Source organism: Scyliorhinus torazame, chromosome 6, assembly GCF_047496885.1.
Source record: "Scyliorhinus torazame isolate Kashiwa2021f chromosome 6, sScyTor2.1, whole genome shotgun sequence".
Classification (NCBI taxonomy): domain Eukaryota; kingdom Metazoa; phylum Chordata; class Chondrichthyes; order Carcharhiniformes; family Scyliorhinidae; genus Scyliorhinus; species Scyliorhinus torazame.
In genome coordinates this window covers 168,610,727-168,732,622 of record NC_092712.1, presented here as the reverse complement: position 1 = coordinate 168,732,622, position 121,896 = coordinate 168,610,727, and the positions used below count along the sequence as shown (strand labels likewise).

At 48.8% G+C, this 121,896-nt stretch overlaps 1 protein-coding gene across 4 annotated transcripts; it reads right to left on the bottom strand.

Moving 5' to 3' along the window:
- Positions 1 to 258: 258 nt before the first annotated feature.
- On the bottom strand, positions 259 to 82,241 carry LOC140425143 (glycoprotein-N-acetylgalactosamine 3-beta-galactosyltransferase 1-like). 4 transcript variants are annotated; one of them, XM_072509073.1, is made up of 5 exons: positions 81,970 to 82,241; positions 53,056 to 53,301; positions 26,730 to 27,397; positions 24,062 to 24,242; positions 259 to 6,389 (listed from the first exon to the last, which is right to left on the bottom strand). In XM_072509073.1, the coding sequence occupies exons 2-5, from the start codon at positions 53,282 to 53,284 to the stop codon at positions 6,370 to 6,372; spliced, it is 1,098 nt and encodes a 365-aa protein (XP_072365174.1). In that variant the 5' UTR covers positions 53,285 to 53,301; positions 81,970 to 82,241; the 3' UTR covers positions 259 to 6,369. The 4 variants fall into 4 exon arrangements, 3 of the variants coding, with proteins under 3 accessions (XP_072365174.1, XP_072365175.1, XP_072365176.1); XM_072509074.1 differs by having other exon boundaries at positions 81,856 to 81,970; XR_011947772.1 differs by lacking the exon at positions 24,062 to 24,242 and adding an exon at positions 20,644 to 20,833 and having other exon boundaries at positions 6,272 to 6,389; positions 81,970 to 82,238.
- Between the last annotated feature and the right edge of the window lie 39,655 nt (positions 82,242 to 121,896).

Sequence of the window (121,896 nt, the reverse complement as noted above, 5' to 3'; positions counted from 1 at the left end):
TGGCCTCTCCCACTATTGATCAGCCTCACTTCGCTCGAGCGAGAGCGCAACAAGGCCTGTGAATCGCGCCCTAAGTATGGGATTTTTCAGTGAGAATCACCCTGAACTCCAAAAAATGACAAGTGTGAGTGGATTGCAATCTGGATATCGCGCCCATACACAGTCAGAAACCATGCCACGATTCCAGCATTTTGGGGGAGAATCACGCCCATCTTTATTCTCAAATATTATTTTCCTAAAATGAACTGTCAAATGATATACCTCATGAAACAAAACTTCACTTTATTCAAATCAAAAGATGTAAAGTGAAATACAGAAAGGTTCATTATAAGCAATATATAATCACAGAGAGGAAGTACACAAATGCAAAAGTCAAAGCAACACCAACTTTATGAGCAACTTACAACAGATTGGCAAGAGCAGTATATTATTTGATCTTTATAGATGTGAGCATTAAAAATAAAATTGTACAGCCTTATAAATTTGAAACATGTTGGATCTCAAAAGAGCTAAAATTACAAATTCTAACACAATTAGGATCAATTGCATTTTACGAAATTATTTAGGTAAAATATTGCTCATAAGATTCAAAAATAAACATGAGTTCACATAACAATATTCTAAATTTTTAGGAAGTTGGAGTTTCATAATTAAATGAACAGAGCTTGTTAATCTACAAGAAAGAAATTTACTAGTGTCTCCTGGCCCTCATAGTAATTTCCCATAAACCTAATTTATTAATCCTGTAAAGCCCTTTAAAATATTCCATGTATAATACTGTAAGTCACTGTGGAGTAGTCTTCAGTTCAGCAGGAAACTAGCTGCAGATACCAATTTCAAATTTACTTTATAAGCTTGCCTCAGTCAACAAAAACAATCCTGAAACTTGGATAGCTGCTGACAGTGACTGAAGAACGTTGCTGGGTGCCTTAAGGAGCAAAATCTAACCTGCAGCAAATCTAAATGGCCTCAATTGTAGCAGTTGGTTCCAACAATAGTAAGTTAGTAGCTAATCCACATTTTCCCCATTGATGGCATGTATGACCCAAATATCAAAGAGCTGGCCATAGCTACTCAATGAGTTCCACCACATAAAGAGGCAGACTTGGCATTGATGGAATGATGTCAATTGTGGTGCCCTACATTAGGAATGGTTCAATAATAAAGAGGCATCAATGATCATCCCAGGCAGTGAAGCTAGAAGAATAATCAGATAAATTGCGAGATATAAAGCTGATGCTGACAAAGGTGATTCATTACATCATTTACTGAAACCATAGTGGAAATTTCACTACCATACATGTATAAAAAAATTGTACTAAAATTTAGGACACACAAAAATAAACTCTCAATGCAATGAAATGCATAAAATTGCTTTGAATGAAGCATCAAGCATACTCTTACAAAAGTTAACAAACACACACACATTACACCATACATACCATAGCTGCATCCTCCTGTTTAGAACAAAGAACAATACAGCACAGGAACAGGCCCTTCAGCCCTCCAAGCCTGAACCGGTCATGACACCACCCTTGACCAAAACCCTCAGCACTTCCTTGTGCCATACCCCTCTATACCCATCCTATCCATGTATTTGTCGAGGTGTCTTTTGAACGCCATCAATGTATTTGCTTCCACAACCTCCCCTGGCAACGTGTTCCAGGCACTCACCACCCTCTTGTGTAAAAACCCTGCCTCACATGTCTCCTCTAAACATTGCCTCACAGACCTTTAAACCTATGCCCCCTGGTGACTGGCCCCTCCACCCTTGGAAAGAGTGCCTGCCCATCCACTCTATCCATGCCACTCAATCTTGTAATAATAACAATCTTTAAAAAAAATCTTTATTGTCACAAGTAGGCTAACATTAACACTGCAATGAAGTTGCTGTGAAAACTTCCTAGTTGCCACATTCTGGCGCCTGTTCAGGTACACAGCGGGAGAATTCAGAATATCCAATTCACCTAACAGCACGTCTTTCGGGACTTGTGGGAGGAAACCCACGCAGACACAGGGAGAACGTGCAGACTCCACACAGACAGTGACCCAAGCCAGGAATCCAACCTGGTACCCTCGGGCTGTGAAGCAACAGTGCTACCCACTGTGCTATCATGCCGCCCGGAGACCTCAATCAGGTCGTCCCTCAACCTCTGTCGTTCTAACGAAAACAGTCCAAGTCTATTCAGGCTCTCCGCATAGATAACACCATCCAGACCAGGCGACATCCTGGTAAACCTCCTCTGCACCCTCTCCAAAGCCTCCACATCCTTCAGTAGAATTGTACGCAATATTCCAGATGCGGCCTTACCTAGGTTCTATACAACTGTAGCATGACTTGCCAGTTTTTATACTCTTATGCCCCGTCCAATGAAGGCAAGCATCCCGTATGCTTTCTTGACTTGTCCACTTGTGTTGCCACTTTCAAAGACCTGCATGCCCAGATCTCTCTTGACTTTCTATATTCTTAAGAGCTTTGTCATTTACGGTATATGTTAGACCTACCAAAATGCATTACCTCACATTTGTCTGGATTAAACTCCATTTGCCATTTCTCTGCCCAAGTCTACAACCTATCTATGTCCTGCTGTACCCTCTGACAATCCTCAACACTATCTACCAATCCACCAACCCTAGTGTCATTCCCGAACTTACTAATCACAGCAGCTACATTTTTCTCCAAATCGTTTATGCACACTACAAACAACAGAGGCCCCAGCACAGATCCCTGGTGAACCCACTAGACACAACCTTCATTCAGAAAAACACCCTTCTACTGCTACCCTTGCCTTCTGTGACTGAGCCAGTTCTGAATCCATCTTACCACCTCACTTCTGATCTTGTGTGACATCACACTCTGTACCAGTCTGCCATGGGGGACCTTTACAAAGGCTTTACTGAAGTCCATGTAAACAACATCCACTGCCCTTCCCTCATCAATCATCTTTGTCACCTCCTCAAAAATCTTGATCACGTTAGTGAGGCACAACCTCCCCTTCACAAAACCATGCTGTCTATCGCTAACGTGTGCATTAGTTAGAATAGCTTTCCCATGAGCATATTCTTGATCGCCTGGGATTTGGGTCCCCAAACAAACAGTAGATCATGTTCATCTGTTTTCCTTTAAAAGTGTTAATCCAGAGGCTATATTAACACCCTTTAAATAAACAAAAATGCTGCACACAGAACAATTATAGTATGGCATTTCAATTGCATTTGAAATAATGTAAATTAACTTTCCACAAGTTTAAACATTCTAAATAACTTCATGTGAATGTTTTAAAAATCATTCCTACGGGTACTTTTCATGATGAAAATGCTGCTGAAAAGTTATTTTTAAACTACTGGCCCCACGTACAGAGAAAACCTTGTCAATATTTGGAACGTGAAACCAGTCAAATAGATTGCAATATTTATCTTTGTTCACCTTAGATTTGAAGCAATTAATCAAAGCGTCAAGTAAACTAAATATTTTTTTAAACAGATAGCATCACATAATTTATCGTAAAGCAATCTTAAATTATCTTTCTCTTTCAGCTGCTGAATGATGTATTGTGCATTTCCATCGTTTTCACCGCAGAAATATTTGTCTTGGGGAACATGTCAGAATAAAAAAAGATTACAAACGGAACTTCTGACTACCCGAGAAGGAGAAAGAGAAATTGTGCTGTGGGTAGTGGCTCAGCACTTAAACTTTGTTGTTCTGCACAAGTTAAGGAATTCAGCTGAGTGTTTTGAGGTAAGATGGAAAATGTTCATGACCGTGTTTGAGTTGTTCATTGCGGAGGGGTGAGGGGAGGTGGGAAGGACGAAAAAGGGGAAAAATTGTACAAACTATATAGTCGTGTGTTGGGAAATTTATTCCCCGAATTGTTTATGTGTTGTAACTTTTCATATACGTTTTGAATAAAATACATTTTTTTAAAAAAATTGTTGTTCTACTCTTGCATTTATATTTAGAAATCAGTGAATTATTGCCTCCTTAGAGAAACTACAAATTATGTTGTCGTCTTGTTACCACAAACAAGCAGGAAATTAGTCCTGTTTGCATATGATGTCGGATGATTTATTGATATCCAAAATAAATCAGATGGGTATAAAAAAATTCTGTAGTAAGCTGTTAAAAGTGTACTGGAATGTAAGTTGATAGTTGAAAGAGAAAATTAAGGCTAACGAAAACAGAATCCTTAATTGTCTTGCTCCAGCTTTAAAACACTTTAATATCAGAACTAAATGTAAAGCTTCTTGTATTAAGCCAGAGTTGTGAAGCAAGGTAGACTTGTTAGTTTAGCACTCAATTTTTATTTTTCATAGGTAGGATTACGGGGACAGGCCGGAGTGTGAGCCTAGGTAGGATGCTCTTTCAGACAGTCAGTGCAGACTCGATAGGCCAAATAGCCTCCTTCTGCACCAAAGGGTTTCTATGGATTCCATATGCTTTTTACTCCTCGCGGCATAGTTTAGTTCAGGTGGAAAATAATGCATGAAAAAGGTCAGATAATATGGTAGATATTGGACAGTTTATACTAATTAATCAATTGTACAGTGATACTGAACAATGTTATTCATTCAACTGTAACAATTAATTTATAGTGAAATGGCTTTGACATTGGTGGAAGTGTCTATTCAGCTGTTGTCCATAAATTGCTTGGCAATAGACTGGTTTGCTTTTAGGTAAGAAAACAAGAAGCAGATCATTTTTATTCAATTAATTATTGAGGCTCTGGTACAAAATTAAATCTGTCATCACATGTTCGTAAATCTCAATTTTAAAAAAAAAATTACAGATCCAAAATCTAACAACTGTATTGGTAGAATTTAAAAGTGGAACATCTGCAGTTTTTAATTTCACAGTCATAAAGTGTGTTTTTAGATTATTTAGATATATGCCTAATCCACATGACTTCAACAAAGTGATTTTCTGAGGTACAGCATTACTAAAGGCAAACTGAAGAGCTTTAAAATGTCTTTAGAAAGAGGTGGTTAGAATTTTAAATTCTCGAAATCCATATGGAAGCAGAGTCCATCAGATCTTTGGGAATTAGGTAGGTGTTTGACATCCGGAATGTTAGAAGGAATTGGAATGTGAACAGAATGGAGGGATTCGACAAGGTAGTTCATGTGGAGGAAAATTTGCATACGATTTGCATAGTCAGTCAAAATGGGTTGTTTCTACTCCAGTCAATTGTGGATGGCCTTCAACGTAATCAGGCAAGATAACATTGATTTCACAAACACAACTTTAAACTGAAAAAATACCTGCTATGGTTTAACATTTAAAAAATAAAAGTAAATAATTCAAGGAAGAAATTAGGGGACAAAAACTAACCTTCATAGGTACAAAAGATTCCGCAGTGATAATATTGACTGTGTGTGACATAGTGTAAAATGGATGCTGGTGAGTTGGCAGCCCATTTTACATTTTTCCCTATTTTTATTTCCATTGAAGTTAAATTTACCCCCGTGATTAATTTCAAACTTCCAAAAAATCAATTAACTTCAATTATGTATGTAAAATCATTAATCTCCACCTGGACAAAATATGTAATGTCAAAGAGTAAATTGTAATAGTCCCACCTAATATTCTTCCCTTAATTATCCTTCAGTCTTGAATCTTACTGGGGTACAGTTCCAAAACTTGCAGTTCTCCAGCGTGCTCCAAAATGGATGGCCATTTAGATGCGACACAGCAGTTATTTGCCTATGAATATCACTATCTGATCTTATTTCCACCCAATGTGCATGTTTTCCTGTGGGAAATTATATGATCAGAAATAGGAAACCTGAATGTTCCTACTCCTTCCTAGCCCAGCAAAATTGAAACCAATTGAGATGGTCCTAACTGTTGCTGAGTTTAAGTAACCCATCTAAGACTCACAAATAAATTAGCTACATTTCTGCTTAGAGGCTAAACACCAAGAGACAAGGCAGTATTATTTTCCACTAAGCCATGGGAGAGCTATAAAGGTGTTTATTTATTATACATTTTTTTTGTTAGTTACTTAGAGCCAGCAGAAAATACATTTGAAAGAAAATAATCTGATTGGTAACAGCTATCAACAATGTGAATTATAACCTTATTTACAATTCTGATTGCATTGTAAGGTTTGAATGGTCCAGTGTAATTTATATGAAGAGAAGTTCCAAAAGATTTTTGATGATCAAAGTCTTCATCATTAATTTATAATATTTGTATTTTTTGAATTTCTTCATTTGTCCTCTTTCTTAAATAGAACTGTTCCAGAAATTCATTTTGGTGGAGAGTCTGGATTATACCTAAATTTGTAGCCATATGGTCGTAGATGGTAAGTCATGTATTCCAAATAGTACATGGTCTTAGAATCAATGTAGTGAAATGACACTGCAAGATCAGAACAACATCCAGGCCCCTGAAAAGAAAACAAACAGTATCAAAAAATGACTCAAACGTGTAAATCTGGCATCAAATTTTAAACACAGGTTCACTCAATAGGTTAATGAGTCAATCAGCAGCAAACGTGGAAGTTAAACAGTCTGCGACTGGAGGAGCAACAAACGCCAGCAGCAGTGAATGTGTGGTAGAAAAATAGGATTTCAGGAGCGGGAAGAGGCAGAATGTGTGTCACAAACCTCTATCCTTACGAGACGAACGGCTTCGGGGATCACATATTCCCCAAATCCTTGGGAGAATGTGTGTTTCCCAGGCAAAGGGGACGGAAGGCTTGAACACCTCCGGTATAACGCTCACTTGGTTGGGTATCACCGAGTGCCATGTACCTAATGCCCCCGAAACAAATCAGAGTTATTTCACTCAACTCTGTGTGGACTCCCCCTTCTTGCAAGTACAAAAGTGTGTGTGGATAGAGAGTCTGCAGGGAGAGCGGCTGAGAGGCTGTGGGGCCTGTGTTGGGGGCATGAAGAGAGAGTGAGAGTGCAAATGCAAATGGCTTATTGTCACGAGTAGGCTTCAATTAAGTTACTGTGAAAAGCCCCTAGTCGCCACATTCCGACGCCTGTTCGGGGAGGCTGGTACGGGAATTGAACCGTGCTGCTGGCCTGCCTTGGTCTGCTTTAAAAGCCAGCGATTTAGCCCAGTGTGCTAAACCAGCCCCTGTGAGTGTGTGTATGGAGTGGGAGAAGTTGGAGAGTAGTAATAATAATAATAATCTTTATTAATGTCACAAGTAGGCTTACATTAACACTGCAATGAAGTTACTGTGAAAATCTCCTAGTCGCCACACATCATCACCTGTTCAGGTACACGGAGAGAGAATTCAGAATGTCCAATGCATCTAACAAGCACATCTTTGGGACTTGTGGGAGGACATCGGAGCACCCGGAGGAAACCCATACAGACACAGGGGGAACGTGCAGACTCCACACAGACAGTAACCCAAGCCAGGAAACAAACCTGGGAACCTGGTGCTGTGAAGCAACAGTGCTAAGTGTGTGTTAGAGAGAGAAAGAGAGCGCGAGAGAATGAGAATAAGCTATTGAATAGGACGATCAGCCATGTTCATAATGAATGGTGGAGCAGGCTCAATGGCCTCCTCCTGCTCCTATTTTCTATGTTTCGAGAGAGTGTATGTGAGTGTGTGAGAATGCGAGAAAGTGTGCGTGTCATAGGGGGAATGTGAGAGAGAGAGAGCGAGAGAGTAGGCAGAATCTTACCAGAATTTGGCAAGTGTCAGGCTCAGAAAGAAAACTGGCGTGTAACTTTCTAGGTGCACAGACTAATTTATTTTTCTCAGAATCTTGAGCATCTTAGGCTGAAATAAAAATGAATGGGTGTGGTTTACACCATCACTCTGGTGGGGTGGAGTCTCATGGAGCCAGTTCCAAAGAAATTGGTGAGCCAATTTAAACGGAAACCCCAATCAATACTGTAACCTAACAGACCCCAGCCCAGCCCTCCAACATTCGCCAGAAAACCCACCCCCTTATGTCCGCTCTCCCCTCCCACCCACCACACATCAATGCAACCCCCATTATGGGGCTCCCACTAGGGTCTACTCCTGGCACTGCCCCCTTGCACAGGAGGTACCAACCTGTGCCGGGGCAGTGCCCATGACTTTGCCTGTGCTGCCAAACCCGCTGTCGGCGAGTGCGGGTTTATTTAAGATGGTGACCTGCGAGTGTAAGTGTGTGAGAGATTGTGTGTATAAGTGAGAAAAAAGGTGTGTGCCCCCCCCCCCCCCCACCGAAAAAGCTAGATACGCCCGATTTAAAACAAGTTCATATCTGGAACATGGGGAGTTAAAGCTTACAAATAAGGTTTTGTCACCCTTCCCACCTTTTCAATAGAGTTTAATAAATAGCCATATGTAAATATTGAACAGATGATGTGAAATGAAAATGAAAATCGCTTATTGTCATAAGTAGGCTTCAAATAAAGTTACTGTGAAAAGCCCCTAGTCGCCACATTCCGGCACCTGTTCGGGGAGGCTGGTACGGGATGTCAAGCTGGTGGTTGGTGATGGTGATGTCAAGAGGCTGGTGATGTCAAGCTATTCGAGGAAATGCTGTTGTCAAAGTGCAAACATAGTTGGTAAATAATGAAACAATCATGATTGTACCCTCCTTTGTATTTTTGGTAGATCTGCACATGTGTTTATCCCAGTCTGCATTAAAAGATTTCTCATTATAACTAGTAGCCTAATATTCACGTGCAACTGCACTCTTGGAGGTCCATCCATTGTATTTCTTGTGCAAAGGACCATCTTTCGGCAAGATTACTCTACATCAGTTAGAATCTTAGCATTAAAGAACAATGAAATTTGTGAACTTCAAAGCAAAATGAAGAAATGAAGAAAATGGATGTTGCAATTCAAAAGTTATTCCTGTGAATAACAACTCATTGTTGAATAGTGATAGAGTTGAGCAAAGAACTGATCCAAGTAACATTACTGATGTATCAAAATCAGTAATGGGCAATAAGAAAACAACTGAAGCATTTGCAAAATTGGAAGTACAAATTATCAGCCAGACGTACTGAAATTGCAAAGTGATCTTTTTGAGTCAATGAACAGAGACTCTGATTTAAAAATGCTTGTCGTTGATACTACACAAGATAGAATTTACAATGCAGAAGGAGGCCATTCGGCCCATCGAGTCTGCACCAGCTCTTGGAAAGAGCACCCTACTCAAGCCCATGCCTCCACCTCATCCCTGTAACTCAGCAACCCCGCCTAACCTTTTAAACACTAAGGGGGAATTTAGCAGAGCCAATCCACCTAAGCTGCACATCTTTGGACTGTGGGAGGAAACCGGAGCACCCGGAGGAAACCCCGCAGACTTGGGGAGAAAGTGCAAATTTCACACAGACAGTCACTCGAGGCTGGTATTGAACCCGGGACCCTGGATCTGTGAGGTAGCAGTGCTAACCACTGTGCCACCGTGCCGTGTAGCAGTTGGAAGAAAGGCAAGTGAGCAATTTGCCAAAGATCTTTCATATTCTACTGAGAACTGGACTGAGATAGTTCAGGAATAGTTAAAAAAAAAGTTGAAGAGCTAGAGCGAACTATGAAACTTCAGAGAGGATGTGTTTGACATGGCTCAAACTGAATTGAAAAGAACTCATTTAAACTGGGTCTGGGAGAAACAACAAGATCACAAAAACCTGAAAGAACAAACAAAGCAATTTTGATTTGATTTGTCACATGTACCGAAGTACAGGGAAAAGTATTTTTCTGCGGCCGAGGGAACGTACACAGTACGTACATAGTAGACCAAAGAATAATCAACAAAAAGCATTGACAAATGGTACATTGACAAACAGTGATGGTTAGTGCGAACAAAGGGTCAAACAAAGCAAATACATGAGCAAGAACAGCATAGGGTGTCATGAATAGTGTTCTTACAGGGAACAGATCAGTCCGATACTATGTTGAGTTAACATAAAAAGCATCTCAACACTATTCTTGAAACAGCCAAAAGACATTTTGACAAGAGAAGAAATGAGATGTTAGCGCACAAAAATGACAATTTGATTGTGTTAAATTGAAATGTGAATTTACCACGTGAATTTGGAAAACGGACTTGAGAATGGAACTATGCCTACACGTGATGAAAAGGCCAATTGCACTGTAGACTTCAATCAAACATTATTTTCTGAGTTGAAAACTGGAAATCAGAAGAAAAAGGAACTCAAGACTTGAGTAAAATGTTATCATGTACATGAAATGAAATTAAAATCGCTTATTGGCACAAGTAGGCTTCAAATGAAGTTACTGTGAAAAGCCCCTAGTCGCCACATTCCGGCGCCTGTTCAAGGAGGCTGTTACGGGAATTGAACCGTGCTGCTGGCCTGCATTGGTCTGCTTTAAAACTCAGCTCTTTAGCCCTGTGCTAAACCAGCGATGCTGTTGAAGTTGTCACTGTTTTGGTTAAATCATTGTAATTATATATGACATGTATAATTGTGAACGAAGAAACATTTACTTGCATGATGTAATAAGTTATGTGGTTTGATATTTATCATGTTAAGTTTGTGTAAAGTGGATGTAACACCAGCGTAAAGAAATCTTCATGTTTATGAAAATTTCTTTCTTTCAAAGGTGGAGGTGTTTGGAAAACAAAGCTAGTTCCTGTTGCGGCTATGCGGAGCTAAGTCGCACATTCGGTGGCTCCCGCAAAAACTGACTTTTGGGCTCTCTTCAGGGTTCCCAACGGCACGTTTTCGACGTTTCCTGGTGTGGGAAGGAGATTATAACAGCTCCCTGATGGTATATGGCTTCTACTAGGAACGGGGCGACTAAAAAGGTGGTGGTGGACCCGAAGAAGGTGCGAGGGAAAAAAAACAAAATGGCGGCGGGCGGAGACCAGGCAGCGTGGATGTAGTAGGCGGAGGAGCAGCAGGAGGGTATTCAGCGCTGCTTCAGAGAGATTAAAGCGTACCTGCTAGAGCCGATGAAGGCTTCTATTGATAAGCTGCTGGAGACACAGACGGCCCAGGGGGTGGCGATCCGCGAGGCTCGACAAAAGATCTCCAACAATGAGGACGAGATCTTAGGCCTGGCGGTAAAGGTGGAACACGAGGCGCTCCACAAGAAATGGCAGGAGCGGTTCGAGGAGATGGATAATCGGTCGAGGCGGAAGAATCTGCGGATTCTGGGCCCCCCGAAGGGGCTGGAGGGGCCGGACGTGGGGGCCTATGTGGTCACCATGTTTAACTCGCTGATGGGAGCGAGGTCCTTCCAGGGGCCCCTGGAGCTGGAAGGAGCCCATAGTGTGCTGGCGAGGAGGCCCAAGGCTAACGAGCCTCCGCGGGCGGTGCTGGTGAGGTTCCATCGGTTCGTTGATCGGGAGTGTGCGCTCAGATGGGCCAAGGAGGAGAGGAGCAACAGGTGGGAGAACGCGGAGGTGCGAATATACCAGGACTGGAGTGCGGAGGTGGCGAAGTGGACGGCCGGGTACAATCGAGCGAAGGCGGTGCTGCACAGGAAGGGGGTGAAGTTTGCCATGTTGCAGCCGGCGCGACTGTGGGTCACCTACAAGGACCGGCACCATTATTTTGAGTCTCCAGAGGAGGCGTGGGCCTTTGTTCAGGCCAAGAAGTTGGACACAGATTGAGGGTCAGGATGGGCGTTTGGGGACTGGTGTTTTTTTACGGGGTGGGGGGGGGGGGGGGCCTTCGCTTTGCTCCTGGAATCGAGTTGCTGCTGCTATGGTCAAAGGGGAGCTGGAGCGAGTGGGGGGGGGGGGGGGTGCCGCTGTGGGGAACGGGCCGGGTGTGGGGTGCGCATGGCTGTCCGAGGAGGGGTTATGGCTAGTCGGCGGGGGTGGGGGGGCGGGTAGCCCCCTGATCTGGCTGATAACCTGGAATGTAAGGGGACTGAACGGCCCGGTTAAGCGGGCCCGGGTGTTCGTGCACCTGAAAGGGCTGAAGGCGGATGTGGTTATGCTCCAGGAGACACGCCTGAAGGTGGTAGACCAGTTAAGACTGAGGAAAGGGTGGGTAGGTCAGGTGTTTCACTCGGGGTTGGATGCCAAAAATCGAGGGGTGGTGATCTTGGTGGGAAAGAAGGTGTCATTCGAGGAGTCGAGCATTGTGGCAGACAATGGCGGTAGGTACGTAAATGGTAAGTGGCAAGTTGCAGGTGGTACTGGTCAATGTGTATGCCCCAAATTGGGACGATGCGGGATTTATGCGGCGTATGTTGGGTCGGATCCCAGACTTGGAAGTGAGGGGCCTGATAATGGGGGGAGACTTTAACACGGTGCTGGATCCGGCACTGGATCGCTCCAGGTCTAGGACGGGTAGGAAGCCGGCGGCGGCTAGAGTACTACGGGGATTTATGGACCAGATGGGAGGGGTGGACCCTTGGAGGTTTGCAAGGCAGGGGGCTAGGGAATTTTCATTCTTCTCACATGTCCATAAGGCTTATTCCCGAATCGACTTTTTCATTTTGAGTAGGGCGCTCATAGCTGGAGCAGAGGATACTGAGTATTCGGCAATAGCCATTTCGGACCACGCCCTGCATTGGGTGGACTTGGAGATGGGTGAGGAGAGGAACCAGTGCCCGTTGTGGCGCTTGGAGGTGGGGCTGTTGGCGGACGAGGAGGTGAGCGAGCTGGTCCGAGGAAGTATAGAGAGGTACTTGGAGACCAACGACAATGGGGAGGTCCGAGTGGGGATGGTATGGGAGGCGCTGAAGGCGGTGGTGAGGGGAGAGCTGATCTCCATTAGGGCCCATAAGGAGCGGAGGGAGCGGGGTGGAGAGGGAGAGGCTGGTGGGGGAGATGGTGAGGGTAGACAGGAGGTATGCGGAGGTGCCCGAGGAAGGATTGTTGAGGAAGAGGTGCAGCCACCAGGCCGAATTCGACCTGGTGACCACCAGGAAGGCGGAGGTGCAGTGGAGGAAGGCCCAGGAGGCGATTTACGAGTACGGGGAAAAGGCAAGCCGGATGCTGGCGCATCAGCTTCGGAAGAGGGACGCAGTTAGGGAGATCGGGGGAGTTAAGGATAGGGGAGGGAGTGTGGTTGGCATCAATGGGGTCTTCAGGGACTTTAATGAGGAATTGTACCGATCCGAGCCCCCACGGGAGGAGAGAGGGATGGGCCGCTTCCTGGACCAATTGAGGTTTCCAAAGGTGGAAGAGGGACTGGTGGCGGGATTGGGGGCCCCAATTGGGCTGGAGGAGCTGACCAAAGGGATAGGAAGCATGCAGGAGGGGAAGGCACCGGGGCTGGACGGTTTCCCGGTCAAATTCTGTAAAAAATATATAGACCTGTTGGGCCCGTTGCTAGTCAGGACCTTCAATGAGGCAAGGGGGGGGGAGGCTTTGCCCCCGACGATGTCCCGGGCACTGATCTCCTTGATCCTGAAGCGGGACAAGGTCCCCTGCAGTGTGGGTCTTACAGACCGATTTCGCTGCTAAATGTAGATGCCAAGGTGCTGGCGAAGGTCTTCGCCACGAGGATTGAGGATTGTGTGCCGCAGATCATCCATGACGGGGTTTGTGAAGGGGAGGAAGTTGAACGCGAATGTGCGGAGGCTTTTGAACGTTATCATGATGCCGGCAAGGGAGGGGGAGGTGGAGATAGTGCTGGCGATGGACACTGAGAAAGCCTTCGATAGGGTAGAGTGGGGGTCCTTGTGGGAGGTGCTGAAGAGGTTCAGGTTTGGGGAGGGGTTTGTCAGGTGGGTTAGGCTGTTGTATGAGGTCCCGATGGAGAGTGTGGCCACAAACAGGAGGAGGTCCAAGTACTTTTGGTTGCACCGAGGGACGAGGCAGGGGTGTCCCCTGTCCCCCCTACTCTTCGCACTGGCGACTGAACCTGAGGTAGTCAAGGAACTGGAGGGGGTTGGTGCGGGGTGAGGAGGAGCATAGGGTGTCGCTCTTTGCGGATGACCTGCTGCTATATGTGGCGGATCCGGTGGGGGGAATGCCGGAGGTAATGAGGATTCTTAGGGAATTCGGGGACTTTCCGGCGTACAAGCTCAACATGGGGAAGAGCGAGCTATTCGTGGTCCACACAGGGGACCAGGGGAGGGGGATTGGCGAGCTCCCACTAAAAAGGGCGGAGAGGAGCTTCAGGTATTTGGGGGTCCAGGTGGCCAGGAGCTGGGGGGCCCTGCATTGGCTTAATTTCACAAGGCTAGTGGAGCAAATGGAAGAGGAATTCAAGAGGTGGGACGCGTTGCCAGTGTCCTTGGCGGGTAGGGTGCAGTCAATCAAAATGACGGTGCTCCCAAGGTTTTTGTTCCTGTTCCAGTGCCTCCCCGTGTTCATCCCGAAGGCTATTTTTAGGCGGTTTAACAGGAGTATAATGGGGTTTGTGTGGGCGCGAGGGACTCAGAGGGTGAGAAGGGTGTTCCTGGAGCGGAGTAGAGATAGGGGGGGACTGGCATTGCCCAACGTCTGTGGGTAGTACTGGGCCGCCAATGCGACGGTGAGTAAATGGGTGATGGAGGGGGAGGGGGCTGCATGGAAGAGGCTGGAGATGGCGTCTTGTGTGGGTACGAGTCTGGGGGCGCTGGCAACGGCGCCGCTGCCGCTCCCTCCAAGGAGTATACCACGAGCCCAGTGGTGGCGGCTGCCCTCAAAATCTGGGGGCAGTGGAGGCGGCATAGGGGAGGGAAGTTGGGGCCTCGGCGTGGACCCCAATACGGGGGAACCACCGGTTCGCCCCAGGGAGAGCAGGTGGAGGGCTTTCGGGGTGGCACAGGGCAGGGATACAAAGATTGGGAGACCTGTTTGTGGACGGGAAGTTCTCGAGCCTGGGTGAGCTGGAGAAGTATGGGCTCCCCCCCGGGGAACGCCTTCAGGTACTTACAGGTAAGGGCATTTGCCAGACGGCAGGTGGTGGAATTCTCGCGGCTACTGCCACACACAGTACAGGACAGGGTGCTCTCGGGGGGGTGGGTGGGAGTGGGGAAGATCTTGGAAACTTACCAGGTGATGCAGGAGGAGGAGGAGGCCTCGGTGGTGGAGGTGGAAGGTAAGTGGGAGGAGAAGTTGGGAGAGGAGATTGAGGAAGGGACGTGGGCAGATGCCCTAGGGAGGGTGAACTCTTCCTCATCATGCACGAGGCTGAGCCTCATACAGTTTAAGGTGTTGCACAGTGTAGCCACCTAAGTTGGCCAACTCCCGATTTAAAATGAAGAAAAGCAAAGGCTGAAGGGAAATTCAGCCAACACAGGTAGAAACCAGTAGGTGCAGGTTTGCTGTGTATTTAACTCTGCAAAAGCCCAGACAGCATCGATACCAGCGACCATCAGCATAATAATGTAGCAGCCATCTACATACTAATGAGCAATCCCCGGGAACAATAGCAACATTTGGGACAAACAAAACTAAGCCAGACTCCCCGCCGCCAGCAGGAGCCAACACAAAAGAGGTTAACGGACACCTCAAGACCACCCATTGATCAGGGAACCGCTCCAATATTGGGACCGTAAGTCCTAAGTCAACGCTCGCTACGAGATAGGCGCTCTTAGCTACCAATCGGTACCAACTTCGAATCCCGCAGACTCAGAACCCGAACGAAAGGCCATTTGTTCCCCTGACCTGGTGGGCCAGTCCGAAGTTAAGTATACGCCTGTTAGTTGTAGAAGTAGCTTAGACGTAGAATTTGTGCATGAGTAGCGATTACTGTGTATAACAAATGTGCTTTGATTTGAATCTTACTAATTGGTGTATTGAGTTATTGATCATTACTTGGACTTGAACCTCTTGGCGGTATCATAAAGACACCTGGCGACTCGAGAGCAAAGGTTATAAAACAGAGCCAAATGAACCAACCAAAGGTTAGCAACAACAGGGCACACATGACCGGGACAAGGATGAGCCGTTTTTTGGGGGGTGAGGACAGGTGTGTTAGGTGCTCAGGGAGCCCAGCAAATCACACCCATATGTTCTGGGCATGCCCAGCGCTGGAGGAATTGTGGAAGGGCGTAGCGAGGACGGTGTTGGTCGGATCCAGGGTCAAACCGGGCTGGGGGCTCGCAATATTTTGGGTGGCAGAGGAGCCGGGAGTGCAGGAGGCGAAAGAGGCCGGTATTCTGGCCTTTGCGTCCCTGGTAGCCCGGCGAAGGATTCTTCTTCAGTGGAAGGATGTGAGGCCCCCCAAGCGTGGAATCCTGGATCAACGACATGGCGGGGTTCATTAAATTGGAGAGGGTGAAATTCGCCTTGAGGGGGTCGGTACAAGGGTTCTTTAGGCGGTGGCAACCGTTCTTAGACTTCCTGGCAGAACGGTAGACATTGGTCAATGGCAGCAGCAACTCGGGGGGTGGGGGGTTACTTTATTTCTGTTTTTGTTATTTACACTGGAGGGTCCAGGGGGGTGTATATACCAGTTGTGTTAAGTCGGGTGTTAATGTTAATTTATTATTTATGTACAGGGGGGAGGGGGGTAGGGAGGGTTGTTGTTTTTAGACCATGTTTTGTACTTAACCCTGTTGGGTTCCTTTTTCATTTTGTTATTGATATTTTATGAAAACCTTAATAAAAAATTTTTTTTTTTTTAAAAAGGAAAACAAAGCTAGTTTGAAGAGAGTTACATTTGTATTGGAAAACATTAGAAGGGGAGCGATCAAACGGATAAGTGTGGTAGCAAGCAGAGCATCAGGTGTCGTTGTATGCAGACGACCTGCTGTTGTTTGTGTTGGACCCACTGGAGAGTATGAGCAGGATGCTGGGCCTCCTGGAGAGGTTTGGGGCCTTCTCAGAGTACAAGCTGAACGTAGGGATGCGCGAGATGTTCCCGGTGAATGCAGGGGGGGCGGGGGGGGGGGGGGGGGGGGTGTTAGTGGAGGAGATTAAGGAGGATTTCAAGAGGTGGGATACTTCGCACTTGACATCATTGGCATGGAGGGTGCAGGTGGTAAAGATTAATGTGCAGCCAAGATTCCTGCTTGTCTTTCAGACCCTCCCAATCTTTCTCCTGAAGGTCTTCTTCCAGAGGGTGAATGCACTGATTTTGGAGTTTATATCGCCGAGTAAAGTACCGAGGGTGAAGAGGGCTCTGCTACAGAGGTAGAGACAGAAAGGGGGGTTGGAACTCCCAAACCTGATGTATTATTACTGAGCTGCAAATGTGGAGACGGTGAGGCTTTGGTTTTGGGGGGGGGGGAAATTAGGTTGGAGGCGGAGTCCTGCCAGCGTTCTAGTTTGAGGGCTCTAGTGACGACCCAGTTGCCGTTAGCCCTGGGGAAGTATATGGGTAGTTCAGTGGTGCAGTCAACTATCAGGATATGGAACCAGTTGAGGAGGCAATTTAAATTGTATTAAATTAATGTGGCAACCTGGCTGGGGGACTTGTACGACTTTCTCCGGCTAGGGAAGATTAAGTTCAGAGTTGAGAGGGGCTGGAAAAGGGTTTTGAGGTGCAGTGGAGGCTATTCATGACTTTATTTGAGGAGCTGTTCGTCGCAGGGAGGGGGATTCAAAGAGGAAAAACTGTACGAACTGTTAACTATGCTTTGATGTTTGGAATAAAACATCTTTTTTTAAAAAAAAAGTGTGGTAGCGAATGGGAAATGCCGGATGTTTCCTGACGGCCGGCCCGGTGAGGCTGTCACCGATATCGAACGTTACTTGAAATGAAATGAAATGACAATGGCTTATTGTCACAAGTAGGCTTCAAATGAAGTTACTGTGAAAAGCCCCTAGTCGCCACATTCCGGCGCCTGTTCGGGGAGGCTGGTACGGGAATTGAACTGTGCTGCTGGCCTGCCTTGGTCTGCTTTCAAAGCCAGCGATTTAGCTCTGTGCTAAACAGCCCCTTAGAGCACTTAATGATGCCCCATAGGCTTCACACCGCAAATGATTGTCCCGCCTGCTTATTGGCCAGGACTGTGCCCAGCAGCTCCCCACTAACGAGGGTGAGCAGCACTTAAACCGATCCCACAGAGCAAACCAGCTCTACAATTTGGAGATGCCAACCTAGCCAGACTGATGTACGCAGTCGAGTCCAGGTGGGATACTCTGTTCCCCCGAGGGACTCGGAGGGTCTACCAGAGCGGTCGAGGCATCGGAACCACATGTTAATCTCTCCGATGTACTGCTCAATGACAGCCCAGGTGGCCACAAGGGCCTCGTTATATTGGGTCTCTGCATCGGTCTCCGGCCTCCGTACTGGCGTCATTAGCTAGGTCCTGAGCTAGTAACCCTTAGCCCCAAGAAGCAACCAGTCACCCTGGGTGTCTCTCGAAGATCGCCGGAGATCTCCGACTGCCCCAGGATGTATAGCTGTCATTCACACGCCCTGGGAAGCATGCACACACGTGCATGATTTTCATGTGGTGGTCGCACACGAGTTGGATATTCAGGGGGTGGAACCTCTTCCTGTTGATGAAAGGCACTCCCGGACTGCCAGGTACGCGCAATAGAACATAGAACAATACAGCGCAGTACAGGCCCTTCGGCCCACGATGTTGCACCGAAACAAAAGCCATCTAACCTACACTATGCCATTATCATCCATATGTTTATCCAATAAACTTTTAAATGCCCTCAATGTTGGCGAGTTCACTACTGTAGCAGGTAGGGCATTCCACGGCCTCACTACTCTTTGCGTAAAGAACCTACCTCTGACCTCTGTCCTATATCTATTACCCCTCAGTTTAAAGTTATGTCCCCTCGTGCTAGCCATTTCCATCCCCGGGAGAAGGCGCTCACTGTCCACCCTATCCAACCCCCTGATCGTTTTGTATGCCTCTATTAAGTCTCCTCTTAACCTTCTTCTCTCCAACGAAAACAACCTCAAGTCCATCAGCCTTTCCTCATAAGATTTTCCCTCCATACCAGGCAACATCCTGGTAAATCTCCTCTGCACCTGCTCCAAAGCCTCCACGTCCTTCCTATAATGCGGTTACCAGAACTGTACGCAATACTCCAAATGCGGCCGTACCAGAGTTCTGTACAGCTGCAACATGACCTCCCGAGTCCGGAACTCAATCCCTCTACCAATAAAGGCCAACACTCCATAGGCCTTCTTCACAACCCTATCAACCTGGGTAGCAACTTTCAGGGATCTATGTACATGGACACCTAGATCCCTCTGCTCATCCACACTTTCAAGAACTTTACCATTAGCCAAATATTCCGCATTCCTGTTATTCCTTCCAAAGTGAATCACCTCACACTTCTCTACATTAAACTCCATTTGCCATCTCTCAGCCCAGCTCTGCAGCTTATCTATATCCCTCTGTAACCTGCTACATCCTTCCACACTATCGACAACACCACCGACTTTAGTATCGTCTGCAAATTTACTCACCCACCCTTCTGCGCCTTCCTCTAGGCCATTGATAAAAATGACAAACAGCAACGGCCCCAGAACAGATCTTTGTGGTACTCCACTTGTGACTGTACTCCATTCTGAACATTTCCCATCAACCACCACCCTCTGTCTTCTTTCAGCTAGCCAATTTCTGATCCACATCTCTAAATCACCCTCAATCCCCAGCCTCCGTATTTTCTGCAATAGCCTACCGTGGGGAACCTTATCAAACGCTTTGCTGAAATCCATATACACCACATCAACTGCTCTACCCTCGTCTACCTGTTCAGTCACCTTCTCAAAGAACTCAATAAGGTTTGTGAGGCATGACCTACCCTTCACAAAGCCATGCTGACTATCCCTGATCATATTATTCCTATCTAGATGATTATAAATCTTGTCTCTTATAATCCCCTCCAAGACTTTACCCACTACAGACGTGAGGCTCACCGGTCTATAGTTGCCGGGGTTGTCTCTGATCCCCTTTTTGAACAAAGGGACCACATTTGCTGTCCTCCAGTCCTCTGGCACTATTCCTGTAGCCAATGATGACATAAAAATCAAAGCCAAAGGTCCAGCAATCTCTTCCCTGGCCTCCCAGAGAATCCTAGGATAAATCCCATCAGGTCCCGGGGACTTATCTATTTTCAGCCTGTCCAGAATTGCCAACACCTCTTCCCTACGTACCTCAATGCCATCTATTCTATTAGCCTGGGGCTCAGCATTCTCCTCCACAACATTATCTTTTTCCTGAGTGAATACTGACGAAAAATATTCATTTAGTATCTCGCCTATCTCTTCAGACTCCACACACAATTTCCCATCCCTGTCCTTGACTGGTCCTACTCTTTCCCTAGTCATTCGCTTATTCCTGACATACCTATAGAAATCTTTTGGGTTTTCCTTGATCCTTCCTGCCAAATACTTCTCATGTCCCCTCCTTGCTCGTCTTAGCTCTCTCTTTAGATCCTTCCTCGCTACCTTATAATTAGATCCTTCCTCGCTACCTTGATGGCAATGCATGCCATCAATTCCCCCCTAGACCTGGGGCATCTCGGTGATGGTGGAGAATCCTGCTGTCCGGGCCCCTTGATGGGCTTGGTCTAGGTTAAAGTTTATATAGTCAGCTGCCCGGGCAAATAGGGCATCCGTGACTTCACATATGCACTTGTGGACTGTTGGTTGGGAAATGTCACACAAGTCCCTGCTCGAGCCCTGGAATGAATGTGAGGCGTAAAGTTTACGATTTTGGTGACCTTTACGGCCACCGGGAGCGGCTATCCTCCTCCTCCATGTGGTGTAAAGTTTGCAAGGACATTGGACAGGTGCGCACTGTCTCCCATTTGAGGCAGAAGCTCCTACGGCACATGCTGTCCGACATCTGTTCGAAGGATCAGCAATGACTGTACATCTTGAGCTGCCGCGGACCTCACCTCTGGTCCTTCCCTGGTCTGTTGGGCGGCCTGGTCCACAGGGTGTGGGGCTGTGCCCTGCACATGGTCTGCCGCATCAAGCCTCTGTTGACACTGTCACCGCCTTCTCCGGCATCTAGCCGTCTTGCCTGCCAACACCACTATGAGGGCAGCTTCCGCAGCATCCAAGATATCATCCATAATGTAATATCTATCAGGAATTGGAGAAGGTGTGAGAATGACAATCAGTTATGGCTGCCACCCCATAACACTTGGAACCCAAGCTTCCCGCACCCTTACATCCACTGCCGTCCCCCAGGGTGCCATCCAACATGCTCTGCACATGCAACCCCGGCCGAAGCAGTGTCCCCTGGGAACTGGACACCAGACCCTGTACCCCAGACACCTTCCGGAAACGTGACCCGGACTGGGAGCTGGTTCAGTCCTTGCTCCACACACCCACCCTCTGGTCGCAGGGATTTCCCCAGTGCTGAGGCCCAGCTCTTGGGTGTTCCAATGTTGGCTGCTGCCTCTGTGGTGTACCTTGAGCACGATCTACGTGCCATCTTGCAGGTGGTTATTATTGCTGAGAGGCTTCAACACTTGCTGTAAACTCCAGAGGCATCAACACCACAGAGGTATAATTTAAAGTGGGTTCCATTCAATATTTCTGTGCCTGGAAGGGTAAAACCTATAATTAGATTCATGCTTGATAACGGTGTTTTTGTGTGGGGGTTGGTTAAGTTCCAACTGTGATTCTATTGTGCTCAGAGAGGGTTATAGCATGAAGAATAAATAGAACTAGAAAGTGCTACTTACCAACTGGAAACACTTGTAAGGATAAAATAAAGCTTTTACATTTTAGCTTTAGCTGAATTTGTGGTCAGTTGGAGACAGGACCGTGGGAAGTGAACATCTCTCAACTCTTCCAGAAGGAGGACTGGACAGGACAGGGGCTGCAAAGAGGCAGGTTTAAAAAAGTACACGCCCAGTAACCAGGGGACTGGGACAGAAAGAATGTCTAAAATGACTGAAGTTAAGTGAACAGAGACTGAGGTATTCTGCAGAAGAAATCAAGGAAGAATAAACAAAGTTTTCTGCGTTAAAGAGATAATTGTTATTAAAACTAATTTGTGGTCCTCTGACTCTGTTCCTCCACATTTTATAAAAACAAAATAAAAGTTAGTCTTTTGAGCCAGGATTCCATTCTGGGATCTTCCCATCCAGCTCTAACATCAACTGGGATCGTAACACCCTGAATGGTTTCAGAAACAAAATATGAAGATTGATATTTCCAAATCTCATAAGAGGAAAAGGTGAAGGGGTTCACAAGGACCAATATAGGACCAGACAGAAATAGATTGTTCCCAAGGATAAAAAGGAACATGGGGATTTTAAAATTTCAACAGCATTCGAGCAGTCAGATAAAAGTGACAATCTTGAAAAATGGGGACAAAACTAAAACAGAATGGGTGGAATTCAATGGAAATATTTCTAAGTTCGTTTGTAGCGGATCTTTCAAGGAGCTTCCTGCCGGCGAGTTCCTCACTCAGGTGACTCTTAGGGCGATATTCTTTGGCTACGTCGCCTGGCGACCGAATATTTCCGCCAGAGGTCAATGGACCTTTACGTGGTCCGCAACCCGTCAAAGACGATTTTGCAGTGGGCGCAGCAAAATAATCCAGCCCTTAGTTACTTTTTGGGGCCTTGGAGATTCTCACCGGTTTAGCCCACACTTAGAAAGTTTTCCCAGCACTGGGAAGCTGAACTCCGAACAGATCACCATTTTTAAGTGGTTCTCCAATCTCTAAGTGAGCTTATGGGTCCCCCCACCCATCGGCAATGTCACCCACCACACACATGTGCATTACCCACCTCCCCCTTCCCCCACAAGTGTAGACACCCCATAATGAAATTCTTTACCCAGGATGCATCATTACTGAAAATATTTAAGGCTGAGACTTGACAGATCTTTGTCCTCTCAGGGAATCAAGGGGTAATGGGGTCAGGAAAATGGATTGAAGCACAAGATCTTTCATGTTCATAATGCATGACAGAGCCGGCTTAAGGGGTCGTATATTCTACTCCTTTTCCTATTTCCTATGATCTTATGACCTCCCATTCAGGGTTAGAAACCCAATTTCTTCATGTACGCACTTATCCAGAACAAAACAATTAGCAACGTGCCTTCAGGTTCTTCAGGGAGGATGGATGGGATAACCCATCTAATTAACAGAAGTCCACTAGGACTCACATTGCCAGTCCTGCTCGAGAGGAAAACAGGCCTGGTGAGGGAAGAAAGAGCTGGATCATGGGTGTTAGATGTGAAAAATTGCCTCTTCCCCACTGCAGTTTAAATTCTTATCCTTGAAGATCATGCTGCAAATAGTGAGGGCAGAGAGTGAAATCCTCCTTCCGGAGGACAGCTGGAAAAGATCAATCTGCCTTGCCAAGAGAGCATGGCATGAAGTTGAAGAGTGAGCTGGCATGGGCCAGGTTCCAGTGCTGTTAAAAGTTCAATGACCTCATGAGGTCCAACAAGGCGAGTGTCCTGCACCTTGCGGCTGGCAGCCATCACTCTCTCAATCTCCCTATAGTCACACACATTGCTTTATCTCCAGCTTCCATCTCATATCTCCATGTCAAAGATAGCATTCACATTTGACTTCAACCGAAAGCCCATCACTACCATTCCAGTCACCCTCCTCAAATGCTTCCATCCTCAGCATCAGTCAATTCCTCACGTATCTAACTCTGTCTTTTCTCACTGCAGTAGAGACCCCACAACAAAAGGGAAAGGCACAGAACTGGAAGTGGATCTACAGTAAACTTGATGGAGGAGGATGTCCTGCAGATCAGCAGGATCAGCTGTTGGCTTGTCCCCAAGAATTGGTGACAGCATCCAATGCCACACCACTGAAACTTGGTACTTAACTGTTATTTAACATATTGAATCAATGTCACCAGTACATCAAATGTCATGCTATGAACAATGCTGCCGTGACACCTTATTTCGCTGAGTTCATGACTACTCTCGTCTTTTATGTCCCACAAATGCATTAGTATGCCAGAGGAGTTCAGAGATGAGGCTATGGAGTCCTCAGAGGAATGTGCTGTCACATGGTGCACCCTCCACTTGTAAAGATGAGTCCAGATTTTCCAGAGTAACACATGGTAAAGAGCTCATCACATGTGAGCTGGAGCAGGTGTTGGAGGAGGAAGCATCCCTATTGCAGGGTGCAGAACATTTCAAGTTCCGCTCATGTGGACACTGTTGCTGAGCCTCGGGGTCATGCAGTGAACAGCTAATTGTTCAAAAGGAAACGTGTAGAATTTCCCACGGCATGTGTATCTTTGAATAGAAAATGGAGTCGCTGATCGAGTGCATGATGTCTCAGGCATATTCACAGACAACCACCTCTTTGAAAGAGTAACTGACCTCCTGAAGAATCAGATGTACAGATCATTGAATAGATGCTGGTCCACAAATATAGTCTGAATAATATGGGTGCTACTTTGCAAAGCATCAGGCATAAATCACTTTGGTGGCTCAGTGGGGAGTTCTTCTTCTTTAGGCTGCTCGACACCCTGTTTCCAGTTCTGCTGAAGCCACAGGTGTACTAACACATAGGAGTACAAGAAAACTTATGAGGAAAAGGTCTCTCAGGGAATTAGTTGAGTGTTTACTGCATTGCATTTGCTAGTGAGTCATTTAATTACTTTATTTCTAGCACTGTTCCTTCACTGTCACGAGGTAAATATCCTGGAACACCCTCCCTAACAGCATTTTGGGTGTGCCTACACCTCAGGGACTCCAGTAGTGAAGAAAGCAGCTCGCCAGCACCTTTTGAAGGCAACGAGGGGTGGGCAATATATTCTGATCCAGCCAGCCATACCCAATCCCATATACAATTTTTTTTTTTTTTTTTTTAATTGCAAAGGTGGCTTGAGTTCTTGTGACCTAATTATCGTCATGACATGAACTTTGTTGAATAACAACATTGACTGTTATCAGGTTAATTCGGCTGAATGGCCTGAGTCCCACTGATCAGAATGTAAGGCTGTGTATGTGATGAGTAATCGTGTTTGCGCAGGGATAATGATGGGATGATTTCAATGAGACAAACACAATTCTCAACTGAAACATGCCCGAGTTGCAGGCATTTCAGAAAGGCAGGTTTGTGTTGGGATTAGGCAATGCCGCTTCAAGATGCTCCTCTTCCTCCCAGGATGATAGGTCCTCTCCACCATCCACTAGGATCAGCTGCAGTGTTTGCTTCATCGAATCATAGAATTTACAGTGCAGAAGGAGGCCATTATGCCCATCGGATCTGCACCGGCCCTTGGAAAGAGCACCCTACCCAAGCCCACGCATCCACCCTATCCCACCTTTTTGGACACTAAGGACAATTTAGCATGGCCAATCCACCTAACCTGCACATCTTTGGACTGTGGGAGGAAACCGGAGCACCCAGAGGAAACTCACGCAGACACAGGGAGGACGTGCAGACTCCACACAGACAGTGACCCAAGCCGGGATTCGAACTTGAGACCACCATGTTGTGCAGGGCTCAGCTCACCACTATAATCCAGGACACCCTTGCTGAGGCATGTTGAAGGGCAATTCAAGATCAATTAACACAACAGACCCTCATTTTGAGCAAGGCTTATTCTCTATTTTGGCACTCATGGTGATATGTCTCTATTTGTACGTCTTGTGCTTCTGCGATGGGAGTTCCTCAATGGGGTCATTAAACAAGTTCTCAGTAGGTATCCCTTGCCAGGAATTGAACCAGGGTCCCTGGCGCTGTGAAGAAACAGTGCTAACCTCTGTGCTACCGTGGCACCCGTTTCATGCTCATCACCTTCCTTCAATCAGATAGCAAAATGGCATCACTGCCTTCCAGATAGAACTTTAGGTAGAGGGCCCAGTCTGCCTTCTCAGGTGGATGTAAATGATCCCATAGGACACTATTTCAATGAATAGGAGAAGGTTCTCCCCAGTGTCCAGGACCAATATTTATTCCTTTACCAATATCACTAAAGAAATGTAGCCATTTTGCATTGGGAGCTGTGCACAAATTGGCTGTTTGGCTGTTATGTTTCCCAACAATACAACACTAGCTGCATTTCAAAGGTATTTCATTTACTGTAAAGTAATTTAGAAATCCCAAGACCATAAAAGGTTTTATACGAATGTAAGTTTGTTCATTTTTTACAAATACAGTCATATAAAAGCCATTAAGCAAGGCAAAAAGGGGTCTCTGCCGTTTGCAATGAACGTGTGTGGCGGGATGCTTCAGGCAGAGCAAAGACCAGTTTATCACTACTGTTCAATGTTCGTATCTGAGGCTGAAACCCGCTATCTTTGAGTGGTGCACCAGGGTAACTAGCTGCAGGAACTGACATTTCACACTGGAAGCGCTCCCCTGAATGTTCCCTATTCTTTAACCAATATTTCAAGTCCTTGCATTGTTTTGCCATGATCATTAATGTCCCTTAAATTTACTTAAAGTATAAAAAAGTAGCACAAATTTCTAACATACAATCTTGTGTAAATTAAATGTTCCTTCCCCTGGAGTTCATAACAGTACGGTGGTATATGATCTGTTAAAATGGGCAGGATTGACAAGATGTGGAGCCGGAACAATACAATTTATCTTCAGGTTTTGTAATAGTAACCAAGTTTACAAAGAAGTTGCACATATTGCACTGGATAGTTCCAAGAAACTCATTTCTGAAAGAATGGGTAATGAAAACTTTCATTTTTCAGTTTTAAGATCAATCCAAAAGAAATTTAAAAGTTACTGATTTCTCAATATTTGTAAACCAATTCAGATGTATGGCCAATTGCCAGATTAAGAAATTTAGCTTAATTTTTCCACACACAGATCAAGTAAAAAAAAAAAACCTTCTCCTGTGTTTGGACGAGTGTGTTCATGGGTGCCTCCACAATTACAAATGTATCTTAATGGATTTTCTGGTAGCGTAACTCAAAATGTAGTGAACTGCATTATATTTGTGGTTTCTTTCTCCCAGTGAAGTACACAGTTTTAGACACGTGTTGGTCAGCCTAAAAAGGTAATCATATTTGCTTGATGCCTTACCTCCTCAGCAGGATAGAAACAATAATTCCAGTACCAGAAAGTTTTGGGTAGGTAGCTTTTTGACAAATGATGCTCTGGTGGAAAAGGATGAAATGTTTCTTTTTTGTTTGTGTCCCTGGAATCACCAGCTTCTACATCAACAGTCTCCATACATTTCCCCATGGCCAAATCTTCGGTCGATGTAAAATGAGTGCATTTCCCGGTCTTGAAGGCATCAACAAATCTCTTCAGTGCTTCCTTGCTCAATACATAGCCAGCGCCACCGCTCATGTATCCTTGCTTAATATATGGCTTAAATTTTCTACCAAAGAATATAGGCTGATCAGGGGAGTACTTTGATAGCAACCAACGCAAATTGTCAACAACCACAAAAGTGTCATCGTCTGCTTTCATAAACCAATCAGCATCATTCAAGTGATGCTCATAAACATAGTGAAAAGCTTTGATAGTTTTCCAGTACAACTGGTCTCTGCCTTCTTTCACACCCAGTCCCACTGTAGGGAAATCTTTGTCTTCTTCGGAGCTCATAAAAAGCACAACATTACATTTTTTGCTCCAAGTGGCTTTCACATGTTTAGCCTTTGTGGCTAGATTCTGAGGCCCAGTCATCACCCAGCAGAGGATTCGCACTTTCTTATATAGCTCATCTGCAACACTTCTGTTTTCATCTGTGTAGAGAAGATACATGTATTTATTTAAAACTATGACAAAATATTATCCAAGAGAATCAGTTTACAATATCAGCTATAAACATTCAGAATTACTTCGGACAAAATGCCTCTGGAGAACACGGACAGAAAAGTCTCAAACGTTAACCCTGTTTCTTGACTTCCGGTTGCGGCTATGCCTGGGTAGGGTCGCACTGTCGGCAGCTCCCGCCGAGAACGGACCTTTGGGCCCTTTTAAGGAGCTCCAGCGGCACTTGGACGACGATTCCCGGTGTGGGAAGGAAGCAGTGAGATTCCCCCAGCACAGTATGGAGTGGACCAGGAACGGAGCGGTCAAAAAAGTGGCACTAGAGAAGAGAAGAGAACGGGCGCGAAAAAGCAAGATGGCGGCGGGCGGGGAGCAGGCAGCATGGGCTCAGTGGTCTCGGGAGCAGCAGGGGTTTTTGAGAAGCTGTTTTGCGGAATTGAAGGCGGAGATGTTGGCCCCTATGAAGGCGTCGATTGAAAGGCTGGTGGAGACCCAGAAGATGCAGGGGACAGCGATAAAGGAGGTGCAGCAGAAGGCCTCTGATAATGAGGATGAGATCCTGGGCCTGGCTGTCAAAAGTGGAAGCGCACGAGGCGCTGCATAAAAAATGGCAGGAGAAGTTAGAGGACCTGGAGAATAGGTCGAGGAGGACGAACCTGCGGATTCTGGGTCTCCAGCGGATTCTGGGGTCGGATGCTGGGGCGTATGTGGCTACGATGCGGAGTACGATGATGGGCGCGGGAGCCTTCCCGAGGCCCCTGAAGCTGGATGAGGCGCACAGGGTCCTGGCGAGGAGGCCGAGGCCGAATGAGCTGCCGAGGGCCGTGGTGGTGAGGTTCCACCGCTTCACCGACAGGGAGTGTGTCCTGCGATGGGCAAAGAAGGAGCGGAGCAGTAGGTGGGAGAATGCCGAAATCCGCATCCATCAGGGCTGGAGTGCAGAGCTGGCCAAGAAGCAGACAGGGTTCAACCGGGCCAAGACGGTTCTCCATGGAAAGGGGGTGAAGTTCGAGCTGTTATAGCCGACGCGGCTGTGGGTCACGTATCAGGACTGTCACCACTATTTTGATACGCCGGATGAGGCGTGGACCTTTATCAAAAATGAGACGTTGGACTCAAATTAATGGTTTGTAGCATGTTATGGGGGAAGCTGAGGAGTGGGAGGGGGCAATGTTTTTTTTTATGTGGGCTTGTTTGGGGGGGGGGGGGGGTTGTCCCCCACGTTTTCTTGGGGTTGTGTGGGCCTGTGGCCCTGGGCCTTCGGGGATTGGGATGAGGCTGCAGGTGCAAGGAGCTGTGCCACAGGGGGCGGGGTCGGCCCAGGCAGGGAGTGCGGGCTTTTTTCCGCGAAAAGGGGGGGGGGGGCCCGAGACGGGGGGACGATACTGGCTTGGTGTCCACATTGGTGCATGGGGGGAACTTTGGCAATCCCACTTTAGTGGGGGAAGGCTGGAGACTTCGAGAGGGAATCCAATAGGGGGATCGGAGACCGAGGCAGGAGAGGCCGGGGTCAGCTGACTTACGGGAGTGCACTGGGGGAAGGCAGGGGAGTTTAAGCAGTTGCTTGGCCGGGGGGGGGAAGAGAGAGAGAGAGAGAGAGAGAGAGAGAGAGAACTGGGTTGCTGCTGTGCTGACTGAGGGGGAGTTGAAGGTATGAGGGAGAGTCAGGGCAGGGAGCCTCCGCCTGGGGGGCTGGAGTGCGGGAGGCGCGGGCACGTGGCTGGCCTAATAAAGGAGATGGCGAGTCGGCAGGGGGGGGGCAAGTCTCCCGATCCGGCTGATCAAGTGGGACGTGAGAGGCTTGAATGGGCCGGTCAACAGGGCCCGGGTGTTTGCGCACTTAAAGGGGCTAAAGGCAGACGTAGCCATGTTACAGGAAACGCACCTGAAGATCGTGGATCAGACCAGGCTGAGGAAGGGATGGGTGGAGCAGGTTTTTCACTCTGGGCTGGACGCGAAAAACAGGGGTCGCAATTCTGGTGAGTAAGCGGGTGGCATTAGAGGCGGTGGGTATTGTGGCGGATAAAGGGGGTCAATATGTGATGGTGAGTGGCAAGCTGCAGGGGGCCTGGGTGGTGCTGGTGAATGTGCATGCCCCAGGGTTCATGAAGCGGATGTTGAGTCAGATCCCGGATCTGGAGGCAGGTAATCTGATAATTGGGGGGGGGGGGGGGGGGGGTCGAGGTCGGGTAAGAGGCCGGCAGCGGCCAAGATCCTGAGGGGGTTTATGGATCAGATGGGGATTGGATCCGTGGAGGTTTGCCAGGCCAAGGGCGAGGGAGTTCTCCTTCTTCTCCCATGTGCACAAGGCCTACCCGCAAATAGATTATTTTGTGGTAAGCAGGGCACTGATCCAGAGAGTGGAGGGGGAGTATTCAGCCATTGCGATTTTGGATCATGCCCCGCACTGGGTGGAGCTGGAGTGGGGGAGGAGGGGCCAGCGCCCGTTGTGGCGAATGGATGTTGGGACTGCTGGCAGACAAGGAGGTTTGTGGGCGGGTTCGGGGGTGCATCCAAAGATATGTGGAGGCCAATGATAATGGGAGGTGTCGGTGAGTGTGGTCTGGGAAGCGCTGAAGGCAGTGGTCAGTGAGGAGTTAATTTCAATCAGGGCTCACAGGGAGAAGAGGGAGAGGGAGAGATTGGTGGGGGAGATACTGAGGGTGGATAGGACATAAGCGGAATCCCCCGAAGAGGGGCTGTTGAGGGAGCGCCGAAGCCTCCAAACGGAGTTTGACTTGCTGACCACGGGGAAGGCTGAGGCCCAGTGGAGGAGGGTACAGGGAGCAGTGTATGAGTATGGGGAGAAGGCGAGTCGGATGTTGGCGCATCAGCTGCGGAGGAGGGAGGCGGCTAGGGAGATTGGGGGAATCAGAGACACAGGGGGACACTCGGTGTGGAGTCCAGGTAAAATAAACAAGGTCTTTAGGGACTTTTATGGTAGGTTGTACAAGTCAGAACCCCCGGAGAGAGGGGGTGGGGGGTGGGTGGGGGGGAGGGGGGGGGGGTGGAGAGAAGAGGAGATGCGGCAGTTCCTGGACCAACTGAGGTTCCCAAGGGTGGGTAGAGGGTTTGGGGGCCCCGATCGAGATGGAGGAGCTAGTTAAGGGGTTGGGGAATATGCAGGCGGGCAAGGCCCCAGGGCCTGATGGGTTCCCGGTTGAGTTCTACAGGAAGTTCTCGGAGCTTAGGGCCCGTTGTTGCTGAGAAACATTAATGAGGCGAAGGAAAAGGGAATCCTTACCCCGACGATGTCGCAGGCTTTGATCTCACTTATCCTCAAGCGGGATAAGGACCCGTTGTAGTGTGGCTCTTATTGGCGATTTCGCTCCTCAATGTGGATGCCAAGCTGTTGGCAAAAATATTGGCCACCAGGATTGAGGATTGTGTCCCGGGAGTGATACAGGAGGACCAGACGGGGTTTGTGAAGGGCAGGCAGCTATACACGAACGAGCGGAGGCTCCTGAATGTGATTATGATGCCCTCAGGGGGTGTTTGGGGGGGGGGGGGGGGGCTGATGTGGTAGCGGCAATGGACGCAGAGAAGGCCTTTGACCGGGTGCAGTGGGAGTACCTGTGGGAGGTGTTAGGCAGATTTGGGCTTGGGGAGGAGTTCATAGGGTGGGTTAAATTGCTGTACCAGGCCTCGGTGGCGAGTGTATCGACGAACCGGCTGCGGTCAAGGTATTTTAGGTTGTACCGTGGAATGAGGCAGGGGTGCCCTTTGTCCCCCCCTGCTCTTTGCCCTGGCGATTGAGCCACTGGCCATGGTGTTGAGGGAGTCCAGAAACTGGAGGGGGTTGGTTCGGGGGGGGGGGGGGGGCACCGTGTCTCACTATATGCGGATGACCTGCTGCTGTACATTGCGGATCCGGTGGAGGGGATGGGGGAGGTCATGCAGACCCTTAGGGAGTTTGAAGACTTCTCGGGATATGAGCTCAACGTGGGGAAGAGCGAGCTGTTTGTGGTGCATGCGAGGGGCCAGGAAAAGAGGTTGGAGGAGCTACCACTCAAGATGGTGGAGAGGAGTTTTCGGTATTTGGGTATCCAGGTGGCTAAGAGTTGGGGGGTCTTGCATAAGCTCAATCTGGCACGGCTGGTGGACCAGATGGAGGAGGACTTCAGGAGGTGGGACATGTTGCCACTCTCCCTGGCGGGTAGGGTGCAGTCCGTTAAGATGACGGTCCTCCCCAGGTTCCTGTTCATTTTTCAGTGTCTGCCCATTCTCATCCCCAAGGCCTTCTTTAAGCGGGTAAACAGGAATATTATGGGATTTGTATGGGCAAATAAGACCCCGAGGGTTAAGAGGCTGTTCTCGGAGCGCAGTCGGGGGGGGTCCGCCGACGCAGAATACCACGAGCCCGGTGGTGGCGGCGACATTGAGGATTTGAGGGCAGTGGAGACGGCATAGAGGGGAGGTAGAGGCCTCAGTCTGGGCTCCGATATGGGACAACCATAGGTTCATTCCAGGTAGGATAGATGGTGGGTTCCTAAACTGGCACCGGGCGGGAATAAAAAGGATGGGGGATTTATTCATCGATGGGATTTTTGCCAGTCTGAGGGCGCTGGAAGAGAAATTTGGGTTACCTCCGGAAAATGCTTGTAGGTATATGCAGGTTCAGGCGTTCGTGAGAAACCAGTTAGGGGAATTCCCACTGCTGCCTGCCCAAAGGATACAGGACAGGGTGGTTTCGGGCGTGTGGGTCGGGGAGGGTAAGATATCGGAGATGTACCAGGAACTGCAGGAGGCGGAGGAAGCCTCGGTGGAGGAGCTGAAGGGCAAGTGGGAGGAGGAGCTGGGTGAGGAACTGGATGAGGGCCTGTGGACTGACGCCCTGGGCAGGGTCAATTCCTCCTCATCTTGCGCCAGGCTCAGCCTGATCCAGTTTAAAGTGGTGCACAGGGCGCATATGACAGGGGCGAGGATGAGCATGTTTTTTGGGGTGGAGGACAGGTGTGTGAGGTGTTCGGGGAGCCCAGCAAACCACGCCCATATGTTTTGGACATAACCCGGCGCTTTTGGAATTTTGAAAGGGCTTTGCAAAGGCTATGTGCAAGGTCTTGGATACTCGGGTAAAACCGAGCTGGGGGATAGCGATATTTGGGGTATTGGACGATCCGGGATTGCAGGAGTCGAAAGAGGCCGGAGTTTTGGCCTTTGCCTCCTTGGTAACCCGGAGAAAGCTCTTGTTAATGTGAAGGGACGCAAAGCCCCCAAGAGTAGAGGCTTGGGTCAACGCGACATGGCGGGGTTTCTTAGGTTGGAGAAGATAAAGTTTGCCTTACGAGGGTCCTTGCAGGGGTTCTCCGGGCGGTGGCAACCATTCCTTGACTTTCTCGCGGAACATTCGGTGGAGGTCAGCAGCAGCAGCAACCCCGGAGGGGGGGGGGGGGGGGGGGGTGATTTCTTTTTCTTTTTGTAAGGGGTGAATCCTCTATTTTGCTTTGAGATGGGTGTTAAATTGTTAATCGTTTAGAGGGTTAAGTTGTTTTGTTGGCATACTGCCTTGTTTGCTTTGTATTATTTTCCTTTTTGGAGTGTTTTGTAAAAATTATTGAAAAACCTTGAATAAAAACATTTTTTTTAAAAACCCTGCTTCTCTTCACGGATGCTGCCATACATGCTCAGTTTATCTAGCATTTTCTGTTTTTATTTCAAATTTCCAGTATTTTAATTTTATGGGCACGATCCTCCAGCCACTTGCACCAGAAAAGCAGCTCGCCACGGTGCAGCGGGGCCATTGAAAGCTGGGAGACCGAGCTCCCCGTATCTACCCGGCTCACAAGCCTTGCGAGATTCAACACAATCTGGTGAGAGGTTGCAAGTTTAATCCCGCCCACAATGGGCGGGATCACTTTTTGCCAAATCTGTACATTAGAGCGAGGCAGTAAGCCTTACTCTAATGTGCAGATTCCCCGAGGTACCCGAGGCTTTGGGATTCGATCCCTTCGCCTTGGGGACCTCGTGCGAGCGCCGTTTGGTACTGGTCCCCACAAACGGAGAGCAGACAGAACAGCACTTGTTGGGGTCTCCAAGGTAATCGGAGGCCCCCAGCTGCATGCCTTTGGGCAGGGTGGTGCCCTGGCACTGCTGGGGCCACCTGGGAATCGTGGCACTGGCACCCTGGCAGTGCTAGCTGCACAGGTGGCACTACCAGCTGGCAGGGGTACTGCCAAAGTGCCAAGCTGGCATTCATTGCACATGTGTGATCGGGCTGGGATTGCCCAGCATGGGTTTTGGGGGTGCGAAGGAGGAGGTCGGGGATTCCGTTGGGGGCCTCGGAGATTGGGACACCATTTTTCTCACTATAACGGAGAGTTCTGCCAAGCGGAGCTCCCCATTGAAAATAGGGCTATGTGTGGCCTCTGCCACGCGTTCCCACTCGGGCCCCTTAATGCACGACATTAATTGAGAAAAAACTAACACTAGAAATGGTTCAGCCAAGAATCTAACATCCATTTGGGCCTGTGATAATGTCTCAAAAATTCAAACACGCTATTGAGTTAGAGGATAGGGATAATTCTTCGTCCAAAGTACAAATAAAGCATGGGGGACACGGTGGCGCAGTGGCTAGCAATTTGGCGTCACAGTGCTGAGGACCCGGGTTCAATCCCGGCCTCAGGTCATTGTCCATGTGGAGTTTGCATATTCTCCTCGTGTCTGCCTGGTTCTCACCCCCACAACCCAAAGATCTGTAAATTGTTCCTTAATTGGAAAAGCAAAGAAAAACAATGTAAAGCAGGTTCATGAAAATATTTTTTAAATGGCGATTATATTGATTTCTTAATCTTTGAACACAGATGAATTGGCTGGTAAAGCAAGTGGAGAAGTACAGAAAGCCAATGCAGTGCTCCAGGAAGACTCTTTCACCTCTGTATCCCTCATGGGCTATTCCCCTGAGAGCCAAATGAAGCCTTAAGTAACAGAGAAAAAAATGAGCAGGGACAGCTGAATCTCTGGAAAGGCTTGACTAATGACACTTTTAAATTGAACCAAAATGGCTTTAGTACACATTGTCATGTGAGGGTACCTATAAGAAATGGGTGTTTATTATAGAGCTGCAGTGATGTCAGAGAGTGGGTGGAGCTGGGCTGTCTGTCTGCTTTACTTTTGTTTTAGGCCGTTTGCTACAGGGTGTGGTTCGTTTCGTTTTGAGAGCTGGATAGCTGCAGGCAAAGCAAGGAGCTGCAGAAGGATCTCTCTCTGCAAACTAAGGACTGTCTCCAAATCAATTGGGTGATTTCAAAGTGCTGACTGCTCTCAATAGTGAATTTAAACATGATCTTTGTATTAAAAAGGGTCTTTTGGCTTCCGGATGTTGTTTGGGAATTTATTAAGGGTTATCTGTCGAGTACTGTATTCTTTGGGGATTTAGCGGTGTTGATAGTTGTTAAAATGTTTACTGTGGGTTTATAAAGTGTTAACTGCTTTCACAAATAAACATTGTTTTAATTTAAAAGTACTGTGAAGCTCTGTTGCACCACACCTATAGAGTGGACTGTGCGCTCCCCATACCACAATCTAGTAAACGTGTGTCAGGTGAACTCCATGATACACTTTGGGATCTCTAAACCCTGGCCCATTACAAATTAGGGGCTCATCCGGGATAAAAGTCTATCTATTGGATTGGCTTTGTGAACGTAAAGCCAGTGAGGGGTCAGCATATTGTGAGTGCTTTTCAGGTGTGGTATTCCAGTTTAAGTAGGGAGTGTGTTGTGGACAATGGCTCTTTCAGGGGCTCAGAAGCTTTTGGGAGCGGAGATGGTCACACGCAGTACCTTACGGAAAGAGACTAAAAACAGACTTTTAGATTTGGCAAAAACATTGCACTTAACATTAACTGACAAAATGTGAAAAGATGAGGTACTTATGGCGGTAGCTGAACATTTAAATTGCCTGAGATACAGTCTGACTCATTGGAAATGGCAAAGATCCAGTTGCAGATTTAGGAACTTGAATATGAAAAATAATTAAAGCAGCTTGAATATGCAATGAGAGAAGAAAGAAAGAATAGCCCTAGCAGAACAAAAAGAAAGAGAAAGGGAGATACAGATCAGGGAAAAAGATAAAGAGAGAGAGTTTGAACTTCAGAAAATGGCCATGAAACATGACAGTCAGCTAAGATTGGCGGCTGGAAAGAAAAATGTGCAGTTGGAGGATAGTGATGAGGATGAAGCGAAAGAGCTTCATAGTCGAAGGCTTGGTGGGGATCTATTTAAATATGTCCAAGTATTGCCAAGGTCTGATGAGAAGGAGGTAGGAGCCTTTTTCATTTCATTTGAGAAGGTGGCTAAACAAAGTAATAGCCACAGGACATGTGGGTATTACTGATTTAAACAAAGCTGGTAGGTAGAGCGAGTGAAGTGTTTGCATCACTATCAGAGGAGGTATCTGAGATGTATGAGGAGATGAAAAAATCCATCTTAGGTGCATATGAACTAGTGCCTGAAGCCTACAGACAAAGGTATAGAAATTTAAAGAAAGAACGTGGTCAAACGTTATTGGAGTTTGAAAGGATCAAACAGAGTAATTTTGATGGGTGGATAAGGGCTTTGAAAATAGACCAAACGTATGAAGCTCTCAGAGAAATCATGCTTTTGGAGCAGATTAAAAATGCAATTCCTGATTTAATGAGAACTCATGTGGAGGAGCAGAGGGTTAAAACTGCGAGATTAGCAGCAGGAATGGCAGATGATTATGAATTAGTTCATAAATCAAAGTTTGGTTTCCGACATCAGTTTCAGCCTGTGAGGGATAGAAACTGGAGACATGAGAAATACTCAAGTGGTAGAGGTAAAGGTGATCTGATGGGCGATAATAAGGAGAGTGTACCTCAGATTAAAAAGGAAATCCAGGAGGGTGGAAGAGAAATGAAAAGTTTCAAATGTTTTTACTGTAATAAACTAAGCCATATAAAGTCAGTGTTGGTGGTGGACGAAAAGCACTGGGAAGGCTGATATGGTAAAACAGGATAAGACAGTAGGGTTTGTTAAAGTGGTAAAGGAAAGCCCAAGTGAAGCGAAGGAGATGCAAAGGTTTGTACAGCTTGATCAAGAGGTGATTTATAAGAAGGTGCCAGATCTCTTTAAAGAATTTACTTGTGTGGGTAAAGTTTACTCATGTGTATCAGGAGGAGCAGGTAAAGAAGTCACAATTTTAAGAGATACGGGAGCTAGTCAATCTTTGATGGTAAGAGATGGGGAGTTATGTAGTTTGGGAAGAATGTTGCCAGAAAAGGTGGTAATATATGGAATTCAGGGTAAGAGGAGTAGTGTTCCATTATACAAGGTAAGGTTGGAAAGTCAGCGGGGGGGGGGACCTGTTGGAATTCTTGACTCTTGAGAAGGTTAAGTTTGAACTGAGGGGAAGGATGGAGGGGTTCTACAATTCATGGGCATTATTCATTATGCACTTTCAAGAACTGGATAACATCGAACATTAGTTGGGGGGGGTGGGTGGGAGGGTTGGGGGAGGGGGGGCTGTGTGTATTAAGGGTGATTCCCGATTCCTTTTTGTCATTTGTTTATGTAAACATGCGGGCTAATGTTTGGGGTTTGGTGAGAGGATGGGATCGTTGTTATTGATATGGGATTGACATATTTGTTACTGATTATTGTTTATTGGTGGGTGTAAATTTGGGAGAAAATGTGATAAAGGAGGAGAATTTTAAAAAATGTAAAAGAAAAGTTTGGAAAGTCCAGTGAAGAGTGGTGAAGTGGTAGTAGGAGTAACAGAAAAACTATCTTGTCCAGGATTGCAGTTTATCTTGGGTAATGATATAGCTGGATCGCAGGTGGGGGTGATGCCTACTGTGGTTGATGAGCCAGTGGAAAATCAGACAACTGAAGTGTTGAAGGACGAGTATCCTGGGATTTTTCCGGATTGTGTAGTAACAAGGTTGCAAAGTCACAGGTTAAGACAAGAGGAGAAATCAGAGAGTGAAGATAAAGGTGAAGTGCAATTATCAGAAACGATTTTTGTTCCGATGGTTGGGAAAGAACAGGTCAAGGATGAGGCAGATATTTTTAGCTCAGGAAAATTGGCGGAGTTACAACAGAAAGATTTAGAAATAAAACGGATGTATCAGAAGGCATACACAGCAGAGGTATTGGAGTGTATACCTGAGTGTTATTACCGTAAAAATTATGTCTTGATGTGAAAATGGAGACATTTACATAGCAGGCGGATGAAAAGTGGGCGGAAGTTCATCAAGTGTTATTGCCGGTAGGGTATAGAAAGGAGATGTTGTGTGCAGCACATGAGGTACCAGTGGGAGGTCATTTGGGAGTAAGGAAAACTCGAGCTAAAATCCAAAAACATTTTTATTAGCCTGGACTACATAAAGATGTAGTTGAATGTTGTCAATCATGTCACACATGGCAAGTGATAGGGAAACCTCAAGCATTGATAAAACCAGCGCCCTTAATACCCATTCCAGCATTTGAGGAACGTTTTACAAGGGTCCTAATTGACTGCGTAGGACCGCTTCCTAAAACAAAAAGTGGCAATCAATATCTTTCGACTCTAATGGATGTGTCTACTAGGTTTCCAGAGGCCATTCCAGTACGAAATATTACATCTAAAAAGATTATGGAGGAGTTACTTAAAATTCTTGACTCGTTATGGACTACTCATAGAAATACAATCGGATCAAGGATCAAATTTTACCTCAAAGTTATTCAAAGAAGTTATGGATAGCTGAGGAATAAAACAATTTAAATCAACTACGTACCATCCAGAATCGCATTGAGTATTACAAAGGAGGCATCAGACATTAAAGACAATGTTGAGGGCTTATTGTCAAGATTATCCAGAGGATTGGGATAAAGGAATTCCATTCATACTGTTTGCAATTAGAGATGCACCTAATGAGTGAACCAAATTCAGTCCTTTTGAACTAATTTTTGGTCATGAGGTAAGAGAACCACTTAAACAGATTAAGGAAAAATTGGTGAGTGAGCAGGTAGTGCAGGAATCTTCTGTGGCTATTCCCCTGCAGGACAGATATACCGCTTTTGATACTGTTGAGGGGAATGGCCTCTCAGGGGAAAACAGCAACAGCCAAACTTGTGGCACCACGGTTGGTTCTGCTGCAGATGGGAGGGGTGATAAGTGTGACAGTGCAATAGGTATAGGGGATTCAATTGTAAGGGGAATAGACAGGCGTTTCTGTGGCCGTAAACAAGACTCCAGGATGGTATGTTGCCTCCCTGGTGCGAGGGTCAAGGATGTCTCGGAGCAGGTACAGGACAATCTGGAGGGGGAGGGTGAACAGCCAGTGGTTGTGGTACACATCGGTACAAACGACATAGGTAAAAAAGGGATGAGGTCCTAAAAGCAGAATAGAGGGAGCCAGGAAGGAAGTTAAGAAATCGGATGTCGAATAGTGATCTCAGGTTTACTATCGGTGCCACATGCTAGTCAGAGTAGAAATGACAGGATATATAGGATGAATACGTGGCTGAAGGGATGCTGTCAGGGGAAGGGTTTCAGATTCCTGGGGCATTGGGACCGGTTCTGGGGAGGTGGGACCTGTACAAACTGGACAGGTTACACCTGGGCAGGACAGGAACTGATGTCATAGGGGGGCTATTTGCTAGAGCTGTTGGGGCGTGTTTAAACTAATGTGGCAGGGGGATGGGAAATGATGCAGTAAGTCGGAAGGTAGTAAAACAAGGGCAGAAACGAAAGGCAGTAAGGGGGAAAGTATAAGGCAGAGAAGCCATAGTCAAAAATCAAAAAGGGCGACAGTACAAGGTACAGTGACTGAGGGGAGATTAGTGAATAGGCCCAGTAATACTAAAAGGAATAAAACGGGAAGTAAAAACAGAAATGGAAAGCGACGCGGCAGGTTGTTACATGAAGATATGGGTTCAACGACAAGGAAAATTAGGAGAAACGTTAAGAGGAAAAATAACTTGGGAGGTTACTGATCAAGGTGTTAAGATTCAAAACAGAGGTATAAAAACCAACATAAGTGTACTTTACCTGAATGCTCGTAGTATTCGGAATAAGGTAAATGAGTTGATGGCGTAAATCATCGTGAATGACTATGATTTAGTGCCCATTACTGAAACATGGTTAAAGGATGGTCACGACTGGGAGTTAAATATCCAAGAGTATCAAACTATTTGGAAGGACAGAGTGGATGGTAAAGGAGGTGGTGTAGCTCTGTTATTTAAGGATGACATCCGGGCAATAGTAAGGGATGACATCGGTGCTATGGAGGATAAGGTTGAATCCATTTGGGTGGAAATCAGGAATAGTGAGGCAAAAAGGTCACTGATAGGAGTAGTATATAGGTCACCAAATAGTAACATTATGGTGGGGCAGGCAATAAACAAAGAAACAACTGATGCATGTAGAAATGATACAGCAGTTATCATAGGGGATTTTAATCTACATGTCAATTGGTTTAACCAGGTCTGTCAAGGCAGCCTTGAGGAGGAGTTTATAGAATGTATCCGCAATAGTTTCCTAGAACAGTATGTAATGGAACCTACAAGGGAACAAGCGGTCCTAGATCTGGTCCTGTGTAATGAGACAAGATTGATTTATGATCTCATAGTTAGGGATCCTCTCAGAAGGAGCGATCACAATATGGTGGAATTTAAAATACAGATGGAGGGTGAGAAGGTAAAATCAAACATAAGTGTTTTGTGCTTAAACAAAGGAGATTACAATGGGATGAGAGAAGAGCTAGCTACGGTAGACTTAATTAACTTATAGCCAAGTTCCGCACACGAGTGCGGCCTCAACCGGGACCTGGGATTCATGTCGCATTACATTCATCCCCCACCATCAGGCCTGCGAAATCCTACCAACTGTCCTTGCTTGATACAATTCACACCTCTTTAACCTGGGGTTACCCATCTCTGGATCTGTAAGGATTTAATCACCTGCTAATGGTCGCATTCCTAGCATTGTTTGGCATCTTTGAATTTGTCTATATATGTGTTTCTAAAACAGACCTCTTCATTCCCCTGAGGAAGGAGTAGCCCTCCGAAAGCTAGTGACATCGAAACAAACCTGTTGGACTTTAACCTGGTGTTGTAAGACTTTGTACTGTGCTCACCCCAGTCCAACACCGGCATCTCCACATCATGACTAAGGAAATAGTGTTGGGCAAGCTAATGGGGCTAAAGGTAGACAAGTCTCCTGGCCCTGATGGAATGCATCCCAGAGTGTTAAAAGAGATGGCTAGGGAAATTGCAAATGCACCAGTGATAATTTATCAAAATTCACTAGGTCTGGGGTGGTCCCGGCGGATTGGAAATTAGCAAACGTGGCACTACTGTTTAAAAAAGGAGGTAGGCAGAAAGCGGGTAATTATAGGCCAGTTAGCTTAACTTCGGTAGTAGGGAAGATGCTGGAATCTATCATCAAGGAAGAAATAGCGAGGCATCTGGATGGAAATTGTCCCATTGGGCAGAAGCAGCATGGGTTCATAAAGGGCAGGTCATGCCTTACTAATTTAGTGGAATTTTTTGAGGGCATTACCAGTGCGATAGATAACGGGGAGCCAATGGATGTGGTACATCTGCGCCACACAAAAGATTGCTGCATAAGATAAAGATGCATGGCATTAAGGGTAAAGTAGTAGCATGGATAGAGAATTGGTTAATTAATAGAAAGCAAAGAGTGGGGATTAATGAGCATTTCTCTGGTTGGCAATCAGTCGCTAGTGGTGTCCCTCACGGTTCAGTCTTGGGCCCACAATTGTTCACAATTTACATAGATGATTTGGAGTTGGGGACCAAGTGCAATGTGTCCAAGTTTGCAGACGACACTAAGATGAGTGGTAATGCAAAAAGTGCAAGAGGATACCGGGAGTCTGCAGAAGGATTTGGATAGGTTAAGTGAATGGGCTAGGATCTGGCTGATGGAATACAATGTTGACAAATGTGAGGTTATCCATTTTGGTAGGAATAACAGCAAAAGCGATTATTATTTAAATGATAAAATATTAAAACATGCTGCTGTGCAAAGAGACTTGGGTATGTTGCAAAAAGTTGGTTTACAGGTGCAACATGTGATTAAGAAGGCAAATGGAATTTTGTCCTTCATTGCTAGAGGGATGGAGTTTAAGACTAGGGAAGTTATGCTGCAATTGTATAAGGTGTTAGTGAGGCCACACCTGGAGTAGTGTGTTCAGTTTTGGTCTCCTTACCGGAGAAAGGACGTACTGGCACTGGAGGGTTTGCAGAGGAGATTCACTAGGTTAATCCCAGAGCTGAAGGGGTTGGATTACGAGGAGAAGTTGAGTAGACTGGGACTGTACTTGTTGGAATTTACAAGGATGCGGGGGGATCTTATAGAAACGTATAAAATTATGAAGGGAATAGATAGGATAAATGTGGGGCTGGTTTAGCTCACTGGGCTAAATCGCTGGCTTTTAAAGCAGACCAAGGCAGGCCAGCACAACGGTTCGATTCCCGTACCAGCCTCCCCGAACAGGCGTCGGAATGTGGCAACTAGGGGCTTTTCACAGTAACTTCATTGAAGCCTACTCGTGACAATAAGCGATTTTCATTTTCATTTCATTTCAGGTTGTTTCCACGGGCGGATGAAAGCATAACTAGGGAGCATAGCCTCAAAATAAGTTTAAAATGAGTTTAGGAGGAACTTCTTCACCCAATCTATGGAATTCCTTGCCCCATGAAGCAGTTGAGGCTCCTTCATTAAATGTTTTTAAGATAAAGATGGATAGTTTTTTGAAGAATAAAGGGATTAAGGGTTATGGTGTTCGGGCCGGAAAATGGAGCCGAGTCCAAAAAAGATCAGCCATGATCTCATTGAATGGCGGAGCAGGCGCGAGGGGCCAGATGGCCTACTCCTCCTAGTTCTTATGTTCTTATGTGAGACTCTGTGCTCTCTGGATGCTCTCCACCTCTTCGCTGATCAGAGACTGATGGCTAGTGGCTCAATTGTCTGGGCAAATAGTAGCGGGAATAAGGGACATCCATGCCTTGTGCAGCCAAAAGTATTCAGAGCTGGTGATGTTGTCCCTACGCTCGCCATGGGAGAACCGTGCAGTAGCTTCAACCAGAATGTGAACCCTGGCTCAAACCCAAACCGTTCTAGTACTTCCGTGAGGTACCTCCAATTGACTCTGTTGAAGACCTTCTCTTCATCCAGGGAGAATAACACTTCTGGTGTCTCCATCCTAGTGGGGTCATGATCACATTCAGCAGGCGTCTGACATTTGCCACGAGTTGTCTTCCCTTGACAAAGCCCATCTGATCTTCCGTGACTATCTCTGGCACGCAACTCTCCAATCGCCTCGCAGGGCCTTTGGCGTCAGCACTACGTGGATGTGAGGTTGGAGTGGGCTGATCCAACGGCCCCCCCATGGAGGCTAGACACAGCCCTCCTTGCCAATAAGGCGTTTTGCGAGAAGATGTCACAAGCCATCAATGGCTATATATCCGACAACCAAATGGGGACGTCTCACCCTCCTCATTCTGGGAGGCACCAAGGCGGTGATTACTGTTCAGGAGTGAGATGGGTCAGTGTCTTTTTTAGGGATCAGTGATATCAAGGCCGAAGCCAACGTGAGCGGCAGGATCCCTCTCGATAGCAAGTCTGAAACATCTCCCGCAAGTATGGAGACAGTGCTGTCACAAATCTTTTATCGACGGCCACCGGGAATCCATCCTTCCCTGATGCATGGAGAGTTGTTACTCTCCATGACCTCTCCCAGTTCTAGTGGTGTTTCCAGTTCCTGCTTTCTCTACTCAACTATTTTTTTTTAATAAATATATTTTATTGAAATTTTTTTCCCAAACAACAATTTTTCCCCTCTTACAAAGCAAACGTAACAATACAGAAATTTTTAACAATACACAAAACCCCATTATCTTTTGACCTAAACTAAACTAAACCCCCCCCCCCCCTCCCCCCTGGGTTGCTGCTGCTGGTCATCTGTCTTCCCTCTAACGTTCCCCTAGGTAGTCGGGAAATGGCTGCCACCGCTTGGTGAACCCTTGAGCCGATCCTCTCAGGGCAAACTTTATCTGCTCCAGTTTAATGAACCCCGCCATATCATTTACCCAGGCCTCCAGTCCGGGGGGTTTCGCCACCTTCCACATGAGTAGGATCCTGCGCCAGGCTACTAGGGACACAAAGGCCACAACGTCGGCCTCTTTCACCTCCTGTACTCCCGCCTCATCCGCAATTCCAAATAGAGCTAACCCCCAGCCTGGTTTGACCCGGGCCTTCACCACCTTCGAAATCACTCCCGTCACTCCCTTCCAATACCCTTCCAGTGCCGGGCACGCCCAAAACATATGTGCGTGGTTTGCCAGGCTCCCGCCACACCTCCCACATTTGTCCTCAACTCCAAAGAACCTGCTCAATCTTGCTCCCGTTATGTGTGCTCTATGTAGCACCTTAAATTGAATCAGTCTAAGCCTGGCGCATGAGGAAGAGGAATTTACCCTGCTTAGGGCATCAGCCCACATACCCTCCTCTATCTCCTCCCCTAGTTCTTCTTCCCACTTTCCTTTTAGTTCGCCCACCGACTCCTCCCCCTCTTCCCTCATCTCTCGGTAAATCTCTGACACCTTGCCCTCTCCGACCCACACCCCTGAAAGCACTCTGTCCTGTATCCCCTGTATCGGGAGCAACGGAAATTCCCTCACCTGTTGTCTAGTAAACGCCCTCACCTGCATATATCTCAAGAAATTTCCCCGGGGCAACTTATACTTTTCCTCCAATGCTCCCAAGCTCGCAAAAGTCCCATCTATAAATAAATCTCCCACCCTCCTAATTCCCATCTGGTACCAGCTCTGAAATCCTCCATCCATTCTTCCTGGGGCGAACCTATGGTTGTTCCTGATTGGGGACCCCCACCAGGGCTCCCCGCACCCCTCTCTGTCGCCTCCACTGTCCCCAGATATTCAATGTTGCCGCCACCACCGGGTTAGTGGTAAACTTTTTAGATGAGAACGGTAGCGGCGCCATCACCAGCGCCTCTAAACTCGTCCCTTTACAGGACTTTCTCTCCAGTCTTTTCCACGCCGCTCCCTCACCCTCCATAATCCATTTACGTATCATTGCCACATTGGCGGCCCAATAGTAATCGCCCAAGTTCGGTAGTGCCAATCCTCCTCTGTCCCTACTACGCTGAAGGAACCCCCTCCTTACTCTCGGAACTTTCCCTGCCCACACAAAGCTCGTGATGCTCCTGTCTATTTTATTAAAAAAGGTCATGGTGATTAGTATAGGGAGACATTGAAATACAAATAAGAACCTCGGGAGGACCATCATCTTAATTGCTTGCACCCTGCCAGCCAACGACAGAGGCTGCATGTCCCACCTCTTGAAGTCCTCCTCCATTTGTTCTACCAGCCGTGTCAGATTAAGTCTGTGCAAGGTTCCCCAGCTCCTAGCGATCTGAATCCCCAGGTATCGGAAGTTTCTTTCCACTTTCCTTAGAGGCAAGCCTTCTATCTCTCTACTCTGGTCCCCTGGATGTATCACAAATAATTCACTCTTCCCCATGTTTAGCCTATACCCCTAGAAATCCCCGAACCCTCTCAAAATTCGCATAACCTCTATCATCCCCCCCGCTGGGTCCGACACGTATAACAATAGGTCATCTGCGTATAACGAGACTCGGTGTTCTTCTCCCCCTCTAATCACCCCTCTCCATTTCCTGGAGTCTCTTAACGCCATGGCCAGAGATTCAATTGCCAACGCGAACAACAATGGAGACAGCGGGCATCCCTGTCTTGTTCCCCTATATAGTCGGAAATACTCCGATCTATGTCGACCTGTAACTACACTTGCCGTTGGAGCCCCATAAAGAAGTCTAACCCAGCTAATAAACCCATTCCCGAACCCAAACCTCCTTCACACTTCCCATAAATACTCCCACTCCACCCTATCAAATGCCTTCTCTGCATCCATTGCCGCCACTATCTCTGCCTCCCCCTCCACTGGGGGCATCATTATCACCCCTAGTAGTCGTCGCACGTTAACATTCAGTTGTCTCCCTTTTACGAACCCTGTCTGGTCTTCGTGCACCACCCCCGGGACACAGTCCTCTATCCTCGATGCCAGTACCTTTGCCAACAATTTGGCGTCCACGTTCAATAATGAAATAGGTCTATAGGACCCGCACTGCAACGGATCTTTATCCCTCTTCAAAATTAACGATATCGTCGCCTCCGACATCGTCGGGGGGAGAGTCCCCCCTTCCCTGGCCTCATTGAACGTCCTCACCATCAACGGGGCCAACAAGTCCACATATTTTCTGTAATATTCCACCGGGAACCCGTCTGGTCCCGGGGCCTTCCCTGCTTCCCAGTCCCTTAATAACCTCGTCCACCCCAATCGGTGCCCACAGGCCAACCACCTCCTGCTCCTCCACTTTCGGGAACCTCAATTGGTCCAGGAACTGCCGCATCCCCTCCTCTCCCTCTGGGGGTTGAGACCTATACAGTTCCTGATAGAAGGTCTTGAACACCTCATTTATCTTTCCTGCCCTTCGCACCGTGTCTCCCCTTTCGTCTCTAATTCCTCCTATCTCCCTCGCTGCTGCCCTCTTTCACAATTGATGAGCCAACAGGCGACTAGCCTTTTCCCCATATTCATACCTCCTCCCCTGTGCCTTCCTCCACAGTACCTCCGCCTTTCTGGTGGTCAGAAGGTCAAACTCCGTCTGGAGTCGTCTCCTCTCCCTGTACAATTCCTCCTCCGGGGTCTCTGCAAATTCCCTATCCACCCTTAAAATCTCCCCCAGTAATCTTTCCCTTTCCTTGGCCTCTGTTTTCCTTTTGTGGGCCCCAATGGAGATCAGCTCTCCTCTGACCACCGCTTTTAGTGCTTCCCATACCACTCCCACAGGGACCTCGCCGTCGTCATTGACCTCCAGGTATCTCTCAATACACCCCCGCACTCTTGCACACACTCCCTCATCCGCAATCAGTCCCACATCTAATTGCCAGAGTGTTCTCTGCTCCCTTTCCTCTCCTAATTCCAGGTCCAACCAATGTGGGGCATGATCCGAAACCGCTATGGCTGAGTACTCAGCTTCTTCCACCCTAGAGATCAACGACCTTCCCAAAACAAAAAAATCTATCCGGGAGTACACTTTATGGACATGGGAGAAGAAGGAGAACTCCCTAGCCCTCGGTCTAAGAAATCGCCAAGGATCCACTCCCCCCATTTGGTCCATAAACCCCTTAAGTACCTTGGCCGCTGCCGGCCTTCTTCCGGTCCTTGAGCTGGATCTATCTAGCCCCAGGTCCAGCACCGTATTAAAGTCCCCTCCTAAAATCAAGTTTCCTACCTCCAGGTCCGATATACGCCCCAGCATCCGTCTCATAAATCCCGCATCGTCCCAGTTTGGGGCATACACATTAACCAACACAACCTCCATTCCCTCCAGCCTGCCACTCACCATTACATATCTACCTCCGCTATCTGCTACGATGTTCTTTGCTTCAAATGCTACCCGTTTCCCCACCAAAATGGCCACTCCTCTATTCTTTGCATCCAGTCCTGAGTGGAACACCTGTCCCACCCATCCTTTCCTTAACCTAACTTGGTCCGCCACCTTTAGGTGCGTCTCTTGGAGCATAACCACGTCTGCCCTTCGTCCTTTCAAATGCGCGAGCACTCGGGCCCTTTTTATCGGTCCGTTCAGGCCTCTCACGTTCCACGTGATCAGCCTCACTAGGGGGCTACCTGCCCCCCTCCCGTGTCGACTAGCCATTACCTTCTCTCGGCCAGTCCCATATCCCGCCTCCGCGCTCCCGCTCACTCCCCCAGCGTCGCACACCATCCCCGTCCACCCACTCTTTAGCCATTTCCTTTTGGATTTCCGCAGCAGCAACCCAGTTGTCCTCCCCCCCCCGCTAGATCTCTTTCTAGCGTGATTGCTCCCCCATATTACTTCCGTAAGTCAGCTGACTTCAACTGACCCCGGCTACTCCTGCTCACTCCTCGACCCCCCCGTGTGGGGAACTCCCATCCGCCTTGCGCCTGTCTTCCCACCTTATTTTTTCTGGCGCGGGAACATCCCTTTACCTGTCCCGCCTCTTATGGCGCAGCTCCCCTTCCCCTCCCCCTCCTCCAACTATGTCCCGTCTTTCCCCCCTCACCGGCGCCCACATTTCCCCAATGTCTCCCCCGTTCCAAATTTACTTCTCAATTAACTTCAACCATAACATTAACAATAACATTTCCTGCAGCATCAGTCCCTCAGTTCCGATCCAATTTCTCCTCTTTGATAAAGGTCCATGCTTCCTCCGCCGTCTCGAAATAATGGTGTCTCTCCTGATACTTGGCCCATAGTCTTGCCGGCTGCAGCATCCCGAACTTCACCTTCCTTTTATGCAACACCTCTTTGGCTCGGTTAAAGCTCGCCCTCCTTCTCGCCACCTCCGCACTCCAATCCTGGTACACCCGTACCACTGCATTCTCCCATCTGCTACTCCGCACCTTTTTAGCCTATCTCAGGACCTCTTCTCTATCCTTAAGGCGGTAAAATCGCACAATTATCGCCTTGGGTGGTTCTCCCGCTTTTGGTCTTCTCGCCGGAATCCGATTTGCCCACTCCACCTCCAAGGGGCCCGTCGGGGCCTCAGCACCCATCAGTGAGCTCAGCATCGTACTTGCATATGCTCCACAGTCCACTCCTTCCACACCCTCAGGGAGACCCAGTATCCGAAGGTTCTTCCTTCGCGCTCCGTTTTCTAGGGCCTCGATCCTTTCAGTACACTTTTTATGAAGTGCCTCGTGCGTTTGTGTCTTAACCGCCAGGCCCAGGATCTCGTCCTCAATATCTGTCACCTTCTGCTCCACCACGCGGAGCTCTATCTCCTGGGTCTTTAGTGTCTCCTTGAGCCCCTCAATTGCCTGTAGCATCGGGGTCAGCACCTCCCTCTTCAGCAGCTCCACGCACCGTCTCACAATTTCATCCTGCTCAGGCCCCCATGTCGCCTGCGCTTTCTCCGCCGCCATCTTGTACTTCTCTCTTTCTGACACTTTGGTCGACGATTCTTCGCGTTGTGGCCGCCGCCGCCGGTTTTTTCCTCCTTCGTTGGGGGGGGGGGGGGGGGGGGGGGGGAACTCCCTTCTCACACACCCTACACCGGGTTGCGTCGTCAAAAAATTCCCTGTTGGGGCTCTTAAAAGAGCCCGAAGGTCCGTCGGAGCTGGAGCCGCCGAAACGTGCGGCTAGCAAGGCATCACCGCAACCGGAACTCTCTACTCAACTATGATTAGTATGTCTCATCTTCAAGTCCCTCTCCAGGAGCTCAGAGGGGTGCAGCCCCTGATAGTAGGTCACGAAGGCCTCGCTGATCTTATCTGGGATCATTGCTAGTCTGCCGTTTTTATCTTTCACCAGTTCTAGTGGTGTTTCCAGTTCCTGCTTTCTCTACTCACCTATGACTGGTATGTCTCATCTTCAAGTCCCTCTCCAGGAGCTCAGAGGGCTGCAGCCCCTGGTAGTAGGTCATGAAGGCTTCGCTGATCTTATCTGGGATCATTGCTAGTCTGCCGTTTCTACCTTTCGCCTGCACTATCTCCCTCGTGGCTGCCTGCTTTCTAATCTGGTGGGCAGCACGTGGCTGGCCTTGTCTCATGTTCATAGAAAGTCCCTTGTGTCTGGCGGAGTTGGTGCACTGTTTTCCCAGTGGAAAGTGGGTCAAATTCCCTTTGTTTTGGGGCCATCCAAGATGGCCACTGTTGATTTCTTTGTTCCAGCTGTTGCCATGCACGACTTGTAACCGGCATTCTACCCTCCCCTCCCCCCATCTATCCCTCTTCCCAGTTTATACACCACCTCCCCAGTCCTGCTACTCTCACCGACCCCATCTCCCCGTGCCCCTGTGGGATCCCCTCGCCTGTCACTCCATCCCTTGCCCTTCTCCCGATCTGTTGTTCTATCCCCTCCAGGGGGTAGAACCCCCCACGGAACCAGGAGCTCGCTACCTCCCTTTCGAGAGCTGCGCCATGGCTCCCCCTCTCTTCCTACCTCCATGTGCTCACATACTCATTAGTCTGGTGGCTCCTTCCTCCCCCAGGAGCATTTCCTCCTATCATAGATTTCATAGAATTTACAGTGCAGAAGGAGGCCATTCGGCTCATCGGGTCTGCACCAGCTCTTGGAAAGAGCACCCTACCCAACCCCACACCTCCACCCTATCCCCATAACCCAGTAACCTTACCCAACATTAAGGGCAATTTTGGACACTAAGGGCAATTTAGCATGGCCAATCCACCTAACCTGCACATCTTTGGACTGTGGGAGGAAACTGGAGCACCTGGAGGAAACCCACGCACTCACGGGGAGAAAGTGCACACTCCGCACAGACAGCGACCCAAGCCCGGAATCGAATCTGGGACCCTGGCGCTGTGAAGCAATTGTGCTAACCACTATGCTACCGTGCTGCCCTAGCTTTTGCCTGCTTTGTTCTCCTCCCTCCCTCCTTCCCACTTCGGTGTCCCTCTGCCTTACCCACTCTTAGGATGTACAGGTTGTGATTTCAGTGAGTGCCAAAGACATCCCAAATAGAAAGAAAAAGGACAAAGACAATCATTAGTGGTCCATGTTTGTCCCTTGCTGCTGTCTTCCCAGCCTGTTCTTCTTCAGAAATTCATCTGCTTCTCCCAGCCTGTTAAAGTAGTACTTCTTGTTGCCTTAGTCCCCAAGTTTTAGATGCTCCTGTGCTAGGAGTTCCATCCACTAACCAGTCGGTGGATGGGCCGGCAGTCCCATTGGCGATTCTTCCCGGTTTTCTATGTCCTGCTCTGCTTCGCTCCTCGTGTCCATCGTCTATGCTTTTCTCTCCCGACTCTTCCCACTCTTGCTGTCCTTTCTGCTTATTGGTGAATTGGAGGGCATTTCCTCGGGTGGTTGCTTGTTTTGTGTGTGTGTGTGTGTGTGTGTGTGTGGGGGGGGGGGGGGGGGGGGGTTGTTGGTTTAGTGGTCAATTTCTAGGTTAAAACATGCCAAAGTTAAAAGTTTCCACAGGAGAGCCATCTTTCATGCGACTGTTCAGCACATCGCCACCCAGATCCATGCCATAAGAACAGTAATGCACACCTACATTTGTCCTTAAAATCATGTATATTAGCCCTGATTCTCGATTCCTTTTCCAGTATTTTTGGAAAAGGTGGGCGGAAGTGACTGAAACACATTTGGGGAGAGCAAACAAAACAAAAGAATACAAAATAAATTGTGGAACAGAAAGAGCATTGAATTGCAGTCCCGTCAACCTAAAGGTAGCAGGACATGTACATAACATGGTTGAGAAGGCACATGGACTATGTTTTATTAACTGAAGCATTGCATATAAGAGCATGGAGATTATGCAAGATCTGTATACAACATTAGTTAGGTCCCAGCTGCATTACTGCATTCAGTACTGGTCAGTGCATTATAATTCGCAGCATTCACACTACAGAGAGCCAAAGGAGATTTACAAGAATGCTACCAGAACTAGAAATCTTTAGCTGTGAGGAAAACTGGATGGTTTGCAGTTCTTTTCTTGGGAATAGAGGAGGCTGAGGGACGATTTAATTGAGGGACCTAGATAGGGTTTATAGAAAGAACCTATTTCTCTCTGAGATATTTAAGGTAATTGGCAGAAGGATTTGAGGGAAGTTGAGGATAACATTTTTAACAAGTACAATAATGGTGCTTTTTAAGTTATCAAAAATGTTGCCTTGGTAACAGACATCATGCATTTGTCAAGAGATACAAGTAGCATTGATCATCGTTATAACCCTGCCTGGTGGCATTTTCAGATATACATCACCAGAAGTCTTCTAAAATTTTGTTGCCCACAGATGGAACACATAAGGAAAAGAGGCGATGATGGTATTAATACACAGCATGTCTTTTTCCATGGGTTTGAAGCAACAACAAAAATAATCAAATACAATTTTAGTTGAAACATTTGTTTTCGCAACCATTTACATGGCCCCATCTGATATTGGATTATACCTAGCGGAGAAGCTCAAATTACTTGTTTTTGAGTTTCTGGGAAGTGTATTATGATTTTTGTCAGGAGGCAGAGATGGTCTAACTATGGTAATATTGTGGGATATTAGAAATAAAGTATAGATTTAAGTGAGTTTAATTAGGCATTGTGTAACAAAGAATAAATCTCTAGTTAGATTCATGTTAAACAAAGGTGTCTACATCTATGGGACCGTTTATTTTCAGTTCAAACTGTGCCCGTATTGTGCTTTCAACGTGGAAAGAAAACATAAGTTTGGAGAAAGAATGAGCCATTACTTAGCAACTAAGAGCACCTTTAGGGTAGGGAGGCTTTCAGTTTGGTTTTAGCTGTTATAGTTGGAGCTTAGTAGTGACAGAGAAGATAGTTCTCACAGGCCCGTTCGAAGCAGGAAAACCATACCATGGAATAATGGCCAACAAAGCAAGTCCAGAAGTTAATGGACAGTTAGTTCTAGAAACTATAGAGAATGAAGAGAAGTTTCCAGGAAGATTGAAATTAAAAAAAAGGGGCAGGCTGACATTGGAACTGGGTATTGTTCATTAAAGATAAAGTCAGACCTGGCGGAGTTAGCCAGTGATATCTGAAGCACTCCTAGGTTGGTGAGACCTTACTACAGACTGTGAAGAAAAAGGTTTAAGCAACTGGTGGCAGGTTTCCTGAGATACTGTGTGAAAGTTTGAAAGCTCCTGGCTAGTCAAGACAAAGGAATACCGAAGGAAGAGTTCGAAAACCTGGAGGTATTTCCTTGCTGAAAACAGCTGGGAGAAGGCATTGTTTGAAAGAAAATTTGAGGCATCTGTTCAAGTTTGGGGTTTGGAAACACTCAGATGAAAGCTGAAGTCCACTGAAATCAGTAGGCTCACAGTACAATAATCATCTGGAGTGGATTGGAGGAGAAATCCACAGAAGATTGATTGAGTGACATCTGCCAACTTGTTTACAGAATGGGGAATTGTCTGACCACAGTTGCCCCGTTGGGTTACAGGGATTGCGTGTTTATTAAAAACCTTTTAGCTAAAGAGATATTTTGTAACCTGTGTTATGCTTATAGCCTGTGTACATTTGTGAAGATAAGTGGGAATGAAGAGTATTGTAATCAAACATTTCATGTTTAATAAATGTTTTATTTCATGTTAAATGCTAATTGGCAGTCCTGGGACTGTTCATCCATGTTTTCGGGGGAAAAAAGTAAAAGTTACGGTCTTTTGAGCCATTCTCAGGCCTTCCAGTTCAGTAGTAACATCAACTGGGGTCATAACACTTTATATTAACAAAGTGAGATTCAAAATGTTTGAAAGATCTTGGGTAGGATTCTCTATCCCACCAGACCCATTTTCTGGCATAGCGAGTCCCTGCCAGCACCAGGATCCTCCGCCCTGGCAGCCAGCCAATGGGGTGCCCCATTGTGGCCACCACTGGGCTGTCAGGAAATCTGCAGGTGTGAGCGCGCTGCCGGTGAAGCGGAGGATCCTGCCGGAGAATCCCTCTACTTGTGCCTCAGATATAAAAAAAACTTTAACTTCTCCAATATGTAATAATATCGGTCGTCACAACTATCTTATTATTTCTCATTACATATCAATATAGCTTTATCAGGGTTTAAATATCAATGTAACCACCAGTATTACATAAAATTAGAAAGATACCTTTATGTTGACTGATGTCAGCATTAAAGTTCATCTCCCCTTGAAGATGTTGATGGGGCTGGTGGTGGTGAGAGTCCTCCAAGTGGCCATGAGGGTCATTGAAAAGCAGATGGCTGTGCAGGGGTGCTTCCTTATTGATTGCATTAATCGCTAGATGGCAGATGACAAATCCTAATCCCAGCCCACAGCAAAACATGAGCAGAGAAATTACAGACCGTCTCACTGCCATTTCCAAGCAGTAATGTGCTAATAAAAAAGAAAAATAGCATCACCATAAATAGATTGCATATTTCATTACAGGGCAATTTTCAAATGTTAACAGCCAATCAAGAGTTTGGTTTCTTTTATTCATCAAAACTTTCAAAATGAATCACTGAAATCTTCATCCTTCAATTTGTGTGGAAGTTCTAAATGATGGCTTTGATTATTGCATGTTTCTTTACTGATGTACTTAATTGTATAATTTCTGTCCAAACCCAGGACAAGGAAGGTGGTTAGAATATATTGCTAAACACAGGTGGTGGTGTGTGTGTGGGGGGGGGGGGGGAAAGAGGAGGAATTGTAGCTCATGGGCCTAGCAGTAGTGGAGCTCCTGGGTTTTGGTGGCATTGAGGGATAACGTTGGTCTTGGTGAAATTGCATTGAGGGCATTGCGTGCCTGATAATACCATGGCAAGGGGCATTGTAATAATACTTTAGGATTAGGACTTTGTCCCTTAGAGTGGTTGGGGAGGCAGGAGGGGAGGTTTGAAAGTGGTGGTACAAAGGAAAGAAGGTTTATGGTACGAAGGGCATAGGTGTGAGTGACTCTTGGTTTGGGCACAGGGATGTTGCAGTCCTGTAGGAAATTTCTTTAAGAATTTTGAACTTATTAAGCACGAAGTAGCATAGTGCACGGTAGCATAGTGGTTAGCACTGCGGCTTCACAGCTCCAGGGTCACAGGTTCGATTCCCTGCTGGGTCACTGTCTGTGCGGAGTCTGCACGTTCTTCCCGTGTCTGCGTGGGTTTCCTCGGGGTGCTCCGGTTTCCTCCCACAGTCCAAAGATGTGCAGGTTAGGTGGATTGGCCATGATAAATTGCCCTTAGTGTCCAAAAAGGTTAGGAGGGGTTATTGGGTTACAGGTTTAGGATGGAAGTGAGGGCTTAAGTGGGTCGCTGCAGACTCAATGGGCCAAATGGCCACTTTCTGCACTGTATGTTCTATGTTCAAAGTCCAGCAATTTCTTTGTTGAAAAACAAGTCATTTTATAGAAGAACATTAACGTGAGAATTTTCTCTACTGTTTTACAAGTCTGAAGGGAAATTAGGGATGCGCAATAAATGCTGGCCTAGCCAGTGACACCTGCATCTCGTGAACAAAAAAAGTCCGATCTTTGGTCTGTGGTGAGTTGGTTGCTCTCAGTTAGGACACTGACATAGGGACCACAATCATCCTCGGGACTACAATCATCCTCGCATTCTAAGGCTCAAGAATAGAACATTACCCCTGCTGTGTCTGCGTGGGAACTGAATGACTTGATCAGATTTGGCTAGGATAATTCCCAATGGGGTAACGAAGCAACATCTAACATTAAACATGAAGAATGGACATATTGGACTGTTGGTCGCATCTATGGAATCATAATCAACCACAAGTCAGCAGATGGAATTCTCCATTTTTGCAACAAAGTGTAGCGGCAGGCAGCTCTGGCTGCACCTTTTCCATCGGTCAGAATGGTGGGATCCCATGTCAGTTTCTGCGTTTGGAATCTCATTAATTATGCACAGGCGAGTTCCCCACCTCACCTCGTGGGCCGGCAGCTGATTTGTCCACCCACTGTCAGCTGGCGAGTTTGAAGGTCTCAGTGTCATATTTAAATACCAGTCCAGCACACTCATAGCAGCCCCAGCCATCAGTCTTCACCAGACTGTGCAGGATGTCAGCAACCCATCGGGAAAGGTTATCAACCTCAAGAAGTAGTCTGTTCCTTGATTCAACCACCTCCCCATGCCCATGCCCCATTTAGGTCTCTATCTGCTGCCTGTGGAGTCTTCATAAATGCCGTTTCAGTAAACAATGTGGTCTCCCTTTGACCCTCCCCTTGTTTGTGAGCTTTTTTATACAGCCTTGCTAGGACAGCTTCTCTCCCCTTAGTCTTCTTCGCCCATCTTCTTGACTCTCTGTCTGTCATTATGAGCCCACCTCACTCCATGCACAGGCCTCCTTCCACATTGACTCCACTCATATCTTGTCACGCCAACCCCACCTGCCTCACCTCACACTCCACCTCTGGTTGAACTTCAGACCTTTGTTGGAGTGGCTGCAGGAGTCCCACAGCGCAGTCCTGTCCAGACAGACACTGGTCTGTGGCACCAGCAGGGAGGAATCCCCTGTACTCCGCAACCTCAGGTGTAGTCATTTGCTTTTTATGGGGATGCAAGTTTAATTGTAGCATTTTGAGTTGTAATTCAAGGAACCAATAAAGAATCGGTTTATTTTGCCTGTACATGGGGATGGGGGAATCAGTATTATAGTCATTTGCAGGCATTCAATTGTCATGCTTTCTTTTTAAAGATTACGTTTGGGCAGCACGGAAGCATGGTGGTTAGCACAATTGCTTCACAGCTCAGGGTCTCAAGTTTGATTCCCGGCTTGGGTGACTGTCTGTGCGGAGTCTGCACGTTCTCCCCGTGTGCGCGTGGGTTTCCTCCGGGTGCTCCGGTTTCCTCCCACAGTCAAAAGATGTGCAGGTTAGGTGGATTGGCCATGCTAAATTGCCCTTAGTGTCCAAAATTGCCCTTAGTGTTGGGTGGGGTTACTGGGTTATGGGGACAGGGTGGAGGTGTTGACCTTGGGTAGGGTGCTCTTTCCAAGAGCCGGTGCAGACTTGATGGGCCGGACGGCCTCCTTCTGCACTGTAAATTCTATGATCTCAATTTTTATCAAACTAAATCACAGAATGAAGGCAAGTCATCCGTAGTTTATACACAATGGTGGAGAATTTACAGTAAAAATTTATTTACATTTTGGCCACAGGTCGGCTGATCACTTTGAGCCACTTAGCCAAATCTGGCTCACAATTTGGGTATCTCCGCTATCGCAGTCCAAGCAAAATTGCATCCCAACTGGCAAGAATAATGTTGCACACAGCACCCCCAGGGAAAGTGACGTCATCTTCCAGAACACCAACCCTACAAACTGGACAGCCACCCACCACTACAATGGAAGCTGCAGCTGGATAATAGTGTAAGTGCTCGAGTAGCTCAGCCCTGGACAGACAGGGGGCTGGATACTGCAGGGGCATCAGGTAGATATCCTGAGGCTGGGTAAGCGTACAGTGGAGGCTGGTATCCGGGGACGGGATGCTCTCGTAGGTCTGGCCATGGCCATTGCCCCCTCTGGCACTGTAGCGTACGCGGGCGACCTCTCCTGCAAGAGGAGCTTGTTATCGATGGGTGGGGAGAGGAAGCAGCAACAGCAGCAGCTAGCAGAGCCTCGTCCAGCCGCAGCAGGTGCTGCTCTCAGCCCTGAAGCGAGGATGCGGGTTCCCAGGAGAGAGGTGCTGCCAGCAGCAGGGTGTGGGCCGAGGGAGGACACAGTGAACCCCTGCCACCCAGCACTCTCCCTGGGGTTTGTTACACTGTGCTCGGCGTACGTATTCTGGAGAATCCCCCCTTCCTAATGCCCCCAGGTGCAGTAATGATCTGACTCAGAGACAAAGGAGAGTCCATGGATCCAGTAGCACCGTGCTGTCCATGAGAATCAGCTCAACACGAGATGGACAGCAGGAACCAGTCCACAATGGTGTACAGCGCATCAGGAGCAGCGCAGCACTGTGGCAGAAAGGCTTTGTTGCACGCATCTTAAAAGTATCCAGCGTACTGAAGACTGCCTTGTGTATGCCACAATCAACAATTGGGTTTCAGACCAACATGATTTCACGCTGTCGCGACACAAGATTGAAAGGCATGACAGGATGTCGGCAGGTAGTTATTCATATAACATTCATGAGATGCAAATGAGTGCAAATTGCATTCGTGCCACCAGTCAGCATGGAAGACCGACCAGCCATTAACCTGCCTTGGGAGAACTGCAATGTGATTTTACGTAGGCAGATTATAGGCTTTTTGGTTCCTGCTGGATTCTCAGCTCCCGCCTGCGGGTGGGATGGGAGAATTCCACTCAGCATTTCAAGTGTAGAGAAAACAACTGGAAGGTTGCAAGTACATTAAAAAAAGCAAAGCTAATGAAAACATAATTTTTAAACAAAAATGCGATTAGGTCTCTTAAAAAAAAATGCAACAATTACGATCCATGTTGAAGAGTTAGTTAACAATAGTATTACCATTACCTGAAAGAAGGACCCTGAACTAGCAAATTGCAAAACCACATTTTAACATGACTTTCTGGCACCAGAGGCAATTAGCATCTTTGTTGATGGATATATTTGTTAGAATTTACAAAGCAAGCCAAGAACATTAAAAGGTCCTTCTCTGTCTATCTGCAATATATACTGGGGCGTAGATACTAACCACAGACTGATTACTATCCAAATGATGCTGTCATACTTATCTTCCCCCTATTTGTCTTTCTGGAAATGAACCAGTGAATGAATGTCCCTTGAAATAATGTTCAATAACGACATATCCAAGCCCTTTAGATCTAACAAGGGGCAACTTTTGATGACCAGACATCTTACAGTACTAAAATTGCTCACTAAAGCTAGTCAGAGCTGTTAATGGAGCGGAGAGTCGTAGGAACAACAAAATCTTCGAATAACTACTTGTATTCATAATATCCTTTTGGGCAGCACAGTGGCGCAGTGGTTAGCACTGCTGTCTTACAGCGCCGACGTCCCAGGTTCGATCCCCACTGTGGGTCACTGTCCTTGTGGAGTTTGCATATTCTCCCCGTGTTTGTGTGGGTTTAACCCCCACAACCCAAAGATGTGCAGGGTAGGTGGATTGGCCACGCTAAATTGCCCCTTAATTGGAAAAGAATTATTGGGTACACTAAATTTTAAATTTTTAAAAATAATATCCTTTGGCATCTTTGAATCTGTCCATATATATGTTTCTGGAACATACCTCTTCATTCAACTGAGGAAGGAGCAGCGCTCCGAAAGCTAGTGACATTGAAACAAACCAGTTGGACTTTAACCTGGTGTTGTAAGACTTCTTACTGTGCTCACCCCAGTCCAACGCCGGTATCTCCACATCATAGATGTTTACGGCATGGAAACTGCCCCTTGGGCACAGCTTATCCATGCTGCCCAGTTTCTCTCACTAAGCTAGTCCCACTTGCCAGCATTTGGCCCATATCCCTCTATACCCACCCTGCCCATGTAACTGTCTAATTGTTTTTTGTTTTTGTTTTTTTTTTTTTTAAAAAGGAAAAATTTGTACCCGTCTCTACCACGTCCTCTGGCAGTTCGTTCCAGATGCTCACCATCCTGTGTGTGAAAGAATTTCTCCTCGGATCTCTTTTGTATCTCTCCCCTCTCACCTTATACCTATGCCCTCTAGTTCTAGACTCCTCTACCTTTGGGAAAAGATGTTGACTATCTACCATATCTATGCTCCTCATTATTTTATAGACCTCTATATGATCACCCCGAAGTCTTCTATGCTCCAGCAAAGAAATGTCCCAGCCTATTAAGCCTCTCCTTATAACTCAGACCATCAAGTCCTGGTAGCATCCTCGTAAATCTCTTCTGCACTCTTTCTAGTTTAACAATATCCTTCCTATAATAGGGTGACCAGAACTGAACACAGTATTCCTTGTGTGGTCTTACCAATGTCTTGTACAACTTCAACAAGACGTCCCAACTCCTGTATTCAATATTCTGACCAATAAAACCTGCATGCTGAATGCCTTCTTCACCACCCTGTCCACCTGTGACTCCACCTTCAAGGAGATATGAACCTGTACCCCTAGATCTCATTGTTCTGTAACTCTCCCCAACTCCCTACCATTAACTGAGTAGGTCCTGCCCTCATTTGATCGACCAAAATGCATCACCTCACATTTATCCAAATTATACTCAGTCTGCCATTCATCGGCCCACTGGCCCAATTGCTCAAGATCCTGTTGTAAACTTATAACATTTTCTTCACAAGATCCTGTTGTAATCTTATATAATTTTCTTCACTAGTCCACGGCACCCATTAATTACATCCAATTTGATGGAACCTAGCACACTGCTTGGGTAACACAAATATTTGATCCTCCCATTTGAATCCTAAAATACAACTTCTTTCTTTGCCATGGCTTCATTGGAACCTCCATTCCTTTCTTGCATATCATTCGATGTCGCTTCAGGTCGTCAGGGAACCTTTTCATCCATGAGCTGGATTTGTTTTCATTTGCTGTCAAACTAACAAGCATTATTTCCGTTGAGTTATTATATATCTATCCTTAATTACATTATAATATCAGTAAAAATGTACTACATTGCCAAGCAAATGTAATTGAGAGAACATTTATTAACTGGGCTCAGTGCAGTCCTTGACAGCAGCTGACCTTCTATTCAAGGATAACGTCTACTCAGGGTTTCTGCCAAGGGTCTTGTGTGACTAAGCAGAATGATCTCGACCCACAGATCTTCGGTGACATGAGGCAGGACATGCGCAAGATAGTGGGGATATACTGCCTTTTCTTTCTTTTTCTGCTGCCATTCTGTCTCATCATTAAAGCATTGGGACTCAAAAGCGTAATTTTAAAAAATATCATTTACGGGATGTGGGCGTCGCTGGTTAGGCCAGCATTTAATGCCCATCCCTAGTTGCCCTTCAGAAGGTGGTGATGAGTTGCCTTCTTGAACCGCTGCAGTCCTTGAGGGGTGGTTACACCCACTGTGCTATTAGGGAGGGAGTTCCAGGATGTTGCCCCAGCAACAGTGAAGGAGCGGCAATATATTTTGTTAATAATTATAATCTTTATTATTGTCAAAAGTAGGCTTGCATTAACACTGCAATGAGGGGCTGGTTTAGCACAGTGGGCTAAACAGCTGGCCTGTAATGCAGAACAAGGCCAGCAGCGCGGGTTCAATTCCCGTACCGGCCTCCACAAACAGGCGCCGGAATGTGAAGGCTAGGGGCTTTTCACAGTAACTTCATTGAAGCCTACTTGTGACAATAAGCATTTATTATTATTGTTATTATTATTATTATTATTATTAAGTTACTGTGAAAATCCCCTAGTCGCCACAGTCAGGCGCCTGTTCAGGTACACGGAGGGAGAAATCAGAATGTCCAATTCACCTAACAACCATGTTTTCCGGGACTTGTGGGAGGAAACCGGAGCACCCAGAGGAAACCCACACAGACACGGGGAGAACGCACAAACTCGGCACAGACAGTGATCCAAACCAAGAATCAAACCTGGGACCCTGATGCTGTGAAGCAACAGTGCTAACCACTGTGCTACCGTGGCAAGTCAGGGTGGTGAGTGACTTGGAGGGGAACATCCAGGTAGTGGAGTTGCTAGGTATCTGCTGCGTTTGTCCTTCTAAATGGTAGTGGTCGTGGGCTTGGAAGGTGTTATCTAAAGAGCCTTGGTGAGTTACTGCAGTGCATCTTGTAGATGGCACACATGGCTGCCACTGTTCGTCGGTGGTGGAGGTTTGAATGTTTGTGGAAGGGAAACAATCAAGCGGGCTGCTTTGTCCTGAATGGTGTTGAGCTTCTTGAGTGTTGCTGGAGCTGCACTCATCCAGGCAAGCGAGAGTATTCCATTACACTCCTGACTTATGCCTTGTAGATGGTGGACAGGCTTTGGAGCGTCAGGAGGTGACTTACTCACCGTAGGATTCCTAGTCTTTGACCTGCCCTAGTAGCCACAGTATTAATGCGACTAGTCCAGTTCAATTTCTGATCAATGGTAACTCCCAGGATGTTGATTGTGGGAGATTCAGCGATGGTAATGCCAGTGAATGTCAAGGGACGGCGGTTCAATCCTCTCTTGTAGGAGATGGTCATTGCCTGGCACTTGTGTGGGTGCAAATGTAACTTGTCACTTGCCAAACCAAGCCTGGATATTGTCTTGCTGCATTTGGACATGGACTGCTTCATTATATGAGGATTTGAGAATGGTGCTGAACATTGTGCAGTCATCCGCAAACATCCCCACTTCTGACCTCATCATGGAAGGGACGGCATTAATGAAGCAACTGGAGATGGTTGCCCCTAGGACACTACCCTGAAGAACTTCTGCAGTGATGTCCTGGAGTTGAGATGACTGACCTCCAATCGCCACCACCATCTTCCTTTGTGCCAGGTATGACTCCAACCAGTGGAGAGTTTTCCCCGATTCCCATTAACTCCAGTTTAGCTAGGGCTCCATACTCAGTAAAATGCTACCTTGATGTCAAGGGCAGTCACTCTCACCTCCCCTCTGGTATTCAGCTCCTTTGTCCATGTCTGAACCAAGGCTTTAATGAGGTCAGGAGCTGAGTAACCCGGGCAGAACCCAAACTGAGCATCCGTGAGCAGGTTATTGCTGAGCAAGTGCCGCTTGATAGCACTGTTGATGACTCCTTCCATCACTTTGCTGATGATAAGAGAGTAGACTGATAGGGGTAATTGTCTGGGTTGTATTTGTCCTGTTTGTTATGTACAGGGCACACCTGGGCAATTTTCCATATGCGAGGTAGATGCCAGTGTTGTAGCTGTACTGGAACAGTTTGGCTAGAGGTATTAAATAACTAGACAGAAACCATGGTAAACATGCTGCATCGTAGGGATCAAGTTATGTCAAGTGGCCCAAGTACATCGTCCTTCAGTTCATGCTTAAATAATGCAGCTGAACTTGTACAGACCTTCTGCACAAGTTCAACAGGGTGTATGCACAAAGTAACAAGTGACATCTGGAACACCTCCATGCTGATGCCACACACTCAGCTAAATCGCTGGCTTTTAAAGCAGACCAAGGCAGGCCAGCAGCACGGTTCGATTCCCGTACCAGCCTCCCCGAACAGGCGCCGGAATGTGGCGACTAGGGGCTTTTCACAGTAACTTCATTGAAGCCTACCTGTGACAATAAGCGATTTTCATTTCATTTCATTTCATTAGAAGCAAACATGTTGAATCTAACCAGCACTTTAACCACATCTCCACTGAAAGGCAGCGGTCGGAATGATAGAAATACCCAAGTTCACAGCACAAAGTTTTTTAGCTAATTCCACTGTCAATAGCCCGGTATCCAAAATGCTTCAAATAATGATGCCATTTTCTCTCTTTCCTCTGTTGAAGATTTTAAACTGAAATAATCTTTCCCTATTCAGGCCATAACTTTTCATAATTTTCAAATCTATTTTAGTCTCCTATCCTCCAGGACAACAAGTCTTAGATTCTCAGGTTTCTCCTCATAATTGCAATTTCCATTCCTTGGCATTCTGATGAAGCTATGCTGTACACTCTGCACAGCTTTAAAATGTTTCTCTAATAGGTACCTAAAACTGCACACGTTACCTTAACTGAAACAGACTTGTCTCACACTTGTGACCGGGTCATCAGAGATGTTAAGAAGGTAGAAGAGCTTAATTGTAATGTAGATGTTTTATTTTATTTTATTCTCTTATTGAGGTAGTGAATTGTGCTGAAAAAGATGTCCCACATGCACTATAGTTCTTTTTAACAAAATTTTCAACCTTACAAACGAACCCACCCCCCCTTCCCCGTAACAGAAAAGAAAGAAAGCTCGCATAGCAAGACATGAACATGGCAAGTCAATATGATACAGAACTTTGTACATTGGATTCCTCCCATACATGTCAGTTTTCCGGATCGTTCATGTGTTTTCTTGCTCAAATGCCCCCCAGCAAAACCCCCCTTCCCCCTCCCTCCCTCCTCCCCCCCTCCTCCCCCACCCCCCCCCCCCCCCCCCCCCACCCCCTACAAAAGATATCCCCCCCTCCCCCCCCTGGGTTGCTGTTGCTGCTGTCCGACTTCATCTAACGCTCCGCGAGATAGTCTAGGAACGGTTGCCACCGCCTGTAGAGCCCCTGCGCAGACCCTCTCAAGGCAAACTTTAACCTCTCCAACTTGATAAATCCTGCCATATCATTTATCCAGGCCTCCACACTGGGGGGCTTCACCTCTTTCCACATTAACAAGATCCTTCGCCGGGCTACTAGGGACGCAAAGGCCAGAATGCCGGCCTCTTTCGCCTCCTGCACTCCCGGCTCGTCCACTACTCCAAATAGTGCTAGCCCCCAGCTTGGCTTCACCCGGACTTTCACCACCTTAGATATTGTTCCGCCACTCCCCTCCAGAACCCCTCCAGTGCCGGGCATGACCAAAACATGGTCATGGTTCATGGTTCGCCGGACTTCCTGAGCACCTCCCACATCTGTCCCTCCACCCCAAAGAACCTACTCAGCCTCGCCCCCGTCATATGCGCTCTGTGCACTACCTTAAACTGTATCAGGCTAAGCCTGGCACACGAGGAAGAGGAATTAACCCTATTTAGGGCATGATCCCACAGCCCCTCCTCAATCTCCTTCCCCAGCTCTTCCGCCCATTTACCTTTCAGCTCCTCTACCAAAGCCTCCCCCTCTTCTTTCATCTCCTGGTATTTCGCCGACACCTTGCCCTCCCCGACCCATATGCCCAAAATCACCCCGTCTTGAATCCCCTGTGCCGGGAGCAGCGGGAATTCCCTCACCTGCTGCCTCACAAACGCCCTCACTTGCATGTACCTGAAGGCATTTCCCGGGGGTAGTCCAAATTTCTCCTCCAGCGCCCCTAAGCTCGCAAACGTCCCATCGATGAACAGGTCCCCCTATTCTTCTAATCCCTGCCCGATGCCAGCCCTGAAACCCCCCGTCCATCCTTCCTGGGAGAACCGATGGTTATCCCTAATCGGGGACCACACCGAGGCTTCCAACGCTCCCCTGTGTCGTCTCCACTGCCCCCAGATCTTTAGCGTTGCCGCCACCACCGGGCTCGTGGTATACCTTGTCGGCGAGCGGCAGCGGTGCCGTCACCAGCGCCCCCAGGCTCGTTCCTTTGCAGGACGCCATCTCCAACCTCTTCCACGCCACCCCCTCTCCCTCCATCACCCACTTACGGATCATCGCCACGTTGGCTGCCCAGTAGTAGCCACCCAAATTCGGCAACGCCAACCCTCCTCTATCCCTGCTACGCTCCAGGAACCCCCTCCTTACCCTCGGGGTCTTGCTCGCCCACACAAAACTCATAATGCTCCTGCCTACCCTCTTAAAAAAGGCCTTGGTGATCACGATTGGAAGGCACTGGACCACCATTTTAATCGACTGTACCCTGCCCGCCAGCGAGAGTGGCAACATGTCCCACCTTTTAAAATCCTCCGCCATCTGTTCCACCAGCCGCGTCAAATTAAGTTTGTGCAGTGCCCCCCAGCTCCTAGCTACCTGAATCCCCAAGTATCAAAAGCTCCTTTCCACCCTCATCAACGGTAGGTCGTCTATCCCTCTTCCCTGATCCCCCGGATGCACCACAAAGAGCTCACTCTTTCCCACGTTGAGCTTATAGCCCGAAAAATGTCCAAACTCCGAAGGATCTGCATGACCTCAACCATCCCCTCCACTGGATCCGCCACATACAGCAACAGGTCGTCTGCGTACAGCGACACCCGATGCTCCTCTCCCCCTCGGACCACCCCCTTCCATTTCCCCGACTCCCTTAACGCCATGGCCAAAGGTTCAATTGCCAATGCAAACAGCAGAGGGGACAGGGGGCACCCCTGCCTCGTCCCTCGATACAGCCGGAAATACTCCGACCTCCGCCGGTTCGTGACCACACTCGCCACCGGGGCTCTATACAGGAGCTTGACCCAACTAATAAACCCTCCCCCGAACCCAAACCTCCTCAACACTTCCCAGAGATACTCCCACTCTACTCGGTCAAAGGGGTCCTCCGCGTCCATGGCTGCCACTATCTCCGCCTCTCCCTCCACCGATTGCATCATTATCACATTTAGGAGCCTTCGCACATTGGTATTTAGCTGCCTACCCTTTACAAATCCCGTTTGGTCCTCGTGAATCACTCCCGGGACACAGTCCTCAATCCTCGTAGCCAACATTTTTGCCAGCAACTTAGCATCTACGTTGAGGAACGAGATCGGTCTATACGACCCACATTGCAGTGGATCCTTATCCCGCTTCAAGATCAAAGAGATCGTCGCCTCCGACATTGTCGGGGGCAGGGTCCCCCCCTCCCTTGCTTCATTGAAGGTCCTTACCAGCAACGGGGCTAACAGGTCTACAAACTTCCTATAAAACTCCACCGGGAACCCATCCGGCCCCGGGGCTTTCCCTGCCTGCATGCTCCCCAGTCCTTTAACCAGCTCCTCCACTCCAATTGGCGCCCCCAAACCAGCCACCTCCTGCTCCTTCACCCTCAGGAACCTCAGCTGGTCCAAGAATCGTCGCATCCCCTCTTTTCCCCCTGGGGGCTGGGACCTATACAGCTCCTCGTAAAAGGCCTTGAATGCCTCATTCACTTTCACCGCACTCCGCACCGTAGTTCCCCTGCCATCCTTGATTCCACCTACTTCCCTCGCTGCCATCCTCTTACGGAGCTGATGTGCCAGCATCCGACTCGCCTTCTCCCCATATTCATATATCGCCCCCTGTGCCTTCCTCCACTGTGCCTCTGCCTTCCCTGTGGTCAACAGGTCGAACTCCATCTGGAGACTTCGTCTCTCCCGGAGTAGTCCCTCATCATGAGCCTCTGCATATCTCCTGTCCACCCTTAAAATCTCCCCCACTAACCTCTCCCTTTCCCTGCCCTCCCTCTTCACCCTATGTGCCCTGATGGAAATTAACTCTCCCCTGACCACCGCCTTCAGCGCCCTCCCATACTACTCCCACCTGCACCTCCCCGCTGTCGTTGCCTCCAGATACCTTTCGATGCACCCCGCACCCTCCCACACACTTCCTCGTCTGCCAGCAGTCCCACATCCAATCGCCACAACGGGCGTTGGTCCCTCTCCTCCCCCAGCTCTAGCTCCACCCAATGCAGGGCATGGTCTGAAATGGCTATGGCCGAATACTCCGTTCCCTCCACTTTCGGGATCAATGCCCTGCCCAAAACAAAAAAAAATCTATCCGGGTGTAGGCCTTATGTACGTGGAAGAAAAAAGAAAATTCTCTGGCCAAAGGTCTGGCAAATCTCCACGGATCTACTCACCCCATCTGATCCATAAACCCCCTAAGCACCTTGGCCGCAGCCGGCCTCTTCCCCGTCCTAGATCTGGAACGATCTAATGCTGGGTCCAGCACAGTGTTAAAATCCCCACCCATTATCAAGCTCCCTACCTCCAAGTCTGGAATACGTCCCAACATCCGTTTCATGAATCCAGCATCGTCCCAGTTTGGGGCATATACATTCACCAGTACCACCTCCGTCCCCTGCAACCTACCGCTCACCATCACGTATCGACCTCCATTGTCCGCTACTATGTTCTTGGCCTCAAACGACACCCGCTTCCCCACCAATATTGCCACCCCTCTATTCTTCGCATCCAGCCCCGAATGGAACACCTGTCCTACCCATCCCTTCCTTAACCTGACCTGATCTGCCACCTTCAGATGTGTCTCCTGAAGCATTCTGCCTTCAGTCCCTTTAGGTGCCCCACCCACCCACCCACACCCCCCGCCGCCGACTAGCCATCCCCTATCTTAGGCCAGTCCCGTGCCCTCCAGTCCCCCAGACGGGGAACCCCCGCCCCGATCATCTCTTCCATGTTCAGTTCCCCCTCGGACAGAGCAGCAGCAACCCTAATGTCCCCCCCTCTCCTCTCCCCTCCCCCCCCCTCCCCGCTAGATCCACATCTATCACTTTTGCTCCCCCCATATTACTTCCGTGAGTCAGCTGACTTCTGCTGACCCCGGCTTCCCCCGCCTTCCCGTTGATCTCCCCGTGTGGGAGTCTCTCTTCCTCCTTACCTTCCCTCCATCCCCCCCTCCCTAGCGCGGGAAAAAGCCCGCGCTTTCCTGAGCCAGCCCCGCCCCGTGGCGCAGCTCCTGTTGCGGCCTTGGTCCCAGTTCTCCCATCCCGAGTCTTACCTCCCCTCCACAACCGACGCCCACATTCCCCACCATCTCGTCGACAGAAAAAAAAAGAATTTTAACCAGAACTCTACCCACATCCCCATCCATCATCCCACACATGAAATATTCTTTACCCATATTTACACCCCCGTATACAGCCAACAACCCCCCCCACAACCAAAGCCCCTCAGTTCAAGTCCAATTTTTCCGATTGAATGAAGGTCCAAGCCTCTTCTGGCGTTTCAAAATAATGGTGTCGGTCCTGATAAGTGACCCACAGTCGCGCAGGCTGCAGCATGCCGAACCTGACTTTTTTTGTGCAGCACCACCTTGGCCCAGTTGAAACCAGCTCTCCTCCTTGCCACTTCCGCACTCCAATCCTGGTAGACATCGGATCACCGCATTCTCCCATCTACTGCTCCGCACCTTCTTGGCCCATCTCAGAACACTTTCTTTGTCCGCGAAGCGATGGAACCTTGCCACTATCGCCCTTGGCGGCTCCTCAGCCTTGGGTCTCCTCGCCAGGACCCGATGAGCCCCTTCCAAGCTCACAGGGGGCTGGGAGAGGCCTCCGCACCCATCAAGCGACTGGAGCATCGTACTCACATACGCCCCGCATCAGCTCCCTCCACTCCTTCGGGGAGACCCAGGATCCGGAGATTCTTCCTCCTCGACCTGTCAATCGCCAACAGCATTGGTGCCAGCACCTCCTTTTTAAGCTCCTCCACACAGCGCTTCAGGAACTCCTGCTGGTCGACCCCCATGCTGCTCGGTCTCCGCCCTCCGCCATCTTGTTTTTTCCCCCCTCGTTTTTGCCGCTGCTCCAGAGCCTCTTTCTCCGACGCCTCCACCGCTAATTTCCGCCATACAACGTAAGGGGGGGCCTTACTTCACCTTCCCACACGGGATTAAATCAAAAAATTTCCGTTGGGGCTCCTCTGGAGAGCCCGAAATTCCGTGATAGCGGGAGCTGCCGAAATGTGCGGCTTAGCTCCGCATCGCCGCAACCGGAAGTCTGCACTATAGTTCTTTGGAACCCTCACTAGAATGAGCTAGAAGGGTGCTCTAATGAAATTTATTCACAATATCCATAAGACAGTATCAGTAAATAAGCATTAATATGCAATAACTCAATAATAATTTTTAACAAAGAAAATTGGAAAACAATCAGCGCGTAATTGATTCATTTTCTTGTATCCAACTTGGCACATCCTGATGATAGTCAATCTAAACAAAGAAAAGAGTGAAATTGCCAGTGGGGAATTTGAGAATGCTCAGGAAAGAAAAACACTAACTTGGAATGAGCAGGCAGGTTGTGTAAAATATTGGATTAACTAAGGGTTGTCTCAAGTTTGACCAAATTGGGGCAATTGCTCATTTGAAAATCGTTTTTTATGCTATAGAATGGATAAGGGATTCCAACTCAACTATATATCTACAATTGAATCGAGGTGATTTGATTAAAACATTCATGATATTAAGGAAAACAGAGATGGTAGATAGAAAGGAGTCAAATCTGTTCTTTTTCTTCTTAGTAGGGGGGTGGGGGGGGGTGGAGGGGTGCGGTTGCTATGATAAAAGGGCATAGTCTAAAAGACAGTGCCAGGCCTTTCAGGAGTGAAATTAGAAAACATTTAAATACATGCAAAAATGGTAGCAGATTAGAAAGATTAGAACTTTTTTCCATAAAGCAGCAATTGACTCTAGATCACTTGTTAATTTCAAATCTGAGATGGATAAGATTTTTTTTTTTTTAGAAATAGAGTACCCAATTTATTTTTTCCAATTAAGGGGCAAATTGGTGTGGCCAATCCACCTATCCTGCACATCTTTGGGTTGTGGGGGTGAAACGCATGCAAACACGGGGAGAATGTGCAAACTCCACACAGACAGTGACCCAGAGTCGGGGTCAAACCTGGGACCTCGATGCCATGAGGCAGCAATGCTAACCACTGCACCAGCGTGCTGCCCACTGATAGATTTTTATAAAGTGTTACAGGATGTTATGTTTTCTGGTTCCCATAAGTTAGAACAAAGAGAACAAAAAAACAAAGAAAAGTGCAGCACAGGAACAGGCCATCCGTACCTCAACGCCTGCGCCGAGCATGCCGCCCATCTAACCCCTAACCGTGTACACTTCAGAGGTCCATATCCCTCTATTCCCAACCTATTCATGTATTTGTCAAGACACCCATTAAACATCACTATTGTATCTGCTTCCATCGTTTCCTCTGGCAGCAAGGTCCAGGCACCCACTACCCTCTGTGTAAAAAAACTTCCCTCATCCATCTCCTCTAAAACTTTTGCCCCTTGTACCTTATGTCCCAGAGTAATTGACTCTCCCCCTCGGGGAAAAAGCTTCAGACTATCCACTCTGTCCATGCCCCTCGTAATTTTGTAGACTTCTATCAGTCGCCCCTCAACTTCCATCGTTCCAGTGAAAACAAACCGAGTTTATCCAACCTCTCCAAGGAGCTAATGCCCTCCATATCAGGCAACATCCTGGTAACCTCTTCTATACCCTCTCCAAAGCCCCCATTTCCTTCTGGTAGTGTGGCGACCAGAATTGAACACACTACAAACAGCAAAGGTCCCAACACTGATCCCTGCGGAACACCACTAGTCACTGCCCTCCATTCAGAAAAGCACCATTCCACTGTTTCCCTCTATCTTCTATGACCGAGCCAGTTCTGTATCCATCTTGCCAGCTCACCTCTGACCCTGTGTGACTTCACCTTCTGTACCAGTCTGCCACGAGAGACCTTGTCAAAGGCCTTACTGAAGTCCATGTAGACAACATGCACTGCCCTACCTTCATCAATCACCTTCATCACTTCCTCGGAAAATTCAATCAAGACACGACCTCCCCTTCACAAAACCATGCTGCCTCTCGCTAATATGTCCATATGCTTCCAAATGGGATTAAATCCTGTCTTGAAAAATCCTCTCCAGTAATTTCCCTACCAGACACAAGACTCACCGGCCTGTAATTTCCTGGATTATCTTTGCTACCCTTCTCAAACAAAGGAACATTAGCTATTCTCCAGTCCTCTGGGATCTCACTTGTAGCCAGTGAGGTTACAAAGATTTCTGTCAAGGCCCCAATAATTTCCTCCTTTGCCTCCCTCAGTATTCTGGGATAGATCCCATCAGGCTCTGGGGACTTATCGACCTTAATGTTTTTCAAGCACCCCACACCTCCTCCTTTTTGATCTCAATGTGACCCAGACTATCTACACACCCTTCCCCAGACTCATCATCAACCAAGTACTTCTCTTTGGTGAATACTGATGCAAAGTGCTCATTCAATACCTCACCCATTTCCTCCGATTCCACGCATAGATTCCCTCCCCTGTCCTCGCGTGGACCAACCCTTTCCCTGGCTACCCTCTTGCTCTTTATGTACGTGTAAAAATCCTTAGGATTTTCCTTAATCCTGCTTGCCAATTACTTTTTGTGACCCCTTTTAGCCCTCCTGATTCCATGCTTAAGTTCCTTCCTACTTTTCTTATATTCCTCATGGGCTTCTTCTGTTCCCAGCCTTTTAGCCCTTAAAAAATGCTTACTTTTCCTTTTGGGCTAGGCTCACAATAGTTGAAGTGTAATCACACTTCAGTCTCAAAATTCTGGAGCTTCATTATGTGTATTTCTTTTTCTCTCTAGGAGGCTGGTAGACTGAATAGACGGATACATTAAACTGCAGTCTGACGCCCAGGATATTTGTCCACATAACAAGCAATTAGTTCTTCACTCTTTCCGAATAATATAACATTCCTCTTTCTTTAAAAAATAATTTACCTCTATAATCAATATAGTTTTTCAAAAATAATTAACAATTGAGTTTTATAAATAAACTGTAAACCTCAAGGTTTTTTATAGCTTTGTATCTAAAAATATTCTTCAGAGTATCACTTAGAAGATAGAATGTTATGCCTCCTTCTTGTAGATTGTCATTTATTGCTGTCTGTGGTGAGTTGGCACACTGCACAGGCAGTGTTGTTGCATGTTGCTCCTTGTATTATAAGAGGTGAGCTTAATGTTGCCAATGACGTTGTTGATATTTTGCCACAAGTAGGTGATGCTACTACTGTTGTCTCACTGGGTGGTGGTGCTGCTGGTGTATTGAACAATTTTTTTCAATGTAGGCTCTGTTTCTTCTCATTTGCTTCCCAGTTTCAGTCTCAATGATGTATGACTTTGGAGTCTTAGCTTCACCAGCAACTTTACTTAGATTCCAGGTTTTCATGATTAGGTCCCACGCATGTACCATTGATTAGATCCCACGCATGTACCATTTGTCCTTTCAACAGCTCAGACAGGGATTTAGCAAGCTTGTTGAAGTGTTGATCTCCTTCTATCTGTCCATCAGTGAGTGGCTGTTGTACTTCCTCCTGGTCAGTTGGATGGAGTATCTTGCTTGGCAGAGCTATCTTATACTTTCTTCCATTTAACAGCTCTGCGTGCAATTACATGTCAGCCTTCAGAGGTGTAAATCGGACGCTAAGGCACGGTCTGGGTCTTGCTTTGCCTCTCAGCATTTTGTGAGGGTTCTCTTGGCCATCTGGATGTGTCTTTCTATAAAGCAGCAGCACCCTTGGGTAATGTAGTAATGATGTTGAATCCGTACTATTCAGCAAATTCCTTAAATTCTCTGGAGGACCTGGATTTCCTTTGTCACATGTTTCTCTTTCAGAAATCCCTTGCTCAACAAACAAAACTCATACTGCTCAAATAATTGTAGCTCTCAAATCTTTTCCTTTCGGATAAAAGGGAACTTCTCTTGATTGTGTATGAATAAATAGGGTCACATCACATGCCATGGTCTGACTGGCACTCAGGTAGCGATCATGTCCTCATCTGCTGTGGTATTTCTGTGCTTCTGACAACACGGCATGTAGACACAATTCTTTCAATGACTTTATAGATGCCTATCCAGGGACTTATGGTTGTGACCATGGAGTGAGTGGTCACATACAGGGGAACTCCTGCTTAAAGTCACAAAAAAGAGCTCTTTTTACCCAATATGGGGTGGAAATTTGATGAAAAGGTGTAGGTGAATGCTGGAGGAGTAGTTTCCCCTGGGAGTGGTATGTCTGCTAAAAGAGTGAGAGATTTGGTTGAAAAGTTGGAACAGGCTTCTGCTGCAGCAACAGCCACTTTAAACATGCAGGCAGGGGGAGGGCTGATCCAAGCTGGAAGGCACCAGGTGCAGGCCCTGATGGCTTTTATCAAGACGGAATTCCATCAACAGAGGAAAGAAATGCGTGAGGACCACGCAAAGGACATCGAAGAAGCTGTGGCACCCCAAAGAGTTCTCTGGTATGGGTGGAGAGGTGTTTGGAGGTGCAGGTCACAGATTCAGGAGATCGAAGGAGTGATCTCGGACCACAGCGATCGTGTGGTGGCACTGGAGGCAGAGGTGGGACCGTCCGAGGAGACCTTTGTAAAACGTTGAGGTCAAAGGTGGAGAAGCAGGAGAATGCTTCAAGAAGGCAGAACCTCAAATAGAGGGCCTGCCTGAAGGAGTGAAAGGTGTGAGCGCCATGAGGTATGTCTCGAAGATGCTGGCGTGGCTGGTGGCAGAAGGGGTGCGAGATAAGGTGCCTAAAGTGGACCAAGTCCATAGGTCTCTGAGGTAGAAGCTTAGAGCTGGGGAGCCGCCGTGGGTGGTGATCGTGAGACTTCACAAATTTGAAGAGAAAGAGAAGATTCTGCGATGGGCCAGGGAGAAGCATACCTGTGACTGGGAGGGGAATAATGTCCGAATTTATCAGGACGTAGGTGCCGAGTTTGCAAAGCAGCGGGCAAGTTTCAACAAGGCCAAGGCGGTGCTGTACTAGTGACAGATCATGTTTGGGGTGCTCTATCCGGAGAAATTATGGGTGACGTTCGGAGGCCGGGAGTGTTATTGCAAGACCCCGGAAGCAGCCAAAGACTTCATTAAGGAGCATAAACTGGGGGAGAACTGAGCGAACAATGCTTGGGAACCTGGGTGCTGGCACTTTCCAATGGTCGGGAGCATGTTTGAAGTGTGTGTAGGGATTGGGGTATTTTTGGCATTTATTGGGGGGGGGGGGGGCGTTTGCAGTTATGTTGAGACCGCAAGGAGTTGCAGGGGTGAAACGTTTATGTGGGGATGGATGTTCCCATCCCCTCTCCTGTTTTATGGGACTGTTTGTGTTTAACATTTGTTTGTTTGCTCTTGGAGAAGGCTCCCTGGAGTTCAGGAGAAGTCCTTGTTTGGCTGGGGGAGGACAAGGTCAGCCGGGAGCCTTCTTCCTTGAGCCCTTGAGCTGAGGAGTGGTGGCGGTGGTGGGGGGGGGGGGGGGGGGGGGGGGGGGGGGGAGAAGAGGTCATTGGAACGTGCCTTTGGGCAGGGGCAGCCGCGCTAGCAGGTTATGCTGGTGAATGGAAGTGAGGTGGTGGGGAAGAAGGCCGAGAGGGGTAGGCCGGGGGAGGAAGGGAAGTGGGGAAAGGGAGAAAGGGGGCGGATGAGGTTGCTGCAATGTGGCAGGGGATGAGAGATGGCATCGTCAAGGGCAGAGAAAGGGGACATCTGGGATGGGCTAGGTATAGGGTGGAATTAAGGGGGTGGGAGTTAAGTAGGGAAGATGACGGGCTGTAGAAGGGATTGGAGGCAAGGCTGGTAACATGGAACGTCTGGGCAAGTTAAAAGGTCACGGGTGTTCGCGCACTTCAGGAGCCTGAAAGCGGGGTGGTCTTTCTACAGGAGACGCACCTGTGTGTGAAGGACCAGGTTAGGTTAAGGAAGGGGTGGGTTGTGCAGTGTTTTCACTCGGGGTTTGATTTGAAATTGTTATTGGTCCGGGTTTACAGAACCCCAAAGTATTTCATGGAGTTCAACCGACCCACAAGTTTTAATGGATTGTGGTGTGGGAAGCACACTGCGTACTCTCCAGGTGTGATACAGCAATTATGGACAAACGGTATTTAAAACAAGACAATGTTTATTCTATGAACTCAAGTTAACCTTTTAAAAACAAACATTGAATATCTTAACACCTTAACATCTTAACATCTTAATATCAAAGATAACCCCAAAAGACTACAACACTAAATAATCCTTCAAACTGTTCCTTTAAACATCCAAAAGACTTCAAACTTTCAAAAACAGACATGAAGTTACATTCAATGTATTTATAGTCTTTGGATTTGCAGACATCAACAGACCAGCTCTGTGTTTCTTCCTGCAGCTCTCAGCAAAACACACAGACACTCCCAGCTGCCTTCTCAAACTGAAACCAGAAGCAGAAGTGAGCTCAGCTCCCCCCACCCTCTGACATCACTTCAGTAATATGATCAGATCCATTTCTTAAAGGTACATTGCTTAAACATCCATTTCTTAAAGGTACTCTCACATGACAAAATCGAGGGGAGTGGCGATTTTAATGAGCAAAAAAATGGGATGTGAGTGCGAAGGAGGTGAGGGATCTGGTGGGAGATATGGGATTGTGAGTGGGGTATTGGAAGGGACACCATACGCAGATATGGGGGGCCGAATGGCCAACCACTGTTCCCAATTCATATGTTGGGAAATTCAAATATATGGTGTCGGTCATAGAATTTACAGTGCAGAAGGAGGCCATTCAGCCCATCAAGTCTGCACCGGCTCTTGGAAAGAGCACCCTACTTAAGCCCATGCCTCCACCCTATCCCCGTAAACCAGTAACCTCACCTAACCTTTTTTTGAACACTAAAGGCAATTTATCATGGCCAATCCACCTACCCTGCACCTTTTTGGACTGTGGGAGGAAACCGGAGCACCCAGAGGAAACCCAAGCAGACACGGGGAGAACGTGCAGTCTCCACACAAACAGTGACCCAAGCCGGGAATTGAACCCAGACCCTGGAGCTGTGAAGCAATTGTGTTACTGCGCTGTCCATATTGTGCATGCTATAACTTAATTTTGAAGTCGAATGACACCCGTTACTCCCCAACCCCCACGAATAAACAAGCAAATAAGCCAAATTTCTCACCCAACAAATTTTGCCCTGAATGCTGCAACACGTTTACCAATACTTCTTCTATTTAAGACTACGTTTTTTTTTTAAATCTTTTATTCTCCTCCTTTTTCACATTTTCTCCCAGATTTACACCCACCAACAATAAATAAGAATCAGTAACAAATATGTCAATCCCCATATCAATAACAACAATCCCATCCTCCCACCAAACCCCAAACATTAGCCCGCATGTTCACACAAACAAACAAAAAGGAATCAGGAATCACCCATAGTCACCATTAACACACACCGCCCCCCCTCCCACCCCCCAACCCTCCCATCCACCGCCCCCCCCCAACGAATGTTATCCAGTTCTTGAAAGTGCATAATGAATAATGCCCTTGAATTGTAGAACCCCTCCATCCTTCCCCTCAGTTCAAACTTAACCTTCACAAGAGTCAAGAATTCCAACAGGTCCCCCCCCCCCTCCCCCCCCCCGCCACACCAGGGCGCAGGGTGGAGAGGTTGCTCTCCATCTCATCAGGATCCGCCTTCGGGCGATCAACAAGGCGAAGGCTACAACATCTGCCTCAGCACCCGTTTCCAACCCTGGCTGGTCCGAATATGGCCTCCCGGGGGCCCGGGTCCAGTTTCACGTGCACCACTTTAGAAATTACCCTTAAAACCTCCTTCCAGTAATCCTCTAGCTTTGGACAGGACCAAAACATATGAAAGTGATTAGTGGGGCCCCCGTGCAACGTGCACACACAACATCTACTCCTTCAAAGAATCGGCTCATCCTCGCCCTCGTGAGGTGTGCTCTGTATACCACCTTCAGCTGTAACAGCCCCAACCTCGCTCACGAGGTGGATGCATTCACTCTCCAGAGCACCTCACACCAGAACCCCTCCTCCATATCCTCTCCCAACTCTTCCTCTCACTTTGCTTTGATCCCTTCCAGTGGTGCCTTCTCCTCTTCCAAAATAGCCCCGTAAACCGCTGATAATGCCCCCTTCTCCAGTCCCCCTGTTGTCAGCATCTCCTCCAGCAATGTGGAGGCCGGCTCCACACGGATGCCCTGTATCTCCTTTCTGGCAAAATCTCGAACCTGCATGTATCTAAACATTTCTCCCTGCTCCAGCCCATACTTCACTTCCAGCTCCTTCAATCCTGCAAACCGAGCCCTAAGAAACAAATCTTTCACTGTCTTAATCCCCTTCTCCTCCCATTTCCATCCCACCTCCCTGGCTCAAATCTGTGGTTCCCCCGAATTGGCATTTCCCTTGACCCTGCCCCCAACCCGAAGTGTTGGTGAAACTGCCTCCAAATTCTCAATGAAGCTAATATTAGCGGACTCCCTGAGTATTTCCCCGGGGCTATCGGGAGCAGCGCTGTTGCTAGTGCTTTCAATCCCGACCCCCTGCAAAAACTCTCCTCCATTCTGACCCACTGGGAATCAACCCTCTGACTCAGCTCCGCACCTTCTCCACATTCGCCGCCCAGTAGTAATACATCAGGTTCGGAAGACCCAAACCCCCTGCCTGCCTTCTATAGCACCTTTTTAACTCTGGCCACCTTCCCTTCCCATATGAACGACGTAATCCTTCCCTCAATCTCTCTGAAAAAAGCCTTTGGCAGGAAAATCGGCAGGCATTGAAAAATAAACAGGAATCGCGGCAACACGTTCATCTTAACCGCCTGTACCCGATCCGCCAGTGACTGAGGGAGACCATCCCACCTTGCCAGATCAGCTTTCACTCTCCTCACCAAACTAGAAATGTTGTACCTGCGGCCCCCCCACTCCCGGGCAACCTGCACCCCCGGGTACCTAAAAGTGAGTCCCTGCCCTACAAAATGGCAGCCCCCCCACCCCTGCCCCCATCCCCGGCCGAGACACCACAAAATACTCACTCCTTTCTAGATTTAGTTTGTACCCAGAGAAAGACCCAAACACTCAAAGCAGCTCCAATATTCCCCTTATCGACACACTCGGTTCCGACACGTATAACAAGTCATCGGCATATAAGACATAGGAGCGGAAGTAAGGCCATTCGGCCCATCGAGTCCACTCCACCATTCAATCATGGCTGATTTCAACTCCATTTACCCGCTCTCTCTCCATAGCCCATAATTCCTCGAGAAATCAGGAATTTATCAACTTCTGTCTTAAAGACACTCAACGTCCCGGCCTCCACCGCCCTCTGTGGCAATGAATTCCACAGACCCACCACTCTCTGGCTGAAGAAATTTCTCCTCATCTCTGTTCTAAAGTGACTCCCTTTTATTCTAAGGCTGTGCCCCCGGGTCCTAGTCTCCCCTGCTAATGGAAACAACTTCCCTACGTCCACCCTATCTAAGCCATTCATTATCTTGTAAGTTTCTATTAGATCTCCCCTCAACCTCCTAAACTCCAATGAAGATAATCCCAGGATCCTCAGACGTTCATCGTATGTTAGGCCTACCATTCCTGGGATCATCTGTATGAATCTCCGCTGGACCCGCTCCAGTGCCAGTATGTCCTTCCTGAGGTGTGGGGCCCAGAATTGCTCACAGTATTCTAAATGGGGCCTAACTAGTGCTTTATAAAGCTTCAGAAGTACATCCCTGCTTTTATATTCCAAGCCTCTTGAGATGAATGACAACATTGCATTCGCTTTCTTAATTACAGACTCAACCTGCAAGTTTACCTTTAGAGAATCCTGGACTAGGACTCCCAAGTCCCTTTGCACTTCAGCATTATGAATTTTGTCACCGTTTAGAAAATAGTCCATGCCTCTATTCTTTTTTCGCACTTGCCCACGTTGAATTTCATCAGCCATTTCTTGGACCACTCTCCTAAACTGTCTAAATCTTTCTGCAGCCTCCCCACCTCCTCAATACTACCTGCCCCTCCACCTATCTTTGCATCATCGGCAAACTTAGCCTGAATGCCCCCAGTCCCGTCATCTATCATAGACCATGCCATGTAAACTTGCAGGTTGAGTCCGTAATTAAGAAAGCACCCCACCTCCTCAATACTACCTGCCCCTCCACCTATCTTTGTATCATCGGCAAACTTAGCCAGAATGCCCCCAGTCCCGTCATCTAGATCGTTAATATATGAAGAGAACAGCTGTGGCCCCAACACTGAACCCTGCGGGACACCACTCGTCACCGGTTGCCATTCCAAAAAAGAACCTTTTATCCCAACTCTCTGCCTTCTGCCTGACAGCCAATCGTCAATCCATGTTAATACCTTGCCTCGAATACCATGGGCCCTTATTTTACTCAGCAGTCTCCCGTGAGGCACCTTATCAAAGACCTTTTGGAAGTCAAGATAGATAACATCCATTGGCTCTCCTTGGTCTAACCTATTTGTTATCTCTTCAAAGAACTCCAACAGGTTTGTCAGGCACAACCTCCCCTTACTAAATCCATGCTGACTTGTCCTAATTCGACCCTGCACTTCCAAGAATTTAGAAATGTCATCCTTAACAATGGATTCTAGAATCTTGCCAACAACCAAGGTTAGGCTAATTGGCCTATAATTTTCCATCTTTTTTCTTGTTCCCTTCTTGAACAGGGGGGTTACAACAGCAATTTTTCAATCCTCTGGGACATCCCTGACTCCAGTGACTTTTGAAAGATCATAACTAACGCCTCCACTATTTCTTCAGCTATCTCCTTTAGAACTCTAGGATGTAGCCCATCTGGGCCCGGAGATTTATCAATTTTTAGACCTCTTAGTTTCTCTAGCACTTTCTCCTTTGTGATGGCTACCATGTTCAACTCTGCCCCCTGACTCTCCGGAATTGTTGGGATATTACTCATGTCTTCTACTGTGAAGACTGATGCAAAGTACTTATTTAGTTCCTCAGCTATTTCCTTGTCTCCCATCACTAGATTACCAGCATCATTTTGGAGCGGCCCAATGTCTACTTTTGCCTCCCGTTTGTTTTAATGTATTGAAAGAAATTTTACTATCATTCCTAATGTTACTGGCTAGCCTACCTTCATATTTGATCCTCTCTTTCCTTATTTCTCTCTTTGTTATCCTCGGTTTGTTTTTGTAGCCTTCCCAATCTTCTGACTTCCCACTACTCTTTGCCACATTATAGGCTTTCTCTTTTGCTTTGATGCATTCCCTGACTTCCTTTGTCAGCCATGGTTGCCTAATCCCCCCTCGGATAACCTTTCTTTTCTTTGGGATGAACCTCTGTGCTGTGTCCTCAATTACTCCCAGAAACTCCTGCCATTGCTGTTCTACTGTCTTTCCCACTAGGCTCTGCTCCCAGTCGATTTTCGTCAGTTCCTCCCTCATGCCCCTGTAGTTACCTTTATTTAACTGTAACACCTTTACATCTGATTCTACCTTCTTTCTTTCAAATTGCAGACTGAATTCTACCATATTATGATCACTGCCTCCTAAGTGCTCCCTTACTTTAAGACCTTTTATCAAGTCTGGCTCATTACATAACACTAAGTCCAGAATGGCCTGTTCCCTCGTGGGCTCCATCACAAGCTGTTCCAAAAAGCCCTCCTGTAAACATTCAATGAATTCCCTTTCTTTGGGTCCACTGGCAACATTATTTACCCAGTCCACCTGCATATTGAAGTCCCCCATGATCACTGTGACCTTGCCTTTCTGACATGCCCTTTCTATTTTGTGGTGCATTTTGTGCCCCTGGTCCTGACCACTGTTAGGAGGCCTGTACATAACTCCCATTATGTTTTTTTTGCCTTTGTGGTTCCTCAACTCTACCCACACAGACTCCACATCATCTGACCCCCATGTCGTTTAGTGCTATTGATTTAATTTCATTCCTAATTAACAAAGCAACCCTGCCCACCTCTGTCTTTTCGATAGGTTGTGAATCCCTGGATGTTTAAATGCCAGTCCTGAACCCCCTGCAACCACGACTCTGTGATGTCTACCACATCATACCTGCCAGTCACAATCTGGGCCACAAGCTCATCTACCTTGTTCCGTACACTGCGCGCATTTAAATATAGCACCTTTAATTCTCTATTGACCGTCCCTTTTTGTTTTCTTAGTGTGGTGGACCTTGGTTTACTGAGCCTTTCCATACACGGTGTCATATTTTGTGAGATGGGGACTATCGTAACCTCTCCTGAGTTCTGTCTTTTCGTGTTCCTAAGCAGCTACGCTTCCCACTGATCACTTCACCTCTAGGTTCTCTGACTTTCCCTTCCCCACCAATCTCTAGTTTAAAGTCCTATTGACCACCCTATTTACTCTTTTCGCCATAACACTGGTCCCAGCTCAGTTCAGGTGGAGACCATCCCAACGCCATAGGTCGCCCCTGTCCCAAAACTGATGCCAGTGCCCCATGAAAAGGAACCCCTCTTTCCCACACCACTCTCAGCCACGTGTTAACTTCCCTTATTCTTGCCTCCCTATGCCAATTTGCACGTGGCTCGGGCAGTAATCCGGAGATTATGACCCTTGAGGACCTGTTTTTTTAAATATGAATCCCAACTCTTTATAATCTCTAGAAGGACACTCTATGCTCTATCCCCCCCCTATTCCTTTCCATACCCCCAAACTTCTTAATTCGATGGCCAGCATCTCAATCGCGAGTGGAAACAGCAGGGGGGACATAGGCATATCTCGAGCTGATGTTGTTGGTGCGGACACTCGCCCTCAGCTCCTTATATAGTAGCTTTATCCAGTTCACAAATCTTGGTCCAATCCCAAACCGCTCCAGAACTGCCATCAAGTACCCCCATTCTACCCGGTCAAACGCCTTCTCAGCGTCCAATGCCAGAACCACCTCTGTTTCCTTCCCCCCTGCCGGTGCCATAACGACGTTCAATACCTTCTAACGTTTGAAAAGAGCTGCCTCCCTCTCACGAACCCCGTCTGATCTTCACCTATCACCTTCGGGAGGCACTCCTCCAGCCTACCCGCCAGTACCTTCGCCAATACTTTTGCGTCCACATTCAGAAGCGATTTGGGCCTATACGACCACATTCTGTCGGATCCCTATCTTTTTTTAGCAACAGGGAAATCGATGCCTGCCCCAAAGTTTGTGGCAACACCCCCTTCCCTAATGCCTCTTCAAACATCCCCACCATCAGGGGTGCCAGCTTTTTATAATATTCCATCGGAAACCCATCCAGCCCTGCCACCTTCCCCGACTGCATCCTCCCAATCGCATCCTTTATCTCCTGCTCCACTATCGCTCCTTCTAATGTAGCCCTGACCCCCTCCCCGAACCTCAGGTACTCCAACCCATCTAGAAATTCCTGCATCTCACGGTCTCCCCCAATTGGCTCTGACCTGTACAATCTCTCATAAAATTCCTCAAAAACTTTGTTAATCAGATCTGGAGCCGCCACCAACTTCCCTGCCCTATCCCTCACCTGCATAATTTCCCTTACCGCTGCCTCCCTCCGGAGCTGACCTGCTAATGTTCTCAATGTTCGTAAACTGCATCCCTTGCTCGTCTCAGTTGGCGCACCGCCTTCCTGGTAGATAGTCGGTCAAAGTTCGCCTGCAGTTCCTGCCTCTTTTCCAGCTTTGCTGAGTCCCCATCTTCTGCATAACTCCTATCTACCTCCAACATCTCATCTATTGCCCTCTGCCGCTCCAACCTCTCCTCTTTGCCAACCTCTCCTCTTTGTATTTAAGACTAAAGACTACGTTACCACAGCCCACCATTCGATCAACCCCAAAAAATGCAATGAAGTAGCAATCTTTCTGAAACAAAAAGGATGCACAGATTTCACTTTCTGCTCAGCCGGTTTAGGTCGTTGTTTCCTTTAACGAAAAGCCCGCACGGATAATCTGTAAAGAAATACAACCCGGAAAATACCTCAAAAGTCGCTTGTACTGGATCTTCACCAGGGCCTGCCTGCTCGCTCTACTTCGTCGCTGCTGTTTCAACCGACTGGATCATTCTGTGTAACATGAGACTTTAGTTACTGACCTGACAACCTGAGGTGAAGCTGCCAGTGAAGAGGCAGATGAAAGCCTGGCTCTTCGGTACTTCCGTGATGTTGCCCCTGCTCCAGGCCTGCGGGTTTTACAGGAGGCCGCAGGTCATTTCGCTCTCTCACGGTTTGTTACCCTGGCGAATACCCAGCAGCTCCAAACCCCGGACCCGGGCCGGTTTCCAACCATCCTATTTGGAACCTGCAGGCACGGGCCTGCGCGTGCGCACACTCCCCGGAGCCACAACCTCCTAACCCCTGACCCAGGCTTTCTCCGCTGCACGAGCTCCTCCCGCGGGTCACACGCGGAACGTCACCTCCACCGTGCCATTGGCTGCATTGCCGTGGGCAGGCGCACACGTCACAGTGCGTGCGGCCACAGACAAACAGCTGGTGAGAGGAATTCAGGCTGGTTGCTAGGGGTGGGGTATCCAGGCTGGTTGCTAGGGGTGGGGTATCCAGGCTGGTTGCTAAGGGTGGGGTATCCAAGCTGGTTGCCAGGGGTGGAGTAGGGTATCCAGGCGGTTGCTGGGAGTGGGGTAGGGTATCCAGGCTGGTTGCTGGGTGTATCCAGGCTTGTTGCTAGGCGTGGCATAGGGTATCCATGCTGGGGTGGGGTATCCAGGCTGGTTCCTGGGGGTAGGGTATCCAGGCTGGTCTCTGGGGGTGGGGTAGGGTATCCAGACTGGTTGCTGGGAGTAGGGTCGGGTATCCAGGCTGGTTGCTAGGGGTGGGATAGGATATCCAGGCTGGTTGCTAGATGTGGGGTAGGGTATCCAGCCTGGTGGGTGTTGTGTTGGGTGTCTTGATACACAAATGAGCCAACACAGCTGCAGATGGTACAACTTGATTTTATTATGTTAACTAACAGATGCAACTAACTATAGACTAGGGTACGTTCGCTACCAGCTAACCTATGGACCTAGCCCTATCACTAATGTTGGTGAGGCACTCAGCACATGGTCTATGTCTGAGTGTCACGCTGCAAGCTCTGTGTCCCGAGCTGTCTCCTACCAGAATGAGCAGGAACTCTGTGTTCCCCCTTTTATAGTGTGTGTGCTCTTACTAGTGATTGGCTGCGATGTGTGTGTGCTGGTTGGTCCAAATGCCTGTCCATCAGTGTGTGTGTGATTGCATCATGATATGCTGATCTGGATATCATGACATCCCCCCTTTTCACAAGAAATATGTGCCTGCATGATAATAAATAAGATTGTGTACTGGGTGCAACTAAATATGTGTGTGTGAGATTAACTACAAAATGTACAAGGAGGCTAACTATATACATCGGAAGATGTCAGGTGCGACATAAGAACAAAAGTGTACCTAGAACGGAACAAATGCAAACTCTCGAACACAGAACGATAATAGAAACATGTCAACAGTAATGTAAACCAGTTCAGTATGTCCAATGGAACAAAAGAAACCAAAACAGGCTCATAAGTTCAGTCTCTCAGGTGGGCGACGAATTCGGGTTGACCGCCTCAAGGGTGGGTCAGGAGCCACTGGCTGAGGAATGGGCCTATCGACGGGTGAGAGAGGAAAATGCATCGTGGCAGGAAGCTCAACAAAGTCGACATCAGGGGCAACAGGAGGGCATGGCACCAGTGCAGAGTGTCGTAGCGAGTGTGGAGTCAAACGAAGGGCCCGCCGATTGCGGCGGCGAATAGAGCCATCAGGTATGCGAACAACGAATGATCGGGGAGCCACCTGGCGGAAACCTCAGCCGTTGCTGACCAGCCACCGTCCGGAAGGTGTATGAAATGAAATGAAATTAAATGAAAAATGAAATGAAAATCGCTTATTGTCAAAAGTAGGCTTCAAATGAAGTAACTATGAAAAGCCCCTAGTCGCCACATTCCGGCGCCTGTTCGGGGAGGCTGGTACGGGAATCAAACCGTGCTGCTGGCCTGCCTTGGTCTGCTTTAAAAGCCAGCGATTTAGCCCAGTGTGCTAAACCAGCCCCTGTATGTGGACATTGTCGCCAGGCTCCAGGGCAGAAAGATCAGTCACCCGAGCATCATGTGCCACCTTCTGCTGATCGCGCTGTTGCTGCATCTTTCGCAAGACCGGGGCATGATAGAGTTCAGGAACATGAATGGACGGAACAGTTGTCCTGATGGTGCGACCCATCAACAGCTGAGCCGGCGACAGGCCCGTGGACAGTGGGGCCGAGCGATAAGCCAGCAAAGCTAGACATAAGTCAGACCCAGCATCAGCAGCCTTGCAGAGAAGCCTCTTAACAATATGGACGCCCTTCTCCGCCTTGCCATTCGATTGAGGATACAACGGACTGAATGTCACATGCGTGAAGTTGTAGACAGCGGCAAAGGAAGACCATTCCTGACTCGCAAAGCAAGGTCCGTTGTCAAACATGACGGTGAGCGGAATGCCATGGCGAGCGAAGGTCTCCTTGCATGCCCGGATGACAGCAGATGATGAAATGTCGTGCAGGCGTATGACCTCCGAGTAACTCGAGAAATAGTCAATGAGAATAACGTAGTCCCTGCCGAACGCGTGAAAGAGGTCGACACCGACCTTCGACCAGGGGGAAGTGACCAACTCGTGGGGCTGAAGGGTCTCACGGGGTTGCGCCAGCTGAAACCTCTGGCAGGTGGGGCAGTTGAGCACCATGTTGGCGATGTCGTCGCTGATACCCGGCCAGTACACAGCCTCTCGGGCCCTCCGTCTGCACTTCTCGACTCTGAGATGGCCTTCGTGCAGTTGTTTGAGGACAAGCTGGTGCATACTGTGTGGGATCAAAATCCGATCCAATTTTAAGAGGATGCCATCAACGACGGCCAGGTCGTCCCGGACATTGTAAAATTGTGGGCACTGCCCCTTTAGCCACCCTTCTGTCATGTGGAGCATCACACGTTGTAGCAGGGGGTCAGCCGCAGTCTCACGTCGAATGTGGGCCAGACGTGCATCAGTGGCCGGCAGATTGGCCGATTTGAAGGCTACCTGTGCCTCGACCTGGCACACAAACCCCTCGGGGTCGGACGGTGTGTTGACCGCCCTAGACAGAGCATCTGCGATGATAAGCTCCTTCCCCGGGGTGTAGACAAGCTGAAAGTCGTACCTCCGGAGCTTGAGCAGAATGCGCTGGAGGCGAGGGGGTCATGTCGTTTAGATCCTTCTGAATAATGCCGACCAGGGGGCGATGGTCGGTCTCTACAGTGAACTGCGGAAGACCATAGACATAGTCATGAAACTTGTCAATGCCCGTCAACAATCCTAGGCATTCCTTCTCGATATGCGCATAGCGCTGTTCTGTGGGGGTCATAGCGCGCGAGGCATAGGCGACCGGAGCTCATGATGAGGTGTCGTCCCGTTGCAGGAGGACTGCACCAATACCCGATTGGCTGGCATCCGTTGAGATCTTTGTCTCCCGTGAGGTGTCGAAAAACGCCAATACCGGGGCGGTGGTGAGCTTGACCTTGAGCTCCTCCCATTCACTCTGGTGTGCAGGCAGCCACTGGAACTCCGTGGTCTTCTTGACCAGGTGGCGAAGAGCAGTCGTGTGTGAGGCAAGGTTGGGAATGAACTTCCCCAGGAAGTTGACCATCCCGAGAAAGCGTAGCACTGCCTTCTTGTCTGATGGCCGCTGCTTGGCGGTGATGGCTGCCACCTTGTCGGCATCCGGCCGGACACCCGACCGAGAGATGTGGTCCCCCAAGAACTTCAGTTCAGTCTGGCCAAAAGAACATTTAGCTCGGTTAAGGCGCAACCCTGATCCCGTGTCCGTGCAAAGATACGCTGGAGACGACTGATGTGCTCCTGTGGTGTTGTTGACCAGATGATAATATCGTCTACGTAGACACGAACCCCTTCGATGCCCTCCATCATCTGTTCCATGATGCGATGGAACACTTCGGAAGCAGAAATGATGACGAATGGCATTCTGTTATAGCAGAACCTGCCAAATGGAGTGTTGTAAGTGCAGAGCTTCCGGCTGGACGGATCCAGTTGAATCTGCCAAAAGCCCTTTGAGGCATCAAGCTTGGTAAATATTTTTGCCTGAGCCATTTCGCTCATGATCTCTTCCCACTTAGGGTAGTGCTCCCTCATGATGTTGAAATTCAAGTCTTTCGGGTCAATGCAGATCCGGATGACCCATGGTGTTGGTTCCGTGACCTGGGAAAGCACTCCTTGGTCCTGCAAGTCCTGCAGCAGTTGCTTGAGGCGGTCCTTGAGGGGCGCTGGGACCCTACGAGGGGCGTGAATGACTGGGGTGGCATCCGGTTTGAGCCGTATTTTGTACGTGTACGGCAGCGTGCCCATGCCCTCGAAAACCTCCTGGTTGTGCGCAAGGATTGAGTGGAGCTGCGCCCTAAAGTCTACATCTGGAAAGTCAGATGTGCCGTCAGGAGACAAAGTGTGGACTCGCCGAACGAGGTGGAGAATCTTGCACGGGCCGGGATGACATTCCCATTGTAATCCACCAAGTGACAGTGGAAAGGTAGAATGGGTGGTTTGACCTTTAATGCCTGGAAAGCTGACCATGCGAGCAGATTGGCCGAGGCACCAGTGTCCAGGCGAAATGTGACTTGGGATCGGTTGACCGTCGGGGTGGCGCACCACTCATCGTCCGGATCAATGGTGTGGACTGGCAGCTGCTGGTGGTGCCTACTTGGGGACAGCCTGTTCTTATGGATGACCGCAACGTGGAAGGGCTCGTCGGTGTCGCCGGTCTGCAAGGTGTCAGGAGGTGAGCCAGTGAATGTAGGCTGAATGGCCCGCACGGTCCTGCGAGACTGGCAGAATTGTTGCGAGTTGGCAGGTTGAGGTGCTCGACAACAGGCAGCATAGTGGCCCAACCTGCCACAGCGTAGGCACTGTCGGGTTCTAGCAGGACATTGCCGCTTTAAATGTGCAGATCCACAGTTGCTGCACGTCGTGACGTCATTACGTTCATAACGTTCGTTGCGCCACCGCGCACGCGCGGTGCAGTCCTGCGTAGTGGCCGCCTGCGCATTGTGTTCCTCTGCCTCAGCGCCCCCTCTTTTGGCGAGTACAATCGCGGGAGGCCTTGTAAAGCGCGCAAAATGGCCACCCTCGTCCGGGCCAGGGGCTGGGAGGTACTCGATCGACTGGACCCGCTCCGCCTCGTGGGCCCCTTGCCGCGCCGTTTCGGCCGCCTGGATATGGGAGTACCAGCTGGTCGCATTTTCATGGAGGACACAGGTCTCGATTGCAGTCGCCAGGGTGAGTTGTTTCACTTTAAGGAGCTGCTGGCGTAGGGTGTTTGGGGACACAACCCCAAAAACTATCTGATCCCTTATCATGGAGTCGGAGGTGGCCCCGTAGCCGCAGGATTACGCAAGGATGCGGAGGTGTGTTAGGTATGATTGAAAAGGTTCGTCTTTACCCTGCAGGCGCTGCTGAAATAGGTACCGTTCGAAGCTCTCATTTACTTCCACGCTGAAGTGTTCATCGAACTTGAGCAGCACCGTTTTGTCTTTTTTTCTGTCCTCGCCTTCCGCGAATGCCAGGGAGTTAAAGATGTGGATGACGTGTTGCCCTGCCGTGGAGAGGAGAAGGGCTATCTTCCTGGTGTCCGATGCATTCTCCCTGTCTGTGGCCTTGAGGAATAGCTGGAAGCGCTGTTTGAAAAACTTCCAGTTTACACCTAGATTGGTAGCAATTCGGAGCGGCTGCGGCGGGCTGATGCTTTCCATGGATCAGGATGGCGGATTGCTGAAATGGTGCAGGTAGGTCTCACAGTCGCTGGTCTACGTCCACTCATGGTATCATGTCGTGTTGGGTGTCCTGATACACAAATGAGCCAACACGGCTGTAGATGGTACAACTTGATTTTATTATGTTAACTAACAGATGCAACTAACTATAGACTTGGGTACGTTCGCTACCAGCTAACCTATGGACCTAGCCCTATCACTAATGTTGGTGAGGCACTCAGCACATGGTCTATGTCTGAGTGTCCCGAGCTGTCTCCTACCAGAATGAGCGGCAACTCTCGTGTTCCCCCTTTTATAGTGCGTGTGCTCTCACTGGTGATTGGCTGCGATGTTGTGTGTGTGTTGGTTGGTCCAAATGCCTGTCCATCAGTGTGTGTGTGATTGCACCATGATATGCTGATCTGGATATCATGACAGTGGGTGGGGTGGGGTATCCAGGCTGGTTGCTGGGAATGGGGTAGAGTATCCAGGATGGTTGCTCGGAGTGGGGTAAGAACAAAGAACAAACAAAGAAATGTACAGCACAGGAACAGGCCCTTCGGCCCTCCAAGCCCGTGCCGACCATACTGCCCGACTAAACTACAATCTTCTACACTTCCTGGGTCCGTATCCTTCTATTCCCATCCTATTCATATATTTGTCAAGATGCCCCTTAAATGTCCCTATCGTCCCTGCTTCCACTACCTCCTCCGGTAGTGAGTTCCAGGCACCCACTACCCTCTGCGTAAAAAACTTGCCTCGTACATCTACTCTAAACTTTGCCCCTCTCACCTTAAACCTATGCCCCCTAGTAATTGACCCCTCTACCCTGGGGAAAAGCCTCTGACTATCCACTCTGTCTATGCCCCTCATAATTTTGTATACCTCTATCAGGTCGCCCCTCAACCTCCTTCGTTCCAGTGAGAACAAACCGAGTTTATTCAATCGCTCCTCATAGCTTATGCCCTCCATACCAGGCAACATTCTGGTAAATCTCTTCTGCACCCTCTCTAAAGCCTCCACATCCTTCTGGTAGTGTGGCGACCAGAATTGAACACTATACTCCAAGTGTGGCCTAACTAAGGTTCTATACAGCTGCAACATGACTTGCCAATTCTTATACTCAATGCCCCGGCCAATGAAGGCAAGCATGCCGTATGCCTTCTTGACTACCTTCTCCACCTGTGTAGCCCCTTTCAGTGATCTGTGGACCTGTACTCCTAGATCTCTTTGACTTTCAATACTCTTGAGGGTTCTACCATTCACCGTATATTCCCTACCTGCATTAGCCCTTCCAAAATGCATTACCTCACATTTGTCCAGGTTAAACTCCATCTGCCATCTCTCCGCCCAAGTCTCCAGACAATCTAAATCCTGCTGTATCCTCAGACAGTCCTCATCGCTATCCGCAATCCCACCAACCTTTGTGTCGTCTGCAAACTTACTAATCAGACCAGTTACATTTTCCTCCAAATCATTTATATATACTACAAAGAGCAAAGGTCCCAGCACTGATCCCTGTGGAACACCACTGGTCACAGCCCTCCAATTAGAAAAGCATCCCTCCATTGCTACCCTCTGCCTTCTATGGCCTAGCCAGTTCTGTATCCACCTTGCCAGTTCACCCCTGATCCCGTGTGACTTCACCTTTTGTACTAGTCTACCATGAGGGACCTTGTCAAAGGCCTTACTGAAGTCCATATAGACAACATCTACTGCCCTACCTGCATCAATCATCTTAGTGACCTCCTCGAAAAACTCTATCAAGTTAGTGAGACACGACCTCCCCTTCACAAAACCGTGCTGCCTCTCACTAATACGTCCATTTGCTTCCAAATGGGAGTAGATCCTGTCTCGAAGAATTCTCTCCAGTAATTTCCCTACCACTGAAGTAAGGCTCACCGGCCTGTAGTTCCCGGGATTATCCCTGCCACCCTTCTTAAACAGAGGAACAACATTGGCTATTCTCCAGTCCTCCGGGACATCCCCTGAAGACAGCGAGGATCCAAAGATTTCTGTCAAGGCCTCAGCAATTTCCTCTCCAGCCTCCTTCAGTATTCTGGGGTAGATCCCATCCGGCCCTGGGGACTTATCTACCTTAATATTTTTTAAGACACCCAACACCTCGTCTTTTTGGATCACAATGTGACCCAGGCTATCTACACCCCCTTCTCCAGACTCAACATCTACCAATTCCTTCTCTTTGGTGAATACTGATGCAAAGTATTCATTTAGTACCTCGCCCATTTCCTCTGGCTCCACACATAGATTCCCTTGCCTATCCTTCAGTGGGCCAACCCTTTCCCTGGCTACCCTCTTGCTTTTTATGTAAGTGTAAAAAGCCTTGGGATTTTCCTTAACCCTATTTGCCAATGACTTTTCATGACCCCTTCTAGCCCTCCTGACTCCTTGCTTAAGTTCCTTCCTACTTTCCTTATATGCCACACAGGCTTCGTCTGTTCCCAGCCTTTTAGCCCTGACAAATGCCTCCTTTTTCTTTTTGACGAGGCCTACAATATCATTCGTCATCCAAGGTTCCCGAAAATTGCCGTATTTATCTTTCTTCCTCACAGGAACATGCCTGTCCTGTATTCCTTTCAACTGACACTTGAAAGCCTCCCACATGTCAGATGTTGATTTGCCCTCAAACATCCGCCCCCAATCTATGTTCTTCAGGTCCCGCCTAATATTGTTATAATTAGCCTTCCCCCAATTTAGCACATTCATCCTCGGACCACTCTTATCCTTGTCCACCAGTACTTTAAAACTTACTGAATTGTGGTCACTGTTACCGAAATGCTCCCCTACTGAAACATCTACCACCTGGCCGGGCTCATTCCCCAATACCAGGTCCAGTACCGCCCCTTCCCTAGTTGGACTGTTTACATATTGTTTTAAGAAGCCCTCCTGGATGCTTCTTACAAACTCTGCCCCGTCTAAGCCCCTGGCACTAAGTGAGTCCCAGTCAATATTGGGGAAGTTGAAGTCTCCCATCACCACAACCCTGTTGTTTTTACTCTTTTCCAAAATCTGTCTACCTATCTGCTCCTCTATCTCCCGCTGGCTGTTGGGAGGCCTGTAGTATACCCCCAACATTGTGACTGCACCCTTCTTGTTCCTGATCTCTACCCATATAGCCTCACTGCCCTCTGAGGTGTCCTCTCGCTGTATAGCTGTGATACTCTCCTGAACAAGTAACGCAACTCCGCCTCCCCTTTTACATCCCCCTCTATCCCGCCTGAAACATCTAAATCCTGGAACGTTTAGCTGCCAATCCTGCCCTTCCCTCAACCAGGTCTCTGTAATGGCAACAACATCATAGTTCCAAGTAGTAATCCAAGCTCTAAGTTCATCTGCCTTACCCGTAATGCTCCTTGCATTAAAACATATGCACTTCAGGCCACCAGACCCGCTGTGTTCAGCAACTTCTCCCCGTCTGCTCTGCCTCAGAGCCACACTGTCCCTATTCCCTAGTTCTCCCTCAACGCTCTCACCTTCTGACCTATTGCTCCCGTGCCCACCCCCCTGCCATACTAGTTTAAACCCTCCCGTGTGACACTAGCAAATCTCGCGGCCAGGATATTTATGCCTCTCCGGTTTAGATGCAACCCGTCCATCTTATACAGGTCACACCTGCCCCGGAAGAGCTCCCAGTGGTCCAGATAACAGAAACCCTCCCTCCTACACCAGCTGTTTAGCCACGTGTTTGTCTGCTCTATCTTCCTATTTCTAGCCTCACTGGCACGTGGCACAGGGAGTAATCCCGAGATTACAACCCTCGAGGTCCTGTCTTTTAACTTTCTGCCTAGCTCCCTGAACTCCTGCTGCAGGACCTCATGCCCCTTCCTGCCTATGTCGTTAGTACCAATATGGTATCCGATATAGTACCAATATGGTATACCGATAAGGTATCCAGGCTGGTTGCTAGGGGTGGGATAGGTTATCCAGGCTGGTTGCTATGGGTAGGGTATCCAGGCTGGTTGCTGACTGTGGTCAGGATTGTCCTTTCTTGAACTTCAACTCAAACAATTGATTATTTGCAACATTCCAACATTTGTTTTTCAATATCTGCCCACAAATGTCTCTGTGCAAAGTAAATTGGTGAGTTTATTTGGCACGTACTCAGTTATTGAGCTCTATTTAGTCCAGAATATTACAGTACTGTATCAGTGGAGACTATGACAGCCATGCATCTGGCACCAAAACAGTGATGAAAGATCAAGTCAATCAATTCACTTGAGCATTGGCCTCGGAACCTAACTTAGAGTTTGACATTTAAGCACACTTTACCCCTTCCTCGATGACTGACAAGTTTACATAGGGGAAGAGAACGAAGAATAACCCACTCCATGGATTCAGAGACGCAGAAGGCCAAAGGACATCTTCAGGACTCATTTGCGAACAAAACGTTAACGTATTGGACCTGATCCTGGAATAGATAGTGAATTACTGCCCCATTATATCGTAAAATTTTAGTTAAAGCATCGACTTAACTCGATTCAGTATGGCAGACCATACGCCTACATTATAGTTTCCAAGCCATGGATGCCCACCTCTTAGACCTGGCTGACTTCAGACTGCAATCAGATGAGAGGCATGAGGATCAGGAAAACCTCTGGCAGACAGAGGTGAGCTTAGTAACCACGGTGGACCTTTTGATAGCGATGAGGAGATGTCACCCTCACAGGACAACATAGTGGTTCTACATTGGTTACATAGAAGTGATATGAATCTATATCAGTGATTTGGATGTGGGGAGAAAAGATAATATTACCAAGTTTGCAGATGACACAAAAATGTGAACCGTGAGGGGGATGCAAAGGTGCTTCAAGGGGATTTGGAGAGGCCAAGTGAGTGGGCAAAAATTTGTCAGATGGAATACAATGTAGAAAAACTTGTGTCGGAAAAAAACGAAATACAGAGTAGTCCTTAAATAGTAAGAAGCTGGTAAGTGTTGAACTTCAAAGGGACTTGGGTGTCATGTTCATGAAAGCTAACATACAAGTACAGCAAGCACTTAAGAAGGCAAATGGTATGTTGGACTTTATTATAGGTCATTTCATTCAAACATACAAAATTCGTACAGGGCTCGCGTACCTCTTATTCTGAGACTGTGACAAGAAGTGACAAAGGGGATAGGAGGATAACATATTGAATTGGTGTCCCGATGCATATAAAGGATGCTGATGCACGTGAAGGATGTATCCCTCCCAAACTCTGGGCACTCACGTGAAACATATGGCATGGGCAGTGTAATATTCAGGTCAGTTGACTTGATGGCAAACTCAATTTTTCGCTATTTTTTTTTTTTTAAATGGCCGGGGGGGCCGTTGCTGCTGATTGCGACGTCCATCCACCTGCCATTGTATGGGGACCTGGTTGGGGCTAAATGGGAAGGTAGTGGGCTAGCCACCTGTCATATTTTATGTTCCCCTGCTGAAAACACACCCGACCGGGTTCTTTAAAATCCAGCCCAATATTGCAATAGATCTGACCAATGGTTCCATTAGCTTGATCTTCCATGAAGTATGGTGGAGTAGTCACACCTTATTCTTGTATGTACCCGATCTGCCATGGGCAACCCTGCATCTGAAACTGCCCCTCACGAATTGACATGCCATGTCCTAGGTGATCTTCTAGAGGAGGACATAATCATATATTGTGCAGACGACAGCTCTAACAACCCTCTGGATAAAATAATTCTCTTACCCTCTCTGCTAAATCTTGTTAATAGATTAAAATGAATACTCCTTGCCCTTATTACCCTGAGAGGGATGCAGTGGCATAGTGGTAATGTGACTGGACTATTCAGACGCCTCAGTTAGTGATCTGGGGACAAGGATTCAAATCCTCCTTGACAGTGAATGGAATTTAAATTCAATTAATAAATCTGAAATGGTGACCATGAAATGATTTTCGATTGTCGTAAAAACAAATCTGGTTCACTAATGCCCTTTAGAGAAGGAAATTTAGGTACTAACTCCATATGACCCCAGCCTCCAACAATGTGATTGACTGTGAAATGGCCTCGGAAGCCGCTCCATTGTATTAAAACATAACCTAACAGGAACTGGAAATGACAGTGGGGAAAGTCAACCCTGTCCTCCTTACTAACAACTGGGGGATTTGTGTCAAAATTGGGAGAGCTGTCACACAGATTTGTCAATGAACAGCCTGTAAGTCATGCTCACCAAATCATACCTTACAGCCAAAGTCCCAAACACCATCATCAACGTGGCAGCAAAGTGGCATACAGTTGGGAGAGACGTGTCCTAGGAGTCCTCAACATTGATTCTGGACCTCATGAAGCTTCATGCCATCAGGTCAGGGGCAAGGAAACATCCTGCTGATTATCGACTACTGCCCACATCAGTTGATGAATCCATATACCCCCAGAATGTACTCTGGGTGGGGGCTTCAATGTCTATCGCCAAGAGTGGATTGGCAGCACCACTAGTGGCCGAGTCCAAAAGGACATAGCTGCTAGACTGAGTCTGTGGCAGGTAGTGAGGAAACCAGTGATAGGGAAAAACTTACTTGACCTTGTCCTCACCAATATAATGGCCGCAGATGCATCTGTCCATGACAGTATTGGTAGGAGTGACCATTGCACAGTCCTTGTGGAGACAAAATTCCATCTTCACATTGAGGATACTCTGTGTGGCACTACCATCATGCTAAATGGGATAGATTTTGAACAGGCATAGTGACTCAAAACTAGGCATCCATGAGGCGCTGTGACCCAGCAGTAGAAGAATTGTATTTAACCACAATCTGTAAATCCCCATAATTCCAGAACTAGCCACATCCTCAATGATGGAAGAGCCCAGGATAATAATGCAGTACCAAAGAGAAGACCAAAGCATTTCCGATCATTATTTGAGGGAGGGGAGGTGGTGATGCAGTGGTATTGTCAATAGACTAGTAATCCAGAGACCCAGCCTACTACTCTGGGGACCCGGGTTAGAATACCACCATGGCAGAAAGTGGAATTTAAATGCAATAAAAATACCTGGAATTAAAATTGTTGATTGTCATAAAAACTCACCTAGTTCACTTATGCTCTTTAGGGAAGGAAATCTGCCGTCCTTACCTGGTCTGGCCTACATGTGACTCCAGGCCCACAGCAATGTTTTTGATTCTTAAAGGCCCTATGAAATGGCCTAGCAAGCCACTCAGTTGTATCAAACTGATACAAAGGAAACAAAAAGGAATGAAACCTGATGGACCACCTGACATTGACCTTGGCAACATAAATGAAAAAAGCAAACCCAGCCCTGTCAACCCTGATAGGTCATTTTTTATAACATCTGGTGGCATGTGCCAAAATTGAGAGAGCTGTCTCACAGATTAGTCAATCCTGACATAATCATACTCACAGAATCATACCTCACAGACAATGTTCCATCACCATATCTGGGTATGTCCTGTCCTACCAGCAGGACAGAACTAGAAGAGGTGGTGGCACAGTGGCATAGAGTCAGGAGGGATTTGCTTGGGAGTCCTGAACACCAACTCTGTACCCCATGAAGTCTCATGGCACCAGGTCAAACATGGACAAGGAAACCTCCTGCTGATTATCATGTACCATGCCCCCTCAGCTGATGAATCAGTACTCCTCCATGTTGAACCCCATTTGGAGGAGCACTGAGGGTGGCAAGCGTGCAGACTGTACTCTGGGTGGGGGACTTCAATGTCCATCACCAAGAGTGGCTCGGTAGTATCATCACAGATCCAGCTAGCCAGGTCCTAAAGGATGTAGCTGCTAGTCTGGGATTTTGTCAAGTGGTGAGGGAACTAACAAGAAGGAAAAACATACTTACCTTAATCACCATCAATCAACCTGTCACATATGCATCTGTCCAGGACAGTATGTGTAGGAATGACCACTGCACTGTCCTTGTGGAGACAAAGACCCAGAACTCAACTGGTCCAGCCATATAAAAACTGCGGCTTCAAGAGCAGGTCAGAGGCTGGGAATTCTGCAGTGAATAATTAACTTCCTGACTCCCCAAAGCCTGTTCACCACCTACATGGCACAAGTCAGGAGTCTGATGGAATACACTCCACTTGTCTGACTAAGTTCAAGTCCAACGACACCATCTAGGACAAGCAGCCTGCTTGATTAACACACCATCCAGCACCTTAAACATCCACTCCCTCCACCAGCGTTGAACAGTGTCAGCACTGTGTTCCACTGAAGCGATTCACCAAGACTTCTTTGACAGCACCTCCCAGTCCCACTATCTAAACCACCTAGAACAGGGAGAAGCGACCAGCAGCCACAACCGGCTTTTAAATTGAGAATTCCGACCGCGACCGGCTTTTAAATAGAACAATGCAGTCTTCTGGCCTGAGGTGGCGGTAGAGAGCAGGTCACGCATCCGGCACGTACACTGGTGTCACATGGCCAGTACATCCGTGCTTTTGGTGCAAAATCGCAGATTTTCTAGCTGTGAGCAAGCAAGGCAACAGGACTGCGAAGAACTAAAATAACTGAAAATTAAAAATGATTTCTTGAGATATGGCTTTGTTAATTATGCCAGTGAAAATCAGGATGCAGAAGCTGCCGGTGGCGACTATGAGGGAGTAGGCTGCACATTTGGTGGCTCCTGCTCTGGCTAGACATTCGGACCTTTCCCCCCGACTTTTTTTGCGTTTTTAAGCGTTGGACTTGAAGAAACAGTGAACAAGTGCCTGGTGTATATATTGGTTTATGGAACAGAGAGCCCGAAGGAATCGAAAGGGAAGAAACAAATAGACAGCTCGAGCTGGGTGTTGGCTGCAGCAGCGGACAAGATGGCCGGTGTCCAGACCCCCGGGGCTTCGGCCCAACCATCAACGGAGGAGCTGATGCAGGTCATCCGGGAAGGCTTCGCCAGACAGAAACGGGAATTTCTGGACCCGATTAAGGAAACGGTGGAGAGGATGGAGCGGAGGCTAGATGCCCAGGACTGGACGATCCAGAAACTGGAGAAGGCGCTAGCTGAACAGGAGGAACACCAGACGGCGGTGGAGATGGAGGTGGGGATGCTGAGGGACCGGCAAAAAAGGCTGCTGGAACAGGTAGAGGATTTGGAGAACAGGTCCCGTAGGCAGAACCTAAGGATTGTTGGCCTCCTGGAGGGGGCTGATTCCGGGGAGTTTGTGGCGAACATGTTCCAAAAGCTGCTGGGAGATGGGGCTTTCCCGACTGTTGGAGGTGGATCGGGTGTACAGAGCGTTGGCGAGGAAGCCGCGGCAGGGAGACCCCCCTTGGGCGATGGGTCAGGTTCCACAGGTACCTGGATAAGGAGCGTATTCTCCAGTGGGCCAAGCGCACACGCAGAGCTGTAAGTGGGACAACAGCATTTATTTGGGTGTACCAAGATCTAAGCGTGGAGGTAGCCAAGAGGGGGGGCAGGCTTTAATCAAGTCAAATCGATCCTGTTCAAGAAGCAGGTTAAGTTCGGTCTGTTGTATCCGGCCTGACTTTGGGTTACGCATGAGGACTAACATCATTACTTTGAGTCGCCCGAGTTCGCCAGGAGGAAAGGACTGGTGCCAACTTGAGAACATTCTGCTCTAAGTTTGAGAAACTGTTTTTCCTGTTCATTTTAAATGCTGTTTGTACTGATTTATTTGTTTGTTCGTTTTCGTTCTTGGCTTTTCTCTTCGATAATTGTGTTTTGTTTAAGAAGCGGAAAGTAGTTTTAAAAATTATTCGATTTTGGTGGATTTTCTGTGTTGTGAGGATGGTGGTGGGGATTTTTGACTTTGTATTATTTTGAATAGTATTACTTTGATCTGTATTATGGCGAGAGTTTGGCGTTGTTTTTCTTTATACTGACTTGGGTTGGCGTCTGTTTCTTAAAGTGGGTGGTTGTCGGGGCTGGATTGATGAAGGCGATGGTTTCGAGGGGCGGGGGGAGGGCAGATAGGCAACAATAGGTGGGAGACATGCTGGCGCCGGAGCCGTGGGCCACCAGGCTAGCTGGGTGAGCTAGGCTGCGGGAGCACAGTGGGGGGGGGTGTATCCAATCAGATTAGGGATGGCGTTATGTTACAGAGTGTTGTTGATGGGGGAGGGGGGGTTGTTCGGCTGACGAGGGAGGGATTTGATTTTAGAAGCGGAGAAGAGGTCGGGGATGGGCGCTGCCAGGAGGCGGGGCTACAGAGGCGCAGGGCAGGGGCTGAGGGCAGGCCCAGGAAAGGGGATGGCTGACCGGCAAGGGGAGGGGGGCGCGGTGCCCCCCAACTAGGCTGGTTACGTGGAACGTTAGAGAGCTAAATGGGTCGGTGAAGAGGGCAAAAGTGTTCGCGCATCTTAGGGCTTTAAAGGCGGATGTGATAATGTTGCAGGAACATAAGAACATAAGAACTGGAGCAGGACTAGGCCATCTGGCCCCTCGAGCCTGCTCCACCATTCAATGAGATCATGGTTGATCTTTTGTGGACTCAGCTCCACTTTCCAGCCCGAACACCATAACCCTTAATCCCTTTATTCGTCAAAAAACTATCTATCTTTATCTTAAAAACATTTAATGAAGGAGCCTCTACTGCTTCACTGGTCAAGGAATTCCATAGATTCACAACCCTTTGGGTGAAGAAGTTCCTCCTAAACTCAGTCCTAAATCTACTTCCCCTTATTTTGAGGCTATGCCTCCTAGTTCTGCTTTCACCCGCCAGTGGAAACAACCTGCCCGCATCTATCCTATCTCGTCCCTTCATAATTTTATATGTTTCTATAAGATCCCCCCGCATCCTTCTAAATTCCAAGGAGTACAGTTCCAGTCTACTCAACCTCTCCTCGTAATCCAACCCTTTCAGCTCTGGGATTAACCTCGTGAATCTCCTCTACACACCCTCCAGTGCCAGTACGTCCTTTCTCAAGTAAGGAGACCAAAACTGAACACAATACTCCAGGTGTGGCCTCACTAACACCTTATACAATTTCTTAGTCTTAAACTCCATCCCTCTAGCAATGAAGGACAAAATTCCATTTGCCTTCTTAATCACCTGTTGCACCTGTAAACCAACATTTTGCGACTCATGCACTAGCACACCCAGGTCTCTGCACAGCAGCATGTTTTAATATTTTATCATTTAAATAATAATCCCTTTTGCTGTTATTCCTACCAAAATGGATAACCTCACATTTGTCAACATTGTATTCCATCTGCCAGACCCTAGCCCATTCACTTAGCCTATCCAAATCCCTCTGCAGACTTCCAGTATCCTCTGCACCTTTTGCTTTCCCACTCATCTTAGTGTCGTCTGCAAACTTGGACACATTGCCCTTGGTCCCCAACTCCAAATCATCCATGTAAATTATGAACAATTGTGGGCCCAACACTGATCCCTGAGGGACACCACTAGCTACTGATTGCCAACCAGGGAAACACCCATTAATCCCCACTCTTTGCTTTCTATTAATTAACCAATCCTCTATCCATGCTACTACTTTCCCCTTAATGCCATGCATCTTTATCTTATGCAGAAACCTTTTGTGTGACACCTTATCAAAGGCTTTCTGGAAATCCGGAATTACCACATCCATTGGCTCCCCGTTATCTACCGCACTGGTAATGTCCTCAAAGAATTCCACTAAATTAGTTAGGCACGACCTGCCCTTTTGTCCAATGGGACAATTTCCATCCAGATGCCTCGCTATTTCTTCCTTGATGATAGATTCCAGCATCTTCCCTACTACCGAAGTTAAGCTCACTGGCCTATAATTACCTGCTTTCTGCCTACCTCCTTTTTTAAACAGTGGTGTCACGTTTGCTAATTTCCAATCCGCCGGGACCACGCCAGGGTCTAGTGAATTTTGGTAAATTATCACTAATGCATTTGCAATTTCCCTAGCCATCTCTTTTAGCACTCTGGGATGCATTCCATCAGGGCCAGGAGACTTGTCTACCTTTAGCCCCATTAGCTTGCCCATCATTACCTCCTTAGTGATAACAATCCTCTCAAGGTCCTCACCTGTCATAGCCCCATTTCCATCAGTCACTGGCATGTTATTTGTGTCTTCCACTGTGAAGACCGACCCAAAAACCCTGTTCAGTTCCTCAGCCATTTCCTCATCTCCCATTATTAAATCTCCCTTCTCATCCTCTAAAGGACCATTATTTACCTTAGCCACTCTTTTTTGTTTTATATATTTGTAGTAACTTTTACTATCTGTTTTTATATTCTGAGCAAGTTTACTCTCATAATCTATCTTACTCTTCTTTATAGCTTTTTTAGTAGCTTTCTGTTGCCCCCCTTAAGATTTCCCAGTCCTCTAGTCTCCCACTAATCTTTGCTACTTTGTATGCTTTTTCCTTCAATTTGATACTCTCCCTTATTACCTTAGATATCCACGGTCGATTTTCCCTCCTTCTACCGTCCTTCCTTATTGTTGGTATAAACCTTTGCTGAGCACTGTGAAAAATTGCTTGGATGGTTCTCCACTGTTCCTCAACTGTTTCACCATAAAGTCTTTGCTCCCAGTCTACCTTAGCCAGTTCTTCTCTCGTCCCATTGTAATCTCCTTTGTTTAAGCACAAAACACTCGTGTTTGATTTTACCTTCTCACCCTCCATCTATATTTTAAATTCCACCATATTGTGATCGCTCCTTCCGTGAGGATCCCTAACTATGTGATCCTGAATCAATCCTGTCTCATTACACAGGACCAGATCTAGGACCGCCTGTTCCCTCGTAGGTTCCATTACATACTGTTCTAGGAAACTATCGCGGATACATTCTATAAACTCCTCCTCAAGGCTGCCTTGACCGACCTGGTTAAACCAATCGACATGTAGATTAAATTCCCCCATGATAACTGCTGTACCATTTCTACATACATCAGTTATTTCTTTGTTTATTGCCTGCCCCACCATAATGTTACTATTTGGTGGCCTATCAGTGACTTTTCCGCCTTACTATTCCTGATTTCCACCCAAATGGATTCAACCTTATCCTCCATAGCACCGATGTCATCCCTTACTATTGCCCGGATGTCATCCTTAAATAACAGAGCTACACCACCTCCCTTACCGTCCACTTTGACCTTCCGAATAGTTTGATACCCTCGGATATTTAACTCCCAATCGTGACCATCCTTTAACCATGTTTCAGTAAATCATAGTCATTCACGATGATTTGCGGCATCAACTCATTTACCTTATTCCGAATACTACGGGCATCCAGGTAAAGTACACTTATGTTGTTTTTTTTACCTCTGTTCTGAATCTTAACACCTTGATCAGAAACCTCTCCTAAATTATATTTTCTCTTAACTTTTCTCCTAATTTTCCTTGTCGTTGAACCCATATCTTCATGTAACAACCTGCCGCGTCGCTTACCATTAATGTTTTTACTTCCAGTTTTATTCCTTTTAGTATTCCTGGCCCTATTCACTGAGATCCCCTCAGTCACTGTACCTTGTACTGTCACCCTTTTTGATTTTTAAAAAATATATATATATATTTTATTAAAGTTTTTCGATCAAACAAAAACAAAATTTTCCCATTTTACAACTTTGTAATAATATATACATTGATCGTTTTTTTAAATAAATAATATGCTAACTAACGGCAACTGCCAACAACAAAATAAGAAACAACAGAAATAATAACTAAAATAGTAACTTCGTAAAATCTAATATAAATAACTAATATATAAACACTCACATAGAACCCCTGAGGACCCAAATGAGTCCTCTCCCCCCCCCACCCTCCCCCCTGGGTTGCTGCTGCTACCTTTCCTATTTTCCCTTATCGCTCTGCGAGATAGTCGAGAAACGATTGCCACCGCCTGGTGAACCCTTGAGCCGAACCTCTTAGTGCGTACTTTATCCGCTCCAGTTTTATGAACCCTGCCATGTCGTTTATCCAGGCCTCCACGCCCTGGGGTTTAGCTTCATTCCACATAAGTAGAATCCTTCGCCGGGCTACTAGGGACGCAAAGGCCAAAACATCGGCCTCTCTCGCCTCCTGCACTCCCGGCTCATCTGCAACCCCAAATATAGCCAACCCCCAGCCTGGTTCGACCCGGACCCCCACCACCTTTGAAATCACTTTTGCCACACCCACCCAGAACCCATGCAATACCGGACATGACCAAAACATGTGGGTGTGGTTCGCCGGGCTTCCCGCGCATCTCCCGCACCTATCCTCCACTCCAAAAAATCTACTCAGCCTTGCTCCAGTCATATGCGCCCTGTGTAGAACCTTGAATTGTATCAGGCTGAGCCTGGCACATGAGGACGAAGAGTTTACCCTACTTAGGGCATCTGCCCACAGCCCCTCCTCAATCTCTTCCCCAATCTCCTCCTCCCATTTTCCCTTCAGCTCCTCGACCATCTCTCATTTCCCTATATATATCTGACACCCTACCATCACCCACCCATGCCCCCGAAATCACTCTGTCCTGGATCTCTTGCGCCGGGAGCTGCGGAAATTCCCTCACCTGTTGCCTCACAAATGCCCTCACTTGCATATAGCGAAATGCATTCCCAGGTGGCAACCCATATTTTTCTGTCAGTGCTCCCAGACTCGCGAACGTCCCATCTAAGAACAAGTCCTTCAATTTCGCAATTCCTGCTCGCTGCCATGATTTAAATCCCCCATCTATCTTTCCCGGGACGAACCTATGGTTGTTCCTTATTGGGGACCACACTGAGGCACCCGTCACTCCCTTATGTCATCTCCACTGCCCCCAAATTTTCAGAGTTGCCACCACCACTGGGTTTGTGGTGTATTTTTTGGGGGAGAACGGTAAAGGCGCCGTCGCCAGTGCTTTTAGGCTAGTTCCCCTACAGGATGCCATCTCCAGTCTTTTCCACGCCGCTCCTTCCCCTTCCCTCATCCACTTACATATCATTGACATGTTGGCGGCCCAATAATAATCACTTAGACTCGGCAGTGCCAGTCCCCCTCTGTCCCTACTGCGCTGCAGGAACCCCCTCTTTACTCTTGGGGTCTTTCCAGCCCACACAAAGCTCATAATACTCTTGTCCACCTTCTTAAAAAAGGCCTTTGTAATCAGTACAGGGAGGCACTGGAACACAAAAAGAAACCTCGGAAGGACCACCATTTTAACCGCCTGCACCCTGCCCGCCAATGACAGGGGTGCCATGTCCCACCTCCTAAAGTCCTCGTCCATCTGCTCTACCAGTCGTGCCAAGTTAAGCTTATGCAAGGTTCCCCAGTTCCTGGCCACCTGGATCCCTAAATACCGGAAATCCCTTGTTACCCTCCTCAACGGTAAATCGTCTATTCCCCTGCCCTGTTCCCCAGGGTGCATCACAAACAGTACACTCTTCCCCATATTCAATTTATATCCTGAAAATTCTCCAAACTCCCTGAGTGTCTGCATTATCTCAGGCATCCCCTCCACTGGGTCCGCGACATACAACAACAAATCATCCGCGTATAATGACACCTGATACTCTTCTCCTCCTCTAAGTACCCCCCTCCACTTCCTAGAGCCCCTCAACGCTATGGTCAGTGGCTCAATTGCCAACGCAAACAGTAACGGGGACAGGGGACATCCCTGTCTTGTACTCCTATATAGTCGGAAGTGGTCAGATCGTTGCCTATTTGTGATCACACTTGCCACCGGGGCCCTGTATAGGAGCTGAACCCATCTAATGAACCCCTCTCCAAATCCAAATCTCCTCAGTACTTCCCACAGGTAGTCCCACTCCACTCTATCAAATGCTTTCTCTGCATCCATCGCCACCACTATCTCTGCCTCCCCCTCCGGTGGGGGCATCATCATCACCCCCAGCAGCCTCCGTATATTAGCATTCAATTGCCTCCCTTTAACAAACCCCGTTTGATCATCATGCACCACCCCCGGGACACAGTCCTCTATCCTCGTCGCCATCACCTTGGCCAAATGCTTGGCATCTACGTTCAAGAGGGAAATAGGCCTGTATGACCCGCACTGCAGCGGGTCTTTGTCTCTTTTCAGGATCAGCGATATCGTCGCCTCCGACATCGTCGGAGGTAGTGTCCCCCTTTCCCTAGCCTCATTAAAAGTTCTCGTCAGAAGTGGGGCCAGCAGGTCGATGTATTTCCTATAGAACTCCACCGGGAACCCATCCGGTCCCGGGGCCTTCCCTGCCTGCATGTTCCCAATTCCTTTTACCACCTCCTCCACCTCAATCTGCGCTCCCAGTCCTGTCATCTCCTGTTCCTCCACCTTCGGGAACTCCAGCTGGTCTAGGAAACGCATCATTCCCTCTTTCCCTTCCGGGGGTTGAGCCTTATATAGCCTCTCGTAAAATACCTTAAACACCCCGTTCACCCTCTCCTCTCCCCAATGTGGGGCATGATCTGAAATGGCTATAGCCGAATACTCCGTTCCTGCCACCTTCGGGATCAGCGCCCTTCCCAGGACAAAGAAGTCTATCCGGGAGTACACTCTGTGGACATGGGAGAAGAAGGAAAACTCTTTACTCCTTGGCCTAGTAAATCTCCAGGGATCCACTCCTCCCATCTGCTCCATAAAGCCCTTAAGCACCTTGGCCGCTGCCGGCCTCCTCCCGGTCCTAGATCTGGACCGGTCCAGCCCTGGGTCCAGCACCGTGTTGAAGTCCCCCCCCATTACCAACTTTCCCATCTCCAGGTCCGGGATGCGCCCCAACATACGCTTCATAAAGTTTGCGTCATCCCAATTCGGGGCATATACATTCACCAGTACCACCGCCTCACCTTGCAATCTGCCACTCACCATCACGTATCTACCCCCACTGTCCGCCACTATGGTCTTCGCCTCAAACAATACCCGTTTCTCCACCAGTATTGCCACCCCTCTATTTTTCGCATCCAAGCCCGAGTGGAATACCTGTCCCACCCATCCTTTTCTTAATCTGACCTGATCCGCCAGTTTCAGGTGCGTCTCCTGAAGCATGACCACGTCTGCCTTTAGCTTCTTTAGGTGCGCAAGTACCCTTGCCCTCTTAATCGGCCCATTCAACCCTCTCACGTTCCACGTGATCAACCGGGTTGGGGGGCTCTTTACACCCCCCCCCCCCCCCGCCCCCCCTCGTCGACTAGCCATCCCCTTTTTTAGACCAGCTCCTCACCCGGTTCCCACGCACCCGCTTATCCCCCGGACGGTGCCCTCCCGTCCCGACCATCCCATCCCGTAACAGCTCCCCCTTCCCCTTAGCAGCAGCATCCCAGTTAACCCCCCCCCCTCCCCCCCCCCGCTAGATCCCTCTCTAGCTTAGTTGCACCCCCCATATTGCTTCCGGAAGTCAGCAAACTCTGGCTGACCTCGGCTTCCCCGTTTATCCTTAGCCTCCCATTTGTGAGGCCCCCTCCTTCCTGCGCCCCCTTTTCCCGCCACAATTTCCATAGCGCGGGAACAAAGCCCGCGCTTCCCTCTCGGCCCCGCCCCTGATGGCGCAGCTCCCTCTCTCCTTCCCCCTCCCCTTCCCCACCGGCGCCCACATTTCTTCGTGTCCCCCTCCTTCGAGGGGAAAGAGAATTTTCCCCCATCTGATTCACAGTCCCTTGCCACCACCTCACTATTTCATTTCAAACACTCTTTCTCCAATCTAGTCCAACCTCTCCTCTTCAATAAATGTCCACGCCTCTTCCGCCGTCTCGAAGTAGTGGTGTTTACCCTGGTGTGTAACCCACAGTCTTGCCGGCTGCAACATTCCGAACTTCACTTTCCTCTTGTGGAGCACAGCCTTGGCCCGATTGAAACTCGCCCTCCTTCTCGCCACCTCCGCACTCCAATCCTGATACACGCGGATCACCGCGTTCTCCCACCTGCTGCTCCGTGTCTTTTTCGCCCATCTCAGGACCATCTCCCTGTCCTTGTAGCGGTGGAACCTCACCACTATTGCTCGAGGTATTTCTCCTGCCTTTGGTCTTCTCACGAGGACTCGATACGCTCCCTCCACTTCCAGGGGGGCCGTCGGGGCCTCAGCGCCCATTAAGGTATGGAGCATCGTGCTCACATACGCCCCAACGTCCGCTCCCTCTGCCCCTTCGGGAAGACCCAAGATTCTTAAGTTCTTCCTCCTCGAGCTATTTTCCAAGGCTTCTAGTCTCTCCATACACCTCTTATGCAGTGCCTCGTGCGTCTCCGTCTTCACCACCATTTTCGGCAGCTTTTGCCTTCACTCCACAGAGCTCCATCTCTTGGGTCTTCTGCGCCTCCTTTAACCCCTCAATCGCCTGCAGCATCGGCGCCAGCACCTCCTTCTTGAGCTCCTCCACACATCGCCGGAGGAACTCCTGCTGTTCCAGGCCCCATACCAACTGGCCTCCCTCCACCGCCATCTTGCTTCTCACTTCCCTTCTTTGCCGCTGCTCCAGAGGATCCTCCGCAATCTGGCCACTATTATCTCTTCTGTCCATTCACATCCGGGGGGACTCCCTTCTATGTCGCCTCACAGTGGGTTTAGCCTTCGAAAATTGCCGTTGGGGCTCCCGATAAGAGCCCAAAAGTTTGTTAAAACGGGAGGTGCCGAAACATGCGACTTAGCTGGTCATTGCCACACCCCACCCTTTTTGATTTTTGACTATGGCTTCTCTGCCTTACTCTTTCCCCCTTACTGCCTTTTGTTTCTGTCCCTGTTTTACTACCTTCCAGCTTCCTGCATCTGTTCCCATCTCCCTGCCACATTAGTTTAAACTCTAATGTGGCAGGGGGATGGGAACCGTGTAGGAGACGCACCAGAAGGTAGCGGACCAGATTAGGTTGAGGAAGAGCTGGGTTATTCAGGTATTCCACTCAGGGCTAGATACTAAGACCAGGGGAGTCGCGATTCTGGTGAACAAGCAGGTGCAGTTTGAGGTGGGGAGTATTGTTTCGGATGGGGGAGATCGCTACGTTATGGTTAGCGGCAAGCTGGAAGGGAGGGAGGAGGTCCTGGTCAACATATATGCGCCAAACTGGGATGAAGCGGATTTCATAAAGAGGGTGCTGGGGAAGATACCCAACCTGGATTCCCACAAGCTGATTATGGGAGGGGACTTCAATACAGCTATTGATTCAGGCCTGGACCGGTCGTGCTCAAGAACGGGCAGAGTGTCAGCAATGGGAAAAGAGCTGAAGGAGTTCATGGAGCAGAATGGGGGGGGGGGGGGGGTCGACCCATGGAGGTTTGGTAGGCCGACAGGGAAGGAGTTCTCCTTTTTCTCGCACGTCCATAGGGTCTACTCCCGGATCGATTTTTTAATACTGAGTAGGGATCTACTGACAGGGGTGGTGGATGTGCAGTATTCGGCAATCACCATTTCCGACCATGCCCCGCATTGGGTCGGGCTACAGGTGAGTGAAGAGAGCTTCCAGCGCCCGCAGTGGAGGCTGGATGTGGGACTGCTGGCGGATGAAACGGTGTGCGAGAGGGTGAGGAAGTGTATACAAAACTACCTGCAGGTCAACGATACGGGGGAAGTCTCAGCAGCGGTGGTGTGGGAGGCGCTCAAGGCAGTGGTGAGAGGGGAGCTGATTTCAATCCAGGCTCACAGGGACAAGACGGACAGGGCAGAGATGGACCGACTGTTAGCAGAGATCCTGCAGATTGTCAGGAGGTATGCGGGGACCCCGAGTGCGGAGCTCTTGAGGGAACAGAGGAGGCTGCAGGCGGAGTTTGGGGGATGTGTCCACAGGTAAGGCAGTGGTGCAGCTCAGAAAGGCGAGGGGTGCGGTATATGAACATGGGGAGAAAGCCAGCAGGATGCTGGCTCAGCAGCTCAGAAAGAGGGAGGCGGCTAGGGCAATAGGTAAAGTGGTGGATGGAGGCGGTAACTTGGTCGGGGATGCAGTGGGTGTGAACAGAGCTTTCAAGGACTTTTATAGCAAACTTTATAGCTCGGAGCCCCCCGCGGGGCTGGAGGGGATGAGACGCTTCTTAGACGGCCTGACATTCCCAAAAGTGGGCAGGGAGCTAGTAGACGGGCTGGGCGCCCCAATCAGAGCTGAGGAGATATTAGAGAGCTTAAAGGCCATGCAGTCAGGTAAAGCCCCGGGGCTGGATGGGTACCCGGTAGAATTTTATAAAAGGTTCCTCCTCCGACAGAGAGTTCTCTGGGATATTGGGGCCGCTGCTGGTCAAGGTTTTTAATGAGGCAAGGGACAGAGGGGTGCTGCTCCAGATGATGTCGCAGGCTACCATCTCCGTGATTTTAAAACGGGACAAAAACCCGGAGTCGTGTGGGTCTTATAGGCCGATCTCCCTTCTTAACGTGGATGCCAAACTGCTGGCAAAGCTTTTGGCCACTAGGATTAAGGATTGTGTGCCGTGTGTTATTAGGGAGGACCAAACAGGGTTCATTAAAGGTAGGCAACTGGTCGCGAATATAAGATTGCTTAATTTGATCATGATGCCCCCAGAGGGAAAGGAGGTGGAGGTAGTGGTGGCAATGGATGCGGAGTTGGCATTTGACCGGGCAGAGTGGGACTACTTATGGGAGGTGCTGGGACGGTTTGGATTTGGGGTGGGTTTCATCGACTGGATCAGGCTGCTGTATCAGGCCCCGGAGGCGAGTGTGCAGACAAACAGGACGACTTCCGACTATTTCAGAATGCACCGCTGGACGAGACAGGGGTGCCCCCTCGCCCCACTGCTGTTTGCGCTAGCAATAGAGCCGCTGGCAATTGCTCTGAGGGCTTCAGAGGGTTGGAAGGGGCTGATCGGGGGGGGGGGGGGTGGAGCATAGGGTTTCATTGTATGCAGATGCCCTGCTTTTGTACTTTTCGGACCCGATGGCGGGGATGGACGGAATCATGGCGACCCTGGGGGAATTCGGCCAGTTTCCGGGGTAGAAATTGAATATGCCAAAAAGTGAAATGTTTGTAGTTCAGGAGACGGGCCAAGGGGACCGGCTGAGGGAGCTGCCGTTCGGGTTAGATGGGGGCAGTTTCAGGTACCTGGGAATACAAGTGGCGCGGGATTGGGGTCGACTGCACAAGCTGAACCTTTCCCGGCTGGTAGATCAAATGCGAGGGGAATTCCGGAGGTGGGATGCGCTCCCGCTGTCGTTAGCTTGGAGGGTAGACAGTTAAAATGACGGTCCACCCGAGGTTCTTATTCGTGTTCCAGTGTCTCCCCATTTTCATTCTACGTTCCTTTTTTAAGAGGGTAAACAAGATCATTTTGGGCTTTGTATGGGCAGGCAAGTCCCCGCGAGTGAAGAGGGTGATGCTCGAGTGGATCCAGGGGGAAGGGGCGCTTGCACTGCTGAATTTCAGCAACTATTATTGGGCGGCTAACATAGCCATGATAAGTGCGGCACGATCAATTTGACTAAAGACGAAAGTTGAATCGAAACTGAGGCTTTATTGCTATCAGATGTGTGGCCTCCCACAGCAGCTGGCGAAATGGCTGCGAGCAGGAGGACACGCATATTTATACCCTGCCTCCTGGGCGGAGCCAGCAGGCAGGGGCCACAGGCAAACCTGTAGTGCAGGTTCTACCATACATCCTCTAATATAGGTACAACAGTGGTGGCAAATGGAGTTTAATGTAGAGAAGTGTGAGGTGATTCACTTTGGAAGGAATAACAGGAATGCGGAATATTTGGCTAATGGTAAAGTTCTTGGAAGTGTGGATGAGCAGAGGGATCTAGGTGTCCATGTACATAGATCCCTGAAAGTTGCCACCCAGGTTGATAGGGTTGTGAAGAAGGCCTATGGAGTGTTGGCCTTTATTGGTAGAGGGATTGAGTTCCGAAGTCAGGAGGTCATGTTGCAGCTGTACAGAACTCTGGTATGGCCGCATTTGGAGTATTGCGTACAGTTCTGGTCACCGCATTATAGGAAGGACGTGGAGGCTTTGGAGCGGGTGCAGAGGAGATTTACCAGGATGTTGCCTGGTATGGAGAGAAAATCTTATGAGGAAAGGCTGATGGACTTGAGGTTGTTTTCGTTGGAGAGAAGAAGGTTAAGAGGAGACTTAATAGAGGCATACAAAATGATCAGGGGGTTAGATAGGGTGGACAGTGAGAGCCTTCTCCCGCGGATGGAAATGGCTGGCACGAGGGGACATAGCTTTAAACTGAGGGGTAATAGATATAGGACAGAGGTCAGAGGTAGGTTCTTTACGCAAAGAGTAGTGAGGCCGTGGAATGCCCTACCTGCTACAGTAGTGAACTCGCCAACATTGAGGGCATTTAAAAGTTTATTGGATAAACATATGGATGATAATGGCATAGTGTAGGTTAGATGGCTTTTGCTTCGGTGCAACATCGTGGGCTGAAGGGCCTGTACTGCGCTGTATCGTTCTATGTTCTATGTTCATCCCCTGCTAAAATTGAGTCCGGCGGGGGTGGTGGATAACTATATACAATAATGATTTTAATATTTACAAAGCAAAGCAAATGTCCTTTGACGTCCGGTGGACCGGTCAGAGGTTCAGCCGGTCCGGGGCCTTGATGGTCCTTTGGGAGCGACGAAGTGGTGACGGCGATGTTGGTGCTGACCTGGTCGAAGGTGACTCCGGGAGCGTGCCGAAATCTTCTTCATCGACGGGCGTGGGCAGGGGGAGAATGGACGGTCCTAGGGGGTGTGGTGTTGTGAGCGACGGGGGAGGAGAGGGGGACGACGGGGGTGGCGTGGGGGTGGAACCTGCTGGTGCCAGGTTCCTGAGGAAGACAGTATCCTGGCGGCCGTCGGGGAACGCCACGTAGGCGTACTGGGGGTTTGCGTGGAGCAAGTGTATCCTCTCCACTAACGGGTCCGCCTTGTGGAGTCGGACATGTTTACGGAGAAGCACGGTTCCCGGAGCTGTGAGCCAAGTCGGGAGCGACACCCAGGATGTGGACTTCCTGGGGAAGGCAAAAAGACGTCCATGCGGTGTACTGTTAGTAGCAGTGCAAAGTAATGATTAAATGGAATGTAGTGCATCAGGGAGGATCTCTTGCCAGCGGGAGGCCGGGAGGTTTCTGGCCCTCCATACCGTCCCATTTCCCTTTCTACCTGTCCGTTTCCCCGGGGGTTGTAGCTTGTCGTTCTGCTGGAGGCGATACCCCTGCTGAGCAGGAACTGACGCAGCTCATCACTCATGAATGAGGATCCCCTGTCACTGTGGATTTAGGCGGGGAAACCGAACAGAGTGAAGATCGAATTGAGGGCTTTAATGACGGTGGCACACGTCATGCGGGGCATGGGAAGGCGAAGAGGAACCGGTAGTATTCGTCGATCACACTGAGAAAATAAGTGTGACGATCGGTGGAGGAGAGGGGGAATTTGAAGTCCACTCTGAGGCGTTCAAAGGGGCGGGAGGCCTTCACCAGGCGTGCGCGGTCCGGCCGGTAGAAGTGCGGCTTGCACTCCGCACAGACTTGGCAGTCCCTGGTGATTGTCCTTACTTCCTCGTCGGAGTCGGGCAAATTTCGTGCCTTAATGAAGTGGTACAACCGTGTGACCCCTGGGTGACAAAGGCTGTCGTACAGGATCCGGAGTCGGTCTCCCTGTGCGCTGGCACATGTACCTCGGGATAGGGCGTCTGGGGACTCGTTGAGTTTGCCAGGACGATACATAATCTTGTAATTATAGGTGGAGAGCTCGATTCTCCACCGCAAGATTTTATCATTTTGCGTGTTGTTGAACATGAAGGCAACCGACCATTGGTCAGTGAGGAGAGTGAATCTCCTGCCGGCCAGGTAATGCCTTCAATGCTGCACAGCTTCACCGATAGCTTGGGCCTCTTTTTCGACGGATGAGTGCCGAATTTCAGAGGCATGAAGGGTGCGGGAAAAGAATGCCACGGGCCTGCCTGCCTGATTGAGGGTGGCGGCAAGGGCGACGTCTGATGCGTCGCTTTCTACTTGGAAGGGCAGTGTCTCGTCTACTGCGTGCATTGTGGCCTGGCAATATCAGCTCTGATCCGGGCGAAGGCCTGTTGGGACTCGGCCGTCAGGGGAAACTGGGTGGACTGTATGAGTGGGCGGGCCTTGGCCGCATAGTTTGGGACCCACTGAGTATAATATGAAAACAACCTGATGCACAATCAATAACACCTAAACATATGGATGATAATGGCATAGTGTAGGTTAGATGGCTTTTGTTTCGGTGCAACATCGTGGGCCGAAGGGCCTGTACTGCGCTGTATTGTTCTATGTTCTATGTTCTAAGCGAGATTGGAGACAATTGAAGGCTTTAATACGCTAGATGTTTCCCCCAGCAGCGCAGGTACAGAAGAAAGCTGCTGGGGCGGCACAGGCTCTTATGCCCCGCCTTGCAGGGCAGAGCTAACATACAGGCTTAACCAATGGGAACAAGTACATTCTCCACCAAAGGTATTCCGGCATTACCAGATACCGTATTCCTTCTAACACAGACTACCACAGAACCCCAGGCATCGTTTAAGGGCCTTGGGGCAGTGGGGGAGGGGGAGCTCCATGAGGGGGCGCATGCGGTCGGGGTCGGGCCCTAGAACTCGGTTCTGGACCACATAGCCGAGGATGGCTAAGCGGTTTGTGCTGAACACGCACTTCTCCTTGTTATACGTGAGGTTGAGGAGAGTGGTGGTGCAGAGAAATTTAGCAACGTTGGCGTCGTGGTCCTGCTGGTCATGGCCGCAGATGGTGACATTGTCTAAGTACGGAAACGTGGCCCGCAAACCGTACCGGTCGACCATTCGGTCCATCTCCCTTTGGAAGACCGAGACCCCGTTAGTGACGCCGAAGGGGAACCTCAGGAAGTGGTATAGGCGGCTGTCTGCCTCGAAGGCGGTGTATCGGATGGTCCGATTTACAGATGGGGAGCTGGTGGTAGGCGGATTTCAGGTCTACCGTTGAGAAGACCCGGTACTGTGCAATCTGGTTAACCATGTCAGATATGCGTGGGAGGGGGTACTCGTCGAGCTGCATGTACCAGTTTATGGTCTGGCTGTAGTCCACGACCATTCGGTGTTTCTCCCCAGTTTTAACTACTACCACTTGAGCTCTCCAGGGGCTGTTGCTGGCCTCGATGATGCCTTCCCGAAGCAGCCGTTGGACTTCGGACCTGATGAAGGTCTTGTCCTGGGTGCTGTACCGTCTGCTCCTGGTGGCGACGGGTTTGCAATCTGGAGTTAGATTGGCAAAGAGGGAATGTGGGTCGACCTTTAGGGTTGCGAGGCTGCACACAGTAAGGGGTGGTAAGGGTCCGCCGAATTTCAGGGTAAGGCTCAGGAGGTTACACTGGAAATCCAGGCCGAGGATTAGTGCAGCGCAGAGGTTAGGAAGAACGTAGAGGCGGAAACCGTGGAATTCTACACCCTGGACCGTGAGCGTGACTGTACAGTACCCCCAGATCACTACGCAATGGGATCCGGAGGCCAGGGAGATTTTTTGATTGGCGGGGTGTATCGTGAGGTATGTATGAAGCTTTCGGTGCTCCCGGAGTCCAGCAGGCAAGAGGTTACATGGCCGTCGACTTTCACACTGGTGGATGCGTTGGTCAGGTTATGCGGGCGAGACTGGTTGAGTGACATGGCGGTGAGCCTTGGTTGGTCGTCGGGTAATGGGGCGGCTGTTGAGTTCAGGTCCTGGAACGCTGGTGGTGTCCATGTGCTGAGGGGTAGACAAGATGGCGGTGCCCGAAGATTTTGTGGGTTACAAAATGGCGGCGCCCATGAAACACACGTGTTGCGCGAAGGGGCAGATGGCAGCGCCCACTGATTGCACGTGGTCTGGGGGGGCGGTGTGGGCGATTGCGGCTACTGAGCGGGCCAGGCACACTGCGGCAAAGTGGCCCTTCTCCCCATAGGCTTTACAAAGGGCAGCGCGGGCCGGGCAGCATTGGCGGGGGTGCTTTTGCTGGCTGCAAAAATAGCATTGGGGCCCCCCGGGGTTCGCTGTCTGGCGTGTAGCGCAGATGTATTGGGTGGGCAGCGCCCCCACTGGGGCGGCTGTCTGTGGGGTCCACGAAATGTAGGAGGGATGGGCCGCGTGATTGGGGGCGTAGGACTGGACGTTGCGCAGGGCGACCGTCATGGAGAGTGCTAGCGTTTTAGTCTCTGCGAGGTCGCGCGTGGCCCCTTCTAGGAGCCGCTGGCGTATGATATCTGACCCAATTCCAGTCATAAAGGCGTCCCGCATAAGGAGGTCTGAGTGTTCCTTAGCTGTAACGTCCTGGCAGTCACAGTCCCGGACTAGTGGGATTAGGGCCCTCCAGAAGTCTTCTATGGACTCACCAGGTAGTTGAGAGCGAGTGGCGAGCGCGTGCCTGGCGAAGAGCGTGTTTGTCTTCTGCTCGTAGTTGTCCTTGAGTTGAGTCATGGCTTCGGTGTAGTTCGGCGCATCCTGGATGTGGTAGTATGCATTAGGGGTCATGTGGGACTGTGAAGCCGTGATGTCATTGGCTGACAGATCCCGGGTCCTGGTTGGACGTTGACCTCTAGCTCCGCCCTGAAGGCGGAGTATAAGTACCTGGAGTCCTCCCCCGCAGGCAGTCTACTACTGAACTGCGGGGGAACAGTCACGCTTAATAAAGCCTCGTCGACTTCACTCTATTCGTCTCTCGGAGTCTTTGTGCGCTACAATTTATTAAGCGTGACTAAAGGACTATGGAGCTCAGGATCATCCCGGAATGCCTGAGGATCAGCCCCCACGCAGTGAACGCGGCAGCCGCTTTCAAGCACTGGCAGACTTGTTTCGAGGCCTACCTCAGAACGGCCCCCGGCCGGGTCACAGAAGACCAAAAACTACAGGTCCTGCACTCGAGGTTAAGCACGGAGATTTTCTCTCTCATCGAAGACGCAGAGGATTTCCAGACGGCGTTCGCAGCACTAAAAAGTCTCTATGTTCGCCCAGTAAACCAGATCTACGCTCGCTATCAACTCGCAACGATACGGCAAAGTCCCGGAGAATCGATAGATGAATTCTACGCCGCGCTACTAATTTTGGGACGGGCCTGCAGCTGCCCGCCGGTGAACGCGAATGAACACACGGACATGTTAATGCGCGATGCTTTTGTGGCAGGTATGAACTCCTCCCAAATCCGCCAAAGACTTCTAGAAAAAGAGTCGCTAGGACTCTCAGAGGCACGGGCCCTAGCAGCCTCCCTAGACGTGGCCGCGCGAAATACCCGCGCCTACGGCCCCGACCGCGCGGCAGCCCATTGGGCTCCATACGCACCCGTCGCGACAAACCCACCCCCCCCCCGGACACCCCACAGGCTTGCGCGGTTCAAACGCCAAGTCGCACCGGGGGAGCCCGCTGCTATTTCTGCGGCCAGGCGAAACACCCCCGGCAGCGCTGCCCGGCCCGCGCAGCGATCTGTAAGAGCTGCGGGAAAAAGGGCCATTTTGCGGCTGTGTGCCGGTCCCGCGAGGTCGCCGCTGTCCCGGGAGAACAGGGAGCCCTGCACGCCGTTTACGCTCCCCAACCCCCCCAGCGCCCCATGTACGACCCGCAGGCGCAACCACTCTGGGTCCCGACCACCGCTCTCCCCGGAGAACAGGGAGCCCTGCACGCCGTTTACGCTCCCCAACCCCCCCCCCCCCCACGCCCCATGTATGACCCGCCGGCGCTACCACTTTGGGTCCCGGCCACCGCTGTCCCCAGAGAAGAGGGAGTCCTGCGTGTTCCTAACGCTCCCCAACCCCCCCAGCGCCCCATGTGCGACCCGCAGGCGCCGCCATTTTGGGTCCCGGCCACCACGAGGGGAGGAAGAGCGCCGCCATCTTGGACCACCCCCGACCTGTGCGACGCATGGGGGCAGCCATTTTGTCCACCCCGCCGCCATCTTGTGACCCCCCAGCCATGTGCGATGCATGGGGGCAGCCATCTTGTTCACCCCCGACGCCATCTTGGACTGCAACAACGGACCCCAGTGTCGACGGCTCCACGGGTTCGAAGAAGACGCTCAACCATTACAACCACGCCTGGCTTCAATGACGCTGGACCAAGCACGGCCCCGGACGCTCCAGAAGACGACGACAACGGTGCTGATAAACGGGCACGAGACACCATGCCGAGTTGACTCCGGGAGCACGGAGAGCTTTATCCACCCCGACACGGTAAGACGCTGTTCTTTGACCATCCGTCCCAGCGCACAAAAGATTTCCCTAGCTGCAGGATCCCACTCCGTACAGATCAAATGCTTCTGCATAGTTACCCTAACGGTGCAAGGGAGGGAGTTCAAAAACTACAGGCTCTACGTCCTTCCCCAACTCTGCGCCCCCACATTACTGGGATTAGACTTCCAGTGCAATCTACAGAGCCTAACCTTCAAATTCGGCGGCCCAATACCCCCACTCACTATCTGCGGCCTCGCAACCCTCAAGGTGCAACCCCCATCCTTGTTTGCAAACCTCACCCCGGATTGCAAACCAGTCGCCACTAGGAGCAGACGGCACAGCGCCCAGGACCGGACCTTCATTCGGTCCGAAGTCCAGCGGCTACTAAAGGAAGGCATAATCCAGGCCAGCAATAGTCCCTGGGGAGCACAGGTGGTAGTAGTAAAGACAGGGGAGAAGCAAAGGATGGTCATAGACTATAGCCAGACCATCAACAGGTACACACTAGACGCGTACCCTCTCCCCCGCATATCCGACATGGTCAATCGGATTGCCCAATATAAGGTCTTCTCCACCGTGGACCTCAAGTCCGCCTACCATCAGCTCCCCATCCGCCCAAGTGACCGCAAGTACACAGCCTTCGAGGCAGACGGGCGATTATACCATTTCCTAAGGGTCCCATTTGGCGTCACAAACGGGGTCTCGGTCTTCCAACGAGAGATGGACCGAATGGTTGATCAACACGGGTTACGGGCCACGTTCCCGTATCTCGACAATGTAACCATCTGCGGCCACGATCAGCAGGACCACGACGCCAACCTCCAAAAATTCCTCCAGACCGCTAAAGCCTTGAACCTCACGTACAACGAGGACAAGTGCGTTTTTAGCACAAACCGGCTAGCCATCCTGGGCTACGTAGTGCGCAATGGGATAATAGGCCCCGACCCCGAACGTATGCGCGCCCTCATGGAATTTCCCCTCCCGCACTGCTCAAAAGCCCTAAAACGCTGCCTGGGGTTCTTTTCATACTACGCCCAGTGGGTCCCCCAGTACGCAGACAAGGCCCGCCCCCTAATACAGACCACGACCTTCCCTCTGTCGACAGAGGCTTGCCAGGCCTTCAGCCGCATCAAAGCGGATATCGCAAAGGCCACGATGCGCGCCATCGACGAGTCCCTCCCCTTCCAGGTCGAGAGCGACGCATCCGACGTAGCTCTGGCGGCCACCCTTAACCAAGCGGGCAGACCCGTGGCCTTTTTCTCCCGAACCCTCCACGCTTCAGAAATCCGCCACTCCTCAGTGGAAAAGGAAGCCCAAGCCATAGTGGAAGCGGTGTGACATTGGAGGCATTACCTGGCCGGCAGGAGATTCACTCTCCTCACGGACCAACGGTCGGTAGCCTTCATGTTCGATAATGCACAGCGGGGCAAAATCAAAAACGACAAGATCTTAAGGTGGAGGATCGAGCTCTCCACCTTCAACTACAAGATCTTGTATCGTCCCGGAAAGCTGAACGAGCCGTCCGATGCCCTATCCCGCGGCACATGTGCCAACGCACAAATTAACCGCCTCCAAACCCTCCACGAGGACCTCTGCCACCCGGGGGTCACTCGGTTCTACCACTTTATTAAGTCCCGCAACCTCCCATACTCTTTAGAGAAGGTCCGTACAGTCACAAGGAACTGCCACATCTGCGCAGTGTGCAAACCGCACTTTTTCAGGCCGGATGGTGCGCACCTGATTAAGGCTTCCCGCCCCTTTTGAACGCCTTAGTCTGGATTTCAAAGGACCCCTCCCCTCCACCGACCGCAACATATACTTCCTTAATGTGGTGGACGAGTACTCCCGCTTCCCATTCGCCATCCCCTGCCCTGACATGACCGCGGCCACAGTCATTAAAGCCCTGAACACCATATTCACACTGTTCGGTTGCCCCGCATACGTCCACAGCGACAGGGGGTCCTCCTTCATGAGTGACGAGTTGCGCCAGTTCCTGCTCAGCAACTGTATAGCCTCGAGCAGGACGACCAGCTACAACCCCCGGGGGAACGGGCAAGTAGAGAGGGAGAACGGCACGGTCTGGAAGACCGTCCTACTGGCCCTACGGTCCAGGGACCTCCCAGTTTCACGGTGGCAGGAGGTCCTCCCGGATGCCCTCCACTCCATCCGGTCACTACTGTGTACTAGCACTAACCAAACGCCTCATGAGCGCCTCCTTGTCTTCCCCAGGAAGTCCTCCTCTGGAACGTCGCTGCCGACCTGGCTGGCGGCCCCAGGACCCATCTTGCTCCAAAAACATGTGCGGGCGCACAAGTCGGACCCGTTGGTCGAAGGGGTTCACCTCCTTCACGCGAACCCGCAGTACGCTTACGTGGAGTACCCCGACGGCCGACAGGACACGGTCTCCCTGCGAGATCTGGCGCCCGCCGGCAACACACACACCCCCCCGACACCAATCACCCCCTTCCTGCCACCGCCGCACCCCGCGACCGCCCCCTTCCCAGGAGGATCGGTCCTCCTCCCAGGCCCGACCAGGAGTGAAGCCCAAGCTGAAACCGTAAGGCTCCCGGAGACGACAACACCGGAACAAGCACCACCACCACCACCGGGGCCGAGGCGATCGACACGGACGACCAGACCGCCCGACCGACTCGTGGCGTCGATCTAACACTGCAATATGTGGACTTTTAACGAGAACATTTTGTCTTTTTTTTTCCTGACAACTACTGTAAATAGTTCGAAACAAAAAAAAAAACCTTGTACATACTGTAATAACATGCGAAAGTTTTCCTCCCAGGACCAGCCTTGTAAACCCTTACCACCATGCGAATCATCACCCCGCCGGGTTCATTTTTTAACAAGGGGTGAATGTGGTAGTATGCATTAGGGGTCATGTGGGACTGTGAAGCCGTGATGTCATTGGCTGACAGATCCCGGGTCCTGGTTGGATGTTGACCTCTAGCTCCGCCCTGAAGGCGGAGTATAAGTACCTGGAGTCCTCCCCCGCAGGCAGTCTACTACTGAACTGCGGGGGAACAGTCACGCTTAATAAAGCCTCATCGACTTCACTCTATTCGTCTCGCGGAGTCTTTGTGCGCTACACTGGATTAGTGGGAAGACTTTGGAGTTCAGCCTGGAATATAAGATCTGAATCTTCTGAGCCTCCGGAACAGGGGTTGGTGCCGCGTTGATATACGCTTCGAAGCAAGCTAGCCAGTGCTGGAAGTCCTTTCTGGCGTCGCTCGAGTGAGGATCCAGCTGCAGGCGATCCGGTTTAATACGGAGGTCCATCCTTCGAAACTGATACCAAAATGAGGCACGATCAATTTGACTAAAGACGAAAGTTGAATCCAAACTGAGGCTTTATTGCTATCAGATGTGTGGCCTCCCACAGCAGCTGGGAAATGGCTGCGAGCAGGAGGACACGCATATTTATACCCTGCCTGCCACAGGCGAACCTGTAGTGCAGGTTCTACCGTACATCCTCGAATATAGGTACAACAGTGGTTTACCACAATAAGGAAGTGGGTGGTAGGGGTGGGGGGTGGTCGACTTGGGAGCGGGTGGAGGTAGCCTTATGTAGGGGTACCAGTCTGGGGGCGTTCGTGACGGCGCCTCTGCGTTCCCGCCGGCGCGCTTCTCCACCAGTCCTGTAGTAGTGGCGGCCCTTCGGATCTGGGGACAGTGGAGAAGGCACCTGGGAGCAACGGGAGCATCGGTCTGGTCCCCGATATGTGACAACCATTGGTTTGCCCCGTGGAGGTTGGACGGGGGCTTTCGGGTATGGTGGAGGGCGGGGATTGAGTGGATGGGAGATTTGTTCTTGGAAGGGAGCTTCCCTAGCTTGAGGGCGCTGGAGGCCAAGTTTGGGTTGACGAGGGGGAATGAATTCCGGTATATTCAGGTGCGGGACTTTTTGCGCAGGCAGGTGCCATCTTTTCCACTCTTGCCTCTAAGGGGGATCCAAGATAGGGTCCAGAGGATGGGTGGGAGAGGGTAGTGTCTCAGATATTTATAAGGAGCTCAAGGGGGCGGAGGAGACGCAGACCGAGGAGCTGAGGCATAAATGGGAGGAGGAGTTGGGAGGGGAGATTGGAGAAGGCCTGTGGGTGGACGCGCTGAGCAGAGTTAATGGGACTGCAACATGTGCCAGGCTCAGCCTGATTCAATTTAAGGTCGTCCACCGGGCCCACATGACAGTGTCCCGGATGAGCAGATTCTTTGGCGTAGAGGACAGGTGTGTAAAATGTCTGAGAGGACCGGCAGACCATGTCCACATGTTCTGGGCGTGTCCAAAACTTAGGAGATACTGGCAGGGGTTTGAGGACATCATGTCTAGAGTATTGAACATAAGGGTGGCAATGGGTCCCGAGGTGGCGATTATTGGGGTTTCAGAGGCCACGGAAGTCCAGGGAGAGAAAGAGGCCGACATTTTGGTCTTTGCTTCCCTGGTAGCCCGGAGGTGGATACTTCTAGCTTGGAGGGACTCAAAGCCCCCGAAGTCGGAAGCCTGGCTGTCAGACATGGCGAGTTTCCTGGGCTTGGAGAAAATCAAGTTCGCCTTGAGAGGGTCGTTGTTAGGGTTCGCCCGGAGCTGGCAACCATTCATTTACTTCTTTGCGGAGAATTAATCGTCAGCGGGGGGAGGGGGGGGGGAGGGGAATGTAGTATAGGGGGTCAATGGGACAGGTTACGACAATTACACTATGTACTTTGGTTGTTGTACAGTCCTTTTGTTTTCTCGTTCTGTAATTCTACAGTTTAAAACTGTTTATCAAAAAAAAGATCAGGATGCAAAGCCCACATGTATTATATGCAAAGTACTGGCAAATGAAAGTTTAAAACCCTGAAAACTTCAAAGGCATTTGAAGACGAGTTTGAGGACAAACTTCTTGATTTTTTTCAAAGGAGGCAGCGAGAATTTAAATCATCAGCTGAAGTCCTTCGCAGAAATGTAACATTGAATGACGAAGCAAGTGAGATCATGAGGTCTAAGCAAGCTCACCTGTCACATTAAAGTTAGGAGAAAAGGGTGTGTTGCATAGGTTGCCAGCATGGGTTCCGAAGGTCGGCCAGTTTGTAAAAGTGGGTCGCGCGAAAAAAGTTTGAAAAACACTTACCTAGCAGACGCATGGGAACACCACCACCTGCAGGTTCCCTTCCAAATCCACATCATTGTTCCTTCATTGTCACTGGGTTAAATCCTGGAACTCCCTTTCTAACAGCACTGTGGGTATACCTACACCAGCTTGACTGCAGAGGTACAAGAAGACTGCACACCACCACCTACTCAGGGGCAATTGGGGATGGACAATTAATGCTGGCCTATCCAGCAATGCTCACATTCTAATAATAATAATCTTTATTGTCACAAGAAGGCTTAAGAAAAATGTCTATCCCTAAAAACCCCATGAAAAGCTTTCATAAATGTAAAACTCTCTATTAAATCTTCTTTACTGAAGTGTAAATAGTTTCACTCCATCAAGTATTTCTCAGAACTATAGCTTCTCATGCCTGCTGCTATTCTGGTGAATCTATATGCTGCATTTTGTTTATGGCTTTGATGTTTTCTATAATGGGACACCCTAATGGGACACCTCATTTACACACAGTAATCTAACTATAGCCTAGCCATTTTCCTCAATTTTCTTTGTTTTTTTACTCTTAAATTCCAATTTATAAAGCCCTTATTACCAGGTTGCACTCAATGTGTTTTTTATGTGAAGCTATTTTAAGGTGTAGTAAGTGAGTTTAAGGAGCAGTTTGAACACTTGCCCTGCCTGTCATCTGCCCATGCATCACAAGCATTGAAAGAACTATAAGATAATCTGTCTACTGTGCATGGGTCAGCAGGAAATATTGTCATGGGTTGAGAGGAAGCATTGTCATGCATACTTCATCCATTAACTTGTCATGAGGAACGTTGATTTGCTAAATTATTTCAAGCCCAAGTGGACTGGTTCTGGCTAGAACAGAGATCACCTCACAAACAAAATAGTTTATAACATTAATCTAGACGGGTGTTGTCTCCTAGACTAAGTTTCAATGGCCTACAGAGAGAAACTTTCCAGATTATTCTACTCTAATAGGACTGAACATTTAATTTTTATTTACTTTTCTCAAGAAGCCCTTCAGATGAAATGGAGAGTATACACATTGCAATGTACAAGACATTGCAGCACTAGCTGAATGGATCACTGCATCTTTTTCTGCCACCCTCCATATAATCCCTACAGTGCAGAAGGAGGCCATTCTGCTCATTAAGTCTGCACCGACCCTATGTAAGAGTCTCT

Bases quoted from the DNA above. Each gene is read 5' to 3' on its own strand.
- LOC140425143 (XM_072509073.1), bottom strand. From the start codon at position 53,284: ATGGCAGTGAGACGGTCTGTAATTTCTCTGCTCATGTTTTGCTGTGGG. The intron at 27,398-53,055 runs GTATCTTTCTAA...TTCTCTACACAG, and splicing joins TGACATCAGTCAACATAAAG to ATGAAAACAGAAGTGTTGCA. The intron at 6,390-24,061 runs GTCAGTTACTCT...TTTTCTTTTCAG, and splicing joins TACATCTGATTCTTCAGGAG to GGGCCTGGATGTTGTTCTGA.